A 123,541-nucleotide genomic window follows, 5' to 3' on the forward strand; every position below is an offset into this window, starting at 1 on the left:
AATGGTCGTGTTGCGTCGGTTTAGCCTGAAGTGGAAGGTGATAAATGAAAGAGCTCTCTACTTCTTCAAACCCATATTACAACGATGGTCTCATCCAGTTTGACATTTCGGTCATCACTTGTTAAACGAGCTTGAAGGAGAAAGGGAATATGATGTTATTATTGACATTGGGAGCGGATTCAGAATTTCGTAGGTACGGTAGCCTCGAGGGGGGGGGGTTCAATTAAATTTGAAATCATTATACAACAGGTATTCCCAAACTGTAAAATATGCTTCTCATTGTACTTAAATACACGATTCCTTTCAATTTCATCATAATACTCTCATTACATACATTTTGTTATCCATACAAATAAAGCGTGCAAACCATATGCTTACCCTCTCGCATTCCTCTCGCCCTTGAACCCCGGGGGGCCACTTACATTGGCGAGTGGATACATGCGCGACCAAAAAAAAACACGTAAAAAGGATGTCTTTTTTACGATAGGGCACGTTACGTACGTGATAAGGGTGTCAAGAACACAAAAATAATGAAAAAAGTGTATCTATTTCGCTCGGAAATTTGCAGGGATGATAAAACCAAATTAAAATGTTTTATAAAGAATGTCCTTTTTGCCCCAAAACTTGGTGTTTAGAGTCCGATTTGCGCGAGGTGTAGAAGGTGGGGTCGTACTAAACCAAATAAGGTGAAGCCGACCGTCCGACCGAAGGACCCGTAACAATAAAACATTCCTGTACTTGTTTTGGGGTTCATTTCAGGGAATATTTGCCAAGAGTATCGTTTTGTTCCAATACTTGTTAATAGGGTAGGGTTTCACATGCCAATACTTGTTAAGGGGTGCATTTCCAGAATATGGAAATTACATGTTTAGGGTGCTTTTTGAGACCCATGGTCGCGCATGGTATCCACTCGTGAATGGAAGTGGCCCCCCGGGCCTTGAACAAAATCAGTGCAATTCAAATCTCTCGCATATTAATCCTATCGTAAAGACCGGGGAGGGGGGGGGGGAGGAAGGGGGCTGTTGATCCCGACGAAAGGTCGACACAAACGACACGAATGTATTTATAATGCTAATTTATGCACGAAATTTATAATTTGCTTGCTGATTTATAATGAAGCACAGAAGTGATACTTTTTGGTGAAATCTTTACGGGATTCTGATCCATTTAATTAAAAAAGTATTCGATATCATAATGTATTTTTCTTGTAAATCTTATTTTTCTTATTTTTGTTTTTATTTATGTTTTTTTTATTTGTTGGCATTCGTTTATTTATACAAAACCATTTACACTCGTCATCATCCTGCAATTGTAAAAACGGAGAGGAAAAATGAATTATTAAAAATCAAAACTTATATTTAGCATGCTATATATTGCAGGTTTTACCATATCAGTTTTAGATCCCTTTTCGTGATCTTCCTGGATATTTACAAAACATGATTAAGCTATAAATAGATGAATTCTAAAAAGACGTAAGTTTCTATTGACATGTTCTAGTAGGCCTAGTAGAAGTAGTACTACTACTACTAGTAGTAGTAGTAATAGTAGTAGTAGTAGTAGTAGTAGGAGAAGAAGTAGTAGTATAAACAATTATTTAACAATAAAACATTAAGAGCAAACACAATTTTACAAAATGTCTTACATTATTTACATAGTACAGTTGCAAAATATTTATAAAAACAAAATTAATTTGCTTGATTACCAATTACTACCTGTGTCAATCACGGAACCGTTATTCCAGTGAAAAGAAGAACAAATGAAAAAAATAGGCTGAGAAAAAGGTTGAAGGAAAGGTAAATGCACATACAGCAGAGTTCATAAATACAAGGAAAATATAATAATAGAAATAGTAATAATAGTACATAAACTTTTAATACAGTGGTGCTAAAAAGTGAGTGAACCCCACCAGATCGTAGTTCCTTTCTGCGCATGATCAAAAGATTCTACGCATGATCAGAAGAAGGTCATTTGCACTAAAGTGACATGGTGCTTTAAAATCTAATGAGATAATCATAAGCACCAACTTTGATGTCTTGATTATTCATATATTCTTTTGAATTGTCGTTTTCATTTACATCCACAAAAAACAACAATGCTTCCACGAATGACTGGTATTTCACAGTTTGTCAAGTACATTGTGCAACATGCTAAGCTATGCATTCAAAGTAGGAATGCAACAAATACCTTCATTAAGTGTTCATTGGTGTGCTATTCTAGTCACCTGGTCTATTCAATTTCTTCATCCTGCTATGTAAGGCAAGCTTACGTAATATCTTGCTTTGAAATCTGCCTATTATGATGAAAGAAATGAAAGGTCATTTGAACAAAATTGCCCATGAAGTAACTACGAACTGGTCTATTGAACATCCGGGCTTGTCCAACATTATTGCGCTGTTTGTCTACATGCACCACTCAGAATTAAGGGGTGCATTTTGTGGTTGGTTTCATTAACTTCTTAGCAGAACTGTATCTATATGCATATAATTAGCATAAAATCCGTAATACTACACCCAAAATTATTACAAATGGTGCCGTTAAACTCCCATCACTCGATGCCACCCCGAGGACAAAGTACTTTTTTGATAAAATGTTAAAAGAAAACGAAAGTTGAGCATGAGCATCAGCATGTCTCATGCTCATGGTCAGATGAGACATGAGGAGAGGAGACAATATTTCTCCTCTATACTAAAGATCCTTTCCATATATTTAGTATGAGGTTTAGTGGTTAATAGTAGGCACCTTTCGCAAATCTCTACAACGCGAGATTAGAGTCGGGTAACTCAAAAGTTAACGATTAATCATAGACTCGAATTTCTAGATTGATTATACATTACAGTCAATACAATAAAACGTAGAAAACTGTTTTACAATCATTGCCAAGCTTTGTGTTACAGGCCCTATAGATCTTGCTTTTCGTGAGCAAAGCTCTTTCATACGATACCAGCATGCCATGCCATGCCATTTGCCTGCCTAAGCTCGCGATGGGACTGTACCTGTATCATGGCTATGACTCCAGCTGGCTAGAGACATGCGAAATGTAGATTATGACATGGTTAAGAAAGTGTTTTTTCAAACAAATCGAGTACATATTGAGTAAGGAAAAACTTACCGAATTAAGGCTTAGATATAGATCATTACAGTCCATCGAATCGATATTGCATTTAATGTGCATTATTTGTGGATCACTGGCAATTGATTCCATGGGTCAGATCACCTCTCAAGCCGAATCATTTCCCATGCGTTGACATGTACACAGCATGCAACAGGCCATAAACCGTCTAAATTTGAGGAGTTTTTTTTCTTTTGCAAGCACCTTCTACATAAACGATATGCCTCTAGCACACAATGTAATGGGCAGTATGTTTTACTTTTCCGCAGAAATGAGGGGTTCGCCGGGGTGTACACTTCCATTGATGAGTGGATACCAGGAGCGACCATGGGGTTTCGAAAAGCACCCTAAACAAGGGAAGGTCTTTTCCAGATTATGAAAATGCATCTCTCAACAAGTATTTGGGTTGTGACACCCTACAAGTAGTGTAAATATATCCCTTTTCACTATTTTAATCATTGTTTCTCACACTCTCATAACGATACGTAACGTACTTACCCACTTTCCTTTTTTACGTGTGGTCGCACCTAGTATCCACCATTCAATGGAAGTGGGTCCCCTCGAGCTCTGGGAGGAACCAAATTTGGATTTGAAAAGTCGTCCTAAATCAGATATATCGCTGTTACCATAGTAGCAACCAGAATTTTGCACACGAAACGCAAATTGAATGTTTCCGTTACAGATGCGAAACGAAAAAAAAATCTCATGTCACACAATTTGCATTACAGGACGGAGTTTTACGACCATGACGACGGGCCCAAAAGTCTCTTCCAAAATGAACTACCGTTCTAAATAAGCGTGCGCGTCCTCTAACGAAAGGTCGGGAGTGTTAATCTCCAGAACGCAGGTTGTATTCATAGGCGGGTGTTTGAAGCAGTCTAAAATGTATGTAGCCTGAATAGTCATTTCATTTAGGTATGTAAACACTATGCTAGAATATGTGTAGTTCCTTTTTCAAAGAGGGTATACAAATAACGGCCATTTGTAAAACATTCGATATAATATTAGTCTTTTGGAATGCACGATTATTTTTACATAATGTATTGACCGGCAGGGTTTGATGTTTTTGTCATCTTTCCATGAAGTACTTAATATAATAGCCGAGCCGTAGATGGTTAAGCAAAGTGGGGATGGATACATCACACACGATATCTAAATGGTTACATCCCTATTTCCATGTAGGTATTGAAACCTTCTTGCATGGTGGAAGACGCATCGTCATACTCGGCACCATTACATTCAGAAGAAACACTTGCGTCTATATTTCCATATGCAGCCGCGGATGCCTTTCGTGTAGGACCAGGACTAGAATTGTCAAGGTTCTGTTTCTTTTGCACGGTTACTTGGTCTGACTTTTCAATATTCATATAGACAGTTCCAGACTTATCTTCAGTAAGACCAGAACCAATGCACTCGTAATCTTCGTCGCCAGGAATAGGCTTCAGACCCATGTAGAGGCTAGTGGTTTGGCCTGGTGAGGGAGATTGTTGATCCGTGTTCAGATTTGTGTAGATTCCTTGCTCCACCTACATAAACAAGATATTAAATGTTACCTCACAGTGCCTTTCATCATAAATATGATATGTTAAACCTATATAACGACAACAACTTAATTTATGAGTAAGTGAAATTAAACAAAAAACACCAATTAGAAATGAGAAAATATACCACGATAGCCTCTAATATAGGCCTACTTACCGCGTGGTTTCCACGTTGGATGTCTTCACCCTTCCCTGTGAGTATGGAATCAGATGAGGAAAGATGAATGTAAAGGGAAAGAAAAAAGGTATAGCCAATTAGTCTGAACTCTCTGATCTGAAAGGACTTTGCCTGGTACATTCATCTTCATTTTATTCAATATCGAGACAACCAGGCGGGTAGGCACACTGCACTGTTCTTCTTTTTTTGGTGGTTCTGTCTTCTCTATCTTATTTTCTTTGGTTGATTTTAATCTTTAATCCTGACAAAAATAATAGGTAAACATTATTACTTCTCACTTTTACCTCTGTATATTTCTTCGTCAATTATAACTCCCTGATTACAGGTTATAAAAAAGGCGATCTATACCATGTATACAGCACACACTTCGTACCTAACAAATCTCCGCTTTCTTAACCCGTTCCACCGTAATTTGGCCCTGGGACATGTGGGAAGCGGGAGTGTTGGGGATGCTGAAGCACGCCAAGATTTATGTATGGGGGGGGGGGGTGCTGCGTATGTTATCCATCATAGGCAGCATGCTCAGGAAATCAGGTTGGTAAAGCCGCTAAAAAGTAGAAATTCAACCAAAATCACCTTCAACTTTGGAATAAAAACCTATTCGTTTTTGCTTGTCATTTTTTTTCTTGGACCAAAATCAACTTCATTTAATTAAGGCTTTATGTGAACGTCGGTATTATGGTTAAAGTTGACAAAATTAAACCACTTGCCCTTCTTTCGTTTCCTACAACCTAACGTCCCACGGAAGTGCATTGCAACCAGTAAGGTAAGTAATATCAGAACAACAGCACCCGTCACTCCAAGGGCGATTGGTAAGACTGGTGTTTGCCTCAATGCCGTAGAGTCTAAGAAAAAAAAGGATGTCAACTCTATGTATGAATAGTATAAGATTATACATTAAACAGACAAAATAAAAGACACTCTTTATGCTGCCGAGGCGTTGGGAATGGGGATACAACCCCCCCCCCCCCACCTTAAAAAGGGAACTATCGGGGGGGGGGGGTAAAAGAAACGACTTGTGAACGATCACACTCAAACTCACACCTCTTTTCATATTCTTTTAGTAACAAGTGCACAATGTCTATAACAATCTTATCAGCCAATCAAATTGAATGATTTCAGTAACTTGTATCTGTATATGCAAAATGTTATTTATAACAAGTTTCATGAAACGGGGCCCATGACTTTGTCGGATTAATCTCACTTCTCACAGGGACAAAGTCCCTGTCAGGACTTTGTCGGATTTATCTCACTTCTGAAGGAACTTACCACTTGTGGAAGCCACGGTTTCTACTGCACTGCTGGTGCCCAATCTATTGACTGCTCACATGGTAAACCGGTACCAAGTGGATGGATGTAGCCCAACAAGCCTACATGAAGTCCCTGTCAGGACTTTGTCGGATTCATCTCACTTCTGAAGGAACTTACCAATTGTGGAAGCCACGGTTTCTACTGCACTGCTGGTGCCCAATCTATGAACTGCCCACATGGTAAACCGGTACCAAGTGGATGGATGTAGCCAAACAAGCCTACATGAAGTCCCTGTCAGGACTTTGTCAGATTCATCTCACTTCTGAAGGAACTTACCACGTGTGTAAGCCACGGTTTCTATTGCACTGCTGGTGCCCAATATACTGACTGCCCACATGGTCAACCGGTACAAAGTGGATGGATGTAGCCCAACCAGCCTGCACGAAGTCCCCGACAGGTTAGTGAGTGCACCACAACCAGCCTCTTCCACTTGCGTGTTGTTTGGACAGTACTGCAGAGTGAATGCTTGCTGGTGTCCACCATCAAAACCGGGTTGCCAAGTAACGAAGAGGGTCGAAGATGTAGTCTGATTGAGCTCGACGACCAGCTGAGAAGGGGGGTCAGGAATAGCTGAAACCAAACGAAAAAAGTCGAGGTTAACTAGTCAGTGGCGCAAAGAGTAAATATCAAATGAGGGGGGGGGGGGGGAGATGGTGCACTATCAAGCAACATTTACAAAATGTTGCGAGCGAGTACAAACATCGATATTTTTATTTAAAAAATCCAGTTTGGTAAATTTTTTTGTCACAATATTCAGGTCAAAATATCATACTTCGCTTTCTTCTCCTTGCTTTCTTTTTCTTTTTTTTTCGCTTGGTCAGATTTATCGTGGGGGAATCGCCCCCACCCCCCATCTTATTAAATCTCGGTGTAAAATGTGCAGGTCAAAATGTTTTACTTTATATTCCTTGCATGTACTCGTGCTTATCATTTATTAATGGACTTACATGTTGCGTTGAGATTAATGACGGCTTCAACTCTTCCGTAGACGTTAAGTGCCGTGCACCTGTAATTACCGTGATCGATGTCGGGCTGCACATCGAAAATGTTCAAGGTACTCGTGACTGTGCTCTCATAATCACTGTTCACCACATTAGTCACCACTAGCGTCCTGTCAAAGAGCTGTGCAGAATGGTTGCCGAGTCTCTCCCAGTTGACAACAGGGCTTGGGTTGGCCTTTATGACACAGGTTAGAGTGGCATTTTGACCCTCGTCGGCCGTTTCCCGGAAGTTGTCATTGCTTAGAAAGGTGGGCGTAACTGAAAAGGTAGCAGATCCAAATATCATATCTTTTTGGATGGCAACTGATGCTGATGCATTTCTCTACTTTTTACTCGTGAAATAATTTTTCCTAATTATGTTAAACCATTTAAGTCTCAAACATTGCAATAGGAGAGAAAAATTCATGAAATCCATGAAATGATTAATGGTAGACCTACTTATCATTTTGTACCAACGGTGTATCATGGTCATGTATACAGTCGCTTGATAAAAAAAAAACAAATTTGTTGACTAGACCACTGTATGGGAAAATGTCTGGAGGTGTATGTTATACAAATGCAGCGCGCATGGTTTACCAAATCATTGTTTAAAGACGGAACATATATGTTGAGTAAGATAGTGCAACATAAGACTGCACAATGCTGTGTAAATCTGTACCCGTATAAAAAAAAATAAACAAACTTTGGGCCAAATATCTTATCCAGCATGCGTGTTCCTGATATGGGGTAATTCCTTTACCCAAGCTCTGTTAAAGTGCAACATGTCTTGATAATACGACATCTGATGAATTACAGCTGGGTTCAATTATGAAGTACTTGGCTCAATTATGAAGTCAATTGCTTGCATCGACTTTAATTAAATGTGGCTAAAAGCAATGTTCTCTTACATATCACGACAAGTTGTTCATAATTGCTGCTCATTGGTGGAAGGTCGTTATTAGCGATGCATCTGTACACCCCTGCGTGGTGTCTTCTTACAACCCTGAACCTTAATAGCTGTGAGCCATCCTCTTTGGTCATCTGGTCAAGCATCAAACCTTCGTTGTCGGTCATCACCCAGGTCAGAGTCGGTCTGGGGTTGCCCTCGGCTCGACAGGTGAATTCTAGGTCCGCAATTCCCTCGAAAACTTGGCGGGCAGTTATGCTTCTGGAGATGATGGGTTCTTCTGGTGGAACTGTGGAGAGCGGTGATAGCAGCACATCATCGGTAAATGCATACAAACCACCAGAAGAACGTATGACAAAATTCGAATAAATGTATAGAATACAGTTTCTCCAGGTCGCGTTGCAAGAAATTATTTTATATTGGGACCACAAATTTTCTTCAATTTAGGAGATCCTTGAATCTTATCCTGCATTATACAGCACCGAATTTATCAATACTGTGCTGCACTCAACCCAGGTAAGGTAAGGACATGGCATCAATTTATTCTTTGAAACGCCGGGCATTTAACAGATGCTCTAAGACTAACTGGCGATTATGGCCCTTTCTTTTACTTTAACAGACATAGAGAGCTTCGAGACCTCTGATGAAGTTGGTCTTAATAGTGTTAAAAGCAAATAATTATCTGAAACTTGCTTCAACATACACTGGTACTCAATTGTTAGGAAACCCCATCACAAAATCGTCTTCAAGTTCTGGCATGTTTTAGATATTTGATTTGATGTCAGGTAATTAAAATACGATTATCATTTTCGTGATTGAAATCTTGCTTCCACCGTTGAAACAATTTTTGAGACCAACATAGATATAACAAGGGCCGCGGAACGGTTTTGAAGGGGGGGGGGGGGGGGAGGGCGGCTGAGCATGCAAAAAATATCTCAATCAGATGGTAAATTTTACTTTTTGAGTGAACGGTTTTGAAAAAAAGGGCGGGGGCCCCGCAAGCCCCCCCCCCTGTATCTTTAGTGAACAGACCAAATGCCACCATGGCAACAGCCAGTGAGAAGAGACCGACTCCAGGCTAAACAAACCTTTTACGTTATGTCCAGACAGAGTGTATCCAGGATCTGACTGTTCAGTTGGAAACTGTAGCTTCTACTCACATTTGACATCAGGAACGCAAGGTTCTGAGCAGACGGTAGAATTACATGATGGACTGACAGCGGTACAACACTTGAAGTTCTGTCTGTGGTCTTGTCGGGTGAAGTTTCTCGTGTAACTAAGAGTGGTCCGGGATCCTAATGGTGCGGAGCTTTCCTCAAAGTGGGTCTGCAGGTAGTTTGGCTCATAAATGGTTTCATCCCCTACAAGTATGACAAACATGCCTAATGTTTTATTTTGTATCATTGCTTTACTTTGTAATTAATATCTGCATTTACAAAATATAGCATAAAACCATTTCCCTCTTTACTTGCACTACCCACAAAACATATCGCGTCCTTATAGTCTCAAGCCATTCATAGTTTGTACATCGTTTGAAATAGTCAGATTCTTTTATTTTTATTCGGTCGAACGAATAAGATGAAATAGAATCTCTTCAATCTACTATCTGAATAAGGGGATGAAAGTTTTCATCATGCCCACGGTTTTACACTCTGGAATTTGAACTTTCCCTCACTCGTCATTTTCCTGACAGCGCACAAAATGCGAATTTACTTTATTTGTTAATTTTTTTTTCCTATATCTCTCTCCCTTACCAAACATTCAAATCACTGCTTTTACACTCGGGGCACGCGGGCACAAGCATATGGAGGTGGTCGTGGGCATGGAGGTGGGGTTAAGTGATCAAGCAAAGGAGAAAAAAGAAAAAAAGGAAACATCGAAGCAAAAATGATACCGAAACACATAGAATGGGTTCTTCGTACTCTTTCGTTAATGAAAACAATTGGAAGATATCTGTATGTCATCTCCCCTGCCCAGCCAATAATTGCAATAATGATGGTAGTAGAAAATGAAAAAAAAAAAATATGATTAATACCTTGCGCGTATATAGTGTATTTGGAATATCCAATAAGAAATCACCTTTAGGTTCCGGCAAATTGGGTATGTAATCATTAATCTGAATAGGGGCCTAGCCAAGATTTTCCAAAGGAAAAGGGTACACATTTTTTCAAGGAAGGTTTTACAAGCAAAAGTGAAAATAATTATATAAAAACGGTTTTCACTAAAACGTAAAGATCAAGTTTGTGCCACGTTAAGTTTGACAAGTAAAGGCATGACTCTCAAGGGGGTGGGTGGGGGGCATCGGCCCGAATACTCTCCTCCCTAGACCCGCCACTGAATCTGAATGATATCTCTATACTGTACTTGAAGCATAATAAATGGGCAACCCATAGGAATTCCTCGAAAACAACTTTAAAAGTGCCTAAGAAGGGTAGTTGCTGGCGCAGGGGTAATAGTAACACTAAAAAAATACTTGTATTAAGCGTGTATAAGGCTTGAAACAAATGTTGGATTTTACTATCATACAGTTTTGAGATCATGCAGGGAAGGCTCTCTCCTTATGATTGCAATTGAATTATAGTACATACCTTCGATCCAGACTAGATTAGCCGCAGGATTGGTGGGCCCCGATCGACAAACCATGACCTCCGAAGACCCCTCCTTAACCTCAGGACAAACGGTCACTTCAACGATCGCTGTACAGTCTAGTCGTTGTAGGCAATGATAGAGAGTATAATTAATAGATAAATCAGTTGAGGACAATCGTTGTACCTGGCACATAATAATAATGATAACAATAGGTGGATTTATAAAGTGCTTCTTGCCTGAGGATACAAAGCGCTGCTATTATTACCCCTGCTTTAGCTCGAGCTATACCATCACCGGCGCTCAGTGCATTCAAGGAAATACTCCTGCCGGGTACCTATTCACCTCACCTGGGTCGATGCAGCACAGTGTGGATAAATTTCTTGCTGGAGGAAAACACGTCATGGCTAGGATTCGAACCCACGACCCTCTGTTTCAAAGGCGAGAGTCAAAACCACTAGACCACGACGCACCCACCATGGTGTGGGATGGTGTGCCAGGCTACGAGTAAAGACATGTGGATTAGCAAGAACAAAAACGCCAGCTTCGAAAGGACAGCAAGTTCCATCAAGTGGCTGCCCCCAATGCTGTCTTTTGCTTGCTCACTTGCATTAGACTTGTTCTGGCGAAGATTGGTCTATTCAACAATCTCCAATTCCAAAGGTATTATTGAAGTTGTGGTCGTCTTCGCTAGCTAAGGACGAACATCATCATCAGTAGAGAGTAAATAATAGTTAACATACATTATTTCGTAAAGTACTGTTAACAGACACAGTAAAGAGAATGATAATTGTTTTCATACTCATCACCACCACCATAATAAGAATTTTCGTTATCATTACCACAATTACGATGATTGTTATAACATGTATAAGTTTCTTTAACATCTGTCGGGTCATTTTCACCACCACTTGCTTCGCCCTCATCATTATCATCACCACCCCCGTAACATTCCCAAGTTGCTACTACCATCTTATTACCGCAATTATCAGCACATCACTATACCATACTATACCACTGAAACCACCACAAGTAATTTCGTAACCATTCGCACCATCACCAATGCCATCGCTACAATCGTGTACCTCCATCGTATTCCAATCCCACAAAATATCCCTGTCAACTTACAATTGACCACTAGTTTACCACTTGTCACTCTCATCGGTTGCCAGAGCTGATCATGGATGACACTGCACTGCAACACCAGGCCGTTGTCCTCCCTCAGAGGCAGATATCGCAGTTGACTCAAGACATCGATACGGTTCTCGGCGTCTGCGGATACATGAAGCGTTGCATCCGCACTGAGGTTCCTGGTCCCAATGAACCATTGAATTGAGGGGGATGGGTGTCCGTTGTCGGCTTCGCAAGTGATAGAGGTTTCCTGGTTTTCATTGATGGCGTCTGGGATACCACTGATTACTGGTGGGTCAGGTGGACCTGGTCAGACACACGTTAAAGATGAGGAAGCGGGATCATGATCCTTTGTTAGTATTCGTAAATGTTTCAAATTTGGAAGACGATTGAAGATTTGACCAAGTGTCTATTTAGTGACAACTGTTATAAGCTATTGGAACCCTTGTATCTGATTAATTGAGAAGAAATAGATTGAAGCTTTGTTTTGTGAAACCGTTCCCCTGTATACCAAGTTACCATCTACCAAAGATAATACTGAAGACGCATCACGAGTTTACCTATATGGGTCAGATGATTATGATCAGAGAACGGGGAAGGAATTCATTCACCAGTGTCATCTACATCATAATGCCGAGTTGCATCACTTATAGACAAATTCTGATGATTATTGAGGATATTGGTGACTTAGAATCAGGCCTTTTGAAAATATAAAATCAACTTTGGAAGATTAGGAAGTCTCTGCTTATGTAGGAATTTATATGGCAAAGTTTTAGGGGAAGTTCAGAATGCAGTTGCAAAAAAATGTTGGGTTCAACAAGAAATGTTCGCTGATAAACCGCAGAAGGCAATATTGTCTTGTCTTCTCGAAAACATCACCAGCGCCACAGTGTAAGCGAATGTAACAATGATTGAACTGGTAGTGGCAGAGTTTACCTAATTTTTTTGTAGCACAGCCTTAGGTAGCAAGGCCAGATCTGATAAAGGATGTTAAAAAGAAATCAAGGTCTGGAATAGCAATAGCTGCATTTAAAATCATCTTTAAAAGAGTACTGAAAACTCGAACTACTAATGTTTCCACCAGACTTAAAATTACATGTTGCTTTGCAATATTTGGTGTCAGTTGTTTGATGGATCTAAATGCTAGACTCTAAACAAGGCTATGCAATAGCGTTTGAAAGATAATTAAATGTGTTAATTTTTCGCATATTATGACGGACATGTCAGTAATAATTTTACGCCGCACTCTTAAGAATGCTTTAGAGTAAGTCGTGCTTACTATAAATGGAATGAGTTTACGTGTACACCAAGGCTTGACACTCCACTCAGGGCTGATAGTGATGCCTCTGGTTTACAGTCCATGGACATACGCCGAAAAGAGTGGAACATCTTCTAAAGGGCAGCGTATAATTTTGCCATACCACTTTAATGGTATAAAATGGTAGTGCACAACGTATTGTATCTTCAAATTTCGATTTCGATTAATCATAAAAAAATATACACGTTTTCTTCTTTGTTTTAATAGTCATGTGATTCATGTGATATGTTATAATATCTAAATTTCTTAGGAGGTCAGCTTAAGAATTTTATCGTACCATCGACGGAGAGTCTAATACCAACGTCACGGCTGATGCCAGAGGTGGTTGCTTGGCAGCGCAGAACCTGCCCATGATGTTCTCTAGAAGGTTGGATGATGATGCTACTTGACGCATCCTGTAACCGAATGTCGTTGGCGTTCGGGGTAAACACCGGTCTACCGATCCCGGACGCCACTTGCACCCCATCCAGGTACCATGTGATCGCAGAGGCGGGTCTTGTTCCAATGCTCCTGCAGGTGATGATGGTCGTGGTGCCTTCATCAAGGGTTAGTGTTCCACCGTCAGAAATGATGGCGGAATTGAAAGCGATGGTCACATTCGTTGGTGGCACTGGATAGAACAATGAGAATACTGATGATAAAAGGGCCATAGATAACTCGAGGGAAGGTGAGGGGGGGGGGGGGTGACGGTGAAATATCCCCACAGGACGATGGCAATGGATATACAGGTATATATATATTTAAATCTTGCTCAAAAATTTTCTCAAAATCAACGGTATTGGATGTCTTCCAACAATGTTTGGTAATATAAATGGTGTTAATCATTTTTTTTACATTTTGTATTACTCGAAGGCATTTACTAAGTGAGTGTCATTCTTTTTTCCCCTTCATAACTTTAATTTTCCTGATTAAATACTATCAGCAGACGTCATGTCCAAAGTTTGTTTTATTGATGCAATATGTATTTTTATTAGGATTAAATGCAAATCCACATACTAAAATTTATATACCCCCACTTGCCATACACAATAATATGATAAAGGCCCTATAAAGAAATATGTTGCTATGGTTCATTATTTGTGTGAGTAAGGGTGTGGGTGTGCACGTGGATGTATATATAGGTGTGTGAGGGTGTGTGTGTAGGAGGGTTGGGGCTAGTTTCAGGCCTACCTTGTACATCAAGCTGAATGAATTTGGTCAACGGTGTCACGAGAGCAGGATGTGTCGCTTCGCACGTAACTGCTGTCAGATGGTCAGAAATCGATGGAATCAAGGTCACCTCTCTACTGGACATCGTCAGCTTACTACCGGTCACTGGCTGGTCAACCGTATCATCCTGGGTGATACGAGCGGTGGTGGACGTCCACTCGATGTCTGCAGGAGGGTTGGCACCGGGTTGAGTTGTGCAGGTGAAGGTGTGCGTTTGGCCAGACAGGACGGGCACGACAACGCCTTGTCCGTGGCCAACAGATGTCATTGTGTCCGAGAGTTCTATGCTTACAGGTGGAACTAGGGGGGGGGGGGGGAGTAAAAGAACGTGATTTCAGTCAAGCATTAAAGATGGTTGTGGGCACTGGCGGATCCAGGGGGGGAGCCGGTCAGTGCCACCCCCCCCCCCCATTTGAAAGGCTCAATAAAAATTGTGATGTAAAAATGCTGTTAAAATAGAAGTGTGCCCTCACCCCCTTTGAAAGTGAAGACCTTATTTACATGATTTACTATGTATTACAAAGATCAAAATTCACATCGTCATATCTTTGGATTTTTGTGTTAATTTGTTGGGGCATTTTATATTAAATTGGATCGTTATTGTCAGTTGCTATAATTGTTCCCTCGATATTACATTACAGTTTCACGTAGGCCTATTTACTTTGGAACAGTGATAACAAGAAATGACCAAATCATTACCCTGTTAAAATAGTCGATTTGCAGTCTCATAGGCTCAATACACCAACCTAGAAATGTTCTTTCCGATGAAGTTTTTTTCTTGATTCGTGTTCGTATGGGGTCCTAGAATAAATTAAGCTTGAATGCCCAAAGTTGCCGTTTGGGCAATTTTGCTAATTTGCATAAATCCAAAATGGCCGCCAGATGCCATCTTGAAAACCTAACTTTTGAACCCCTGTCCACAAAATGATGAGTAATGACTCGTTTTAGGGGTTTAGAGATGTGTAGAACCGATTTCTGTAATCATTTTTTGCAATATAAGGTCATCTTCAGGTCAAATCCAAGATGGCCGCCAGATGCCACCTTGAAAAATTGACTTTTGTTCCCCTTTCCCCAGAATGACGAGTAATACCTCTAGGGGTTTTGGGGTGTGCAGAATCAATTTCTGCATCCTGTTTTTACAATATAAGGTCATCTTCAGGTCAAATCCAAGATGGCCGCCATATGACGCCATCTTGAAATATCAACTTTTGAACCCTTTGCCCCAGAATCATGAATAATAACTCTATTCATGAGTCATTTGGTATGTTGATTCAATTCATGCTGTAATTTTGCATAAAGGATAATCTTCAGATCAAATCCAAGATGGCCGCCAACCGCCATCTTGAAAAATTACTTTCCGAGGCTTATACGTGTTAGAACTTATGTAAAGGGATTTCAATAAGATTATATATATTCAATAAGAATATATATATATATATGTATATATACAGTCAGTCGGCAAGCCCCTGTGTTAATGAGCAAATGGGCAAGATTTATCCAAGTCCTCTCGTGGCTGAATTCATGTCCCTGGAAAATCTCGTGAATTGTGAGACTTTTTTCTCAAAGAATTTAACCCCTTTTTCCTGGAGTAAAATTTATTGTTTTTGTACCATTGGGAAGAGTAAATGTTACTCTTTCATATTGGTTATTTCTTTTGAATAAAATATTTTGATAAATAAGTGAATTTTTTACCAGAAAAGATGCATCAAGCAGAATTTTCTTCCTCTGTGTTCACTTGCAAATTGTGCAACATTTTGTGTTTTAGGTACCAACATTATTTATATCATCAGAAAGCTCGAACTCTATACTTTCTTACAATGTCACTCTTGATATGTTGCATCTTTTAGATGGGTCAGCAGCCAGCTTTTTCCATCAAGATGCAAGACGAGATTTCTAAAATTTCTGAGTAACATAAAATCCAGAGTTCTGATTGGCTGAATAATGTTTTCACAACAACAGGCGCGGGTTATTTGAAGAGATTACCACATGGTGAGTGTGACCTTGCAGAGGCCCAGTGTGGGGAACATTGGAATTTGCGTGGGTGTGTGGTCTCTGTGACCAATCAGAGTGCAGTATTCTTGTTTTTGAGCTGCTAAATGTACTTGGCCTATGAAAAGCTGGCTGCTGACCCATCTAAGATACATCTTCTTATACAAATTATATCATATTAAAGCGTATATCTTCAGCTTTATTATGATCTAAAAATCATTTGTGCTCAAACAGAAATCAAGTGTGAAAACAACAACATTTGTTGCATGAAAAAATTATTTTGTTTCATGTTTTATATCAAAAGTTTTCCCTATATTACAACATTTTTTAAAAATTCCAAACACATGACCTAAAAGAATGATTCTTCTTCTTTACAAAGATACCAAAAACATGAAATTTGGTTAATATTTAGAGCAGCAATGGCAGAATAAAAAGAGGTGTTTTGGTTCGCACCAAGCTCATTAATAATGCAAAAACCCTATAGTCATGAATATCACTTGGATAAAAGAAGCTACTTTTTCAGGGCTTGCCGACTGACTGTATATATATATATATATATATATATATATATATATATATATATATATATATATATATAAATTTCCACTATTCTTGAAGCTTACGGTATTGTCTTTAAAAAGAACATTCTCCTTTCTAGATCAGTCTAATTTTAGAATACCCTTGAATGACCTCAGTGAAATTAACAATGTAAACAACATAGCTAATCCTACTGTCTTCTATTTCCACTACCACCAGGAGTCTCTATTTTGTAGCAGTCTTCTATTGTTTATCTTTGTACATTCCAGAAATGACAAAAATTACTCAGTCTCATTAAATGGCATGCCTAACAAAGCTTTACTGAGACATCCTGGAATATTCTTAATCATTATATGCTATATCCTTTAAGAGAAAATAACTAACTTAATGAATGTAATTGCTCTTCCAATTCTACTTATATATAACAGTATTGCATATTATTCAAACCCCACGAAAGCTCTTTTTATGATCGGAATTGCCATAAATTTTAACTTTTCCCAATACAATGCTTTTTTGGATTCCCCCATATTTCTTATTAAAAAAATCTTGGCATTATAGGGTAGTATTTAGACTTTTAATGCAATCTAACATTCTTATTTTGGGTATTTATTATTTTTTCAAAAGGTTGCCTTTAGGGGTGAAGTTCATCAGCAGGTCATTTAAAATGTTCCATCGGAAATGGTATTTCGGAAAGTTTGCTTTATCACAAGCAAGAACTGTATAATTTAATGAAATTAAAATCAGAGGGGTAACTATACACAGGACAGATAACAGTCCTTTATAAGAATACAAACAACTCTTTATATTACTCCGTATGTAGCGTAGCCAAAATGATAATTGGGACCTTTCGCAATCATCACGGACGCTAGTATTAGGGTCCCCTAACACAAAAGTTAACGCTTAATCATACACTTGATTTTTAAGATTGATTGTGCATTACAGTCAATAGAATCAAACGTAGAAAACTGCTCTACGATCAATGCTAAGCTTTGTGTAACAGGGGGGTTACAGGCCCTACAAATCTGCTTTTCGTGTGCAAAATCCCTTTCCGCGACACCCGTACCGCATACATGCATGTATATTACGACTGATGGCTGGAGATATTCAAAATGCAGGACCTAAAATAGATTTATGACATGGAGAAGAAAGTGGTTTTTCAAACAAATCGAGAACATATTGAGTGAGGAAAAACTTACTGAATGAAGGCTTAAATATAGATCATTACAGTCCATCGAATCGATATTACATTTAATGTGGATTATTGGTGGATCACTGGCAATTGATTTCATGGATAAGATCAACCTCTCCAGCCGAACATTTCGCATGCGTTGATATGTACACATCATATGCGATACCTTTGAACTCGTTTCCTTTTGTTTCTTTTGTTTCTTTGTTTCTTTTGTTTACTCCTTATACACAAACGATATGCCTCTCGCACACGATGTGAGGGGCATTATGTTTTACATTCCCCAGAAATGGGGATTAGATTCAAATTCCGGGGGGACCACTTCCATTGATGAGTGGATACCAGGCACGACCATGGGGTTTCGAAAAGTACCCTAAACATGCTAAACAAGGGAAGCAATTCTTTTCCAGATTATGAAAATGCATCTCTTAACAAGTATTTGGCTTGTGAAACCCTACAAGTATTGAATATATATCCCTTTTTTCAGCATTTTAAACATCATTTTGACACCCTTATAACGTTACATTGGCCTATATACGTAACGTACCTGCCCACTCTGTCCCCTTTTACGGGTGGTCGCTACTGGTATCCACTAATCAATGGAAGTGGGCCCCCGGGCGGCCTCTCGAGCTCTAGGAGGAGTCAAATGTGGCTTTGGAAAGTCGTCCTCAATCGGATAAATCGCTGTTACCATAGTAGCAACCAGAATTTTGCACACGAAACGCATATTGAATGTTTCCGTCGCAGATGCGAAACGAAAAAAAAATCTCATGTCACACAATTTGCATTGCAGGACTGAGTTTTACGACCATGATGACGGGCCCAAAAAGTCCCTTCCAAAGTCAACGACCGTTGTAAATAAGCGTCCGCGTCCTCAAACGAAAGGTCGGGAATGATGCATGGAGTGCACTTAGTAGACTTGTTAACTGCAAAAAAAGGGGTGAACGCTGCATTTTTTAGTACAAATGTCCCACTTGGCACAAATGTTCCTTGAGTAAAAAGAAAAAGATTCATCCAAAGAGACAAGCTGTATCTATGAAAATAAGCAAGTAATTTGCATAAATTTGCATATTAGGTCGATATGTAAAAACAAGTAATTCAGAATATATATTTCACCAGAACTGCCCTAAAATGGGAAATAAAGACTTAGGGTAATACAGGGAAGAAAATCGTCATAAAATAATTGGGATATCCTTGTTTATTATTACCTAATTTACATAAATTATGCAAATTATAATTTAAAACCGAGTATTTTTTCAAGAATCCTGAACTTTTATAAATAACAGCAATTAATACAAAAGTCAACATTCTACATGAAAGAGAATATATTAGCGAAAACATCGATATGCTTCATGACAGTATTAGTGTCTTAATTTGCTTAGAAAGAGGGCAAATATGTCAAAATGTATGACGTGATATTGCGCTAAAACGAGACCAAAACAACCTCTATGTCGCAGTCACACTCACGAATCGGACAATAAAGCGATCAATTGTATGTCATTCGAGATAACACAATCTCAACACAATAGCTTCCATCGGCTTCTCGTATCGCTTTTGTTGGTGTGTCTGCCACACCGTAATCTATGATACATACGGGCAAAATGCATTTCGGTATCGGTAAAACACTATTAATTTTGTTTTATTTGTCTCTAATTTGTTTCTCTTGGAAAATTTACAGGAGACATTGCTTTGCAGGTTACTGCTTAAATGAAGCTCTGGCACATGAATCATGACGAATGTACCCCACCTCAATCCATATTTTAACTTTGTTAAAATATATGTCTTTTGGAGACCCCGAAGTGGCAAAACTGCATTCCCCGCGGCATTCCCGCTACTTTACAAAACCAGTTTGACTTGTATTATCGACTTGGAAAAGACAGATGTATGATACATCAGTTAACATGTTTCCTGAAGATAGGTTTTTTTTTGGTTTATTTAAGCCTACGTCCACGGGAGCCCTCCGAATTTACTCCATCACCTCTCTGTATTTCGACACTAAATAAAAAAACACTGAAAGCCAAAATGGAGTCAAGTGGCTCTCGAAAGGGAGTCCGGCGTCCATTACTCTCGTAGGGAGTCAAATCTACTCTCATGAGGTTATGCTGACTCCGTATATAGAGTCAGATCATGGTTACGACCCCCACAAAGCAAGAGTGCACGCGTTTGCACTATATACCCGGGGGCCAGGGGTCTATGCTGTATACATGCATGACAAAAAAAAATGTGTTTTAAGGGGTGTTCTTTCAGTTTTAGACAAGGACCAAACGTATTTCTTGGTCGCAAGGGTATCAAAAACACTGATTTTCAAAAAAAAGTAGGTTGTCTAAATGACTTGAACATACATGGTCAAACGCACGTAGCCCTATTTGTCTTTGGTGCCACAGTACAGCTTTTGTTTGACTGTCCACCCGGGCCGCGCGTTTCCGTTTTACACCCTGGCGAAGGCATTTTCCGGAAAAGAAGCCAAAAAGCGACTAGTAAAGAGTCTACACACGTCGCTGGGTTGCATGCAGCGTGCGACACAGGCGAGTCCATAGAGATGTATATTGACACTAGAGTAATCGCTCGCATTGACGCGCGCGTAATGCGGCTGTGATTCCATGTATTGCGCAGCCGCCATCTTAAAGAGGGCAAGAGCGCGGATTTATAACACACGGCTCTATGGGAGAATATCACATATTTCACTTTTTTACATTATATTTTCAATTTAATGCTGTATGCAACGTTAAAATCACAAGGCAAAACATTTTTATGTTAAAATATATGATAACCATGCATATTTTATAAAGGAGATGGACTGAACATCCAGAAAACGGGGGAAAACGACGAGGTCGACTGATTCAATATATTAGCCATCATAAATTATAGCATATACCGTGACAAGGGTGTCAGATAAGGTGAACTTAACACTTAAGAGTGTTCATATGTTCTCTTGATTTGGTGCTCATTTGACACTCAGTGTTCAAGCAATATACTGTATTGAAACAACACTTAGAGTGTAAAATAAACACCAAATACTCAGAAGTGTTGAAACAACACCGTGACAGGTGTTATTTTAACAAAAATTATTGTTGAAGTTACACCTCACTGGAGTAACTCAACACTGTCTGTTGTTGGGGTATTTTAAAAAATACCCTAGTGTTAATTTACACCGTCAGGCTGCAGGTGTTGAAGAACTTGAAATCGGACACCAAATGGTGTGAATCCGAACCGTGAAACAACACCAAAGCTGGTGTAAGTGGTGTTGGTATTTTTTTTACACCAATGGGTGATTTAAACTTTCGTTTAAATGTTCGTTTCTGCAGGTGTTCGAGGGTGTCAAATGAACACCAAATGTTGTCAACTTCATAACATTCTCCGACTCGTGTTCAAATCGAACACCAAGACTGGTGTTGATATATTTTAACATCCTTAATGTTGGTAATCTTAACACCAGTGGCAGTGTAACTCCAACACCAGATGGTGAGGTCCTTTATTGATTGGGCTGCTATATTTAACACCCGTGGTGTTAAATATAGCTATAACGTCGCATAGTCTCCAGTATTATTCATTATATGATTTCTAATTTGATTTCCTCAAAATTAACTGAAAGGAGGGGAAACTGCAGACCAAGCCCATAATAATTAATGCACGTACAGCAACCTATTTTCCCCCGTTTTCTGGATGTTCAGTCCATCTCCTTTATAAAATATGCATGGTTATCATATATTTTAACATAAAAATGTTTTGCCTTGTGATTTTAACGTTGCATACAGCATTAAATTGAAAATATAATGTAAAAAAGTGAAATATGTGATATTCTCCATAGAGCCGTGTGTTATAAATCCGCGCTTTTGCCCTCTTTAAGATGGCGGCAGCCCCGAACATGGAATCACAGCAATTCGATGAAGTCCGCCCTCTAGTGTCAATAATATACATCTCTATGGGCGAGTCCACCACCGCATGCAATTTGCACAGTTACTGATCAGAGCACAGAGTTCCTCGGCACTTCATGTACAGAGAGAGCGGCAGTCAGGAGTGAAATCCGAACATGCTTTTGCAGTCGCGTTGTTTATAAATGAATAGAATGACAGACAAAATCAAAATAAACAGATACTTATAATGGAAAGACAAATTGAAGTTTGATGGATTGATACACTTAGAAGCTGCCGAAAGATAGATATAGAAGACTGATAAATAGATAGAGACAAGATAGACAGATAGATAGATAGAAATAGAGAAAGAGAGAGAGAGGTGGATAGATAGAAAGAGAAAGAAAGAGGGAGAGATGGATGGATAGATAGAGAGAGGGGGAGAGACAGAGAGGTCGATATATAGAGGGAGAGGGGGAGAGAGAGAAAGAGAGAGAGAAGGATAGAGAGAGAGAGAGAGAGAGAGAGAGATGTTGTAGATAGAAATATGGACGGACAAAGAGAAAGAGAGAAAAAAGACAGACAGATGCTAGAGAAGGAGAGAGATAGAGAATTTGAGAGACAGATAGATAGATGTTAGATAGATAGAAAGATAAAGAATGAGAGAGACAGAGAATATAGACAAATTAACAGATAGATAGATAGATAGATAGATAGAGAGAAATAGAGAAAGACAGATGGATATAGATAGATAGATGAGAGATAGATGTTAGATAGATAAAGAGGGAGAGAGACAAAGAATATTAACAGATAGATAAGTTAAAAAATAGATAGATAAATAGAGAGAATAAGAGAAAGACAGACAGATGGATAGATAGAGAGAGATATTAAATAGATAATTAAAGAATGAGAGAGACAGAGAAGATTATTAACAAATTAACAGATAGATACTCTAGTTAAAAAAAAAATAAATAGATAGAGAGAAATAGAGAAAGACAGACAGATGGATAGATAGATGGATAGAGAGATAGATAGATGTCAGATAGATCAAGAATGAGAGAGTAGAGCGACAAATTAACAGATAGATACTGTAGTTACATAGGTAGGTAGAGAGAGAGAAATAGAGAAAGACAGACAGATGGATGGATAGAGGGGGAGAGATAGAGAATTTGAGATAGATAGATGTTAGATAAAGAATGAGAGAGACAGAGAAGATTATTAGATAGATAGATTTGATTGAATGGTTTATTTATTTCAACACTCACTGAAAATCGCAGCCAAAGGCTGAATTACATTCAGTTGACATATGGTTTATATACAGACATTTTAAAAATATACAAATTGGAACAAAATAGCCAAATATCAAAATTGTTCTACAAAATAATTATACATATATGAAATAAATTGAAATACTCAGCATATGAGAAGAAAGCCTCAGAGAAAGAATAAAGTACATAGGAAAACATGTTAGAACGAAAGACGGAATGAAAAAGAGGAAGACAGGGAGACAGGAACAAAGTTAATAAGTTTGGGTATTTAACAAACATGGAAAAAAAACCCATCGGTAATAGTATTTATAATGCAACAAATGGAAAACAGAGGAAGAAACAAATTATATTGGAATACGTGTTTTAAGCCAGTGCAACTAACGTAATTCGGAAAATTTCAACGATAACGAAAAATAACATCTTGAAGTATGAAATTATCCAGGTAGGTATGATTTGTCATAAAGAAATTATTTTTTTTTCCATAAAGGGCTATTTGGATTAAAAAAGAGGTGCCTGAGTTGTTTACTTAATAAAGCATATAGAGAACAGAGTTCTTGAGTTCTTTAAAGTAAGTGTTTGTATTTACCTATGTATAAATCAAAATAAACAAAATATGACTATCAAATGTACGTTACAATAGACAAAATCGGGAACATCCAGTTGACATAGTGGAAACATTAAGTTGGGTGTGGAAAATGATTAAAGATTATTCAATAGTTTAACAAGATATGGGATTGCACTGTCTCTTAATCTGTTTGTCCTGAATTTGGGTAGTGTGTATGGTCTAGAATGCCTTGTTGATCGAATATTCGAGTCTCTGGTTGGCAAGAGATGGCAGAAATGGGATGTTGGCTTCACCTGGTCCTTCGCGAATGAGAGAGACAATGCCTTACGTCGATCAGCAAGCGAAGGCAGTTTGAGAACAAAAAGTGCCTGCTCGGAAGATATATAGCTTTCACCTAATACAACTCGCAGGGCTCGCTTTTGTATCGACTCCAGTTTTCTTGCTTCCTCCTTGGTAATCCCGGCATTCCAAACGGGGGCCGCGTACTCTGTGACTGGTCTGACATAGCAGGTGTATATGGTGAGAAGATCAGAGGGTGGGAGGGCAAACTTCTTCAGGAGACGTAGCATGTAGAGTTTGCGGTTGGCACTTTTGAGAATTTCAGATATGTGTGTACTCCATTTTAGGTTACTTTGAATGTGCACACCCAAGAGCTTGACACATTCAGCCTGATGGAGTAATTCGTTTCCGACTCTGACTAATGGGGAAGTGTTGGATTCCTTGTAAAACAAAACTCAACGGTTTGACATTTCTTTGGATTAAGGTTCATTTTGTTTGTGTGAGACCATTCACAGAGACGGTCGACTGCCGCTTGGATAGCAGGTTCTTGCTCTTTACCACGACACTCTATCAGTGACAGATCATCAACATACTTGTATACACAGACATTGGCAGAAATAGGCTCAAGATTATTACATGCATCGTTAATCATGGCCTGGAAAATAATCGGGCCTAGTTTGGTCCCCTGGGGGACACCTCCATTTGTTGAAGTCCAGTCAGAGAGTTGACGTCTATAGCGAACACGTTGTTGTCTGTTGCTGAGAAAATCACCAATCAGCTCCACTATACAAGGGCGAACATTCAGTTCAAGCAATTTACGAATTGCAAGCCCATGATCCACGTGGTCGAAGGCCTTTGCAAAATCTGTCAGGACAAGGGTGGATGACGACTTCGGCTTATCTGCATTAGTGTAGATTTCATGCATGAGACTGATGAGGCAGTGCGAAGTTGACATGCCACGTCGATTTCCAAACTGATGTCGATCAATGAAAGGCTTCATATCCTCAAGTGTCCACTTTGCTAGAAAACTCTCAGCCACTTTTGCAAAATGATCAGTGAGAGAAATTGGCCTGATGCTGTCTAATGTAGTAGGTGACGATTTCGGCACCGGTGTGATTGTGGCTTTCTTCCATACATCAGGGAATGTTCCACAAGAAAACGAACTGTTGATGATTGAGCAAATAGGCATGCTAAGTTCATAAGCGAATTTCTTGATGATGCGGGCATTTACTCCATCGGGTCCACCAGCTCGTGATTGATTTATCGCTTTTAGTTGCCTATAAACCTCCCATGGCTGTACAAGTGGTACAGGATGACGAGATGGTAAGTAGGAGGGTAGCAGTCGACGATCAAGAGGTTGCAGGTCAGCAGAATAGGAGGCAAAACATCCATTGATGCGCTGAGCAATCTCAAACTCATTGTCAGGTTCAACATCAGGTACAGTTATTGTTATTGGCTGGGGGTCATTTGACGTCATTTTACGGATCCCACGGTACCAGCCAGCCGGATCCTCCCTTTTCAAGTTCTGAATTCTATTTGAATAGAAAGACCGTTTTGCATCTTTAATTGCTCGTGAAAGCTGGTTTTTGTAGCGAGCAAAAGCGACCTTGTCCCCCTTCTTAAATGATTTTTGTCTAGCATTTATTAGTGTTTTGATGTATGGTGTCATCCAGCATTTATCTGTGGGGTGGAGCTTAACTTTACGAAGAGGAAAGTATTTTTCCATGGCCGAATGCAGTGTAGCGTAGAATTGGGTGCACTGTTCAAAAACACAATCTTGGTTGTAAACCTCGTCCCAATTATGATTAGGATCCATTGTCCAAATGCCCTCACATCGCTATCTTTCATTGGGCGTGATGTGAAATTTCAGATACTGCAGTTACATAGATAGATAGAGATACAAATTGAGAGATAGATATATAGACAGAGAGAGAAAGACGGACATCAGCAAATCGGCAAGGCAAATGATCAAGGCAAACATTCGTATTGAACCTGGAAAGTATAAGCTCAGCTGCGGATAACTTCGGTGCGGACTTTGGATCGCGCGCCCAGCTGATAATGTAAACAAACGTAGACGTAGACTCTTCACTAGTCGCTTTTTGTCTACTTTTCCGGAAAATGCCTTCGCATGGTGTAAAACGGAAACGCGCCCCCGGGCCCTGGGCTCCGTTGGCCGGCGGCGCGGCAATTAAGACACAGTTTATTATTGGCGAGCGACCAATACGTCTGCCTTTTCGTGGTGATTGATTTACGTTCGTTTTATCGTTGAGAGTTTTACTGAAATTTCTTTTCTAATTGGGGAGTATTTTCTCTTGGTGTGATGATATGGAAGAGCAGAATGCCGTCTTGTTCTGCAATCAACTGTACGAATCGAGATCCGGGATCGAGATGTTCGTGAAAATCTTCAGAACAATAAGGACTGACATTTCACAGCCAGGCACAGGTAAAGAAAATAACACTTTTCTTGTAGTCCCATCCGTAGATTTTTGTGTTAACTGTGTGTAGGTATTTATGATTTTGATAAATCTCGTGTGGACGGTGAGAAATGTTTGATTGAAAATCAAAATTGCACGAAACTTCAACAGATGGCAGCTATCTGTTTTGAGGAGGTTTTAATTTTTAGTAATTCTCGACTCCTACACAGTGCAGTGAGACACTCCTAGTACCAATCACTCTAGGCGACACCGTAATACCACTCTAGGCGACACCGCAATACTTACCCGTGTTAAGAAACTGGGACTCCACTCACGCGCATTTGGGCCGCCCTAGCTTAGAACTAAGCTTTCTTTCCGTAAAAAAAATTATTCTTATGATTAAATAAATATTAATTAATACATGAATACTGTTAAATCGGTACTCACCGGTTCTCTTCTTGAATTTTCTGCCAATTTCCCACGCTGCTGGCTGCAATTCCGCGGTAAATTTCGTCGCCATAGAGAGCTGTTCATGCAACGTTATTTATAAATGGAGCGCCCTTTACGAGAGTTGTTAATGCCGCGGAGAAATCGTTAGGCATTTTGGCCTGTGTTCAAGGCGTAGCTGTTCTATTTTTTTTTATAAAATTATGTGTGAGATCGAAATCTCAGCGAGTAAACACTCTTCCAATATGGAAGAGTGTATACTCGCTGTGATATGATCCCGATAGGGAGGCGCAACACCCCCACCCACATGGGCGCAAACCCCAGGGCCGGGGGACATGTCCCCTCACCCAAAATAGTAGGGGGCACATTATGAAATGTCCCCCTACTATTTTTGGTCATGTCGTTCAAATTCGAAATGTATTTTGGAAGAGACGATCTTACTTTTGGCATGCCCCCTTTTTTTTGCTTGTTTGCTTGTCAAATTTCTTTTGGTCAAGATGACCTTCTTTAGAGGGTGATAAACCTTCTTTTTTTGTTTGTTTTTTGCTTGTCAAATTTTCCAGCCCCTGGTCCCCCTACCTTTGGGGAGAGATTTCCGCCCTTGCAAGTAGACATATACTCTTGATATTGTTTGCGAATCTGCACGGGCGTCGATCGAGGGCTGGGGATGAGGAAAAGCGGTGAGACGAGAAAAAAAAATAGAACTTAGAAGGGGAAAGGCGACAGAAAAAAAGTGAACGAAAGAAAAATTAATGGAAAATAAAAGGGAAGAGTAAATAGGGAGAAATGTGATGGGTAAAATAAATTATGGGAAAAGAGGACAGAAAAAAAGTGAACGAAAGAAAAATTAATGGAAAATAAAAGGGAGGAGAAAATTGGAGAAATGTGATGGGTAAACAAAATTATGGGGAAAGATTCTGGACGCACTATTCATGTTTTATCATGAAAAGGATAAGTTATTTATCCGCGAGCAGACACTTTTTGATATTGTGATCTGAAACTGGATAATGATTTAAATAGAGAACAATCTGCGTATCTGAATTAACGTGTGTTTTAGATTTCGACCTAGAATTTGGGTATTCTAAGTAACTTTCTTATCATGAAAATCAATAAAGAGAGCGCAAAGTGCGAGCTAAAAATATATGATATAACAAAGGGTGAATTTAAGCTCTGTAATGCAAACACTTTGTGGGAAAATTGTGAATTGTGATGGATCACAGTTAAAAAAGAGCTGATGTATTTTATTTTTATTACTTTGAGTTTTTACATAGGACCGGAACATGCTATGAGGGCATTATGTCATCATATGAAATTGATGACCATCTTCCTATTTCTCTCGCATGGGAGCGCGAAATGTGTTAATTTTATGGCCTGAAAACTGGACATTTAAAGCACTTTGTAATTATGCATAAGAGGCATTATATATCTATCAATGCGAGCAGAAATCGCGAGTCGAAGTTTTTGATAAACTGTCATCAAATTAGTTTGATTTAGAATTAATATTGGGATATACATAACCGACTAATCCAAATGCTATAGCGTGCGGCGCTAGCTGATACGTTTTAACAATCTGACCTGAATAGGGAACTTTTTGAGAACTTTATGGAATACAGGAAAATAATACGTACCTGAAAATTCAAATTTTGCGAGCGCGCAGCGCAAGCAGAAAATGATAATGTTCAGATGATATCACAGACATTTTTACAGAGCACTTTTTAAAAATCAATTTGTAAATGAAACAAAATAATGAAAGTTCAATTTCCCAGCTGAAATATGTTTTGTATAATGACTTCAAAGTTTGATTTTTCAAGCTCCATATTGAGCAAGATATGCAAATACCCTAAAAGACAATAAGGCGCGAAGCGCGAGCGAAAATTTTTTATCCTAACAAATAGATTTAAAAAAAAATTATTTTCAGAGTCTTCCCCTAATGTTATTTCATTTAATCATGTTCCTCCTCTTATGTTTGCCTTTCTTCTTTTTTCCTCTCTTTTCCCTTCCTTTTCTTTTTTCCTTTCTTTTTTTTTCTTTTTTTGCTCCGCCAATAGGGGGGCCCGGGCCCCTCGGCCCCCTGGATCCGCCTATGTTAGCGGTTGTAGGTATAAATCGCGCTCTAACGCTCTAAAACTGTGTTCTTTATCAAAAAGCTGTCTTTCATATTCATTTTGTTCGCAAAAGAATATAAAGTTAATTTCAATCATTGTATATAGTTATTCTGTTTATGATAAAAATACTTAGAAATTGGGTTAGGTTAGGGTTATCAAATTATCAGGGCAGAAAATATATATTTTTTTCTCATTTTGCGCGTCGAGCTGGCACTATTTGATCTGTGTTATTATGTTTTTGATGACATTCATTGTATTCACAACAATAATTATTAAACATTGCGCACGCGCCGTGCGCCGCATGAATTATGTAGATCAGGTGAATAACTTACCGCTACACACGAGCAGTTGCTCTATATATTCTGTGTAATATAATATATAGAGCAACTGCCCATTTTTAATGGTCCATAATATACCCACTTTCTTCTTTTTTGGAACGAGTATGAATTTATCTACTGATATACTGAATGTACAATAAAAGTCATTATCATGTATTTCTTGGCATTTCATTTACTTTTTTTACCATAATTATATCACACAGCTGTTCGCATAGGCCTACGCCGTCACAAATAACAAAACAAAATCTCACTTTTTTTCTTTTTTGGTGGGGGATAGATTTTCCATACGCATACGTACAATTTTTCAAATTATTTTTTTCTGCTATTTTCATAATAAACTTTAAATGATTTCGCCTTTGCACTATTATTTTTTTAAAGACAAAATTACATCATCATCATATCATCGTCACCAACTTCATTCTCATCTTTATCACCACTACCACCATCATTATTATCATCATCATCATCATCATCACCGCCACCATCACCACCACTATCATCTTCACCAAGATAAATCCTGCTTTTTTTCCTTCCTATTTTCCTCTTTTTAGAGGGCACACCACCACGCCCCCTTACTGGATATCCGCCTCTAACGTTTGTTGTTGTATATAAGTTGGCGGATGCCTCATGAAATGAAATAATATAAAATAAGGAAAGGGAAACTAATTAGAAAAAGGACTGAGGAGAAGAAAAAAGAAAGCCAAACAAACAAGAAAAAACAATATCAAAATTTTGTTGTAAAGTCTTCTACGTCAGTTTAATAATTATGTTTTCAATGAAATGAGAACATAAAAAAATGAAACAAGTAAGATGGGCTATACATCGTAGCAAAGAAATAGAGGGAAGCTCCGAGACAATAAAAAGGGTGAGAAAAAGAAAAGACTTTGAAATACTCACAACACGAGCATAATAAAAAAATTGGAATAAGCAAGGACAAGTAGCTGAGGGACACCCCCCCCCCTCTCTCTCTAGTTATTTATGTATCAAACTCGCATACACAAGAATTTCTTACTAATCAAAATATTGCGAGCAAAAAGCACGAGCTGACATTTTTTTAAATATTCAAAACTGATAGAGAGACACATTTTAAACAATTCATGAATCATAATAATTATACAACTAGCTTACCAATCGAATCATTCGATTGCGACAAATGATCTGAGAATTAATGCTTTTAGGAATTCATTAAATTAAAGCAAAGTATCTCAACATTAAAATAATTAAGGCGGGCGCAAGGTATCAGCTACTACACCGATAATTTTTTTTTGACATTTGAAGTATTTTCGGTAATCATGAAAAAGATCGGATATTTCATGAAAGCTCAAATCCCGAAGAGCGGAATATTTTTATTAATTGACTTTTTAAAAAAATGTTCTAAGCCCCATTTAATATTTGATTATAAGTCGATGCATTAAAAGCTGAAAAAATAAAGTATTTTGTGTTCCTCTATCATAATTGTCTTTCTCTTTAACCCTGGTTCTTTTTTTCTGGGGGGAAGCATTTTGGTTAAAAAAAGAGAAAAAAGATAATTGCTGGCTTGTGGACGCCCGGTGTGGACGGTGGTAGGGACACCCCCCCCCCCCCCGTAGTTACGCCAATATGGGACCAAATGATCCTAAATGTCCGAGGCGAAACTTGTGCAATCAAACGTTATTTCTGAATAAATTAAAGCTTGCGCTGTTCAACTTCAATCTCTTTCAGCTAAATTTGCGATGAACGCTGCGTTATGAAATATATAATTATCAACATCTGGCGAAAAGAATAACCGACCGATCACCTGACGAGAACGCGTATACGTGATCTGCATATCAGGTCCGATCGAGAGTCAGAAGTGAAGGACAACTGCCAAGAAAATCAGGAAAAAGTCGTCAAAATGTAAGTTCCCCTTCATTTCTTTCAATTTTTTGTTAATTATTGAAGCATTAATGTATCATTAAAGCAAAATTTCAACAAAAGCCTCAAATTTAGCTAGTACTTTTGTTGAAATTACAATAAATTTAGATCCACATAAATCTCTAACCCAATTTTAGCACTGATGTCGCCTATGAGGTCCATACATGTAATGTTTGGACCTCATTGGTACTAGGAGTGGTACCAATGAGGTCCAAACATTACATGTATGGACCTCATAGGCGACATCAGTGCTAAAATTGGGTTAGAGATTTATGTGGATCTAAATTTATTGTAATTTCAACAAAAGTACTAGCTAAATTTGAGGCTTTTGTTGAAATTTTGCTTTAATGATACATTAATGCTTCAATAAGTAACAAAAAATTGAAAGAAATGAAGGGGAACTTACATTTTGACGACTTTTTCCTGATTTTCTTGGCAGTTGTCCTTCACTTCTGACTCTCGATCGGACCTGATATGCAGATCACGTATACGCGTTCTCGTCAGGTGATCGGTCGGTTATTCTTTTCGCCAGATGTTGATAATTATATATTTCATAACGCAGCGTTCATCGCAAATTTAGCTGAAAGAGATTGAAGTTGAACAGCGCAAGCTTTAATTTATTCAGAAATAACGTTTGATTGCACAAGTTTCGCCTCGGACATTTAGGATCATTTGGTCCCATATTGGCGTAACTACGGGGGGGGGGGGGTGTCCCTACCACCGTCCACACCGGGCGTCCACAAGCCAGCAATTATCTTTTTTCTCTTTTTTTAACCAAAATGCTTCCCCCAGAAAAAAAAGAACCAGGGTTAAAGAGAAAGACAATTATGATAGAGGAACACAAAATACTTTATTTTTTCAGCTTTTAATGCATCGACTTATAATCAAATATTAAATGGGGCTTAGAACATTTTTTTAAAAAGTCAATTAATAAAAATATTCCGCTCTTCGGGATTTGAGCTTTCATGAAATATCCGATCTTTTTCATGATTACCGAAAATACTTCAAATGTCAAAAAAAAATTATCGGTGTAGTAGCTGATACCTTGCGCCCGCCTTAATTATTTTAATGTTGAGATACTTTGCTTTAATTTAATGAATTCCTAAAAGCATTAATTCTCAGATCATTTGTCGCAATCGAATGATTCGATTGGTAAGCTAGTTGTATAATTATTATGATTCATGAATTGTTTAAAATGTGTCTCTCTATCAGTTTTGAATATTTAAAAAAATGTCAGCTCGTGCTTTTTGCTCGCAATATTTTGATTAGTAAGAAATTCTTGTGTATGCGAGTTTGATACATAAATAACTAGAGAGAGAGGGGGGGGGGGTGTCCCTCAGCTACTTGTCCTTGCTTATTCCAATTTTTTTATTATGCTCGTGTTGTGAGTATTTCAAAGTCTTTTCTTTTTCTCACCCTTTTTATTGTCTCGGAGCTTCCCTCTATTTCTTTGCTACGATGTATAGCCCATCTTACTTGTTTCATTTTTTTTATGTTCTCATTTCATTGAAAACATAATTATTAAACTGACGTAGAAGACTTTACAACAAAATTTTGATATTGTTTTTTCTTGTTTGTTTGGCTTTCTTTTTTCTTCTCCTCAGTCCTTTTTCTAATTAGTTTCCCTTTCCTTATTTTATATTATTTCATTTCATGAGGCATCCGCCAACTTATATACAACAACAAACGTTAGAGGCGGATATCCAGTAAGGGGGCGTGGTGGTGTGCCCTCTAAAAAGAGGAAAATAGGAAGGAAAAAAAGCAGGATTTATCTTGGTGAAGATGATAGTGGTGGTGATGGTGGCGGTGATGATGATGATGATGATGATAATAATGATGGTGGTAGTGGTGATAAAGATGAGAATGAAGTTGGTGACGATGATATGATGATGATGTAATTTTGTCTTTAAAAAAATAATAGTGCAAAGGCGAAATCATTTAAAGTTTATTATGAAAATAGCAGAAAAAAATAATTTGAAAAATTGTACGTATGCGTATGGAAAATCTATCCCCCACCAAAAGAGAAAAAAAGTGAGATTTTGTTTTGTTATTTGTGACGGCGTAGGCCTATGCGAACAGCTGTGTGATATAATTATGGTAAAAAAAGTAAATGAAATGCCAAGAAATACATGATAATGACTTTTATTGTACATTCAGTATATCAGTAGATAAATTCATACTCGTTCCAAAAAAAGAAGAAAGTGGGTATATTATGGACCATTAAAAATGGGCAGTTGCTCTATATATTATATTACATAGAATATATAGAGCAACTGCTCGTGTGTAGCGGTAAGTTATTCACCTGATCTACATAATTCATGCGGCGCACGGCGCGTGCGCAATGTTTAATAATTATTGTTGTGAATACAATGAATGTCATCAAAAACATAATAACACAGATCAAATAGTGCCAGCTCGACGCGCAAAATGAGAAAAAAAATATATATTTTCTGCCCTGATAATTTGATAACCCTAACCTAACCCAATTTCTAAGTATTTTTATCATAAACAGGATAACTATATACAATGATTGAAATTAACTTTATATTCTTTTGCGAACAAAATGAATATGAAAGACAGCTTTTTGATAAAGAACACAGTTTTAGAGCGTTAGAGCGCGATTTATACCTACAACCGCTAACATAGGCGGATCCAGGGGGGCCGAGGGGCCCGGGCCCCCCTATTGGCGGAGCAAAAAAAGAAAAAAAAGAAAGGAAAAAAGAAAAGGAAGGGAAAAGAGAGGAAAAAAGAAGAAAGGCAAACATAAGAGGAGGAACATGATTAAATGAAATAACATTAGGGGAAGACTCTGAAAATAATTTTTTTTAAAATCTATTTGTTAGGATAAAAAATTTTCGCTCGCGCTTCGCGCCTTATTGTCTTTTAGGGTATTTGCATATCTTGCTCAATATGGAGCTTGAAAAATCAAACTTTGAAGTCATTATACAAAACATATTTCAGCTGGGAAATTGAACTTTCATTATTTTGTTTCATTTACAAATTGATTTTTAAAAGTGCTCTGTAAAAATGTCTGTGATATCATCTGAACATTATCATTTTCTGCTTGCGCTGCGCGCTCGCAAAATTTGAATTTTCAGGTACGTATTATTTTCCTGTATTCCATAAAGTTCTCAAAAAGTTCCCTATTCAGGTCAGATTGTTAAAACGTATCAGCTAGCGCCGCACGCTATAGCATTTGGATTAGTCGGTTATGTATATCCCAATATTAATTCTAAATCAAACTAATTTGATGACAGTTTATCAAAAACTTCGACTCGCGATTTCTGCTCGCATTGATAGATATATAATGCCTCTTATGCATAATTACAAAGTGCTTTAAATGTCCAGTTTTCAGGCCATAAAATTAACACATTTCGCGCTCCCATGCGAGAGAAATAGGAAGATGGTCATCAATTTCATATGATGACATAATGCCCTCATAGCATGTTCCGGTCCTATGTAAAAACTCAAAGTAATAAAAATAAAATACATCAGCTCTTTTTTAACTGTGATCCATCACAATTCACAATTTTCCCACAAAGTGTTTGCATTACAGAGCTTAAATTCACCCTTTGTTATATCATATATTTTTAGCTCGCGCTTTGCGCTCTCTTTATTGATTTTCATGATAAGAAAGTTACTTAGAATACCCAAATTCTAGGTCGAAATCTAAAACACACGTTAATTCAGATACGCAGATTGTTCTCTATTTAAATCATTATCCAGTTTCAGATCACAATATCAAAAAGTGTCTGCTCGCGGATAAATAACTTATCCTTTTCATGATAAAACATGAATAGTGCGTCCAGAATCTTTCCCCATAATTTTGTTTACCCATCACATTTCTCCTATTTTCTCCTCCCTTTTATTTTCCATTAATTTTTCTTTCGTTCACTTTTTTTCTGTCCTCTTTTCCCATAATTTATTTTACCCATCACATTTCTCCCTATTTACTCTTCCCTTTTATTTTCCATTAATTTTTCTTTCGTTCACTTTTTTTCTGTCGCCTTTCCCCTTCTAAGTTCTATTTTTTTTTCTCGTCTCACCGCTTTTCCTCATCCCCAGCCCTCGATCGACGCCCGTGCAGATTCGCAAACAATATCAAGAGTATATGTCTACTTGCAAGGGCGGAAATCTCTCCCAAAGGTAAGGGGACCAGGGGCTGGAAAATTTGACAAGCAAAAAACAAACAAAAAAAGAAGGTTTATCACCCTCTAAAGAAGGTCATCTTGACCAAAAGAAATTTGACAAGCAAACAAGCAAAAAAAAGGGGGCATGCCAAAAGTAAGATCGTCTCTTCCAAAATACATTTCGAATTTGAACGACATGACCAAAAATAGTAGGGGGACATTTCATAATGTGCCCCCTACTATTTTGGGTGAGGGGACATGTCCCCGGCCCTGGGGTTTGCGCCCATGTGGGTGGGGGTGTTGCGCCTCCCTATCGGGATCATATCACAGCGAGTATACACTCTTCCATATTGGAAGAGTGTTTACTCGCTGAGATTTCGATCTCACACATAATTTTATAAAAAAAAATAGAACAGCTACGCCTTGAACACAGGCCAAAATGCCTAACGATTTCTCCGCGGCATTAACAACTCTCGTAAAGGGCGCTCCATTTATAAATAACGTTGCATGAACAGCTCTCTATGGCGACGAAATTTACCGCGGAATTGCAGCCAGCAGCGTGGGAAATTGGCAGAAAATTCAAGAAGAGAACCGGTGAGTACCGATTTAACAGTATTCATGTATTAATTAATATTTATTTAATCATAAGAATAATTTTTTTTTACGGAAAGAAAGCTTAGTTCTAAGCTAGGGCGGCCCAAATGCGCGTGAGTGGAGTCCCAGTTTCTTAACACGGGTAAGTATTGCGGTATCGCCTAGAGTGCAGTGAGATGGCTCGCTATTGTGCAGCCACTATATTAGGGTTAACAATGCAAAATCTCCCCCGACGAGGCTCATCGATTTATGTCTTTATATTTATTCATGAAAATATGTGAAAAGAACTACCAAAATGAAGAGTATTATTCCGTTTTGGCCTGAAATCCATCAAGACAGGGAAAAATAAACCGAAAAGGCAGAAAAACAGTGACTCGTCTTCGGCTATCGTGCAACTTCACTTTCCAGTTTTATCTGAACTTCATATACATGAACTTCATATACATGAATATTCACTTTCCAGTTTTATCTGAACTTCATATATTTGAGGCCGTCGTCAACATCAAGCAAGTCGCTCATGACGACGGTTTCCTGCGTTCTGAAATTGAATTAAATAATATTTTTCATATACTTTTTTTATATTCAGAAAGAGATCGTAAATGATACGTGTGTCTAAAATGTATATACATGTAATTGTAAAATCTATGTAATAATTGATTATGTTGTATTATGTTGAACATGTTGAACGCAGAAATAAATTTCAAGCAAACAAACAATACATGTATGTACGTAAACACATGGCCATTAATTCCCTGTACAGATCGAGCAAGAACTTCGGTCTCTGTATTTGGTGAGTGGAGCTAACGGAGTTTAGCAGAACAACCAACATATCAGAGACCAAAGCTTTTAAATTTGGCCTAGACGTGACTTACCTAGTCTACCTTTCTCTTGATCATGTTGATTTTTATGTCACCCTTTCTTCGAATAATTGCAATCACATTTTTTTTTAGATTTCCTCACTGCAACCCAGATCTTTTGAGACAGTGGGTGATAAACATGCGTCGGGACAGATGGATGCCAACAGCCAGGTCTCTTTCATGTTCCAAGCACTTCACGCAACAGAGCTTCCATAGGTTTGGACTATGTGTTCAGCTCATTGATTCTGCTGTGCCAACAATCTTTGATATACATGTACCTCATCATCTAAAAAAGGTATGTTGTAACGTGTATGTGTGGTTTGCATTGAAGTACATTATTGTGAGTGTACACAGTCAGTTCTATTAAACACTTCCCAGGCTGTGAAAAATGCATGATTTGAAGTGATAAAGTAAAATTAGACAAAGCATTGACAATTTCATCTAAATCGGACAAGGACTATCAAAGTAAACACATTTTAAAGCTTTGCCTTATTTTGGTGTAACTGTTCTATGCATGCCATTATGAATATACAATGAGCAAGCTGATGATGTCGTTTGTATCCCCACTAATTTTATTCTTTTGTATTTTATCATTTGAAATTATATGTATTCTTTTTTAAACATTTAGAATACCAAAACCGGCTAATGGACACCAGTTGACAGAAATCACATTTATGATTGTTGCATATGAAAAGAGAACAAGCATGAATCTTTCTTTGCAACTAAAAGACCACAATTTATGGAATTAGCTAATTCTTAGTGATTGGACTTTTTTAATCATAGTTTAATTGTTCTTTGCATGGGATAATCCTTTTACATTTTTTTATTTTATCTCTTCTTTATCAAATATTTAGAAATTTCCTGCTGTCCGTGTTTCTGCACCACCTTTGAAGGAACCAGATGTTCATTCTAGTCCACTGCCACAGCAAAGTACATCAGCTGATCCTCTGGCTGAGCACAGTTATGCTACAATGGATTCGCCACGGAAATTGACGCGCAGGTTAAACCTGTCCGAAGACAGACTGGAAAAATGCAGAAAGAAACTAAAAGTAGTCCATCAACGAACACGCCGTTTGAAACGAAAGGTAGAGACCCTGAATGGTGTCGTCGATGAGCTACGGAATGATCAGCTGATTTCTACAAATTGTGCAGCCTTACTTGAAGGGACTGTAGACGGCATACCTAAAGAAGTGATGAATAGAATCATTGAGTACATAAATCGAGGAAAAAATCATCTGCTTATCCTGAGGAGCTGAAGTCATTTGCATTCACATTACTATTCTACTCGGTAAAGGCTTATGAATACGTCAGAAAGATTTGACTTGTGTCTATAGGATTGATGGTGATCCAGGTTTCACAAAACAAGCGTTCATGTCACTCGCAGGAAAAGTGACCAGAAACAGAGAGGCTGGTAAAGAGACTGTCATCGCCTTGATGTTAGATGCCTAAAAAGACCCTCTTCCCAAGATCTTGGTCATTGACCGCTAGATCAAGACGAAAATTGGCATTCGTATTACAACCAACGTTATCTACAGAACTATATATACGTAATTATTTGGCAATTATTCAGCTTAATTTTCAATTAATTAATTATACTAATTAATGCATGAAATTACTTAATTGGCCATTAATTTGTAAATAAGGGCCCAAAACTGCTAAGTTTGATCTAGATACTCCTTTTCTGCATTCTTATTGAATACCCATTAAAAGATTTCAGTGCTTATCATTTTTTAATGTATTTTATTGTTTTACAAAATTTGTCCAACAATTGTATTTATGCGGGCCAGAATATGTGCAGAATTTTGAACCATTAAAAACTTTGCCTTCAGGAACCATTAAAGAACATCATTGTGTAATGTTCCTTATTATTTGCCTATGTTAATTTTCAATATCTTTGACATGTTAGGTGCTTCATGCCTATTAATATTGGCCCTATGTGTTTCTTATCCCTCTTAGACCCTACATATGGAGTCTGGATGACCCCCCAAATGGAGTCATGACGACTCTCCAGGGGAGTTGAGGTGACTCCCAATTGGGAGTCCAGCAAACGGTTGACTCTATGTCAAAATTAACTCCATGTTGGGAGTCATCTGACTCCCCTGGGGAGTCAATATTTCCTGACTCCCCTGGGGAGTCATATATCATGATATATATCATGATATCATGATACATGACTCCCAGGGGAGTTGAGGTGACTCCCAAATGGGGGTTCCAGCAAATGGTTGACTCTATGTCAAAATTAACTCCATGTTGGGAGTCATCTGACTCCCCAGGGGAGTCAGGAAATATTGACTCCCCAGGGGAGTCAGATGACTCCCAACATGGAGTTAATTTTGACATAGAGTCAACCTTTTGCTGGACTCCCAATTGGGAGTCACCCAGACTCCCTTTTGGCTGTGAGTGAATATCGTGTTTAAAAGCCACCGGCAAGGCAAATTGCGTTTTTGGTATAATAAAGCAACTTTTATATCTATATTTCATATTTATCTATATTAATATTATTATTAATGTTATTATTATCATCATTATTATTATTGTTCTGCAGTTTGTAATAATGCTCTAGCACAGCAAAGGCTATAACCCAACAGGAGCAAGCCTAGGACACCCTTTCCCTTTTGGTTTTATGTATTCAAAATAGTTTATTGTCTTTAGAACTCTTAAAAGATTACTTTTGTTTGTATTGATATCTTGGAATAGATTGAGGAGAAAATACTCTACAATTGACATGTAGAAGAGCTGTAGTACATTGAAAAAAGAAGCCACACGTAATCTCTATAATACTCAAACCCCCCGCTATTGCTTCCACTCTATGTTAAATTTAAATATTTTCAGAGCCCATTCGGAAGAAAGATACATTTCTACTACACACAGTAAAGCCTCTTTACTTTCTCCTCTTGAAAAAAACATAGAAGGCATTGTTTTATACCGCATAAAATAAGTTCGCGTACATGACGGTGGCCTGTCGAAGTTGCCCAACCCTTTATTTTGTTTTGACAATATATATATACAATATCGTCTAAATGAAGCCCTCATCTGGAAAAGGGCACTTATTAAAGGCAGCATCTACATTATATAGAGGAGGCCCTGGTACTTGGAAGCGGGGGCTGAAGCACCCGCAAGATTTTCAGGAAGAGGGGGGGGGGGGGAACTGCGTGTATTATTCTCGATAGATAACACCGCCTGAAATTCCGGCAGATGTGACAAAAAAAAGAAACGTTACCCAAAAAAATTCATTTTGAAGTGCAATTCTTTTTGTTTATTTGCCTGTGAAATTTATTGATGTAAATTTGAAAATAAAAAAAAGGTTCAATGTACAATTTTGGTCCCAAGAAATTAAACAAGCTTCAGCCCCCTCTTCCCAGTGCCAAGGCCTCCTCTATATAATGTAGATGCTGCCTTTAATAAGTGCCCTTTTCCAGATGAGGGCTTCATTTAGACGATATTCTAAATATAAATTGTCAAAACAAAATAAACGGTTTTGGCAACTTCGACAGGCCACCGTCACGTACACGAACTTATTTTATGAGATATAAAACAATGCCTTCTATGTTTTTTTTTTCAAGAGGAGAACGCAAAGAGGCTTTACTGTGTGTAGTAGAAATGTATCTTTCTTCCGATTGGGCTCTCAAAATATTTAAATTCAACATAGAGTGGAATCAATAAAGGGCCGTGTGGCTGTTCTTCAATTTACCACAGCTCCTCTACATGTCAGTTGAAGAGTATTTTCTCCTCAGTCTATTCCAAGGTATCAATACAAACAAAAGTAATCTTTTAAGAGTTCTAAAGACAATACACTATTTTTTGAATACATAAAACCAAAAAGGGAAAGTTTATCTTAGGCATGCTCCTGTTGGGTTATAGCCTTTACTGTGCTAGAGCACTATTACAGACAGCAGAACAATAATGATAATAATAATAGTAATAATAATAATAATAATATTAATAATAATTATAATAATATCAATAATGATGAATGTAAATATAAAAATATAGATATAAAAGTTGCTTTATTATACCAAAAAACGCAATTTGCCTTGCCGATGGCTTTAAAACATGATATTTTTTTATTTAAAGTCGAAATACGGAGAGGGGATGGGGTAAATTCGGAGGGCTCCCGTGGGCTTAAATAAACAAAAATAAAAAACTTTTTTTCAGGAATCATGTTGTCTGATGTCCCATACATCTGTGTTTTCCAAGTTGATAATACAAGTCAAACTGGTTTTGTAAAGTAGCGGGAATGCCGGGGAGATGCAGTTTTGCCACTTTGGGGTCTCCAAAAGATATATATTTTAAAGGTCAAGTCCACATCAGAAAAATGTTGATTTGAATCAATAGAGAAAAATCAGACAAGCACAATGCTGAAAATTTCATCAAAATCGGATGTAAAATAAGAAAGTTATGACATTTCAAAGTTTCGCTTATTTTTAACAAAATAGTTATATGAACGAGCCAGTTACATCCAAATGAGAGAGTCGATGATGTCACTCACTCACTATTTCCTTTGTTTTTTATTGTTTGAATTAAACAATATTTCAATTTTTAAGAATTTGATGACCTCCTTGCCTGGAGCACAAAATGTTAAAATGGAATTCCATGTGTTCAGGAAGGAATGAAACTTCATTTCACATGACAATGACGAGAAAATCAAAATATTTCATATTTCATATAATAAAATACAAAAGAAATAGTGAGTGAGTGATGTCATCAGTTCCTCATTTGCATACCGACCAAGATGTGCATATAACTGTTTTGTGAAATGAAGCGAAACTTTAGAATGTCAAAACTTTCTTATTTTACATCCGATTTTGATGAAATTTTCAGTGTTATGCTTGTTGGATTGTTCTCTTTTTATTCAAATCAAGTTTTTGTTGGGTTGGACTTGTCCTTTAACAAAGTTAATATATGGATTGAGGTGGGGTACATTCGTCATGATTCATGTGCCAGAGCTTCATTAAAGCAGTAACCTGCAAAGCAATGTCTCCTGTAAATTTTCCAAGAGAAACAAATTAGAAACAAATAAAACAAAATTGATAGTGTTTTACCGATACCGAAATGCATTTTGCCCGTATGTATCATAGATTTACGGTGTGCATGGTGTGGGAGACACACCAACAAAAGCGATACGAGAAGCCGATGGAAGCTATTGTGTTGAGATTGTGTTATCTCGAATGACATACAATTGATCGCTTTATTGTCCGATTCGTGTGACTGTGACATAGAGGTTGTTTTGGTCTCGTTTTAGCGCAATATCACGTCATACATTTTGACATATTTGCCCTCTTTCTAAGCAAATTAAGACACTAATACTGTCATGAAGCATATCGATGTTTTCGCTAATATATTCTCTTTCATGTAGAATGTTGACATTTTGTATTAATTGCTGTTAATTATAAAACAGTTCAGGATTCTTGAAAAAATACTCGGTTTTAAATTATAATTTGCATAATTTATGTAAATTAGGTAATAATAAACAAGGATATCCCAATTATTTTAAGACAATTTTCTTCCCTGTCTTACCCTAAGTCTTTATTTCCAATTTTAGGGCAGTTCTGGTGAAATATATTCTGAATTACTTGTACATAATATGCAAATTTATGCAAATTACTTGCTTTTTTGCATAGATACAGCGTGTCTCTTTGGATGAATCATTTTCTTTTGACTCAAGGAACATTTGTGCCAAGTGGGACATTTGTAGTAAAAAATGCAGCGTTCAACCTCTTAACAAGTCTACTAACTAAAAAAGTAAGTGCTAAATGTTAGAATTTGAACTAGGATTTCAGCACTCGTAGTGCAGTCACTATACAAGCACTGTAAGTGCGAAATTAGCACTTTATTTTTTTACAGTGTAAGGATTAGATACTATTAACTTGTAAATAACGTTGAATGATATGATGTTTTAGATATATCATCCGAGAGGTTATTCATAAAGTAATTAAAAGGAGAATTGATATGCAAATGTGATTAACGAATAACAAGGAAATTTCGGTCAGTCATTATAATACTCACCATTTACAGTGAGGCGGGATCTACTCCCAGCAATCCCATAGAAAGTGTTCGCTTTACACTCATACACACTATCATCCTTCAAAGAGACATCTCTAATTGTCAAATTGCCGCTTGAAATTAAATCAACCTCCAAAGAATATTGGTCTGGATCTTGGTTTGTTCTGCTGCAAGAATTAGGACAACTGTACGATGCTAGCACACTCGAAGCTCTTTGCCATGAGAGAGAGCCAAAATACAGTTCATCCGTCTTAGGCTGGTAACTGCAAGTCAATGTCACTGTCTCTCCTTCTTTGACGGATAGATGTTCAGGAGTTGATACGACTATTTGCTGAGCAACTGTCACTGCTAGATACGAGATAGATGTATAGAAAAATATGAGAAAGCAGGCTTTGAACAACCATTACTAAAAATTTCTAAAAAATTTCTTGGGTATAATTCAAGCATAGATTTCCTAGAATCTCTTAACAAAGTATGCCTTTATGCTTTAAATTGCGTAAGGAGCGCTGTCACGCAAATGAAAGAGAAGGGGAATTATATTTATTGAAGCTTACTTTTCTTCAAGTTCCATTCCACCCCAGAAAAATGTTAATTTGAATAAATATAGAAAAAGTCAAACAAGCATGAGACAGAAGATGATGTCCCTCATTATTTCATTTGACAAAAAGGACCAACTTGACTGAACCATATAGTACTAAACAGTGCTAATTCCCATGTTTAGGGAGGAATGACGGTAGTTTCACTTGACAATGCGGAGAAAATTTGAATATTTCATGTAATGTTTAAAAAAAGGAGCAGTGAGGGATGACGTCATCAGTCCTCTCATTTGCATACCGATCACGATGTGCAACTGTTTTGTGAAATAATGCAAACATTAAAATCCAACAATTTTCTTATTTTACATCCGATTTTGATGAAATTTTTAAGGTTGTACTTTTTGATTTTTTTTCTCTTTTATTAAACATAAATTTTCGTTGCGATGGACTTGTCTTTTAAAAGGAATACTGTTAGGCCCTATTATTATTTATAAAACGTACATCCATGAAACATCTTGGGCAAGGTGCTGGCATAGTATGTTTTGGTAAAGCAGATTCTAGCATACATGCCACCATCAATAAATCTCTTTTTACTATGTTAGCGATGTATTAAAGCTTTTCACTTCAAGGCAAAGCACATGGACAAAATAGTACGGAAAACGCACCCCAAGGACGGTATAAATTGTTTTCGTTTGTCGTTTGTTTTATTGCACCCCCTTTAATGTTAGATCCGTCCCTAGATGTACTCACCTGAATGCGTCCACTGCTTCAAAATCATGGCTGTTAAGATCAAGATAACGGGGTGCTTATTACAAGCAGGAGCAACCATTTCCATTGTTGCCTGTAAAGAGACAATGATTACTTAGTTTAGATATTAATTTCACTATTTGAAAACTGTCCATGAATATCCGAATTCAATTATCGTCCAATCCTTATAAAGGAACATCAAGTAGTATACTAATATTCATCTAAAACACACGATTAATTATTTAAAACTAACTTAGTGTCCTGGAGTCTTTGATTTTCTGATTAAATTAATGAACAGAGCTGTCGGAGATAAAAGAGCATGAGACCAGTTCTGTGATGGACGTTGATTTATAGTTGAAAACTAATTTGCGCCTGCGTGACTCAGAAATTGCGTCCGTCCATATCTGAGCAACATTAGCTTTGTAGCTTATTGCATTTTAAAATACCAAAATATTGCGATTTTGTAAGGGATATATGAACGGTTGTTTTTTAAATGTGGCAATCGACGTCCATACATGTATTTATTAAACATTACAGTAATTTTCGTTATTTGAGCATGATCTTGTCATGCCCCCTATAGTTTATGATGTGAAATCATCAAGTATTTTTGTTATTAAATTTTGAAGAACAGATCCTGAATTAAAAAAGAAAATGGATTAATTTTAATATCTATTGAAAATAAATAAAATAGTTGTTGTTTGCGTGAGATTAGACTCTGGAAAGAATATCAGGCGGTAAAAAACACGTTGCATATTAATTATGTTATGAATTATTGATAATACTGGAATACGTGGGGGAGAAAGGTAGGCCTTTAAAATTGTTTGGACCTACAGACCGCCGGGTGAACTGAGTAAACGGAATTAGTTTTCGTAAATTGTGACGTCTTCATTTGAAAATGAACCTAAATGTAAACAATATTTTTTAAGAAAAAAAATGTTAATGGGACAAATTGAAAAAATGACATATTTCATTTTTCCTTGGTGCTTTTTTGTTGTTTCCTTTATTACATAGAAACCTATTAATTGTCAATAAATATGATTACCGCCCTCTTAAGTCAAATCAGAAACAGCTGCGTGTTATGCTATGAGGAAATTACTTTGTTTCATGTAAATTAACGCTATGCTGTTAATTGATTTAAGTGAAGCAAAGTGTTAAATGTAAGCCTGTTAATGTATTTGCAAAAGGAACGGGCCTAGATCATCAATAAAGGGGGCGCAGGGTTCTAGCCCCCCCCCTCTGATTTTCCAAAAGATGATAGAGAGGAAATATATTTTTTGAAATCATAATGGTAGGCCTTATGAAAATAAATTGAAAAGAAAATACAATCAAATTAATAAAGGATTTAAAACAATGATATTCTGGAACTGCCCCTGTTTAGAAATCATTAATAGGAATAAACGGCAATGAATAAGCAGAATTTTTTTCTGGTATCTGATTTCTCCTGCTTTAATCCCTTGTCCCCCATCATTATCTTTTTCACTTATCCACTACTCTTTCTTGTCTCTCTTCATTAACTGTGACTACAATCATGGCAATTAAAAGAGGAAGTTGATCATATTATTCCGCAATACTAATCTAAATATAAGATACGCTAAAGAAAACAAATTACAAAACCTCTTTTGAATATCCACTTTAAAAATTCAAAAGGCCTTAAAACCTTACATGGAAAAACACTCAATGACAATGTACGTAATGGACTGAGGCAAAAAATGTGAATGAATGGAATATAAAACAGCGAGACTATGCTAAACAAAGTTAGTCAAAGGCATGTTATACAACTCGGTTTGGAGGTGGGACATGCAAAACAGATTCCTAAATTATTACTTATAAAAAGAATAGCTAGATTAATGACGGTCATCCATCACACTTACACACACACACATACATACACACATACATACATACATAACAGGTACTTATATAGCGCTTTAACACAAATATGATCAAAGCGCTGTACTTTGAACAACTATAATTCATCACTGCTCGTTTATTTCGTGATCTAAAAAATCAAACGATTCCAATATTATTTTGATAGGTGTATTTTTGCAAATTTAGTTAATAATCGGCTGCTGCATAGTTTTATTAATATTTATTTATTAAAGCATCGGCCATCGCAGCAATATAATAAACAGAGAACTGCGAAGTGTGAAGCTTGACAAAAATAACTCCAATTTAGGTAAACTATCAATTTTGCTTTCCGCATATATGGAATAATTTGCAAAATGGTTTTAGAAACATTCGCAGTAGAAAAGAACAAATATGTATCGATTGTCAAAAGAATCCGGCTGAAAAGAAAATTAATAAATAGGCATCAGTATACACTGCCTAATACTAAAAATTTGTTTAAAGATTTTTTTGATTAATGACATTTTTTCTGTAAATACGTTCTTTGAAGATAACTAATTATGTGACTCAGTAATAAATCGAAATGATTGAATTGTTGTTTAAAATATAAATTACATTATTTCGGGCTAACCTCAATTAGGATTTTGAATAATATGTTAGCTCCAATTATCATTTGTGTGTGTGTGTTCAAATGTGACGTACCGTTTCATGGAAATATATTTGACATTGAGATTGGGTAATTTCGTGGGTAGGATAGGAAAGAGTCGTCAGATTCAGTTGTAGTCGATCTTTCAATTACCAGCCAGATCAAAATGCCATGAAAACGAAACCAAAACAAAAATCCCTGCAAAGACGGGAAAACAAATGAAGTACATTGAACTACAAGGCAATCATATCTGTAATATGCATATTATCGTATCAATGATTGTTATACGATTGTAGTCATATTAAGTATTTAAGTGAAAATAAAATCAGTGTGGATACTGCTGTTTGAAATATTTATATGCATTTTGCATGATATTGTAACTTTATTTGTATTTTAACCTTGTTAAATCAGGACATTGGTGTGAAACAGCAATTCAGCTGATCTTTTTATCCTGTATAAATATGTTCTGATAAATGAATGAATAAATAAAGTCAATACAAATTATTCATTGGCACCCTCATCTGTTCTTTCTGTATCATCAAATCAGATAATGAATAAAGTGTATAATTATTGAGAACATCATCACCTCGAATGTGACATGAAATCCTCTGACTTGCTTCTCAATATCTACCTCCTCGTTATCTACTGATAACACTCGTCATCTTACAAGGCAAGAGCAAAATAAATTTGAAAAAAAGAAAAAAGAAAAACTAACTCCAACCCTTACTCTTAACTCTAGAGCCTGAAATAAATTAAATGAAATGCATACTGGATGTACACATGCAAGTACCTAATTGCATATCAATTACAAACTCTCATTACTAATCATACATGTCCTGTAATTCACAGTAATCTATCACAACAAACATGCTTTATATTTTATTTGAAGCTTCAGACAATGTTCTGAGAAGCAAAAACATATTTTATCAATCTTCAAAACAAGACCTACAGATTTCATCACACCCTCAAGTCCACAGCCAAACTGCTATATTAATAAAACAATTAAACTATCTTGTGAGTGGTCACTCTAATTCAACAACTCCAACAACTCTCATTACTCTTAAGGTCCTGTCACATTGTGACCATCACGACGGCACCAACTGAACAGCCAGCAGGCAGCTAATAGATTAAATAAAAAATCGAATTACCTACCTATACTAAAAAATTTAACAACTTATAGTTGTTCAAAGACATTTATCAAAATTGAATTCAAAAGTTCACTTGCTATTACGTCTTATTTATCACAACTATTGACATTCATATCAAATCAAAGGATTCATTCGTTTGGCGCTAAGATAATTAAATGTGTTGGTATTGATAGGTTGGTATGATTAAATAGGTTGGTATATGTTGCCATGTAGTATTGTTCTCCAACAATACCACAAGCGTATAACATAGTTTATTTAATTATATTAAGGCCACACGAATGAATCCTTGGATTTGATATTTATTACATGGGGTAACTTGAACCCAGGTCGCTATGGGTACTCCGGTAGTCTAGTGGTTATAATTATAATAATAAAAATAATAATTGTCATTGATAAAGCGCTTTATCAATCGACGACTACTCAAAGCGCTTCGCAATTATCAGTACCCGGTCACTGGATTCATAGCATTTCAAGCAGCCTGTTAGGCGCACACTTGCTAAACCAACCACAATGTTTCCTATCGGTACCCCATTCGCACCTGGGTGAGAGGGTCAAAATGTGGATTGACGCTTTGCCAAAGTACGCTGGGCCATGGTGGAATTCGAACACACGACCCTCTCATTACAAGGAGAGAGTCAGAACCGCTACATCACGACGCTTCCACACTGGTTATGACACTGGTCTCGTAATCCAGAGGTCGTGGGTTCGAATCCCACCCGGTCTGCCTACGATTCCTTTTCATGGGCAGGCATCAAAACAGCAGTTGTGCTACCCTTGTGGTATTGCTGTAGAAAAAAAACTTATTTAATTATCAACATTCATAGCACTTCATGTCATGTCATGTGTTTACAAGAAGACAGAGTCAAGGTTCTGAACGTCGTGATAATCGAGTTTACCCATTTCGTTATGTGGAAGTTTACGAATCTTTCTGAAATTTCCGGTGCTGCTTCTGACATTATTTCATTTGACATTTGTTTTCATCGCACTCAGGTCAGTGCTGTTGTCGTTAAGCGGATGTAACGTCACTCCGCCCAGCCTACATAATTTCTAAAGCCATCTTGTTTCTAACATAGGGATTATGTATACGCATTATTGGTAGTTTTGGTTTGGTTTTCTTCACGGTAACAATGTAGAGTAGTAAAATAAAGGTTACAGATAAGAATATTAATACAATGAATACTTATTAAATACCTTTAAGAGATGCCGGGATGGTTCACCCCATTCAGAGTCAATGATATAATGGCTCTATTTTTCAATGAAGTCAAGGCGTCATTGTTTTCATTTGATTTTATATCTTTTACCACTTCAAGAGAAATATTTGATAATAGATCGAAACACCGTTTATCACGTGCTTACTCCATCGGAATTTCGTTTCCCCTTTATTCTAGTTTAAATGATTGTAAAAAATGTGTATAGAAACTGTCTAATGGGGCAATTAGCAATGGAACCATGATTGTATCTTGACCAGTACCACACTCTTTGCTTTTGATTTCAATCTTATATCAAATTTCCCTGACATCTGTCACACTGACGTACAGATGGGGGAATTTGGGGCCATGAACCCCCCCCAAAAAAAAAAAAAATAATAAATTAAGAGAAAGGATAAAAATAGAAAAAGAAAGAAGGGAATGTGACTTTTGAAAATATTGCGTCACAATCTATGACAAGATTAGATTTTTGAATTCAAAATTATCATTTTTTGCTGGCTCATTTTGGTCGCTCGTAGCCTTTTTTTTTAAATAGAAAATGTGCTCCATAATATACCATGTCAGGGGAGCGTTTCATGAAAGGACTTGTCAGACGTTTTATCCGACAAGTCCTGTTTTATCCGACAGTTACTATGGTATTAGTGCTTCTCAACCAATCAGAATCCAGGAAAGTTGTCAGATCTGACAACTTGTCGGACGAAATAGTGATGAAACGCCCCCCCCCCCCCAGGGCTCCTCAAATTAACTGTTGGCCCATTACCCTACTGATCTGCCATGCTATTAAACCTCAATCACGTCACAAATCCCCAATTCAAGGGGTCTACCAAGTAAGAAGTCATATAGGTCCATAGAACATATAAGAAACTTAAATTTCTATGAACTTATATGGCTGGATAGTATTAAATGCGGATGCAAAATCCATATGTAGCTTTTGCATAACATCTACCCAGGGGTGAATCCAGGATTTTCCGAAGAGGGGGGGGGGGGTTTCATTTTACCGAGGAAAAAATGGACAAGCAAAAAAAAAATGGTCTTCAATTTCAAAAGGGGGAGGGCACACTTCTGTTTTAACGGCATTTTTAACATTAAAGATTTTAATTGTGCCTCTAAAAATCTAAAAGGGGGAGCACGGACCGGCTGTGCCCCCCCCCCGGATCCGCCAGGCGACCTAACAGAATCTAAATGCTGGTATATGCAAATTGGTTTTGAAAAATTTTGTGATGCATCGACACAGTACTTTTCGAAGATCATTCTTTCAATTTTACATTATTCTGCCAGACCCTGCTTGCTTTAAATGATTTTACAAGAGGAAGGAAGTCCTACCTCCGCAATTTGTTTTTGTAAAACCAAAATGGAGAGATACATGGCTATAGAATTTCGCTGTCGGTATATTTCATTGCGCATACCTATATATATTCAGGGTTACCAGCCGTCCTGGATCTCAAATGGGACAGCCCCTTTTTCAACAATTTGCCCCGATTTCCGTCTGACCTTGCCCGGGAAGCTGTTTTGTCCACTATTTCTCGATTTCGAAGACATTTATGTGAGAATATTCAAGCATTACAATTTTTGTCATATGCATAGCGGGTAAAGAGAATAGGGTAAAATGTAATACCTTTTTCTGAGGATTATGTCAAAATCTATCACAAAATTCGATTTTCTTTTTAAATAAAAAAGGTTATAATTTTGCACGATCGCTTTGCTCACTCGCAGCTTTCTTATTTTTTTTTGCCCGGTACGCCATGTTAAGCTCAGTACGCCACGAATGTGACCTCAAAGAATCCTTTATTTTTACTGTCCAAATTTGGTCACCCTGCTTATATTAGCTCGATACCATGTATACTACAAAGTTGATAATTTCAGTTTAATAGTGAAGGCCTAAAGAAAAGTATGAATGCTCACTTACCTAGGACTGGATAAGATATCATGAAAAAAGACAATCACATCAGAATTGGCCGTTCAAATGTAAAATCAAGTTGGCCTATACATTCCAGCAGAATTGTGGGGGAACAATCGATGTATGAGAAAAAAGTGATATCTGCTTCAGGATATAATTATTAAATACTATCTACATGAACAATGACACAATGTAATTATTTTTTTAATGCAATTTTCCCAAGAGATGTCGCTATTCCGGCCAGTGGCGTAGGAATCGAAGAGTTATCATGGGTTGAGTTTTCAATACACAGCGCGCAATCAGAGAGTGGAAACAGCACCAAAACAATTGATATTGATTAAATGATGATTTATCCTGTCTTAATATTTTTCGTAGCAGAATTCCATTAGCACATGACGGTTTTTGAAATCCGTTACCTCATTTTTTCATTCCAGCTTCAAGATGAGATGGTAGGAAAGCTTCAGGGTTTCCACTGACTCCAACCGCCCCCTCCCGTCAACAATGAGTCGAGTTAAACTGGAATGGGTATCGGAAGGGGTTCACTTTTTCTAATTCAGAACCCCCCTCTACACACAATTTTTTTGTTTTGAATACTGTTTTTATTCTGATTTCATGAACAAAGAGTAACATAACATTTCAATTTAACATTCCATATCACAAATAATACTTTACATTTCATATTTTCAATTTTTTCACTAACTGAATATATTAATGAATCATATATATCTTAAAAGAAAACAATGAAATCAGTTATCATAAAACACACACTCTCACACACACACGCACACACTCACACAAACGAGAATTTCAGACTACGGCCCTGACGTGTCAGACAAGTGCCCGCATTGTCACATCGAGCTGGTATACATGCAGGTATAATATTAGCGAGATTTCGCACAGCAACGGAGAATGAATCCTACAACGCAGCAAATGCATTGAAAATGCAAGTGAAATCACAAGGAAGGCTTTGTCGAGGGCGGTGAATTGGAACATGAGTTTCGTCCGACGTTTAAGAGCCCCCCCCCCAAAAAAAAAGGCAAACGTCGTTTGTCCAGGGCGAAGAGTGACACTGGTGCTTTGAACCACCGAACCTCGACAAAATATATCATTGCCATGAAGGGCATTTCAGTTCAGTTTCAGTTTCATGCGTCTGCATAGCTGTTAAAAAATATACCTACGCCGCTACGCGTATAATATTCGTACACCAATGTTGCTTAGATAAATGAAAGTAAAAATTAAAATAGGGTTGGGGTTATGTAGGCCCTATTCTCTGCGAAGCAAATTCCAGCGTTATGTTGTGATGAAATAGATAAAGAATGAAACAGAAAATCATAGACACTAATGTTGATGAAGAAACATCTCAAAAGACTACGTTGATTATGAATCAGGGGCGAATCAAGGATTTTCCTAAAGTGTGTGTGGGGGGCATATTTTCCTGAGGAAAAATTAAACCTGCAAAAAAAAAAGGTTTCAAACAAAAATTGGTTACATTTCGTCCACGAAAAAAAAATGACAAGCGAAAACTAAACGAGGTTTTAAACCAAAAATTTGATATATTTTGTCCACGCAAATAATTTGCCAAGCACAAAAAAAGAACATTCACTATCAAAAAAAGGGGGGGGGGGTCTGTTGCACCCACAAATGTAATAACGCCCACAAATGTAATAACACTTTACCCACAAATGTAATAACGCCCACAAATGTAATAACACTTTACCCACAAATGTAATAATTTTTGATCGCCCACAAATGTAATAATGACTTTACCCACAAATGTAATAAATTGAAGGGATTTTTGGCGAATCCGTTCTAAACTAAAATCCTATAGTCATGATAGTAATGCGTTCATATAGCACAAAAGTGCAAAGTCTTTTTTTCAGACCGGGTTGTTTAAAAAATATAATAAAAGTCCAAAGTCTTTTTTTCCAGACCCGGTTGTTTAAAAAATTGTGATATAAGTCCAAAGTCTTTTTCCAGACCCGGTTGTTTCAAGAATTTTAATAAGTCCAAAGTCTTTTTCCTGACCCAGTTGTTTCAAAAATTGTGATATAAGTCCAAAGTCTTTTTCCAGACCCGGTTGTTTCAAGAATTTTAATAAGTCCAAAGTCTTTTTCCAGACCCAGTTGTTTAAAAAATTGTGATATAAGTCCAAAGTCTTTTTCCAGACCCGGTTGTTTCAAGAATTTTAATAAGTCCAAAGTCTTTTTCCTGACCCAGTTGTTTCAAAATTTATAATATAAGTCCAAACTAAGATAAGATAATGATATTCCTCTGGAAAAAATGGGAATCGAGCTTAGTCTTTTCTCCAGACCCAGTTAATTAAAACTGGTGGAATTAATGTCTTTGTTGTTGTTTCAACTTATACGGTGTATATTGTGAATATATGCACTAAGAGTAAATTGAGAATCAAGCGTAGTCTTTTCTCCAGACCCGGTTACCTGTTATTTAAACATTATGAATAACAGTTTAAAAACAGTATAAAGACCCCATAATCTTATTAATGCTGGATATAGCGTAGTCTTTCAGCCCGACCATTTTTTTCTTCCAAAAAAACCCCGCTAATAGTAAGAATTAAAAAAATCAAAGTCTAAGACCAAACAAACCTTCAACATAAGAACCTGTTTTAAAAGAGGTTTAGAGTGTTGTCTTTATTCCAGACCTAAAACAGTTACGAAAAAAAATCTTCTAACATAAGACCTTATATTCTTATTCTCGTGGAATAACACGAGTTTTAAAACGTACTCTTTCCTCCAGACCCGGCTATTAAAAAAAAGTAACTGAAAAACTTCGAATCTAAGACCAAATTTCCAAAGTTTCACCCAGTAAAAATATGTCTTTTTTAAATAATACTACTACCCCTACAAAACATTGTAATAACTCGTGGGTAAAGCAGACATCCTTTCTCCAGACTTGGTTACTATTTGAAAAATAAAATAGTTTTTACAAATATTCTAAAACGAATACCCAATAATCTAATTACTGTGGAACAACATGAAGACCGATTGTCGAAGATCGACTTTCCTCCAGACACAATTATTTCAGGAATAAAAAATCAATAAAACTCAACCCCCAACAACGAATCTAAGAACCAACAATCCTCCAAATTAAGACCATGCATGTAGGGGTAGAAAAGCACATGTTTAGAGCGTTGTCTTTATTCCAGACCCGGTGATTTAAAAATGATTTAAACAATCCTAAAAACAAAAGACTCATATTCTTATTCTTGTGGAATAACACGAGTATTATGCTTAGTCTTTCGTCTGGACCCGGTTATTTAAAAGATAAAGAAATATTGAAAAAAAATGACAGCTGAGACCAATCTTCAAAATTAAACCCACTTAAAATGCTTAGAGTGTTGTCTTTACCCCTCACCGACGTATATTATAACTTTTGAAACGACCGGGTCTGAAAAAAGACTTTGGACTTGCATTATAATTTTTGAATTAATCGGGTCTGGAAAAAAGACTTTGGACGTATATTATAATTTTGAAACAACCGGGTCTGGTAAAAAGACTTTGGACGTATATTATAATTTTGAAAAACCGGGTCTGGAAAAAGACTTGGACTTGTACTGTAATATTTCATTAACCGGGTCTGGAAAAAAGACTTTGAACTTTTGTGCTATATGAACGCATTACTATAGGATATTAGTTTAGAACGAATTCGCCAAAAATCCCTTCAAATTTATTACATTTGTAGGTAAAGTCATTATTACATTTGTGGGTAAAGTGCATTATTACATTTGTGGGTAAAGTGTTATTACATTTGTGGGCGTTATTACATTTGTGGGTAAAGTGTTATTACATTTGTGGGCGATCAAAAATTATTACATTTGTGGGTAAAGTGTTATTACATTTGTGGGCGTTATTACATTTGTGGGTGTAACAGGGTCACATTGTGTTTTAACGGTATTTTTACAATACAAATTTAATCGTGCCCCTCAAGGGGGGGGGGAGGAGCCTGCTGTGCCCCACTTGGATCCGCCAGTTCATACAATGATGCACGTTGCTAATTGTTTCCAACATCAGTAAAGAAGGTTAAAGACGGGTAGTTGCATTATAGAGCTCTTACATTGTTATTTTATAGGATTGACACACTCTCATTTTTTGGCCAGTCCCCCGGCGGAAAGGGTTTTCAATGGTTCAATGATCCAATGAGAGTACTACTTTCAAACAAACTTTCTCATTGGATATTGCTTCATGAATAGGCGTTTCTTAGATTATGTATAGATAAAATAACGGTAAGAGATAAAACGAGATATTTTAGGTAAAATGGATCTCAGAATACCAGCCTGGGTTCTTATGGAAATTTATGAGCAAGACAATGTTGAATATACAAACCATTTTTTTTTCAAAACATATCCTGAAATAGGAATTTTGGCAAGGGGGCTATGGGACCCCTTCTGTCATGCAAAACATAGTCGACTGGAAGAATGTCAGTCAAAAGATGCAAAATGAGATAGAGGAAAGAAAACATATCACATTTCTTAACAATAGAAAAAAGAAAAGCGAAGTAGCATATGCAACCGAACAAGAGAAGACCACGACAAAAACACACGATTAATAAAAAAATTATACTTTCAATTCTTTTGAAGTGAGACTATCTTATGAAAAAGATGGTGAGATCAATCATCTCAGAACTAACCTATACACTTAATTATGTCTGAAAATGCGGACTTACAGTTTGTGTTAAAAAAATTCTCCAACATGTGCCATCTTGAAAACCTTTAGTGTATGTGATTATTTTTTTTATATTGTAAATACTCGAGATGGATTGCTGGCATCGTCACAAGCACCTCCGATTTGCGTATTAAAGCAAAACTCATTAACAAAAATTATTAAGAATCAGCCCCTTTATACATTTTGTTTTCATTCATTCACCGAGAGAAATCGAATTATACAAAACCATAATTTCGGTCTGCTCGCAGCGAGAAGACTGAAAGTGCATTGTCAAAAACAGTAATTGAAATGAATGAAAAAAAATATAGCTTAGCCCATCCAATTGGCAAATTTCAAAGAATATGAATAAAAAATTAATTTAATCGCTCACATTTCAATATGGAAACATTTTGTATAATTTTCTTGAATTATTCTCATCAATAATATCATGTTTTGCTTCTTAACGCCTTCACGGTTTGATTATTATTTTTTTTTGGTCGGACCAGGGTACCGTAGCACAAAGGTTACCGATTAATCGCTAATTTGAAAGAACAAGTCAGTCTACGGAGAAAATACATGTACATATGCAAACATGATCATGATAGACCAATTTCAACTTGCGATTAATCGCTAACTTTTGTGTAACGAGGACCAGAATGTTGATGAAAAGCTTCACAAGATGTAATCGAGCAATTCACTATATGTTGATGGGAGACCTATTCAATGTGGACTGTTGACATATCAGCGTCATTTAAGATGTTAACCAGCAGAGTTTCGGGTCCGACGAATCGGCGCATGGTGGTGATCAATGCCCCGTCCGTTAGCACGCGCCCCATAGCAGACGCATTAATAATGCAGCGCCATTTAAAGTATTCATTGCCACCATGGTCATGTGCGGCAAGGCAGCTTTCTTCGCCAATGCAAGGCGGTGGAGTCGGAAAAGAGATGACAGGGGCAGCTTGCAGAAAGATTTGCTATAGAACATTTCTCCCCCCCACCTCCAAAAAAAATGCGCAAATATCAATGAACAATTCAAAAGTCTTTGTCAAAAAACTCATATCAGGCAACGTTTCAGGTCCAGTTTTATCCGACAGTTACCATAGCAACAGTGGTTCTCAGCCAGTCAAAGTCAAGGGAAGTTGTCAGATCTGACAACTTATCGGATGAAAAAATGTTGATGAAACGCTCTTCTGGAGTTTTGTCCTGGACTCTGGACAAGCGACATATTTTTAAATTTGTTTCGTCTGCTCCAAAACTGAGAACGAACTGCTGTTCTGGTTCACCAATTTTCGACAAACACCTCGCAGCTATTCATTGTCATGTTTTGACGGGAATTTTCAATACATTTACTGCGCTCTAGAAAACCGATTAAAACAACAGTTGTTATGTTGGAATGAGAACGGAGGAGCTGCCGGTTTTACATTTTGTAGCCATAACAGTTGGATTACTCGCAATAAAAAGGCATACAAATTATATGTAAATAAGAAAGAGGAACAAAAAAACTAACGAAAAAATAGATGAATAAAGCAGAGCAGAATGTCAAAATAATAGAATACCAAACATGATAGCATCCCCTGTTTACACTCGAAAGATAGAAAATGTGATGCTCCCCCAAAGTGGATACAAACTTTTGAATAAACATTTTTTTTCATGTCCCATGTTACTTTCGATAAATAATGTTCCAAAATAATTAACGCCTGACACGATGTATAACGAGTTTCCTTTTAACCTCACATGGTATTACCATGATAGTGTAACTCTCTGTCAAAAGATGGCGCGACACCATAGGCATCCAATTTGCGCACTGGGTGAGTTGGTTGGTCTGAGAGTGCACAGACGAACGCATCAGCATTTTGCACACGTGCGTTACCAGCAGACGACATCCTTAGAAGAGCGAGGCGGGAAAATTTCCCGAGGAACAAAATCATTTCGTGCATGAGGAGGAAACTTAATGACCGCTTCTATCACCCTCTCTTGAACTAAGCCACTCTTTTAAAGGAGGTTATTGTTTTCCAATTTTTAATTCTCTTCGTGGGAAAATATATCTTGTGGAATTTCTTAGACAATCTCCGACAAACTTTTGAGGTGAGTGTATCTATCCTAAAATCAGTTTTCGTATTATGTCTGGCCTTAGTTCAAGCACATACTGTACATCAATATGAATTTGAGTAGATGATCAATGTTATAATCAGTCGTGCTTAGCTTGAAAATCGCACAGGTTATATGATTCTCGTAAGTTGAGAAGGGAAATACAGCTCCTTACTTGTAATACAAGCATATTTTTATCTGACATTTTAAATGATATATCATTTTCCAATTGACCTGCACCGTTACCGTAATCATTGATAACATAAAATTTATCAAGGGACATGAGGTCTGCTAATACAAGCTAATTTTCTTTTGGAGCTAGTTGTCTAAGAGCACAGCACAACCTCACATTCTAAATAAACAAAAGTTTGAAATGTGTTCGGTAACATCACCGAATTTAAGGTATTTTTAAGATTATCTTGAGGATTGTGACTTTATTAGCGATAAGGTTGCAATATAACCGAGCTTTGACATAATTACAATAAGGCCCTTATGCATATGCCTCACACATAAAAGAAGCATAGGCTACGCCTTATACATAAAAGAAGCATTAAACTTTGAATTTGATAACGTAAATCATTCAGCAGATAGTTGATATGGTTGACATGCCGTGGCCGAGTGATCTTAGGCGACTGGCTATACATGGAAAGTTCGGGGTTCGATCCCCAGTCGCAGCACCGATGCCCATGAGCAGTGCATTTAATCTACAATGCTCTTATATCCTGCATTCAATTAAATCGAAATGCTATTAGCTATGTTGGCAACTAGTTGTGCACTTGCTAAAGAATAAAATGACATGTATAAGCAGGGTATAAAATATGAGTATATTTAGACAACCACACTGATGTGTTTGTGTGTGAAGGGGGGGGGGGGGTGACAGCCTGGCTAGCAAAACTTAACCTATTTGTTAGATCGTGATATGCGTATAGGCTTTTGATGAATCACTTGTGTAATATGCGAACTGTCATATTATTTGACATAACTGAAATAAGGCCCAAATGCATATGCCATATACATACTGCATGAAGAAGCACACCCTTTTGAAATGACGCAACTTAAATCATTTAGCAGATCATTGGCATGGTTAAGGTGCCATGGCCGAGTGGAAAGTCCGGGGTTCGATCCCCGGCCGCAGCACCTTTGCCCTTGAGCAAGGCATTTAATCGACAGTGCTCTTTTATCCTGCTTTCAAATAAATGGAAATGTTATACGCATTATTGGTAACTAGGTGTGCACTTGTAAAAAAAATGACATACTATAGATAGACGATACAGTTTGGTGGAAGCATTTCATGAGCTGAAAAGTCGATTTTGCTCATTTGTTGCTGGTGATCTTTCTTAGATTAATTTTAGTTTACAATTGAGGTGTTGGATTATCTTAAGATAGAATGAGAGAGTGCGTGTGTAGGTGTATGTGCGTGTGTGGAAGGGTGAGTACGGGAGGATGGGTGTGTGTGTGTATGAGGGTGTGTGTGCGTTAGGAGGTGCAAATAAGTTCCTAATCAAGGTATTGCAATGGAACACTCTTTGGAATAATGGATGTCTGTTGTCCTGTTTTTTTTTTGATTGACCATTAATCTTTTTCTTGTTATTCCAGGTTGCCATTGGATATTCCTGGATTTTTTTCTCTCAAAAGATCGATCAGGATGAATTGTTGGGTTTTTGACTGGGTATATCTCGTTCTTTGTCTCGTTATATACGAGACCGTTGGAGGTACGTATGAAATACGATTTAACATTCATGTCAACACCAATTTTAGGTTATGAGAAAAAAATTCAGAACAAGTCGGGTTAAAAACTACAGTCTTCATATCAAAGAAGACCGCACAAATTTTCTTTTGATTTTCAGTGTTAAATTCATTCAGTCAAACATACTTTATTGATATATATGTAGTCCTACCAGTTTAGGCTGTTTATTTAAACACCATTTCATATTATTTCTAATACCTGATGTGCGGTCCTTTACGAACAATTAAATTGGTTTGTTCTGACACCAGAGTTTTAATATCAATGCAACCAATATTGGTGCTATATAAAAACTGCAATTTTAATAACAAACGGTACCAGGAATGGGTAATTTGCATGATTTGTTATTGAAATCTTCATCTGGGTTCATGTTATCTACTAAATACTTATTTCATATTTAAATAAAGTTTAGTCTGACACGGATATACTCTACATGTTCAAAGGTAAGATTGGTTGAAGTCTTCAGGGGTGAAGTTTAACCTTCAGGGTCACAGCGAGGATCGAGCGCCCGACGTGGTTTAGAAATTAAATTCGTAAAGGGTGCCCATTCGGACCCATAATCAAACAAAAAGTTTTTTTTTCTAATTCTCTAGCGCTATTGTTTCAATCATCTGTCGCTTGCCCTCCCTTAAACATCTAGAAAACATTCAGAAGTGGCTAAATTTTGGTATTTTGGGTCGGAAATAATTATTCCAGTGATATCTTAAACGAGAGAACTCTCGATTGGCTTAACAGGTAATTCTCATTTCCACACAGAAATTAGTTTAATTTGTTCGATAAATCTCTGTTACAAAGTGACACTCTAAGAAAGGATCGCTCAAAGTCATCAAACGTTGTCGAATGTGATGTATGTCAGACAGAAATAATCTTGAAAATAAACGAGAATTCAGTCTATTATTTGGGAAATGAATTAGAGAACAGAATATAAAATGGAGAGTGATTATTAAGGAAAGAGGGGAAAAAGTTATGACCGGGTAGTGAAATGATAATTATTAACATACTTAGCATTTTCAGCACAAAACAGGCAATCCCTCGAAAAGAAGGTAAATTGCCACAGCAAAGGTGACCTTGTTATCAAGTGATCTATCCAAAGTAAAAAGCAAGTAATTTTTTTCGAAGAAAAATGAGTCAAAGTCAATAAATTTCTTTGTTCGTGTTTTTATTTCTTGGTTATTTTGGTTTTCCCAGAATCAATAATCTGATAGCAGTGGCTGCACTGATGGAAAGAACGGAATGTGTTAACAGTGTGTTCATACTGTTAAAATGCGATTCACACTATTACAATGCTCAAATGTACCAATGTGAAGAGGAAGAGTGAGTCTTCGCTGTGTGTTCACATTGCTGACAATGTTAAGATGTGATTCACACTGCTAAAAAGCTCCAAACTTTACAATGGGGTGACAAAGTGTAGGCTTACACAATGTATTCACAAAAAAGACTATGTTACAACATGTACTTCACACTATAGAATTGTTTAAAAAATCAATCTGGGAGGATATAATGTGAGTGTAATTGTTCATTGTGTGTTCACATTGCTGACTATTTCAAGGTGTGATTCACACTGCGAAAAGATTCAAATTTAACATTGGGGTGACAAAGTGGGGGTGTGAACACACAGGCCTACATACACTGTGTAATCACATAGAACACTGTGTTAACATGTACTTCACACTATTAAATTGTTCAAAAAATCAATCTGAGGGCGGATATAGTGTGAGTGTAATTGATCATTGTGTGTTCACATTGCTGACTATGTCAAGGTGTGATTCACACTGCTAAAAGATTCAAATGTAACATTGAAGTGATAAAGTGTGGGTGTACACTGTGTGTTCACATAGAAGACTGTGTTATAAAATGTACTTCACACTATTAAATTGTTTAAAAAAAATCAATCTGGGAGAATACAGAGTGAGTGTAATTTTTCATTGCTGACAATATTAAGGTGTCACACTGCTAAAAGATTCAAATTTAACGTTGGGCTGACAAAGTGTGGGTTTAGCCATGTTTGTTCACATAGAAGACTATGTTAAGGTGTATTTCACACTATTACATTGAAAATCTAACTGTAGATAGATATAGTGTGAGTGTAAATTGTGTGTTTACATATAGAAGACTATGTTAAAATTTACTTCACTTTATTGCTAAAATCAATCTATGAAGATAGAGTGTAAGTGTGGGTGTTTATATTGTGTTCTCATAGAAGACTATGTTAGGATGTGACTCACACTGTAAAATTTATAAAATCAAAGTTAACAATGTAAATATAGGAAAGAGAATGTGTTGGTGTTCACAGAATGTTAAGAAAAGTTTATCCAATATTTGGTAAAATGGGAATATGCAAAATGTTTCTTGGGCAAAAAGATAGTGCCAAATAATTTGTAAATTTTACGCCATTTTGCGTTGGAATGTACTCTTCAAACATGCATTTGCCCTATGTTGGGGGAAAATTACCCAACAAGCATGCCTATTCCCTTTCTACCCAAGTGTTTACTCTCCACGTTTAGAGTGTATGTTAATATGTGATTCACTATGTTAAAGTGCTTAAAGCCTGTGTATAGCTTTGGTAAAGGGTCAATAATGTGATCGATAAACGAATATCATCTAATATGACAGTCTTACTGAAGCGTAGAGACCGTTAGATATTTTTCCAACTGCACTTCTCTGAGAAAATTTCAAATATTCAAATCTTGGATATATAGCGCCCTCTCTCGGCGATGCTTGTGTTAAATTTTAAAAATGGGCATTCAAGCAATTATCTTATAAATTTAGTGATAAAATATCCAAAAGTTACAGACAAAGAACATATCTTGAAAGTTTCAGCCCATTCCATGATTTGGAATAGGATTTAATTGATAGACAAAAACACACAGATATTTTAATTTGATCGGGTGACCCGATCAAGTTAAATTTCCATGTAAAATCGCAAAATTTATCCTGTAAAACACATTTTCATTTCATATCCTCCACATCATAACTGTTATAGGGCATATCCATTCATATTAGCTAGCAATGAAATGGAATAGTGATAGGTGCATTTTGGTGGATTTACCAAAACTATACACAAGCTTTAAATTCAATAATATGGATACAAAGCGTGACTCATCAGTGTTTACAAAGTTTTAAAGGAGACTATATTAGGATTGCTCAAATTAAACTGGAAAGATGTAGTGGGAATGTTCATAATTGACAACGTGGACTTGATATTCACACTCAAATGTTCACATCTAACAGCGTGAAAATGATTTCACATTGTGGACACCTCTAGGGAGATTGGTATCTATGTTGTCTTAAAGGCATTCGCTAACATTGATTTGACTTTAAAAAAATCAGAGCTGCGAGGTCCCAATTGTCGCCTACGCCTGTGATATGTTACAAAAATGAAGCCCGGAAAAAATCGCGTCCGAAAATCATTATTTAGTGCTTCAAAAAAGTGAAATATATAATGACCGGAAATACCATCTCAATTTCATCCATACACTTATGTGTTGTAATTATTATCGGCACGATAGAAATTACACAAAATCTTCATTTATAACGTATCAAAAGCATTTCTTTCAATTTTTTGGTTGGTTTCAGAGTTTTTAGGTTGACAGAAAGGCATTGATATACATATTTTATCTCTCCTTTGATTTTTTTAAAATTACATGTCTACAACGTTAGCATATGCCTTTAACATCATGGAAATAGTGGACAGTGTGAGCACAGTTAAAGGACAAGTCAACCCCAACAAAAAAGTTGATTCTAATAAAAAGAGAGGAACCCCCAAGAAAAAAAGACATAATACTTAAAATTTTATCGAAATTGGATGTAAAATAAGAATTATGAACATCTTGGTTTGTATGCAAATAAGGTATCACATCATCCACTTACTTTTTTTGGATCGTATTTATGAAATATGAAATATTCTGATTTCTTCTCATTGTCCTGTGAAACAAAATTTTGTTCCTTCCTGAACACGTAGAATTACCATTGTTTAACATTTCATGGTTCGGTCAGGTTGGTCCTTATTGTCACATTGGTAAAAAATGAAATATTTTATAATTCAAACTATAAAAATGCACAAAAAATATTGCCTATCACTAAGTTGTGCATATAACTGCTTTGTGAAAAAAAGGCGAAACTTTAAAATGTCAAAGATGTTTTATGTTACATCCGATTTTGATGAAATTCTCAATGTGGTGTTTTTTAGATTTTTCTATATTTATTCAAGTCAAATTTTTCTGGGGAGGACTTGACCATTAAAGCGTAACAGTGCGAAAATTATTTTTCAAGGTGTTTCACACGTGGGCACTGGGCACACTGTGGAAACACCGTGGGACTTTTTTCCAGGAGATTTTCTAATCGCATAGTCAAATTGACTAGACTATTTCTAACTTCGTCAGTTTCACATCTAAAATAAACATAAAATAACAATGGACCGCCCCAGCATCCTTGACTTCTCCCACGATATCTCTTTGGATGAAAGCTTCACCGAGAGTAGGCTCGTTATCCCGTTATATTGCTGTCATCGCTTCGCATCGATTCCCCGCACAACCAATAAAATATTCAGTAAAATGAGTTCTTACCCATTACTTCATTTCGAAATCTTTCATCACTGCAATGAGTGAATCATTAACTCAAGAGGGAACATGTGTTGAGAGATACATTCTTCAAAGTGGTGAAGAAGAAGTGTCCCATTTTTTGTCCGCAATTTACATCTGTAGCCTATGTTATCAATCTATTTTCAGGTATATTGTTTTATTTGGAATGTGCAAGGCTTATTAGTTGGGAAATTTCAATGAGGTGATCGCTATCCTGGCCAACACCCCTTCAATAACATCACATGCTTGATTCAATTAAAGCAGACATATATCTTCATTATATCTTCAGGATTTTATGTCAATGAATTTTCGAATTCTAGGGGCACACATCGTAGTAAAAAAAATTCTACCTGGGTTGGTTTACTTTTTGATTGAAACTGATCACAATTCTAAGTGAATTTCAAAGTGAACTCGCATTACCAGAGTTATTAAGTGTCGATATTCACACATTAAATGAGGAATTTGATTTATGGTTGGGAGTTGTATTTTCATGATGAACTCTGTCGGCAGGCCTCCCTTAAACCGCAGAGACAGGTAGACCTACCCTACTCGTTCGTCCGAGATGGCTTACGCGTAACTGAATCTCACTGTTCCATCTTAGCGGGCTTTACAGGAATTGTTCTTAAGGGATCAGTACGCACTTATTTCCATCCTATAAGCGGATAAGCTACAAAGAAAATCAGTCTAAATCCAGGGTAGGTGCTAATATGTTAATGAGAAAAAAAATGTGCATGTGTCTCTTTGATAATCGATATTGTAAAACAAAATGGTAAAAAGATGAAGCAAATAGAATTTATGTGACTAAAAGCTGATTCCACAAACACGAAAAGTCGGTCATTTTCGGCGCAGAGAGTAAGATACGATGTATATTCTTGCTGTTTTTAAAGTTGAGGCGGACCTTGTTTACCAATCGCGCACCACACCATGTGAGCTTGGCCATAAATAATACTAAAATGCCATAAAACATTTCAATTGTAAAGTGGGGGAATGCCGTTTCCTAGATAACTGTCGCAATTACCCCCAAACGACATCAATAATTCATTATAATATTTTGTCAAAAGGCACTCTATTTTTGCTTAAAACGTTCAAGATATTCCGTACATGTTGTACAGATTATGCTGTATTCCAGGATAAAACTCATCTCGTATCGTGTTGGAGTTATTATTACGAAAAACGTTTAAACAGGGGTGGCTCTAGGGCAGTAAAAAGGGGGAGATGACCAAAATATTGATGCCATTTTTTTTACCCTGACGTTACTTTTTGATCCCCTTTTCTCCCTCTTCAGGTTCTGTCGTATTTGACTTTTCATGTTCTTCTGCTGCCCCTGCCCTCGTGTTCCCTTTTGCATAAGTGTTTAATTCTACCTAAATGATGAAGGCTGTTCTACTAGGTTGTACGCCCTACTAAAAATGGGATTTTCTCAAAGCAAAAGTAGTACGCCGGTGACCACGATAGGGTCAAATAACTGTCGAAGCTTCCTGAAGAAAATAAGGATTTGTAGCTCATGAAGTTAGAATCCCCCCCCCTCAGCTCTAAAAATCAATTAACTGTAGCAATGCATAGCAGAGTATCGCATTCGGCGGTTAACCATTATAATGTCAAACTCTGGAATCTAACAATGACGATAGTAATCTTTACAGGTTATACCGAATCTTTGGCAAATATCGTTTGATGTAAATTATTTGGAAATAACCTGTGATTTTATCAAATTTTATCTTTGGTATTCGGTCTCATGATATTTTATACCAGTACAAGTTAATGATATCAAAATTCTTTTCAGACCATAGTCGAATTTAGTCAATTATGATAAAACTATAGAAGAAACCGACCGAACAACTAAATCCATAATCTGATTCAACATATGCCAGTAAAAATGACGACATGACTCTCCCACCCGCACGAGTAAATATACTTCTTCAAAATTCTAGTAATGCCAATCTAATTTCTCTTAAAGATGACAAAAGCTTTGCTAAATCTAGAATAATTGAGTGTTAACTCCTTTGTGGATTCAGAGGTTTCGTCAAATTGTGAATTAATGATTTTTTATAAAAGTCTTTGACTATGATTAATTTCGTTTTGATGGTGCAAAATTCATTTGAATGCTATAGGTGATGCAAAATAATGTTCCTTGAATCCTTCAGTCACATAATGTTTTAAAGATTTTGCTTCATTAAATATCTTTTGCAAGATTTTCCGAACATTTCGCGGAATGTCTATTAAGTGCAATTACACGCTTATGGTTTCTTGTCTACCACGGCTTACAAAAATGTTAATTTCTTGTCACCCCTTCGTTAATGAAACTGTAATCGAAAATTCATGAGGTCGGATATATTTAAGCCTTACTCGCATTTTTAAGCATCTTTTACGACCTTCCATTTCTCTCGAGGAATCAAATATTACCGACCCATGCCCACAGTGTGGTATCCCCTGGCAAATCCCTGTACGTATATATGAGCAATAATCCACACAGTGACGTCATTGTTTTGCTCACCTCTACCGGTCTCATCTGTGGGTTATTTCTTACTATTGACTGCGTACGTTTTTTTTAAATCATGTAACATATTTCTCTAACAACATGGTGCAGCGACCAGTCTGCATATTTCAGGAGATTCAGCATTTCGTAGGGGTTGTAGAATAAAGTATGTAATGCAACATTCGAGTTGTTTCTATCTTGAAAATATGACAAGATATAGAGAAACTATAAAGAGGGAATAGAGGTTATTTGCTAGTCAATATTTTCACTGGCCTCTTGACCTCATAGGGAATTACATATCATAAACCACGGGACTGAAAAATTATCATATATATAATCTATAACATTAAACATGGAATACATAATATGTCAAAGGGATAATTGAATTGCTAAAATAATAATTCAAAGAGTACCAAAAAGGCCAAGTACGGCCAATGTGTAACCAAACATTTTGAATGCATTCCTTCATCATTGAAATAATATATATTTTATTTAAGGAATGGGGTGGTGGTGGTAGCGGGGGGGGGGGGGTGGTTGATGGGTTCACCCCAATCGTAATGGCACCCTTCTCCCCTATAGCGCTTTCCCTATTCTATACTCTCCCTGTGCCTGTCGCTCGCTGTATCCTCGTGGTGGCGGTAGTGGTTGGGGCGAGAGGGGGGTCGTTCAAATCCTCCGCACCCCTCTGTCGCACTTTCACTATATCATATACATCTTATACCTTGGTCACATTTACTCTACGGAGGCCGTACGACGAGTCGAAATCAGCCGTTTAAACATTTGTCTGTACTAGCTACATATTGGTAGTCTTAGTAAAATGAATAAAACGGCTGTTTTCGACTCGCCGTACGGCCGCCGTAGAGCATATGTGACCATGGGTTACTGGCCATGCAATTATTATTATTTAGAGTAGAAGCTCGAGGTACCGACACTTATGGTGCCTCTTGCTCGCTAAATCCTCGAGGTAGTACTAGTGGTTGTGGTGGGGGTCATTCAGATACCCCCCCCCGTAGCGCCTTCCCTATTTTATGCCCCTTTCTGGCTCTCACTGTGCCCTGGCTCACCGCGTCCTCGTGGTAGCTTTCAGCCTTCCGTGGTTCGTTAACAATTCATACGGTCCTTTACGTGTTAACCACGGTCGGTCTATTCCCGAGTCTTAACTGTCACAGTGGCAAGGAATCTTCTTCTTCATCGTTCGCGCGTTCTGGAGGCGATCGTTCACCGAGAAAGGGGGATCGGGTAGTTTGGTAGTTGAAAAACATTAAAAAAGAAGTGTGTGAGGTTGATACAAAATTTTTAGTGTATAGACATCATGGACATTGACCATTCCAGAGAATATATATAGTTGTATTTGTATTGTGTTGTATTATCCGAGTATATTTCATAAAATCTTCATTTCTATTTGGAAACAAAATACTATTATCTATTAAAAACGATCAATTCATCAAGCAACGATGAATATAGGCCTAATGATAATTCTGAAAATTTTAGCCATGTCCATAACGGGTGGAAATAGAGACCAGTCGAATAATAGATTTAGATTTAAACTTGTAGGGTTGAATTCTAACCCCAAATATTTGAATTCATTCATTCATTAGAGATTTACAAATGTATCCAAATGAGTAATAATAAAATTCAACGTTACCGGTCACCTTTACAAACGCTCTATAGATTTATTCTAGATCCTTGAAGTTTCGTGTGTGGTTGAATATTATATGAATATTGTTTCCATGTATTTTTTTTTTGGTGGGGGGATTCGAGAGAGATTATTGTGAACCTAAAGCTAAAGTAAACATAATCTTAACAGGACGATCTAAAACGCGAATATTATGTTCATGTTCCCGTCAGAATAATAGACACAATTAATTAAAAATTCATTGATTTCCATTGTCATGTTCTTGGTAATGACAATAATTCGTCTATGAATCAGCATTATTTCACAACTTCATGTATATAATTTTACTGGCACTGACACTGAAAAATATGAATAAGGCCTACGCACAATTTCACTTGCAGAGGGATACTTTAGCTTAAGGGAGACTAAGAGGGAGATGAAATCCCAAGTTATAACCTGTAAATAATTGAAAAGAGGAGCTTGATTTTTCAAAGGTCATAATTCAGACGCCATGCGGGAACCTACTCGTAAAAAAAAAGAAACGGCGTTACTAACGCTGTTAAAAGAGAAATTACAGTCTTCGGAGAAGAGCTCTTACGAACTGGTTAATCACTTCAAAGTGTTTCTAATATGAATTGAAAATTACAAGTTTGATTCCATGATATTACCTATTTAAGTAAATACTGAAAATATATCCGATACAGTGTTATTATGTTATTCTACAGTTAGGTTTATCTTTATAAATTTATCAAGTTTCAATTTGGGGGATCTTGGAAACCTAATATCATATATATATTCATATATATATGTGGGTGTGTGTGTGTGATTTAAATTTCAGTGAGCATGATAATAAAAATGATTAAGACATTAACATGAATATATATCCATTAAATGACGTGACATGGGCCTACTAAACTAATGATCATTCACATTTTTTCCCGTTCTGTTTACCCAAATGCACTCAAAACCCATTGTATTCGCTCTTGTTTATTGATTGTGTACGTTTCCTTATCACGTGATTTGATGGTACGCACGCGCCCTTACCTCCGAACCTACTAATTCCTACGAACCCTCCTACTAACACGTTTATCCAAATGACCTTTAAACTTTTTATATCCTTGTTTACTTTTCTTTTATTTTTTTCTTTTCTGCTCCGTGGATGTAAATAATTATTCGGATTCTGGTGTTCCCAAATGTGAACACTTTTAACTTTCAATTGTTTTTATTAATTTCCCTGGCAATCCTCGGGTTTTTCATTCGGTTGGGTACGGACACTAAAAAAACCGAACGTCCCCCCCAAAAAAAAACACCAACAAACAAACTAACACACAACTCCTCTTTCCAAAATTACTATGAAATATTCGTTCCAAACCTGTATATCGAATCCCTCGTATGGCACTACGAAAACCCAATTTGGAACGAAACTGGTACATTTCCGACACCTTCCTCCCAATTTACCATAAAACTTTTATGGTTAACCTTTCACCAAAACTTGACGGATTCTGGAATCATTTCTCATGACTCACCGTCCCCCACATATCTCCCACGAGTTTCTTCTTCCAATCCTTCAACTGCTCTTTATCGATTAATGTTTGTCAACACAATGTTGTGAAATACCCCCGTCAACCCATTCCTCTTCTTGAAATGCCCCTGAATTAACCCCCCGACATCCCACCGACGCTCCAACACCAACTCCCATTCCTAATCCATCTTCGCGCCTTCGCCTTGGAACACCCCTCTCTTTTACCCCTCTCGCTCCGTAATTCCCTCTTTATTAAACTCATTCATTGCGGAATAACGTTCGTCAATCCGCGATTGGTATCTTCACGAATACTGGACCTACACTTACCATTTGTTTTGTTCTGGAATATACCAATTTGCTTCATCCCCTCTCACATTGGATTTCCGGGCTCTCTTCTCATACTTGCACCCAAAATGCCCTTGTTATTTTACATCTTCTACGCCGAATCTATTCGGTACTAATCCCACCTTCAAATAATGCTCCCCCACATGAACCAATTTGAATCCGACAAAACCCCTTACTTACATCCTCTCATTTTTGAATACCCCATTGCACTTACCCCTTCCGATCCAAATACCCCCACATTTTGACCCCCTTTGCTATGAAATTAATCCATTTACCTCACTCATTGATCCGGTTAACTCATCACATGCCCCCTTCCGATCCAAATGCCTCCTTCATCAAAAACTATTTGGTTCAAAATACAACCCTTAACTGGAACCCTTTTATCTCGTAACCCCTCACTAACTGTTTACCCCCTTTTGGCCAACTGAACACCCCTCTCACTTACCCCTTTCGCTATACACCTGTCGTTCCCCAAAACCAGTTCCCCGCAAACCCGCCCTTCGTTTCCCCCGTCAAATACCAAATCCAGAGCTATTTCAAGGCCGGATAATCATCGGATCAACGGCTTTTACCGAGCCGATTAGCAACAGCAAATGTGCCCAAGAAGTCGCATCTTCGGATACCGCGTTCCCAGGGTCAATGTACAGAAATTGTACAATGGCTCCGAAAACTACACCACCGGGTAAGTATGAAACGGTTAACCGATCTGACATGTCAATACCATATCATCTAACCGACTTCAATCAACTAATCGTCGCCATTATGTCTGAGGATGTGTGAAATTAATTTGCAATGATGTTTTTTTTTTAATAAAGAGCTCAAAAATAATAATTTTCTTTATTTTTATGTTGAATACTAAAATATTATGGGCTTTGTCAGGTGACAAATAACCATTAAATATATTTCATGATTCCATATAATGAAACTAACAAATTACATCGAAGAATTACTATTTTCTGACAAAATGAAATTGTATTTTTAGGACCAACATTTGTCAATGATATGTTATCACTAATTAACCCCCAACCCAACCCCATATGGACAATACCGTATATATTTCTTTGTTGTACGACAGTACTTCCTTTACTGTGAAAGTTAAGGAAGAAAGAAAAACTTGAAAAAAATATATAATTTTCTTGGGAAAAATCCTTGGCCAGTCATTCTCAGACTTAAAAAAAAGGAGAAAAATGGAACCCCGTGTCTGCGCACCAATTCACTTTACACACGAGCCAGGGATTTTGATGAGAAAGGCTGCTTTTTGAGGCCGTCACATGAAATACCCAAAATTCATTATTTTTCCACCATTTTGAGTTGGATTTTTTTTTAATTACTATCATCTTTCTATGTATTGCGTGTGTAAAGTTTGTGGTCGTCGCACTGTTACGCAGACTTGGGGACCTTACCATACTTTATTGGGATTGACATGAAATATTTGTTCGACCTGGAGCCGGCTTTGCCGGTCTGACATAATTTTTTTTATAATAATGAATTTGTAACTACCCAGCTTAAAACTTCTAATATACTGTAGAAATGGGTATTAGTTAATCAAATCTAAAACATTCTATTCTTAGATTACGATTGCCATATATAAAATAAAAAATAAAAATGTACATATTGCGTTTAAGGAAGAAGGCGTATACCCTAAAAGCTGAGGCTTGTGGCGGGATACGCCTGTTCATCATGAACATTCCCATTTTTATTGTTATTAATATCATCATCATTATTTGTAGCATTATTTTGTCGTTTTGTCATCATGATCATCTTTAATTATATTTCCAAAAATGCAGGTGGAGTTTTATTTTCCAAGTTGGCTTAATAACAAATTACAGTAGGATTTTACAGAGCGATGTTGCCTTTCATGAAGAATCTGTAATGGGTGATTCGGCAACGCACATACACAAAGATCTGTGTGTAAACATATCCTTATATACACACAGCCTTAGTAGGGTCCCACCTATAGACTTGCACGTTGTGAAGTGGTTTCATTGTCCCACATACTTGATGCAAATTAGCAAATGAAACATAATCTAAGACCCATTCCGTTCCACCAGCCGGGCGTCTATAATTAATTTCACGCTCTTTTGATAATTGGTTCTACGTGTGAAGTTCATTTTAAGTTAACTTGGGATATAAATATTCATTTTTTTTATAGTTTATTGAAGCAAATCATTAGTGTTCCGGTATTTCTTCCTGGATATGTCCCGTTGTAAAGGCTCACACATGAAACAGGCAACACACAATCGCCACACAAAAACTGAAAGACAAAGAAACACACATTTTGTTATACGAAAGTAGACTATCATACAATATTTACAACAACGAACCGTTCTCAATGGAAACTGTACTGCGATATGGCATAAGACTTTACTATGTGGGCTTTTGATATATGACTTTGACCGATTCTCTATGGTAGAGATGTCCAGTATCCGACAATCAGTCGGATCTCTTATTCGACATAGGAGTTATATCGATCCTCATATTAATTTCAAATTTTCGGCACCCCAAAATCACACAAAAATGTAGTCATATAATAATTTACATTCGGGTCGATTTACAAGTCGTAGAAATAGGTCACGATAATATTGTGTCTCCGTGCACAGATCTTCGCTGAAAATGTTTCTGGAAACATTTCCCTACAATATTCCAAACTGCGGGACGGTTAAATGACCAATGAATATATTAACGTCGAGTGATGTGCCCTTAGAAGATGGCTCAAAAGGCTTTCTAGTGATACTGAGAGGTTTGAAACACTTCGCTGTACTAAGGTGGAAAACCATAAGCATTATCGTTAAGAGTGAATAATCTCTTAAAAGGAAAGGCTGTAATGTGCATCTATTTTATTCATTTTTTTGCAGTTGCTGCACTTCTTATGTGTTATATCTTTCATCACCAATAATTTGTGTCTCATCAGGCGTAGAGTAATTAGTACTGTCACATTTCCGTGAATTTGACAATGATGGTTATGATGGGACAATGCGTTCATAATACACGGAAAATTACATTAATAAAAGTGGGAGTTGTACATGTAGTTAACTCAGTGATAATATGTGGATTATCATTGCAAAGGAGAAGGTCAAAATCACATGGTAAGTAGGCTACAAGTAAAGAAATAGATCGAAAAGACAAATTAACAGTTGAATAAGAATGATTAGTTAGTCAGTTCTTCATATTTCATGGATTTGGGCATTTATGACATTAGAACTACAGTCACTACGAAACTGAATCTAAATCGACCAAAGATAACCCTCTGCCATTAAAAATAATGTATCCTTTAATCAATAAGGGTTTGTTTCTTTAGTGTGACATTAGCATTTGCCCGTAGAAGCGGTGGATTTTCACTTTTTTTTACAATGCAGATGAACGTTACAAGTTATCAAAAGTTTGTGATCTTACAAAAATCAAAAGCATAAATGAATGAAAAAAACACATCAATACATGGAGAGTATAGTTGCAAAAGGGGTTAGGTCCACTTTCGACAATTCCGAGAAAAAACATTTTTTTTTCACTTATTGCAATATTCTTATGAAAAACTAAATTGTCATGATGTACTACTCGATCATGTGAACAAATAATTGGGTATAAAAGAAATCTACCTGTCTTCATTTTTATATACATTTTTTTTTAATTTTCATCGTGGACCTAACCCCTTCTGCAAGTAAACTGAAATGAATCCAATCTCTTTTTATTAATAAAAAATGATTATTCTTTGCCACTTTCATTGACGTTTTCATTTGAATTTAATTTTTCTTTAGTATCATCAAAGTGACCAAAAATCTACAGGTTAGAGACAGAAAACAAAATTTTTGAAAATTGGACCCAACCCCTTTAGGCAAATGAGTTCTTCAGAAGAGTTTAGTTGCAAAAGGGGTTAGGTCCACTCAAAGGAAAGTCAGCAGTCTCACCAATAAAACCGATTCGAAACCGACCGATGCTAATGCCATCGGAAATACCGCAATCCCTTTGGTCGGACCTGAATCGGTTCGTATGTGTGACTGTGGCAGCAAGGTCTGAATTTCAGCTTAATTCAAAAACATCATGGAACAATTTAAGACCAATCAAGGTTGAATCCATCTACCCTCTGTGCGTTCCCCAAGGAACCTTCATACCTCCTTCAACAGTGACCTTCAATGGGGCTAGTGGAAGTGTCAAACAATTTATAAGTCATTAGACTGCTTAGAGGTTCAAGGGCAGAAGGCCCATAGGGGTTTGGTATCAACTGAAAGGAAAAAAGAAAGAGGGAAGCCGTGGAAAGAGATGCGTATTTATTTTACATGACGCACTGCGGCAGAGGCGCACAAACCATTGTCAGCGATATGCAACGTTGTTTTATCCCATGTTCATACCTTTGGCAAAATATTTGTAGGAAAATATTCATGCGTTAATTGTAACCTATTTTGTCGTGAATGTGTGCGAATACGGAGAAAAGGGGCCAAAAAAGCCGTTTGGGAGGTATGTCCTTAATACGAAAAGTGAATTCCACTGATAATCAAATAGCCTACGTCTTTTTCCCTGGGTTGGGGAGGCAAACTTTGTATTAACGGGTTTGGCATTCATATCTTGAAAAGGAATGCCTTGGTGCACACTTTACATGCAGTTTCGCCGTTTTTTATATTCAAAGATATCGTTTTTTTTTTTTGCATTCTTATGTTGAAAAAAGTGTTTTGGTGCACACATTACATGCATTTTCATGATTGTTATCACAATATTTAAAGAGGTTTTCGATTCTGTAGGGGGGGGGGGGGGTGACTACCTGAATCCTGAACCTTCTTAATGCAATGATGTATACAGAATTTCGGAAACAAGAGCTTTCGTCGTCAATTATTTAAACTATCATAATCACAATTATTCATTAATTACCTGATTGATACCCAGACAGTGCTTTAACATGTCTTATAAATTCATTGGTTTGATGGGTTTTAATTTTTTTAAAGTTTGGACAGTAGCCTAAACGTGCATTTTTTTAACCTCAATTACGATAAAAAAAAAACGCAGACTGTATGATTTATTGGCCCGTATTATGAAGTCAGGTTTTACTTAGACCATGATCTAACTCTGTGCTAAAATTGTCCAGAGCCAACAATTTCAATTTTTTTTCCTACGTTGTATGTTTCTTATAATTACTGTTCTCTATGCTAAACTCCTGAATGGTGAAGAAGTCTTTTCCTATCCTTTACAAACGGTTAAGAATGATTTGAGAGAAAAATGAGCCGATGCATTGAAATTCTACTGTTAGATATTTATGCCACAATTGGCCATTCATGGCTAAACCACAACTTTAAACCAGAGTGTGAATAAAACCCGACTTCAGAATACGGGCCATAGTGTTTTGTTACATTTCATTTTATTTTACATGTTGAATATTAAGCCTTTAGTACAGCAATTCAACGCAATATGTATCGAGAATTTAATCTCAGCGCCTGGTACCTAGGAATCACCTCGAAACCACATTGTGAGTAGAAATTTTATTAAAATACCATATCCTTTTCAGCTGCAGACCACTCTTTCTTCTTCTAAAACACGTGTGGGATATAATTTTGTGTTCTCATTATTTGGAAAGAGACCTTTACGAGAATTTTGAAAATGTTATGAAATATCATGTAATAGACTGACTCGGTGACTCGCGCCCATGTTTTAATGAAGGTCCCTGGGAACGATTATTTTAAGGTGGGGTGCTGATGTAAATTTGAAAATAAAAAAAAAAAAAAAAAAAGAAAAAGGGTTTCACTACAAAATGAAGGTCATCTTGGTTACATTTTGCCATTTTCACACATCTTCCAGAACAGCTGGGGGTGCTGCCTATGGAAGATAATACACACAGCACCCCCGCTTCATGTAATAGACTGACTCGGTGACTCGTGCCCATATTTTATTGCAGGGCCCTGGGAACGATTTTCTTTCAAAGTGGGGGTGCTGATGTAATTTCGAGCAACAAAAAAAAAACAAACACATTTTTTTCAAATTACATGGGGTGCTGCCTATGGAGAATAATGTTTTAATAATGTCAAATGCAATAAAAATGCAAACCAAGGTGAAAAAAGGTGAAAGACCCTTCAACAGTATAAGACCATTATCACAATTCTTCCTAGCGTGCACTTTTTTTATTCCTTCACTGCTTATTATTAGTAGTAACAACGCTTCATATTCTCTTATTTTTGAGGAAGCATTTTTCTTGAATGAAAATCTATCTCTTCTTTTAAAGAATAAGCTTTTCGAAACACTTTCACTTCTATTTTCGTGCCAATGCTTGAACGCTTCCATCTTATAAATTCTTGTAGGATTACCGTTCTTGAACTTCCAGTAAAACTGCAAAATTAAACCCAACTTGCGGTGTACTGCTAATACGTAGTATATTCCTTTCGAATTCAACCTTAACATGCTTAAAGTCATCTTACGGCCTATATCACAGGAATGACCTTTAATGAGAATGCATGCATATCGGTATTCACAATATCATAAGATATGACCGAACAATTTCTTGAGAGATGCAGTTCTTCTCCTGAAGTTTTGATTGAGTGTAAAAAAAGTGTCCCTCTTTTGTAAAATCGGGATATATTTAAAAAAAGATTCAAATTTCAAATGCATTTCTTATGAATTCAAATCTGCTTATCACTAGCCTATGGGAACCGAGATAAATATTTAAATATCCTTCTCTATTGGCGGATTAATACTGATTTTTTTGAAACATGAAGATACTTTCAGGTAAGCTTCCGAATTTTATTTTCGCGAGTGCTTTAATCTCTGCGCACGTTGAGTTCGATTATGATAAAAATTCGATTTTTTTTCGTCCTACAGACAAGTCCGGGATACCAATTGGCACCATATGATTCACATGGCAGTACAATAAATTTCTCATCAAATTAAATAATTATGATTGCATGGAAAAGTATCAGAGGAATTATGGTGTTTCGCGATGAGAATTAATCACACCATTCTCAGTTTTATTCATTAAATTTCAACAAAGGCAGTTTCAAAACTATTTTCAGTTTAATTTAAGACATGCTTTCTCAGGTTTTGTTTCACGTTTTCAACCCTGCTCAGATAAATTTTCCCATAACATGTAAGATATTTTGGTATTATTTCATTTCTACAAAATATATGTAGGACTTCTTGAAACAAAGACTTACCTTTAAGGGCGACTTTATGAATACAACAATTCAATATGAAGAATTCATGAAGTAATACTAGCAAAGAGTGTCGACTTTTCAGTCTCCTTCAGATTCACCCCTACAATGTCCTTGTTAAGATGTTTTCCATTGTCTAAAAATACGATTAACTTAATAACGCTTGAAATGTCATAATATGAAATTTACTTCTATCAGAGAATGATGATTATACTTGCTTATAAAGCGCTTATCAACTAATCTATATGATATCTCTAAGACCTCTACAAAAGAACCTATGCATTCACGTCATCCAACCCCCTTCTTAGAGGCTGATTCATTTGCCTTCCATGCGTTAGTGATCTGAAGCTGGCGTATCTCAGACAACTACGCGTATTCGTATGTCCTCTGAGGGAGGGCGCTTTAATATCATGACGTCATATGCATAATGTATATACAGCTGAAGTAGATCAGCTGTTCGGCCCTCCTGTGTTTCAAGGGGAAATAAAACATCGTCACATTAGAATTAAGAATAGATCCTCATAACTCCTTGCTAACATCTGTATTCCTTTATCCATTAATGATTTCATATCTACTTGAGATGACCTTAATCACATTACAAATAATATGTTACAGTCACCGTGAATACCGTCAGCTCAAGACCAAAACTACTCTGTATGAGTCAAGTAGTGTTATCATAATTTTGTTCATATGTACTATTATAGGTATCATACTATCCTCTAATCTTTCCAACATGCATACCTCAATTATTTGCACCAAAGTGAAATGATAGTCTGCTTCCAGGCTTTTCAGTTTTTTTTCTAATAACGTAAACCTAAATCATTTTAACTTTTACTCAAATTTCGCAATACATTTTAAAATGTTTGATGGAAAATGAGGATGAGACTGATGTCACCTCTCCACTTGGTTTTTTTTGTATCTTATTATATGAAATTAGATTTATTCCAACATTTTCCTCTTAGAACTAAAAAATTGAATTAAACACTTATGTAATGGATCATATATTCATTGGTGCAACCTAATTTATCATAAAGGGGACATCTCATTTACACATGAATGAAACAATCAAACAATCATGATTTCATTTAATAACACAAGAAAAGGGAAAGTGGGAATGTGACATCATCAACCTATCTAATGAATATTTCATGTCGATGTGCATATTAATGTTTTCACAATATATTATTAAACTTACAAATTTAATAACTTCGTTATTTGTTATATTTTGATGAAATTTTCAGCATTTTGATTCGTGATTTTTTTGTAATCTCATTTGTTAGAATATAAATATTTACAGCACGGTGTGCCCTATTACGATACACATTATATGAAACATTAACTAAGCATCTGCCTTTAATATTCAGTTTAGCTTTATGACTCAATATCTGTTTAAATTAGGCTACCTAACTTTGGAAAAATAGTCTTTTACAGGTCATAAAAATGTTTTATCTCGATTAGGAAATATGTATATTCACGAAGAAATTATGTGATAGATATATAAGCTAAGTAATATAAAACATACTCCTGAATAGATGCAGATCTACTCACCTTATTCTAAAACAAAATACTACATGTTTTTAATTCTAACAATCACAAGATGATATTGTTAGTATTTGTGAATTAATATCGACACTGTTCCAGTATAAGTAATACACATTTGTATCTCCTTAAAATTGCATAACTTTTAAGGCTCCACACCTTTGTTAAGTAATACACAAAAAACACGATTCATTTATATTTTCCCTTAAGAATACTTTCATTCTTCATATCATTATTCAAAATAAAGCTTCATATCTACTTTAGATTTAGGATAAACACTTTCTCGGAAACATTTGATATGAAAACAAAATCCCCATGTGGTATTTACAAGACTTATTCTGACTGGTAGAAGAATTATAACAAATCAGACGCGGATCCAAGACCCCCCCCCCCCCCGAAACCCCTAAATTCCTTCATATGGCAATGATGACTTTTTTTTGCTTGTCATTTTTTTAATACACATACAAGAATAAATGAATGATAATTCGTTAGGTGCATGGTGTTATGTGCTTGCCAATGGGGCCCGTACTGTCGTAACTTTGTCATTATGGCAGATGCCATTGTAACGGGGCTCATCAGCCAATCAGAATCAAAGTTACCATGGCAGTTGCCATGATAATGGCATAGTTACAACAGTTGCAAGTTCTTCATGAAACGGGCCCCTTGGTTTATTATGTTTTCAACACTTGTTTGATTGAAAAAAAAAACTCTTCGGATCGGAAACCTTATGCCACATGATTATCTATTCTTCGGTCTTATTTGTCTTGTACAATCCTCATCTGTCTGTTTTGTCATGTTAATACATGACTTTCTTGGTCTTATTGTATCGTCTTCTAAAATTTAGCCAGATCGTTTATATTTCACACGATGTTGCATGTTGTTTAACATTATCTTACGTTGCTTCTAGCTTGGAGATTGAAGCGCATTTGCATGAGGCTTTTTATATGTTTCGTTGGTTTGTGCGTTCTATAATATAAATCATGACCATTCCATCACATTTATTTGCTTAATTCCCCAAAGAATGTTTTATTTGCATTGATTCTATCACCATTCTTCTGCTCCATTGCTCATTGTTTGTTCCAACCACCTTCCAGCCCCCATATTTAGACGAGTATCGGGTAAGATGGAAACACATTAAATGCCCATAAAATTCTGACTACTCGTTCAACTTTAACCATGGTCAAGGCCAGGGCTGAAATTACAGGAAGCCAGAAGTGTCCAAAATCTGATTAAAATTCTAAATGCTTTTGAGAGTTAACTTTGCTCTTTTCCCATGTTTGAATGGTGGAGAAGATATATTGTACCTATCATTTTCCCGATTTTCAAAGAACTTGGAGACGATTTGAGTAACAAAATTAATTGAAAATCATACATCGATGGGTCAAACATTGTTTAAGATTTTGAGTGAAATCACCGATTCGAAGGGCGTACGCTGACTTAAGAATGGGAAGGTGCACCTCCTGATGAGGTGTAACTAAAGTGGCATGGGGGCGGTGCACATCTTGGGGCGGTGGAAGTACAGTTTGGAATATCAGCGGTTGGAAGCAAGAAGAAGGGGTCCAAATTTCGTTTTGCTTGCCAGTGTCTGAACTTTTCTGCCTCAGCGGAGGTTCACCCCCCCACCTACGCCCTTGGATTGAGACCACGGTTGAGGTTAAACCGGAGTTTAGAATATGGGCAGTTTAATAGATATTTTAATTCAATCATTTAGAGTTGAGCGTGGGTGTGAACTCTCAGGTTTTATACTTGAAGTGAACTGACATGCACGAACGAATGGAATGTCGAGATTATGGTAAAGCATGGCCACTCGAGTGAATGTATTTGACGTCTTATCATTACCCTTGCAAATGTGAATTGGCCTAGAATAAAGGGTTTCTTGAAACCTTTGCGGCCAAAAACTACTCGTCATGTTAAAAGATATTTCACTACGATAGTACTACGTCAATATATTTACCACTTCCCAAAGGGAAGGAGACGTAGCCCCATAATCAGCCAATTCACAATTTTCTTTAAATTCTGTTGTTTATGTAATGATATGATCTCATTAAAGATATGATTTAACCGAATGTTAATACTTGCCATCTAATTCATTACCATGCATTTAGCATTATGGTATTTGCTTCACTCCTTTTATTTTTTTCACGATAATTTATTTTCAAAACTTTATTTTTGATTTAGCATGTGCTTGTTACTTTAAAGGTTTATGGGCATGTGATTTGCTATTTTTGCTGTTACGAAAATACATTTTAGATGTTTTATTGAAATTGTGATGAATAATGTAGAACAGTTAGATATGACTAAATTAACAAGTTGCTTAATTGTAAGCTGAAGCCCCTCAGAAGACACGGTCATGCAAGCCATTAAGATTTTTTTAAGTCTGGAAAAATATTTTGAATTGAATAAAAAAATAATTAATGTGAACAGATTTATAAGTTTTCCTAAAATCACTTGCGCTGAAAGGCTTCATTTGAATAAATATCCACCCATTTATCATGAATAACATTGTAAAATATGTTTAAGAATGTCACAAATTGCGAAAGAATTACTCTTGCAATAAATGAAGTTCCTTCGCCAGTAAGGTTCTAGGAATTCTCCACGAAGATCAACGATATATTTCTTCCTAAATAAAGATTTACAATCCCTTAATTTGAAATTTGCTATAAGAATAATAATACAAAATTTAGATTAGGCCTAGAGCTGAGCTCGCAATAATTACTTCCATACCAAATGCAAATCCTTTTGGAGAATACGCCATTTAAAATGCCAATAATGTTAAACGCCAAAGGTTATTTATATCGAATGTTGGAAGTTGAAGAAAGGATCCCTTACTAAGTAGAAATCATGCTTTATGCAGTGTTCGCTGTTTATATGATTAATGGTATTTTTTTAATTGAAGCAATTTTTCCTGTCGTACTTATTTTTCATTAAAGCTCCTGGAATGCCCTATTTCATCACACACAACGTGCAAGTTATGATTCGAGTCAACGAAGGCGGTAATGCTCATTTCAAATGCCGAGTTGCTGATCTAGGGGACTATCCTGTTGTCTGGTATAAGAACAACAAAGGAATAAGTAAGTTTTACTCTTATAGTGAACTCCGCACACCACCCACTTGTTTTCAATCTAGACCTTATGTAATGACGTCATCGGGCCGCCATCTTAGAGGCTGATGATGTGCAGCTTGCGCATGTTTGGCAACTCCGTTTAGCGTATCGTTGTTCTTATTGCAGCGTCGTCAAGAAAGACATAAGTTGCTCATGGTACCCCACGTGTTTTGCAAATATTTGTTCTTTTACATCCGACTTGATATTTGTTGTAGTGTAATTCTTCTCTATTTCAATTAAATCACTTCGTATCAATATTTTAAATCCTAATTGGAATCTTCTATACATGCATTATTCAGTATTATGCAATAATAATAAAAACATAACAACAATAATAATGATAAAGTAGTAGTAGTGGTAGTGGTGGTAGTGGAAGTACTAGTAATACTACTTCTACTACTACTACTACTAATGATGATAATAGATAATTGTGCCGCAAACTGCCAATAAAACATGTGAAAGATAAAATATATTTGAGGGTATTCAAATTGAAATAGTATACGAAATTACATCTTTCCGACAGACATAATTGGCATCATTTTGTCTAGAAGAAACCACTGGGACTCTGTACTCGATTAATCGAATTCTATTCGCATGCAATATCTTGGGAAAGATGTATTAATGGCAGAAATGCGTGCTTGTTCATGGAATTACAGTTGGTCATGAATACGGCTTCATAGGAAATTCAGCAGTCCCGCGGGTTGGTGGGTCGGTGAGCCTCGACAACTATGTCTTGATCTGTATAATGAAATCGAGAATAAGGGTCTCATCTAATAAAAGGTTAAAGATAAATAACAGTTGTGGTAACAGTCTAAAAATGAGCATGCACATAATCCAATGAAATTGCCACCAAAGTGTTTGTATGTTTGAATGAAAAAAAAATATGTGCCAATTAGTTCTGATAGAAAATGCGTAATTGCTGAGAAATTACAAAATAAGCACGGATTTCCATCACACGTCGGGTATTCTTCGAAGCAATATTAATAAATGTGTCTCACATATGCAGCTTTTCTGAGTTAGTGATCATCAGAGTTATCAATTTCGAGCCTAGATTTTATGAATTAACAAAGATAAGTTTGCATTAATGTACAGATCTAGAGTTGTGATAATATTTTGACAACTAAGCTTGATTTAAAAGACTTTCTCATGATATAATTGCTGCAACTGTTTTTTTACTTTTAAATAAAATGTTAATTGGACTCCAGATCGTCCAAACTATTACATTATTTTCAATGACATGCAAACGGTCGGTTTGGAATAGGTTTAGGTGGTGTGACAGTAGTAGTGAGTTATGATCTATATTATAGAAAAAAGGGCCTCTGTCCAATAGAGAAAAAACACTTTGTGAAATGTAGTTTCTATGTGACATTGAGTTTGGCTTCCCAAAGGTCCAAATTACAAACAGCAATGCATGTACATGTGATACAAAATTAGCACATTGTATTAGTACTGCTCAAAATTCCTTTCACCAATGATTTTTAGGAAGTCTCATCGCCTTTGGACCATCGATAGTGGATCAATCGCGACACTATATCAAAGATGGCGACTTTTTCAATTCGACCTTTGACCTTCGACTGAGAAAAGTTAGAAGGTCGGACGAGGACATCTACGCGTGCTCTATTCAGACGACCCCGCCCACAGAGCTGAATTTTACTCTACTTGTGTCATGTAAGTGAATACTATCTTTTACATCATTATAATCATGCAAGTCTTAAATTTATTCAATACTAATTAAATTCCCCTGTTTTCTTTCCATTCAAGTATTTATTCATTTATTTATTAATCAATTAATTGATTAATTAATTAATTCATTCATTCATTCATGTTCACAATGTACAATGTAAAAGTAAACACAGGAAATAATGAACATACAAAGGTGTTGCAACAATTTAATATAGATCAGATACAAATTTAAGGATTGGCATTTTGAGAAAAAGCAGTATTAAAAAGAATAAGGAGAAGGAAAAGAGGGTGTCCAATTAAAATCAATGTTTGTACCATTAGTTAAAATCATCTCTTACTTGAATTGATCCCTTGTGGAAGGTTTACTCAATAATATGCATTTCTGTTATTTGGTTGAATATTGCATTATCATTTGAATGGATAAACGCTTTATAGATGTGAGAAAAAAGGAGAAGAAAATGTCATCATTGTTCTGTACCCCTATCCTAACCCTTACCTCATTCTCCCAGGCTACATCTCATTTTTTGTGGATGAATTCAATTTAGATTCAATAGATGTATAGAAAGAATCTATAGGTGATGTCCCTTCCGTAAAATCCAGAGCTATCTGTCCTGTTCTCTTCCTGTGTGGTACATCTTCACTATAGAGATGTGTTTCGTTGAGGTGAATTTTAATAGAGTTCGCCTTAACTGCTCACTGGGGACCAATCTGACGCCACGGTGTGCTGAAAATGGTCCATCACTGTCTAAGAACTGTGAAGCAGATTAACGCCAAAAAGTGCTACACCCTTCGCGTCGCCTGCATGCTAAATACGCTCTTTGCCAATGCAATCAAACGTCTTCTCAAGCCCGATAGGTACGGGCAGGAGCAGCTGTAACATAATAGGGACTTAACTCAACGGATTAAAGAACACAGCAGTTGAAAATGCTTGTCAAATGTCAATGGATAGTCTGTTGGGAGGTATTTGTCGAAAGTTGGCGAACCGAAACAATAGTTTTGCCCTACGTTTCGGAGATTACGAAAAATGCAATGCCCGGATGTGACGAACGCGCCGTTTGGGTTCCACACCAATTTTCGACAAAAGCTTCTTGGCTGTTCATTGTCATGAATGGCATCCGGCAATACATTTACCTGTTTACCTGTGTTCTTTAATCCGTCGCTCGTCGTGAAAGCGAAGACCCCCTAAGGTTTGAACTTCGGGCTCATGCTTCACATTTATTTTCCAAAGTCAATGGAAATTCTCAATCTAAGAACATGCATTCGATCCACTGGCGGATTCAGGGGGGGGGGGCACATCTGGTCGGTGTGCCCCCCCTTGAGAGCCATGATAATAATAATGAAACAAAATTTTGTAAATATGCCGTTCTTACACAAGTTCCCCCCCCCCACTTGAAAGTTACAGCATATCATTTGAATGGGAATATGTCTTCCATACACATGTGAGGATCTTTTAGTTTTATTTTTTGGTCAAATTTTCCTCGGTAAAATCCCCCATGGAAAGTCCTGGATCTGCCCCTGGCTTATTCAACCCTTTTGGTAAGGGAAGTAATGTGAGGAATAATCAGAGTTTCAATGTCAACGTAAATCTGGTTTGATGGTCAATAAAAGCTGAAGTATCCTTCTGTGATAAAGCAGGGAAATGGCGCCATTTTTATCATAATTATCAGGACCATGTGTATCGATATGTATGGGGAAAACGGTTATCATAATGAATTTTATGTGGCTTCTTGAACCAATTATTTGATCTCCGAAAGCGCTCGTTTGTCCTCAAATTTCGATTTATAGCGATATTAAAATTATAGTCCGTATAGCCAAACCTGTATCCATTGTGAAATGTTTTATCTCATGACTTACTTCTTATCATGATTCAACAAATTCGTTGGCGAATGACGCGACCCAAAGTATGTTCGTAATTAATCTTGTTCTAGGCCCTGGGAGTCAATCATCTCAAAGAGGCAAGTGTTTGAGCCTAATGTCGTTTTAAGCCCTGAAGTATTGATATCGTTATGATGGAAATTCACCCATTTGTACCTCAGAGGTTGCCCACCATTATTAACTCACCGTTATTATCAATAATAAATCATTTTTAAAGGGAATTTTTATATAGTGAATCAAATGATCCATACAACACCCTGTTTCACAAGCGGAACCGTGTTTGATAGTTCTGTAAGGAACTGAATATGTGCACAATTAAAGAATGTACCATGTAGATGAATTAACTCATAACCGAATTGTGGACATGGGAAATGAAAGCAAGTAGCTAGATCGTCTATTGATTAGAAACACGACGCGCTTTTAAGAATAATTTCAGAGGAATACTTGTTTTAAAATAAGTAGTATCCTGTCAGTCTCTCCACCGGTATGCATGGAAAGTCAACTTGATATTTTATATTTTGTTGGTATTAATAGTTGATATAATTATTTCCGCTGAAGGTCACATACAGGTAAAAAAGATGTCAGGGAAATACAGGATGAAATGCTAGCTTTGGGTCATAAAGGGTTCTGTGTTGGGGAAACCGTATAAGTACATAGAAATTTTTAATTTGACCGAGGTCATATTTAGATTTTTGCTTGAGGTTATTTGTGTCATGATCAGAGAGATTTTGAAAAATTAATTAACGAGATCAACAAACGATGACTCAAGTATGAATCACAACATGAATGATATTTACAAGAAATTTATGCAATAGATATTTCGCCATCAATTACTTTAAGAGATTATTCTACTTCATATGCGAAGAATGACTTGATAGAATATTGAACCGCACACACGCGCACCCTCACCCGAACACACACACAAACACACCCATACATATCAGTATATATCAAATATCAATGACCGTACATTGAGTATACCATACAATATATGCATATGGGTGCTCAGTGGCGTGAAATTTACACGTGTTAATTTCCTGTCGGTTGCATTATAATTGTACCTCTTTTTTTTATCTTTCAACTCGTACAAAACATTGCGTGCCGTTCCTCTGGATACGGGGTATTGTTTACGATCATCGGTGCTCAGATTAAAACTAACGTGGCGTACCATAGTTAAATAGGCTTTCCATAACTACTTAGCAGGGGTCTCAAGGTGAATTAACAAAGAGAAATTATTTATTAAAGATTGGCTTTTCTAATTGTGGAGACACAATGGTCTTCAATAGATGGATACAAGTGTTGATGAGATTGGATATGATAATACAAGTTTCATCATTATTCATCCAAACATTAATCCTGGAAGAAAGTAGGCCATGTCAAAAGTTGAACTTAACTCATCATAATTTCTGAATATCGATACGAGTATTGTGTTGCAGATAAGAATTTACATTAATTCTTAGAATATTTTGATTTGATTTGATTTTATTTTATTTATTTCTGCATTCAAGATAATATATGCAACATAACAATAAGGTGGTACAATTCAGTTTCACAAAGTAATAAAGCAATAGTCATAATAAAGCAATGAAAAATAAATATCGACTAGAAGCAATATTCAATCGAAAAAAAATCGAAAAAAAAAAAAAAAAAATTGCTAAATTTAATTGCACTCTGGTTTAAGTTGCACTGGATCAATACCATAAATACTCTAGGGGCTTAGAGGATGGGGCATTTAATTGTTTCATTAGAATATAACCTGTAAGCTATTGAACAAATATTTCCATGAATATTAGTCGGTTTGAAAACGTTTTTGTCGGTGTAACTGTGTGATTGAATGCGTCATAATCAACCATGGTCTAGTAACACAAAGGCTTGCGATTGATCGTACGCTTGATTTCCAGGATTGGTTGTACAGTGTAGTCAATGAAATCAATTTCATTGTAAAGATATTCTTCTACGATAACTACTAAGCTTTGTGTTACAGGCCCCTGCTTCTTTTAACCTTTGAAAGAACGATTCTGATTGGTTCCCAGTCAGTATACCGGGCAAAATGCGCATGTAACGATGTTCATGATAGGCCATTTCATATAGCGATTAATCGCTAACCTTTGTGTCACGGGGCCCAGATTGCTTTAACCTTCGACATCTTATAGACTTCCTTATGAATTCACGTCACAGATATGGCATGGGTTGGTGCAGTCATTCCCCCAACCGGTTTCAAGTATCCATCGCCATGCCTCAGTCTCACAGGCGAAACCGACTTCCGACCGATCGGATCTATTACATTATTTCCAATGGCTTCCCATCGGTCGGTTAGGAGTCGGTTTCGCGTGTGTGACTGTAGCAACCGGATCGGTTCGAGGTGTTGACATCACGTCATGTACTTCGCCCTGCATCAAGGGAGTGCGCATGATTTACCAACCACGTGCTTCCTTAATGATACATTATCCGAAGCGCTTCCATCAAAGGAAGAAACAATGAATATGAGAAGGGGACATTGCGCTGGGGGATATTTTATACCATCTCCCAGATTGATCATAGTGTTCTTGTTGACGAAACCGATATCTAGAACAAGGCCCACAAAATATATTGCCAGTAGCAATTCTAATCATATGCCCATACGCCTAATGACTATTTTGTTCATGTTGATGTTGTTGGTTTGTTTGGTTTCTTTGTCAATACTGTTTGATCTATTTGAAAGAGCATGTATTAATGACAATTACTGCCTTTGTTTCATTTATATGAAATAGTTATATTATCCATTCGCCCAGTAGACATGCAGCACAGCCCCTGCAATATCATGTTTTGAGCATCTGTACCATGTTGAATTTGTGCGAGCATGAATATTTTCCAAGGGAGACCAGAACGTAAGGTCAAAGAATTCATAAAAGCGAGAGAGGCGAATCAATCGAGATGATTTCGAAGGTGTTTTGGAATTTTGAAATTGAAATTGTAGCGGTCCGAAACTCCCTTTGGCAAGAGTATTACCAAAATTCAAAGAAAGAGTGTGTTGATAAAAACAAATACAATCCTGCCTCAATCCTCGTCTCCAGCTGAGCACTAAAAAGTGACCTTGCAATAGGCTAAAAGGGAAATTATAAACAATTATTCATTAACTAGTTTACAATGTATCTAAACAAATCTATGTAATGTTTAAGCAATAACGCCTCTATCGTCCTTTCCTACAGATCCGGCATCGGTTAGAAGGATCCTTCCCAGCGAGGCGCCCTACTGGAGTCCCGCCGAACCCAACCGGGTCTACTTTAACGAATCATCGAACGGGACACTCACGTGCCTCGTCGATGGATCCCCGGCCCCCATTGTGACGTGGTGGAAAAAGGATAGGCCTAGCCGGATGACCAAGGCCAATCACCTGATTATTGCGGCCAGTGAGTATGATCATGACAATTGTCAGTCCCTCCAACCCTTCTTCTCCATCTCTCTTTCTCTATCTCTTCATCTATTTATCTATCTATCTATCTATCTATCTATCTACAATGTATCTATCTCAATGATTTTCCATTTCCAACAATTATTTACAGCAAGTTTTGATGCATATCTTGATACTTAATCAATAAAACAAGGGATCTTTGTAATGAAGATAACCATATTATCTATTTATCTATCTTTCTGTTTATCTATCTACCTACCTACAGGTACATATCTATCTATCTATCTATTTACCTATCTATCTATCTATCTACCTATTTACCTACCTATCTATCTATATATCTATATATCTATCCATCTATTTCACTTATTTTCCATTTCTAACAATAATTTACAGTAAGTTTTGTTACATATATCTTAATACATAATCAACAAAACAAGGAATATTTATAATGAACCATATTATCTATCTATCTATCTATTAACTCATCAACAAAGGAACACTGAAATTCACATAATATGATTCGTACAAGATCTAGGCTAATCATTTTGATGATCTTTGGAGGTTGTCATGGTGATACACATAACCCTGAGGAACTGGTTAGTCCTAAAAAAGGACGGATGGAAGGTGAAGTGGCGAAAATAAAACTGAGGATCGAAGAAAACTTAGGTCTAAATGCAGATATGTATAGAACTTTTCATAAAAAAGGGTGAAGATCAGAAGCGAATAGCAGATGAATTAACAAAAGTTGAATGGTTTGACATCGTTGAGTACATAATCAGTTGATAGGGGTACATTTTGTTGAGATAAGTTAAGTGGTCCTCGCAACAACGAGTGGACGAGTATGAGATGCGATGAGGAATATTCACTTTCCGGTGCAAGTTGGCTGTCCCTCATCAAGAACTATCCGGTTCACGAGAATAAACTAAGATTTGAATTTTGACCTTTAAGCATGTTTTATTAAAGCCACCACCCGGAATTCATGACTTGCAGTTCGAACCACGGAATGCTGTTCTCGAAACTGAAGATGCAGGCATTGCCATGCCCAGTAAACGTTTACTGAGGTTGATTAGTAAGGGCGTGGAAGGGGTCATGTGGGTGGGAATGGCAAAAGCTCTCAAGCTCTCTCCTGTGTGGAGGAATCATGATCACTTTGTTCTCATTCATATAATATTCAGCATCCCCCTGCCCCCCCTACCTTGATAAACCGAGGGTTGCTCCACAGTACAGAAATAATTCTTCATTTGACGATTTTCAGGCACAAATGGACACATCCTCGTTAAATATTGAGCAAGGATAATGATCAATCACTGATGATATTCATAATGCATGTTCCTCCGCAGAGGTAATGTGCAACCTTTAGGTCAGTTTTGACAGAGTGACCATATAGGAGAGGTTTATGATGATAAATGCGTGGTCAGCCTTGCTTGTCGGCTCGAGACTTAATCATTCAGCTTTTCGTCATTATTTATTTAGGGTCTTCTTCTTATTTCGACACAATGTTTATGGTCACGAAAAGGCCCAATTTGAGTCTTGAGTAGATATGAATAGATTACACGAGGCTCACTGTCTTGTTCAGGGCCCCGTTGCGTGGAAGGTAATACTATGGTAACTTCACCATCTAATGGTGACTACCATGGTAATAACGCTCAACAACCAATTAAAAACAAGGATTCTGTGAAAGTTTTCATCACATGGCAAAGTTACCATTATGATAACTTTTATGAAAAGGGGTCCAGGATTGGTCAAATTTTTAAAACACAAATTAAAGCGGAAAAGTATGGATCACTTACAAATAGAAAAAAATATATTTTCATATGTATATCCGATATGTGTGTGCCCGTCCGTTTGTAGATTGATGTATTTATGAAATGAAAGTCACAGTTCCACATAAATAATGATGTATATTCTTCTAAATCTGATTTCTTCAATCAATATACCACAAAAATGTGATATCAGAACAAAAATTCTGAATACTTTCTTTCGCATGAAACGTGTAAAAAAAAGGTTTATACTGCAGACCATTGATTTTGCTTCTTTGGGTGATAATGAGGTCTAGTAAAAAAAAATCGAAACATATTCTCAACAATAAAGAAAAAAAAGGGCAATAAGACATTCTTGCTAAAAATTTCAGCTCACTAGAAGAATTAAGCTTTAGATTAATATTCGCTTTGATTTGTCGACTTTGTTCAGCTTGGAAACAAAGTATTTAAGCTGTGTGAGTCATCCATTTCCATCTTACTCAAAAACATATTTCTTCATGATCACAACAATTAACGAAGATGATTACATTTTGGGGGAATCTTTTTGAGTAGCAATATAAAGTGATCTTTTCTGTAATGCATGCCGAACTATCATCGTTATGTATTGAATTATATTATAATAATTTCGTCCATAAATGTGTTTTTTATGATCCTTGACAAGCGCAATTTTCGTCTTTAGAAATACATCACTAGTCAGGAGGCGGTTTACGTGTTTTTATCAAATACATAATGCCTTTTAAACTCTAAATTGATCATGCATTATTGATTAAAGTATGAAAGTAATTGTAAGCACTTCATCGTTAAGCTTTAAAAATTATACGACATTAAATAAGTTCTGGAAAAAAAACATTGTTAAGCTTTGAGCATTTATTTTTACTAACTGCGGTGAAATATCATCTCGTCAAAATATTAAAAATATTATGTAGTAATTTTAGTGCATACATATACTGCAAATGTATATTTTAACATATCGATTTACTAGTTTAACTTTCCTATGTTATTTATGTTAATTGGGGGTCAAAGATTAAAACAATATTTTAAATGTTGTGTATAATTGCTTGCTCAAGAATTACTTAAGGGCATACAGTGTGTCATGGACAGACCCTTTTTTCCATATGTATTTTTTTTAATTCAGGAATATCGATCAACTAATTTTTATTACCATCCCTGTGAAAGAAAATCATTATTTTATCAAGATTTATTATTAGTTGGCTTTTCTAATTCGTTCAGTTTTTATCCTTAATTGCATCATATTTTGTTTCTATTGACTTGAAGAAAGATTCAATATGTTGGAGATTGTTAGTCATAATGATGATGCTGTCATGGTCTATCTCATATTTGTTTGGCGACCTTTTTTCACTGGTGTGAAGTGGGTGGCATTTGATGAATAGCTCGATGTGCACTAAATGGTCCTTTTACACGTATAACGTGGGCTGTATCTAATGTGTATCATGGCGTGTGATAAAGAAGACATTTGTACCAGTGTGAAGTGGGTGGTATTTAATAACCAGCTTAGGGCGCACTAGAAAGGACCCTTTTACACGTGCGAAGTGGGTTGGGTAAAGTAGCGTGTGATAGAGAGGACGTTTTTCACGTGTCAATTGGATGGCCTATAATGACTCGCTCGGTGCGCGCAGAAGAAAGGCGATGTTAAATCCATGGTAATAGATGGCGTTTCAGAAACGAGTTGAATAATAGATTTTGTGGCTTAAATGATGAGCGACTCTGATGACAGATTTGCATATTGCAAGACGAGGAGGAGGAGGAGGAAAACAGGTTCAAGGGAAGATATTAAAGTTAGAGACTAGTTTGGGATCGCCTGTGATCAATTCCAGTGAGATATCAACATTAAAATGCTTTCAGTTACAATTAAACGATTACGATTTAACTGTGGGACGTAGGTAGCGATGGTTACGATGGTGGTAATGACGATTGTAAATGTGATGATGATAGTCATAGAAATAATATTATTGTAGTAACTATGGAAGACACGATAGATATATAGGGCAGCAGTAAAAGTAGTAGTAGTAGTAAAAGTAGTAGTAGTAGTAGAAGTAGAAGTAGTAGTAGCAGCAGCAGTAAAAATAGTAGTAGTAGTAGTAATGTAGCAGTAGCAGCAATAGTAGTAAAAGTAAAAGCAGCAGTTAATATAGTAGTGGTGGTAGTAGTAGTAGTAGTAGTAGTGGTAGAAGTAGTAGTAGTATAGTAGTAGTAGTAGTAGTAGTAGTAGCAGCAATAGTAGTAAAAGTAAAAGCAGCAGTTAATATAGTAGTGGTGGTAGTAGTAGTAGTAGTAGTAGTAGTGGTAGTAGTAGTAGTAGTATAGTAGTAGTAGTAGTAGTAGTAGTAGTAGTAGTAGAAGTAGCAGCAATAGTAGTAAAAGTAAAAGCAGCAGTTAATATAGTTGTGGTGGTAGTAATAGTATCACAAAAGTCATTTACTTATTGTTTTCTTCGCGTTTTCATCACTTTGGATATGCGTATTTACATACATATTTTATGGTTCTGGGAATTCTTAAATACATTCATATTTGGCCCCCAGTGTACTGTCAAAGATAAACAGGTCTGGGTACCAGGAGTGCTGTAGTAGTAATATATTCATATTCCCGTATGAAATATATATTACATTATTCATCCTCTTGCACTTCAACCAGGTTAGCGGTTCTGGGGCCCGTCTTACAAGGAGTTGCGATTGGTCCGATCATCCACAACTATGGAAAGCCAGTAAAACTCTTACGTAGCCTTAGTGCAAGCAGTAGCCACAATCATAGGTTTGGGTTTCCTGATATCATTTCGAATTCAAGAGGCCTCCTTGTCTTAACTGAATAATTTTAATTAGGGAAAGGCACATTAAATAATAAACGTGTACGAAAGCAATTTTCATTGAATATAATCATTAGGTGATTTGGAAAATGGCCGTGTCCATGATGATAAATGTTACCTTCGACTGTTGAAATTGTCACGTTCATAAGTCTTGATTCCATGTTTGCTGACAAGCAATTATCATCCTGTTCCTCGGCCAAGTAGCATGGCCCGGTTTATCAAGCCTAATCTATGGTGTTCTAACATGCACAAAGATTTTTGTTTTTCATTTCAGTATTAGCGTATTTAAAGTGATTGGTTAACATTGGTTTGACTTTTAAAAAATCTGAGCTAGAAGGTCACACTTGTCTCCTGTGTCTGTGATATGTTACAAAAATGAAGTCCAGGAAAATCGCGTTCGAAAATAATTAATTAGTGCTTCAAAAATTGAAATTTAAGTGACCGGGAACAACATATTAATTTCATCAAAATACACTTATGTGTACTATTTAGGCGTCTATTAGACGCCTATTTACAAAATCTGGGTTTGCCTTGTAGTTTTAGCTTTTCATTCTCAATAATGGTTGTTTTCAGGGTTTATTAGTTCTAATCATGCACTTGTACACATGCTTAATCTTGGTTTCAGAATTTTTTTAATCGGCTGCTCACAAAGTTAAACAATACCTTTAAAGCCTTCACGCTCATTAATCTTAATACCATTTTTGCTGACAAGCAATTATCATCATCTTGTTCCTCAGTTGGGTAGCATGATCCAGTCTATCAAGCCTAATCTATGGTTTTCTAACGAAAGTTTTTTTTTGTTCATTTCAGTATGAGCGTCTTTATCTGATCCATTGTATATTAGAATACATAACGTTTCTTAAAGTTGTGTGTAAGCTATAAGAGTCATTATCATAAGCCTTATACATGGGATTCTAATATATAATAATATTAATTATGATGATTTATATTGTGCAATTTGAATATATGTATATAATCAACTGCGCATTACAGTACTTAAAAGGTAAAGTAGTTAACAAGATAGGTATACAAAAGAACGATTAAGTTATAATTGCGGGAAAAGGAAAGCCTACTGTCTCTTCAAATACAACAGGAAGAAATTTATTTATTGTAACTCTCTTGAAAAGGGAGGTTTTTAGTTTATTTTGAACAAGGTAAGAGATATGTATATTTTTTCCCCTTTTTACTGTTGAGTGTAAGGCCGATCATCATACACCTGATCAAAAAAATCATAATCAAATTTTCAAGTTAATTATATGGATGATTACCATAAGCCTAATTCGTAGTGCTCTTAGTTGCATATATGTTTTTTGAGGTTGAGTTTAAAGGTGATTATTACAATCCCGTCCACGGCTTTCATAATGAGACATAATGTTTTTTAAGTTCAGTATAAGGGTGATTATCCCAAGGCTGACATATGATGTTCCTAGAAGCATAATGGTTTTTAAAGTTGACTATAAGGGTGATTATCCCAAGGCTGACATATGGTGTTCTAAGATACTTTTATGGTTTGGGGTTGAGTTAAAGGGGGATTTCATAATTTTATCCACGGTTTTCTTAGATGCATAGTGGTTTTTAAAGTTGAGTGTAAGGGTAATTATCCCACGGTTGACATTCTGATGTACTTAGATGCATAATGGTTTTAAGTTTAATTAAAGGGTGATCATCATAATCCTAATCAATGATATTGTAATATAGACAGGTTTAACAAGTCTTGTATTTTAGAGTGCAGGCAAATCACACGAAAATAAGAAAGAAACCAAACAAAAAAATACAGAAAAAAGCATTATCATGGATGTATAATGGAAGCAGCTTTGAAATGCTATCTTTATCATCATGATCTTATAAATGAACAATCTACGAATCATTGGTGATGATTAACTATTCCGCTTCATGCTGCCATTTTCTTTTACCAAGAATAACAGATTACAGTGTTTGTAATGGGTTACAAACCACTTGTTAAATCGTAAAACCTATACGGGGAACTTATGAATAACTTATGTATGCCTGTAGTTTTTGTCTAGTGGCCGCGTCCCAGGGTTCTACCACATGGTATGGTAAGGAGTTCGATTTCATTTTTTTGGAAATACCTTGATTCTGACTCTTTGCTTTCATATAAGCTCAAGATCATTTGATCGAATCCCATTCCCCCATCCCCCTTGACCAGACGTGAACTACACTTTGTCACTTTAAGATGTCTTTGGATACCCGGTAGAATATTGTCAGTATGGCGTATGAGCTTTAGATCTTATGTTAGAATGGTCCACATGGAATGGAGAAAGTGCCTACCTTTTGTGGGATTGTAGATAACAATAGAGTTATCTACTCAGTGTTTATACACTGTTAGAAAATTCGTCCTTAAAATAAAAGAAGTTCCTGCAGCAGAGTCTCGAGAACACCTGTAATCTTACCAAATTGCGTAATCTTACAGGAAATTGGTATTGGGTGTATGGAACCTTACAAATTTCCTTTAATAAAACACCCTTTTCAAACAGACCTGATCTGTTAATTGCAGAAAAATTCCTGTTTTATGAATTTACAGAATGATTCTGTGATTGCTCTTTGCAAAATAGTCTTTCTTTTATCTGTAAAATCAGGGTATTTTTAACAGTGTAGGTTTCTATGACATTTGCTCCGGCGACAGTTGCTCCGCTCTAAATTCCACACACTCATAGAACGACCAAATTAAACGCTAGATTTAACACTATACCCTAAACTAAACCTAACTTAAAATCATATTGCAACCCTTTCATCTTAGACGAAATAAAACCTGTAACAATTGTCGCAAGAGCAAAGGTCGTGTGACCGCTTATGGTCGTTGCAACCCATCTTCACGATGTATTAAGAGCTCTTCAAAAGTGGAATAACCATGCAGGAAAAGAGCAAAGTGTGGTCACAATGGGTTCACATATTGGGCAGTGTGGAAATGCTCAAATTCAACAATGAGAAGCTATATACACCCTGTGGACACCCCGACAGTATGACTGTTCACACAGTGTTCACATGGCCGACTATGTGAATATGTGATTCACACTGTTGATATGATTAAAATTAAACAGTGTGAAAGTGATGTCACAATGTGTTCCACACTGTGAGCACACTGTGGGGGCGCTGTGTTCTTGCCAGAAGGGATTTCTACCTTCTAGTATTACTACAATTGCCATGTTTTTTGGTATGTGAATGCTTTAAAGGCCACAATTTGTGACCTACCACCCCAAACCCCCAATATGTCGCCGGGTAAGGGGATCTTGTTTCTGTTTCTGTTTTGTGGTAACTCCCGCAAGAACTCGGCAGGACAGCATTTTGCTGGTAAACGCCAAGCTGGTATATAACCAATTACCTATGAAACTTTTGTAAATAAAAAGCGAAAATAGTAATTTAGTCTCCCAAATCCCCCCAAGAAAGCTTATCTGAAAGGACACCGTCTACACAGTCTGCACATCTCATGCTTGAGTTAACCCCAAACTTGAAAAACCTCGTTTTCTTCTTGCATTTCAAGCTCTTGCTGATTTTCCTCTGCATTCAATCAAGTACTTGTAATGTTTTTTTTTGGTCAATTTCAACATATTGTATATAATTCAAAAGCTTAGGAAATGATTCTTCAAGCTCAATAAATATCTCAATATTAATTTTGGTCGACCTATTGTTGGCTTTGAGGTGGCAGGTCACATTTTCAATCGAAGAAAATAAAATAATTTCCACATTCAAGTCTTGCATATATTTTCCTAATCGAGAACGCGTGCACAGATTTCAATCAATTATCTATACAGCAGCGCATTGCTCTTATGCCCAATCTGCTAACCGTTCAATTTCATTGATAATATTTAGCTATTTACTAATTGATGTTGAAATGCAGGATATATCTGCAAAGTGAGCGTGTATAACCTTGTCCTGGGCTCCCAACATTACATTAAGCGATTGATTTTTGGCTGATTTATGTAATTGGTTGCATTGATATTTGTGTATGATCAGTTGTAAAAATTGATCCTGAAATTAATCGCTAAGTCTTATGTTAATGGGTCCTCGACGGGAGGACGAGAAGGACAGGTATAAACGTGAAAAAAAAAATCGGAAGGTCATTGATTTTATACCAATAACGATATATAGATTTCCGTTGCTCTGGCAATTATATACTGAATACACTCACGTATCTGTTTGATTTAGATCCGCTGCAGTCAAAGTTGAGTGTCTTCATCCAGGGATCCGTTGCATAAGATTTACCATTATGGTAACTTTTCCATGCACCGGTAACTGAGATGGAATCCTTGATTCTGATTAGCTGTTGATTAGCGTAGCCATGGTATCTATCTGTGGATGACAAAGTTGCCATAATCGAAACTTTTATGCAAAGCGGCCCAGGATATCGAACTGATTGACATCCTATGGTTGATCACATGTATTTAGCACATACAGAAATGAAAGAAAAAACAGCCTACGTTTTCAAAAAGAAAAAAAAATGCTTCCTCTTCCATTTAGGTTGGAAAAAACGTCAAAAATGTTTATTTTTTTGAAAAGCAATAGTAATTATTCACTTACTCTTTTTATATTTTAATGGATCTTTTTATAAGGTCACATGATATGGTTCAAAATGACATTGTATCTTCTGAATATATTGATTTGTTCAAACTGCTTTCTTAATCCTCCTGCCCGATAACTGGATTAAGATCAAGAATATAACATGAAGCACCAAAAATAAAAATCATAACATAATGTGTTACCAAAAATTATTAACTTTTAAGGAGGATATCACTAGCATTCTAACGTAAGTGAGTGAAGAAATATGACATATTTCTTCACTCACTTACGTTAGAATGCTTGCCCGCTGATGTGCGTGTAAAACAGACCTCATTCATTATTATTGATTTTGATAATTTGCCCTTTTTTGTAAGACGTGGGAAGCAATGGAATGTAGTCCCTGTAAGAGTAAATTAAGGAAGTGGTTTACTTAAGGCTTCTCGGCGTCGCCACAACCCTTTAGCTGCGTAAAGCAATAGCAGGTTAGAAGTTTAAAATGACGTGGATCGTGTGGGCTTGATCAAAGGAAACTGTTTCATCATTATAGCAATTGCTGTCTTTCTGGAGTAGTGCAGTCATAAACGGTACAAGTGAGATTGCTACTGTATCTACTATTTCTACACATCATAAACACAGCTGCTTCCGCTATTCACCTGTCTCTGCATATAAATTGACTATAAAGCCTTGACTAAGCGGTTTGTTCCCACTGCCCTGGAATCAAGGGACAGCCTTGATTAACCTTCCTTTATAAAATATAACCCTTCCCTTTCCGTATTCAAAAGGAGAATAAATCATATTTAACTGACAACTACAATACTTTAATTCATTTTCTATATCACAGGCTTTATCGTTACTTTATGTTACGTATTTAAGTGTTCTAGGTGTTGTATATTGTGTTTTGGCGGGGAATAATGTGTATTTGTTTCTATTGTTGGCAGCACCAATAAGGCCTCTCTGCCTTTTAAGCTGTCTCCTCGATTCATAAATAATTTCTGTTTCTTGTATATTCCAATATGTTTTGTAAATGTTTTTTTTTTAATATATGAACGAAATTAATTCATATGAATGAAAACAAGGGGCAACAAGAGTAACATTATCGAAGGGGACAAGTAGAGATTCTGGTCCAGAATGTTAGGTGACCCGACTCCGATTCAGAGTCATGTTTCATGAAGACATGTTATAATTACAAATGCACAATTTATATAACAAGTTTGCTATCCATGCTATCAGCCAATAGAATTGAAGGATTTCAGTCGATTTGAACTGTTATTGCATTTAAAAGACATTATTTTAACAACTTTAATGAATCGGGCCCCTATTCCATTATTATGTTTGCTTGAGGATGTGCGTGTGCCTCTCGTACTTTTATAGTCTATTTCTTTGTTCGAGGCAACTGCCTTCATTTTATTTGTCATATTGCGCTATATATGCCTATATGAATTACGTGAATTAAAACTGTAAGTGATTTGGATCATTTGGTCAAAGCGCGTAATAAATATTGGGTATAATTATTATGTTTAATATGGGATATTACATAATGAAGAAATATAATGTGAGTGTGGGGACTATGTGTGCGTAATACAAGGGATTGAGTGTAGGTGTGTGTAATATAAATGGATACAGTAACCGTTACTGTGGGGACACAATTTTTGTGGGCTTAGAGGTCAAACGTAAAGGTATGAGACGTATGTGTGTGGGAGGGTGTGTGAGCATGGTGAGTGTGTGTGCGTACGCTTGAGAACGTTTAGGTTCTTTTGTATGCTTCCCCTGCAGTTACATACACACACCCTCACCCACACACAACAAAATAACGGTTGTCAATTTGGGGATAGTGTGAACGATACCGGAGGCAAAGTGCCTCCTGTAAAAACTATGAATAAATGATAGTTGAAGTTGACACCATCGCGTCGGTGCGGACTCCCCACGAGCGCTATAAAGCGTATTGTCGCGACGACATGCTTACAGTAGCGGAAAGCCGTTTATCAGTGAGACAATATAAAATTGGCAACCTTTAAAGAGAAAGATGGCTTTGGTCAAAGGTGGACAAATCACAAATTTGACTCGTTTTTCAAACTGGAAAAAACGCTTTCGTTGGGGTCCTTCGCAAACATAAATATCAAACATGGTGAAATATTCAAATATAGACAAAGAATAGAGCATACATAATAATATTAAAAAATGAAATAGTGAAAAAATCATGATTAACTATGAAAAATAACATAACAAATGAAATATGATACTGTACAAATGTTAACTAAAAATTAAAGAAAATTGTATGTACACATGAAAAGAGATAAGATATGTACAAAATGAGGAGTAAGAATAGAATAGATTCCATCAAGTCTTTTTTTATTCCCATTGTGCCGTTTCCCGTTTCCCGTTGAAATTGTTCAATATCTTTTATGAATTTTTGATATATTATCTTCTGTATCAGGTGTATATTCTTTATATTTGGTTTATTTGAATATTTATTTCATTTTTATTTTCTGATATATTTTATTTATTGTAATTATTGCTGATAAATTTTGTTGGAAAAATTGAATAAATGAATGAATGAATCGGAGGCGTTCAGGTAATTAATTCCACTGCGATGGGCCTGTGTTAAGAAATGATTTCTGGAAGAAGGTTGTCAAGAATATTGATTCGTTTTTTTAGATTCGTCCAAAGTTTCGGAGCTGACGAGTGCGTGCAATGTTTTTTTTCTCATTTCATCGTCCCCATTGGTTGTTTGCTATATTGAATAGCGAAAACACGAAGCAAGAACCGAGCCTCACATTGCGCAATATGTAATTTATTTTAATTGAAAACCGTTGATCCCTTCATTAAGGTAGGCCTAAATGCCAGTTATGGTAACGATATCAAAATGAGTTTGTACATAATCCAATAAAATAACCCCAAAGTGTCTGTTTGTATAAATAAACAATATGAGCCAAAGGATTCTGGAAGAAATTGTGTAATTGCTGAGAAATTAGCAAATAAGCATAGGATTCGGGTCAAGCGTCGGGCCGACATTCAAAGCAATAATAATAAACTGTTCCACGTGCGCTTATCTGTGTTGGTGATCTTCAGTGTAAACATTTTTCATCGTAGATTTCAAGATTTCACAAAGTTCGGTTGATGTAACTGTACCAGATCTAGATCCTCGATAATATACTCACAATTAGCCTGGTTTTGCAGACTTTCTCATGAAATCTGTATTTACTGCAACTACTAATATTTCTCTTTAACCATTCATCGGAATTAATTTCATTTTCAACAGTTTTATATTGAATGGGCGTGTGGATTGTTTGTGATAACCATAGAACGTAGACGGCGCCAACCAAAACGTTAACAATATATTGTACTTTCCTTGTTCGTATCGTGTAAATCACCTTTACTTCCCATTTAAGTCTAATTATCATAAACTGGGACCCCCTTATAGTGTGAGAGAAGATGACCATTGGAAATCCCTCCAGCTCTGTATGTCTGTTTCTGTCTCCATCTCCCCATCTCTCTATGCATCATTTTCTTTTTATACACTTCTTTCTCTCTCCCTTTCTCTCTCAATCCAACATGATGTAGGTATCCAGTCCCAAATGTAGGTCATGACGAATGAATCAATCTTCAAATGTATTCCAGTCACGTTTGATGTAAACAAGCACACCTATTATCCGCCATCGTAATGATATTCGGATAATAAGTTTGAGAGAGCAAGAGACTGTCAGAGAGAGAGAGAGAGAGAGAGAGAGAGAAAGGCTGAGAGAAAAAGGAGTCTTAATGAAATTATTACAAATCGATCCAGGTCATGGTAGTTTGATAAAATACTCTTGCTAATTATGCTGCGGTTCGCGTTCACACTTTTCTCAGAATCGGACCAAATCTAGATTTGATGAATGAATGACAACCGTGTATTAATCGGCTGAAAAAAGGTACATGATTATTTCAAGTAAAATGACTATTAATTATCAAAACATGGGGTTAATCTTTATCTTCATGATGATGATGACGGTGGTAATGATAAAAATTGTAACAACAATAATATTGATAAGGAAAGAAAGGAGATGAAGTAGAAAAAAAGAGAAGGACAGGAATATTCATGATTGTGTTGATGATAATGATGGTAATGGCAATGGCGATAATGATAATAACATTACTCTTTTTATTTCTACTACTACTATGATTTTTACTAATACTACAACTAATATTGATAACAATGATCATGAGCATTTGCTCTTGTTCTTGCTGTGAATATCAGTAGAATTACTAGTATGATGCAATTTATTATCAGTATCATTATTGATTATTGTGATCATTGAAATTAATACCATCATCATCGTGAGCGTCATCATGATCACTGTTATTTTGTAAATTGGCAACTTATTCATCATTTATTCTCTTTTCAGGTGATAACATTACCTTGTTAAATATATCCCGCGAGCAGAGTGGACAGTACGTTTGCGACGCTGAGAATGGAGTATCGGGTCGTGACCCCCCTGACAGCAGGGTCATTGATGTCGTGGTTCAGTGTACGTCATTTCCGGTTCTGATCCTTGGTTCAGTTTTTATATTTTTAATGTTACAGCTGTGTTATAAATGAATATGATCATTTGCTTTCCTGAATTTTGCCTTAATATGTAAAATATAAAATACCGATTTGTGTAGAGGAAGAAATCTTGAAAAAAGAGATTTACACGAAGTGCTTTAATGGTATTTGTTATAGGAAATATGAACCGAAATAAAGAGATGATGAAATTTTAGATAGATAAAAGAGCAGTATTCAATGTATGACCCGCGCATAAACGAGGTAAGTCGATAGATGTCAACTATGATATAATTTCCGTCTCATAATAGTAATCTTAGTTTATTACGGAGTGTTAGGGAGGATCGTGAGAGTGATATTTAACTGCTTAAAGGAAGATTTTTTTTTTGTTTCTAAATTGATGTATGCTGAATACTTAATATGTCCTCTGTTTTTGAAAGATGTATTGGAAATTAAACAAGGACGGATCTTAGAGTTTTTAAAAAGAGTGGAAAAAATTGGCTAGTGATTTTGTCAGAATTCTTACAACCACGAAAATGTCTTGCCCCCTCAAACGAATAAAAACTCTCACTTTAAACGGGGTTCACTGCGGAAACGATAGCGTATAAGTTGCTCCACCACTGCTTGTACCAGTCCAACACCAGTGTTAGATTCATGTGTAAGCTCGACCACATTGGCGTTATCATAACATGTTCTGTTGTAAGTTCAGCGCTTCTCACGCGGTGAGCCGCGAAGCTCTCTCAGGTGGGCCACTAGAAGCTCCAAATGAAAAAAAAAAAATCGGGGGAAACTATCCGCAGTATAGTTCATAGACCTGTCCGAACATGTTTCGTCCGATCGGTCTACGTGGGTCAAACAAAGCTTAAGCATGCTTTAGGTATCATGCATGTTGCAAGGCATGCAAACGCACACTATGACGGTTTCGATCTAACTTAGATGTGAACCTCGTGTGCATGCGTGTTGTGTATATAGTATATAATTGTCGCCCATTTACCGGACATTTGCGAATGCAGATTAGTTCTCAAACTGTTTGTTTCGAATGTGCTTCCGAGCTTTGTGTTCAAATTTAACGAATTATTTTTTCTGATCAAAATGGACGATTTTCTAAAATTTTGGTAGGTGGGCCTCTAAAAAATATGAAAGTCAAAGCGGTCCTCGACTAAAAATAAAGGGGGTCGAGAAGCGCTGTGTTAGTTACCACTTCCATGACTGAAGTTTTTCAGTGGTTCTGAGTGACTGGTTTAGTCTCGGCTAGTCAGATGCAATTAAGGACTCGAAGTAGTTTATCTGTCGGTGATAAAAAGGGAATTTTTCGCTCCAAGACGTACGGACGATCTCGGCAAGATTACAATAGATGTATTGAAAATACAGCTTGGAGGTCTTTGTCGAAAATTGGTGAATCGGTAGATTCATCCAAGGTTTTGGAGCTGATGAATGATTGCAATTATGTCGTTTGTCCAAAGTCTAGGTGGGTGTTTCATAAAGCTGTTCGTAAGTTAAAGATAAATTCCAGTTTTGGTAACGATCTCAAAATGACTTTTTACAGAATCCAATATAATGACACCCAAGTGTCTGTATGAATAAAAAAATGTGCCAAAGGATTCTGGGAGAAATTGTGTAATTGCTGAGAAATAAGCAAAATAAGCGCGGATTCGGTGTCTTCAGCAATAATAACACACTGTCCCACGTGTGCCTATCTGTGTTGGTGATCTTCAGTGTGAACGTTTTTCAGCGTAGATTTCAAGATTTCACAAAGTTCAGTTTATGTAACTGTACCAGATCTAGATCCTCGATGATATTCTGCCAATTAAGCCTGGTTTTACAGACTTTCTCATGAGATCAGTGTTTACTGCAACTACTGGCATTTCTCTTTAACATGTTTAAGAGCGACTTAACGGCTGGTGATCCTTTCTTTTGGTAAGTGATATTCACCATTAAATGTTTATTGGTGATTATTTGGAGTGTAAGAAAGGTTCACCAGTCGTTCTTAAAGTCGCTCTCAACTTACGAACAGCTTTATGAAACGGCCCCCTGGACTAAAGTGCTGTTTTGATTCACAAATTTTCGAAAAAAAAAAACAATTTTGGTAATGTTCTTTGAAATGAACAGCATTTGACAATATATTTTCTCTTTGTTTTTTAATCCTCCGTAAGTCACGGTGCGGAAACTCCAGCATGTTGGATCGTCCTAATCACTGACAGAACTCCTCATGAAGCTCTCGCCAGAATTTTTTTTTCTCTCCCTCAGATGCTCCCGAAGTACAGACCCTTTCTCCAGACATTCGCGTCGGGGAAGGGAAGTATCTTCTGCTCCAGTGCAACGTGAAAGCTGTACCGAAAGCCAGATTCTATTGGATGAAAGACAATAAAAACCTTACGCTTACATCACAGAGTTCAGATAACAGGTAGGAATGGGCGGTGTCCATACTAACCGTGTGGTATGGCTTCAAGTGTTCTAGATCTGACCATAACGGTATGGTGGAGTTTTCGCTCTACTGTGCACGAAGGAACAAAGAACGGAGTAAATGTATTGTTTAATGCCCATTTGACAATGAATAACAAAGAAGTCTTTGTCTTAAATGGGTGAATAAAAGCAGCAGTTTTGTCTTGTACTCGGGACAAATTATATAGTTGCAAATTTTCGTCGGCTCCGACATTGCCCTGGAAAGCGAAGGTGGTGGGGAAGCTGAAGCACCCCTAAAATTACCTTGAGTGTGTTTCGTGTATTATGCTCCATCGGGAACACCCCTAGTATTCTGGAAGATGTGTAAAAATGTAAAAATATAACCAAAAATACTTTTTATTTCGTAATGAAGCCTTTTTCCTTTTTTTTTGCTTTTCAAATTTCTCGCGACCAACTTGATTTCCATTTTTCTTGTGAAAACTTTTTTTTCTTTGCTTTTTGCTTATAAAATTTACCTCAGGGCCCTGAGCTCCTAAACTTTGGCTCCGGTTCACGAAGGACTTTCCAGCTGATCTTTTTCGTTTTACGGGCATTTTCAATACATTTACTGTGTTTTTAAATCCGTCGTGCGCTGCGGTGCAAAATCTCCCTGTAATCACACCAATGAGACTGACTCGAGGGTCCCTAACACAAAGGTTTGCGATTAATGTACACTTGATTTTCACTATTGATTGTACATTGTAGTCAATGCAAGCAGTCGTAGAAAAAAAGTTCTTCGATCATTGCTAAGCTTTGTGTTACGGGCCCCAGATCGACCAGATCTATTACGTTATTTCCAAATACATAATGCCATTGTTTGGATTAGAGTCGGTTTCGTTGTGACGGAAGCATAACACTGCAGCGACAATCCAAAGAACATCCCGACATTGGTTGCGCCAATGCGCAAGAAAAGATGGGGATAATTGTAATCGGATACCAAGAACGCTTTGAGAGATCTATTTGAGAAATAATATGTATACATATAGCATGAAAACCAAACTATGAGCTTTGGTTTACCTAAAGGACCGACATGAAAGGCCTAGGTAATCTTCATTGTAATATTCAGGATTTCCTAGCTTTCACTCTTGTGCAGGATCAACAACACATTAGAACTAAAATAATATCGACTATCTTGGATAATATTTTAAGTTACCTTTCTTAATCATATATAGGACAATCTTCATTATAATGAATAAAAGCAATCAAATGATCTTTTAATTCTTTCTTTTATTTTCATACAAAATGAAAACTTCGATTATTTTCTGATAAAAGATTAAGGTTTATCGCTCACTTTCTGTCAATAATTTACATATCAGTATGCTAATTATGGGACTGCAATCAAACGCAAGTCCAACATTTTAAACTCAACTAAACTTTCAGCCAATCAACAGTGCGCATTAGGGCCTTGAACTTCATATTTTGAGTTGTAATCAAACACAGCTCTCTCTCTGCGGCGAGCCCCTGGAAAATTACACAGCGTATGTCGACGTACGCATGCCAAGCCGTTTAATCAGTAATTTGTAGTTGTTGATGTCAAAATTTGAATTCTTCCTACCAGAAAATCGATTTCGTTGTATAAGAAATCATTCCTGTTTTAAGATCACGATTCTTGATATCAAGAAATTGGATTGAATTTGATTTTATTAAATTGGTTTATTTGAAAACAAAATCAAAATAGGCAACTCTCAAGCTGATATATTCAATCTACCAAAACGAAAAAATACAAATGCATGACACAAGTCATGAATCAACTTCAGATAAAAAAAATACTTTGACATTGGAAAATGCAAGTCACCACTAATAAATGAAACTTGCCAAAAACAATAAGAATTTAAAGGTCTTTCAGCGGCTTGCCCTAGTATGTATGAATATGCTTGATAAATGGTCAAGGTTTCACAAACCCATCAGACTCACACCTTCCAGTTCTGAACACAAAATGACTCTAATACTATCCTATTTCATTCACGAACACCACTTTCTAACCAATATCTCATTTTTGTGCATGGTGTGGCGTACTAACTCATTGTGTGGATCCTAATCATTCTCCTGATACTAACACAATTCTGTTGCTGTTTCAGTGTAACTAACCCCTTTCTCCATCACCTCGGTCTCGTTTCTTCCGCTGTCCCCGTTTCCACTAACACAATCGAGCAGGATTCCTTTGCTTTGTTATGAGAACTTTACTAGGCAAGTAGCAGGAGAACATTTCGTCATCAACCCCATACTCCTGTATTGACAGAGGCCTATTTGTATCCATGTTTTAATTTGAAACCTGCATGAGGATCGCATGCGTTTATTCCAAAGACGCAAATAAATGGAATATATTGCGCTTCGCGCTTTTGTCTTATTGTTTGTATCGTTCCTACTTCCTCACTCTCTCAGCTACTAGTGAATATTGACTATTATAACAGCTACAGAAACCCACTTTGGCTATAATAAGCTTACATGGCTTAAATTATTTAATTCATATCAATTTATTTAAGTTTATTCACTTTTTAATTTATAACTTTTACTCATTTGAATATTTCTATTTAATATATAAACTATTTTTTTCACAGTAGTTAGCACTACTTCACAATGCCTTATGCACTCTAGCGCACCATGGATGTAATAGTCTTTTAAAGTCTTTTTACAGCGTTCAACTTAGGTTGAACGCTGAAACAAAGGAATGGCATTAAAAAGCTACGGTTTTATAAGTCCAATTTGAAATTGTGATCAACGTTGAAGATTTCTATTTTTCAGTCTTCAAGATAATTTGACAGAACATATTTAACATGCCCCTTTGCATAATGGTAGATTGGCCTATTTTTGTTATTATTATTTGAATACCATAATTTAAATCAATAGCTACACAATCATTTGTTTTGATGATCTGCTGTGTATGTACATTGTCAGTCAGCGTGCATGTATTTGCCTTCAATGTTTTCATCAACTAACAACCTCATGTTTGGCCAAGCTTCTATTTATACATTGTGTGTATTTGTAGCACCTCGTGTTATAATCGTGCAACCGCCGTCAGTTCACATTTGAGTTTATCATGATTCCTAATACCCATATCTCCAATGGAACGATCACATAGTAATCTTTTCCACAGACTCGTCATAATATCATTGGATCCGAGACGGGATTATGGAAACTACACATGCGTGGCATACAATCGACTGGGATCATCAAATACCACTATTCAAGTCAGTGGTGAGTTACGTCGTTTCAACGACATTTCATTTGTCAGTACTTCGAGCCCAAACGCAAGATAGAGCTTTAATATCACAGCGACCTGTACCATATCGGTAGCCAAGTACGTACTTGGTAGTCTTCATTGATTAAAGAAACGCCATTTTACCAGATACGCTGGTTTCATTGGCGGAATAAAACACCAATCATATCGTTGTTACCAACCAATAAATCAAACAAAATGAATTTTGTAGTCCGAACTGTTCCATTGAAAGACCAAGGATCAAAAGCGAAGGACTAGAGATCCTGAACAAAGAAAAATACCAATGCGTCATAACTTGTCATCAATGAACCTAGCACTATCAGAAATACGATACTTAATCGCAAATTCTCGAGTGGTCAAGAATTGATGGCAAGTTTTTGTGGAGAAGCCAGATATGATAAAACCTTTTGGGGGATGTTGACCATTCTTCCACTTTAGAGAGAATTAAATATTCTTGACCTTTTAATTTTCAATACATTGGTTCTTGAATTTTTTATCAAACAGATTATTGAAGATAGATGGTCATTGAATGTGTGCTAGAACTGCTATTCAATACAATCATAGTTCTCGTTATAAATATTTTTATGCAATTAATCCTTGAATATAGGACGCCCTCTGGCCCCTCATGTTACCAGTAGTTTCCATGGCACTCGCCGTCACATCTACACATTACGATGGACACCTGGAGCTAATCTTCAAGAGGCACTTCAGGACACCATAGAGATCGAAGCATATGATATTTACTACAGAAAAACATGGATTGAGGTAACAACGTATTCACACTCACATGCGCATGGATTCTCATTGGCGAATGGTCACTATGCAATGGTGTATTATCTATTATTGTTACATTTATCATTATGGACTTTCGTCATACAATCTACATATTATTGTAGATGATGTGCCATATTATGAAAGTGAAATTGAATATACATTGTGATTATATTAACTTCAAAGATTAATTTGGTAATGCTTCGAATGAAGAGAAAAAGTGAGACTTACGAGGAAAACATACGAGTTGAAGGTCAATGTGCATCACTAAATATTGTTATTATCATAATTTTTATTATTCATGCTATTATTTTTTTTATTCTTGATAATTATCATAAGCATCATCGTTGCCAGTGTCATTTCTATTAATGTTATTTGTATCAACCCTTGTGGTAGTAATGAATATTTTTATCATTCTTATCGTAATCATCATCTTTATCTTCAGCACTACATGTATAGTTCCTGTATTCCTAATACCATTACTGGTATAACTTGTATAGCTAGCTATTATTTCATTTGCTGATAAGGCTTATATATTTCCGCCATAATCATCACGGTATTACTGTACTTCATTAGGACGTAAATGGACGAAGCAGCGTACGATTCTATCCAGAGCAGCCCTTAGCAGACACCGTGTATCCTCGTCCCGACGCCTGGTCGGCCCAACAAACTTTCATTCTCCGTGACCTCTCGGACGACAGCACCTACGAAGGACAGATATGTCCAAGGAACATGTACGGCACTGGAGACTGTGCAGACTTCAAATTCAGGACAAGACTCGGTGAGAAAACCTAAATCTTAAAATTCTTAAACTGTGGAAAACATTTCGTTCATTAATAGATTGAGTAACTTACGTATAGGTTTACAAAAAAAAATGACATGTGAAGTCCTACCAACGGTAGTATCACAGTTGCCGCTTCAGCCCCCACCTTTTTCCAAAACCGTGTACAAAAACGTAAAAATGACCATAGGATTGTGATTTTGTGCATGGTCAGCCCCCCCCCCCACTTTGAAAACCATTGCGCGGCCCCTGTATCATACCTATCAGAAGATGACCTAGCAGAAGATGATTTGCAAGAAGGAAGAAAGTGTCTATTTTCTCTCAATAATATTGACGTTTGTATCTGTAGCCTTCACCACCGGTCGGCTCAAACAAAAACCTAGGGGGATTCCTGTCTGACCCAAAAGCCCCTCAAGGTTTATAATCATAATTACAGCCTTAGCTACAAGAAAGATTTATATATTTAAATCCGGAATGAAGTTGAACGATCCCTTTATTTTTCAAAGAATCTTTATCATTATAACTGACTTCGTTTTAAATGTATGTCTATAATTCACGTATTTCTTTTATTTTACAGAGGATATTGTTACCACTCTCCCACCCGAAGCAAGGCAAACGATGCAGGATACAGGTAATACCTCAGTCACACAAACAAAGCCGACTCCAGGGTAGCGTTTCATTAATATTTTTGTCCGACAAGTTGTCATATTGGACAACTTTCCTTAATTTTGATTGGCTGAGAGCTACTGTTACTAGGGTGATTGTCGGATAAAACAGGGCTTGTCGGACAAAATCCTTTCATGAAATGCTCCCTAGACCGATCAAAGCTATTACATTGTTTTAATGGCATGAAATCGGTCCGTTTGGAGTCTGTCATACCCAGTCACCATGGTCACATTTCCGATACGGCGCCCGTACGTCTAGTCGAAAACCATGAAAACAGCAGTTTTAACATATTTTGTACCAGCTACATATAGGTGGTTTGAATAAAAAATGAACATAACGGCTGTTTTCGACTCGCTGTAAGGTTGCCCTAGGGAAGGTGTGTCTGTAGCATTACATTGGTGGGCATATATTCAGTAATCATATTCTTGACACAATTTTCATATTTCCGTCAATGTTATTTTTTTCAGTATGATATTAATAACAACCAGGCACGAATTAAGTCGAAGTTAAGGATTTTGAATATTTCTTATTGTCACAGACAAACATGAACTAGGTAAACGTATATCAATTATCTCCCATTGAAACAATCGAAAATGATTTTCATTTTCAGGAGGTCCCGTAGACCAGGGGTCTAAGGAAGGACCCAGACTAGGCACATGAAAACAGTTTTATGCATGTCGTTATGTCGTTATCCATTGAGCAAACTGGTGATTTCATAACCGCACTGGTTGATTTGTATTTTAGTACATGAACTTGTGTTTATTCAAATATTTTCCACTGTCCGGGAATCAGTATTGTCAAACCTGATGGGAGTACTACAACTTCGGACAAGGAAAGGCTGCAGTTTTGTAGGATGTTTTCACATCAGTATTTACTCAGGAGAATATGAATGACATGCCAGTTCCCCCTGTGGGTGCATGTATTGCTCCGTTTGATGACATAGAGATATCATCCAACGATGTATTCAATCTTCTGTGTATACTGCAACCAAGTAAGGCTCCTGGACCAGACCAAATCCAGCCACGAGTTATCTGGTTTACTTTGCTTACCTATTTACATTCTGTTTCAGAAAAGTTTAGGACAAGGAGTTTTGTCAGAAGAGTGCTAAAATGTGACCCCGGTATTCAAAAAGGGTAGCAAATCAGAAGGTAGAAACTGCAAGCCTGTCAGTCTGACATATGTTATTTGAAAGTTACTCGAAAGCTTGGCAAGAACACAACTTATTACCGGGAGAATGACCTGCTCTCTGTTCATCAGCATGGTTTTATTGCTGGACGTACTTGTACTACACAGTTTTCAGAAGTCCTGGATGAGTGAGTCTTTGGATGGTGGTAGTAGTATAGATGCAGTGTCCACGGATTTTATGAAAGCCTTTGACACTGTTCCCCATCACCTACTTCTTAGTAAACTTCAAGCTCTTGGAGTCAAAGGTAAAATGCATGCATGGATTAGTGACTTTCTGCTTGGTAGACGTCAGAGGTTCGTTGTCAGTGGTCAACACTCCCACTGGCCAGAAGATCGCAGTGGAATACCCCAGGGCAGTGTTCTCGGCCCCATTTTGTTTTTAATGTTTGTAAATGATCTCTCAGCTTCGGTGCAGACTTCAGCAAATCTGGTTGCTGACGATACTAAGTTGTATGTTCGTTCTGATGTTCCAGGGGTCACCGGTTGGAAGAAGTAGGTCTGACTCTGAGTATCATTATGACCAGAGGTTTGCAATCGATTGTTCTACGTGAATGTGAGAGAGGTTTAGGAGTTCAAGTAGACTCACGTCTTTCTAAAGTGGTTTCAAAGTCTAACAGACTGCTTGGTATTAAAAGAACTTTTTTTACATTTGAATAAGACCTCTATTAAGCTTTTGTTGAAGGATATTATTCGCCCAATCTTAAAGTATGGTCAGGCTGCATGGTCACCGTATAAGCTAGGTGAGCAGAGGCGGTTAGAGAGTGTCCAACGTAGAGCTACTAAATTGATCCATGTATGAAACACATTTCATACTCCGAACCTCTTTGCCTCCTGAAATTGCTATTGCTCAGACACAGACGAAAAAAGAAGTGACGTGATTGACGTGTACAAATATCTGCGTGGTTACTAGGATACAGGTTCTGAACTTTTCTGTCTGAGAAATGGTAGTAAAACACGTGGCCATTCCTTCAAGCTAGGGAAAAGATATTCACGTCTTGATGTGCGTTTTTGTTTTTCTTTTTTATTTCCATTCCACAGAAAGGAGACCATTGAAAGACCACTGAAAGACTTCAAATTGGTGAGGTCGTACAGCGGTCTTCAAGATCACTGAAATTTGTCATCTCTGTGGAATGGCTCAGAGTTCAAAGAACTCTAAAAGACAGATGGATATTTCTTGTCTTACTGGTCTTAGCCTAATCATATAAAGATCTTTCAATGGTATTTCAGAGATCTTTTATGCAACAAGTGATCATTCAGAATTCTTTCCATGGATTTTGCCTGGTTTTAGATCATTTTTTTTAAATTATCTTTCAATGATCTCTCATGAGTCTTACAGTGATCTCCGCAAAAATCTTGAGAGACTGCCCAAAGATCATTGAAAGACTACTAAGACCTTTGAAAGTTCATCGAAAGACCGCTGAAAGACTGCTGAAAGACCACTGAAAGACAGTTTTCCTGTAAGACCGTTGTAAGACTGTCTTGAACCGTTTCAAAAAGTTTTGGAGCCCATGAATACCACGAAGACCACTGAAAGATTGGTCAGGACTCGTGTAAGACCTCAAAGACCATTGTAGGTTCATTGAGAGACCTCTGAAGATCAACCAGAATTCATGGTCTTTCAGCGGTCTTGTTCTTTGTGGAATGGGGGTTTAACCGAGTGATAGATGTGTGGTACAGTCTCCGAGAAGATATAGTTACTGCTTGTTCAGTGATTTCATTGAAGAAAAGACTGGATAAGCATTGGGAGAAGATTGCCTATGATTATTAGTAATTTTCGAATTTCGTGTGTTTTTCATGGAATTTCTTGCTGTCTACGATACCCCTGCCACTCCTCCCTGGCAACATAAGTAGCGCATCTAATTTTGTCTGAAAGAGAGCAGAAATAGACATTCTCCTTGGTCGATGAACAGGCATGATCCTACAATATCGTTGGAGTAAACTAAACTACCTAAAATAGTTTGCATGAAAACTGGTTTAATTCATTATATATCCATTTCTGCAACCTATTTTATCATAAAGGAGACATGTCATTCACACATGTACAGATGTATGAAAAATGAAACTGTTATGAATTCATGTCATAACATAAGAAAAAAAGGAAAATAGGAATGTGGCATCATCAACCCTCCTAATGGTCATTCATGACGATATGCATAATAACTGGTTTCACAGAATATTGCTTAATTTGTAACTTCAATGACTTCGTTATTTGTTTTCAGATTTTGATGACATTTTCAGCATTCTGCTCAGTGAAATTTACTCCATTTATTTAGATATAATTACCTTCATCCTGGATCGCCTATAGTTGTTTCAACTACAAATGCAACCATTTTCTTTGGCAGGTGGTAACTCCGGACTATGGACGGCCAAATCTGATCAGTGGAGATCGAGCGCACATGTGATAGCGCCCTCATTGTTCGTAGCTCTCAGCGCTTCCTTTATTTCGTCGCATTTGTGTTCTCATTAGAAAAAAAATATCTAACTTTAAAGAAGAAGTAAAGATGATTATAGCACCTCTTTAGCTTTACTATTTTGTGAAATTTAGCCTATTAGTTTGGTTACCAGAAAACGAAGATTATAATGGAGAATTAGTGCCTAGTTAAAATCATGCATATAATGCAAGAATCAATTACATGTTTTTGACCATCAGTCGAATGTAGGTAAACCACATTAATCTACAATTAGCATATTGTTTTCAGTGCTTTTTTAGACTGCAATTTATGCTAAACTTACTATAACAACTTTTGCAAGTATCCAATCATAGTTATTTATTAATCGTACGAATGCTGGGAGTTCTAGCATGCAACAGTTAACATGGTATTTTCTTTTAATGATTACCTTTTTGTGTGTTACGAAGCCCTTAACTTTGATTCTTATGAGCCTTTTATTTTTAACTGTATTTATTTTATTTAAAAACATATTTCATATTTCAAATGGATTGCTTGAATCAGGGTACTGAACAATAGATCTTTATATAAAGTATGATATTCCAAAAAGTAATTATTTTGGGAGAATGAACTGTAGATGTGTTCCAAAGAAAACCTTCGTATGGTAAATTTACCATGCCGCGAGATACACGTCACTGTCTGTTTTATTTTTTTCGCCGTCTTTTAGAATATGAATTCAAGCAAATCTACGGCAGTTTGCCTGCCATTTTTCACCATCTCATATGACATGATTTAATAAGATGAAGTTTAAAATTGATAAAGTACAATTTTTTTTGGTAAGTTCATTTTACATATATATGCACCTCAAATAGGCATGCTTCAAACGTCTATGACATGGACCTAAATAATTTTGATCTAGAAAGAGTTTGAATGAGAATGTCTGCGCCGTGATGTAATTGTGTGCGTGTGCGCATGTGGGTGGTAGTGTTATGCACCACGCTGAGTGTATGATGTCTGCTTTTTGATAATGGGTTGAAATTTTCGTATGCTGTAAAACGCGACGAACGCTTTGTACATTGATACCTGCTTATAGATCGGCAATGCCTTGGCGTTAACGGTTAAATGGCAGGAAGTATTGGAAAAAAGTCATGTAATATTTGTATAATTATGCCTCTGTTAATAAATCGTCACTGAAAATAACATTATTGTAAATATGACATAACTGTACGCTTTAATTTTCTACTGAATTTAACAGGGAGATTAAGAACAGATGTTTGTTTGCAAATTCAGTTATTATATGTGTATATAATGATTATCACAAAAAAATATATACCTATATAGTGTAAAATCTGATGTCTTAAAATTTGAATATACGTATTGGCCTACACTCGAAATATTTATATCGTTTGTATTGTGATGTCAAAAGTTTTGTCCATTCCAACAAGTTAATTTTAACATACAAAGGAATACCAGGTAGGGAAAATACTAACAATTTCTTCAAAATTAGAATTCAAAGTTTAGCAAGTAGGGGGAAATTAAACCTCGCTTGATTTTTTTTTAGGAAAACATGGCATGCATATCACTGATTTTTCAAATAAGTAAATCTAAAAAAGTTAAATCAGATTGTCTTTACTTTACATCGGATTTCGATAAAATTGTTAATGTTTTGTTGCATTTTTCCTCTATTTATTCAAATCTACTCTTTTGTTGGGTTGGCCTGACTTTCAATATTTTCTAGAATGTATCTGTACTTATTCGTATTCAAATATGACTTAGATAGCATATTCAATGTAAGGCAATTATGTGTAGCATGTTTGCCAAGAAACATAGTTCCAAAGATTGTTTACATGATACTTTAACGATAATGCAATGTAGCGTAGATATTAAGAAAATTAACGAAAAGAGCGCATGCGCCACAATAAAATTTGATGCACTTCTTCACCGCAATCTTAATAGCGAAATATTAAAATGATCTTGATGATTTAAACGCAAACATGCAGAACTGAAAGTCTTATATTTATTGTTTAGTTGATAACAGGGATTTCTCTCTCTCTCTCTTAATCATGGTAAGGTAAATTTAATCATATTTGTTATTCATCAATTATTGAATTCCAAAGAATAGAAATAAATTGTAAGTTGTAACAATTACAGTAAATAATACAATTATGAATCTGCTAAACCTATTTTTTTTATTGTATTTTATTTGTATTCTGAGTAATCAGCAAAAAAAATCTTGAATTTGTAGGTTCAAATGAAAGAAGAGATAAAGAGGGGGAAAGAAAATAATTCTGAAAATAGAGTAGGATGTGGAGAATAGGTAGAAGAGACGATGAAGAAGGTGAAGAAGAAGAAAAAAAAAGAAAAAGAAGAAGGCCTTGGAGGAGGTGAAGATGGTGATGTTGACGATGATGATGAAAAGGAAGAAGACGACGGAGAAGAACAAGAAGAAATATAAGAACGGGGGAAATAGAAGACTGTATAAACAATTCAATTTTTTATGATTGTGCTGATATTTGTCAGTAATGTCACTTCAACAAACTTATCTAGAAAAAATATATTTTAAATATATCGTTTGTGCTGAAAATGTAATATACATCTATATATGAAGTATATTTCAGTTCATCTCGAAAGCATTATTTGTAGTTTTCATACACTGCATGTAAATTGAAGTAGATTTGTGTCATTCATAATGTCCAGTTACATGCATTGGTTTTGTTACATTGTTGGTATATTAAAATCATACTGAATAATTTCAAATAATGTATTACTTTTGTTTTATCCCATTTTGTATTGTGAAATATTTCCCGAAACCAAAGATTTGCCATGTATGATGCTACGGGTAGCACAAACAAAACCGAACCCTAACCGACTACCTGTAGAGTACATGGTTAGTTGGGATTCTGTTTCATCGACCCCGCTATGGCATTAAAAATTACGCATACATTCGTAATTCCGAAGCTTCGTTATTCCGAAGGTTCGATATTCCGAAGGTTGTTATTTCCGAAGGTTCGTAGTTCCGAAGGTTCGTTAATCCGAAAATGAAATGAGGTTCGTAATTCCGAAGGTTCGTTAATCCGAAAAAGAAATGAGGTTCGTAATTTCGAAGGTTCGTTAGGCCGAAAACTAAATGATCAACGAACCTTATTTCGTTTTCGGACTAACAAACCTTCGGAACGAACTTTATTTCGTTTTCGGATTAACGAACCTTCGGAATAACGCCACTAATGTTCGGATTGCCGAACCCGTTTTACGTTTTTGGATTAACGAACATCGAGGTATAGGCAATTTACGTGTTTCGGAATTACGAACCTTCGGAATTACGAAGTGTAACCAAAAATTAAACGTAGCAGGGCACCGAGAACAATCTTTTTTTTTTTTACTTTGGGGTGCTGATGTAAATTTGAAAAGCAAACAACAAAACCAAAACATAGCCACAAAATAGGTTTTAACTGCAAACTCATTTAAGGCAGCAGTAATTAGATTTGCGTCGTAATTTCTGTGACGAAGTTAGGAAATTAAATTGGCCAAACATCCTCGAATGCGCAGGACGAGAAGTCTTCTCTGCGCAAGCACTTAATATATTTGTTTAATAAGCTAGTCAAGCTGCACAATTTTGAGAGGCAATCTTACAATCTGATGATCATGGTATTATCATATCAAAATAAAACTCTATAACTTCAGCATTACCATTCGGTATACATAATTTCTTTATTAAAACGTAGTTTTAAATATTGCATTAATATACATATCAAATCCAATATCAAAATATAATAAGTAAAACGTAGGTAAAACATACTATTGAAGCTCTATTTTTTATGAAACAAATAGTGATTTTTTACTATTGTGCTCTGAGCCACTCACATAGAAGGATCGGAGGAGCTTACAGCACATATTCAGTGAAAAATCACCAATTATTTAGTTTTATGAGATACTCCCCAAACCTATTTTAACTGAATTAAAAAAAAAAGCATTTGTTGATAAAGTTGCATATACTTATATAACATAATATTATACAAGAAGTATTTCAAGTGAACTTACGACATAAAAGTAAATATCTGTTCTTTATCATTGCACATGCATGTAAAAAGTATTTTTTTCGTCTCAGTATGTATGATAATAATAATGATGATGATAAAAATTATTAAAATAATGTGACCTACACTCTTAAAATTTTGGCAACATAAAAGTGACTGTCCATACGGCAATTGTTTTAAACAATTATCCAAATCTGAGTAGTAGTAGTTTTTAACCAATACTGTAATTTTAGGTGAATTTTGTTATTTTCATGTATAAATACCAATCCCTGCATGTTTTTTTTTTACAAGAAACTTGTGGGGTTAATTCTAAGATTCATAATAATTACACACGTCAGAGACATCCCATTCACCAAGCCTTTGCTAGAATTAATGCTACGTTGAAATCCCTCAGAAAAATTGCGTTAAAGAATGGAATATTTGTCCTGCTGATACAAGAAGTAGCAGTACCCTGTCATGCCTGTATTGGTAAAAAAAAATATGTAATAAATACCTACTTGATAAATTTAAGAACACTTGTTAGTTGCACCTGGGGTGACATGTTTGGAGTGTGAATGTGTGTGTTTGTGTGAGTGTGAGTATACTTGCGTGTGGGTAATCCTTGAATTTAAACACCTTGTAATTTATTTTCTGATAGTTATTCCATGTTTGAGTAAAATATCATTTGCAGGCGCCCCTGATTACAAGCTATGCTTTTTGGGGGGTCCCAAACCTGTCACTTTTCAGTTCTTTATTATGTAACCATTATTTCTGTTTGTACTTTGCTCTCCTTTTGACTGGTTTTATAAATTCAATTCAATTTATTCATGAAATAAAACATTTGCTCTCTTTTTTTTGCTCTAAAGCGCACAATATTGCTTTAAAACTACCAAGAATTTGATAAAGTTTTAAGCAATTGTTGTGTGGACAGTAAGTTGCCTAACAGTTTGAAGAGTGTATAAAGCGCCGAATCCACTCCGTAGAGTGTTCAAGACGCATAAAGACTTAGGAATTTAATCAGAGAGTATAAAAGACTATTGAAAAAGGTTCTGTTTCATGTCATTTCTACGGGCGACCATTGCTCCGCTGTAAACGGAAGCTCTGCAATGTGGCCAACCGACTTCTGAACCGCAATCAGTTTTCTCCTTTAGCTATAACATCCTGATGGTAAAGCAATGGCTGAATCATTTATTGATTAGTTTGGTTTGAAAGTTCAGAATATTCATCATAGTCCGAGACCTAAAATTGTTTACCCGAAACCTGAACCTGTCACCACTTCCACGCTGGATACTTTTGATCATACCTCTGCGGATGAGATTCTTCACCTTCTTCGTAAACTACCTCCAAAGTCTTCCCCATTAGATCAAATCTCTACAATCCTTTAAGGAATTGTGCCTCTACGTTACATCCGATCATTTCTGATATAGGAATCAGAAGCGTAAATGAAGCTACTGTCCCATAAGCTTTGAAAACTGCCGTTATTCGTCCTTTATTGAAAAAAAATATCTTTAGATTGTGAATCACTGAAAAACTGTTGACCGTTTAGCTATCTTCCTTTTCTGTTCAAGATTCTTGAGAGGATTTTATTTTCAAGACTCGTAATTTATTTGTTAGAACATGTCGGTACACTCCTCACTAATGTTTCCAGTTTTATCTGGCACAGCAATGGTACTCCTCGATCTGTCGGCCGCGTTTGACACCGTAGACCACATCTTCCTTATTAACACTTTGACTAGTTTATAGTGTTCAGGAAAGGGCCTACAGTGGCTGAAATCTTATCTTTCATGCCATTCAGTCATTTCTCCTAAATGGTGTTACCTCTTCATCTGGGCCATCAGTGTCACCCAGGGCTCTTTTGGAGGGCCCATTTTGTTTACCATGTATTTACAGGGTATTAACAAGAATATTTGAATATTTTCCAACATCATTCTGTTCAATACCATTTATATGTTATACATTAGTTTTATGCTTGAAGTCTCAACTTAACAAATTCCAAATTGATTCAATTTCCATCTCAGGCAATGGCATCTTGTCGAAATCATGTCGGAGTCTTGGAGGGTTTTTTTATTCCCACATGTCCATGTCCAATCTAATTTCAAGCATTTTGCAGAGCAGTTCGTTATCGATTGCTCAGCATTGCCTTTTTATAGGAGAAACTGATACATTAACTAATTTCTGCACAGTAATAGCCTTCTTTACAACTTACCAGATTCTCAAATTTGGAAATGGAAGAAGCTGCAAAATGCAGCTGCGCGTATTGTAACTCTATCTAGCAAACGCAGCCACATCACCCCTTTGAAAACTCATCACTGGTTGCCCCTGAGGGAACGCATAGTCTTTAAAATCCTTCTTTAGATCTTCTACATAGGCAATGAAACTTCCTCTAGTTACAATAAGTTTTTGATACATAACTACCAACCCTCTAGAATTTTACGATCCTCATCATCTAATCTCTTACAAATTCCAGTTTCTAAGAAATCATGGGAGCGGGCCTTTGCTCACGCAGGGCCAAACCTGAGGAATTCTCTTCCACAAAGTTTGAAAACCAAGACTTCAGTTACCACCTTCAGGGACAACCTGAAAACGAAACAGTAAAAGAATGCCTTTTGACTAAAATCGACCTATTGTTTAAACATGTATTATATGTAATTTGTTTTGCTGTTGTTCTGCTCTGAAGCGCCTTGAGGAACTAAAAAGCTGGAAAGTGTGCTATACAGTGCGTATCAAAAAAAAGTTTACACTTTGAAAAAGCTCTGGGAATTAAAAAATAAACATTATGTGAGTAATTTTTTCACATATAATCTTTGGTTTGGTTCTCATCTATCCAATGAAAGTAAAGGTTTTGACAGAATGTTACACTTGAGTGAGCACTGTCCATTTTTGTAAAGCTCGCAGAAATCTGTTTGCGCAGAAATGCTCGTTTTCACGCAGTGTCAAGGGGAAAGGGCGAAATCAAACTTACCCTGCGATACATTTTCCCTACATTTCCCTTGCACTTTTAGTCAATTAAGATTAAACAGATACATTCAAGCATTTAAAACAAATTTGCCACCCAAATTGAAATTTCAACACTTAGTAAGCACAATTTTTAACCTTTTTGTGCCAGCTGGATCTGAGGACATAATTGAATCTGAACACAAGTTTACGTCAGACATCTCCAGCACTTTTTCACTAAGTTTTTATTATTTTAAGTGGGTTGACATTTAATTTTTTATTTAATACTTGTTTCTCCACACTTTTCCCAAGCTTAACAATGATTAACAAATTGAAAATCAATCCTAATTCATTTTATGTAAATAACAGCTCAGTGTAAATCAAATATTGTCTTGATGGCCTTGGTGTGTGGGGGAGTGGGGCGAGGCGTAATGCACTCTTAGAAGTGTATTGGGCAAGGAAACAAGTTAAAAGAGGTCAAAGATATCTTCAAATCAATTTTACTTGCTAAATTCTACGTGTTCTTCATGATAATGGTTTAGTTTTATTCGCATAGCTATTTCAAAGTTCTGCGCAAATCATTTTTCACTAACTTTTCAAAAGTAAGCGGTGCTCACTCAAGCGGAAATATTTTTCGATATTTATATCGTCATTTGCTTAAATGGATCTATACCAATGTTAAAAAGTGGAAAAATTTTCAGGATATTACAAATGTATAATTTTACAGGATTTTTTCAAAGTGTAAACTTTATTTTGATACGCACTGTAGAAGTCTTATGTATTATTATCATAATTTTTAATATTATTATCATTATAATACTCCACACACTAATTGATAAACTTCAACCCTTGTAAATGATAAAGCACTGTTAGACACTAACCTAGTTCTAATCCTAACCCTAACATAAAACCCTATGATGCTAACCTAACTCTACATCATACAAGAAATAAAGCCCGGAGAAATCTTTGCAGGAGCACATGTCGTGTCACTAAGGGTTCTGACGATTTGTATTTTGTTATTTAGTGGACCAGGGGCCCGTTGCAGAAAGAGTTGCGTTTAAACGCAAGTTGAAAATTGGTTGAAAATCAAGTTGCGCATGATTTTTAGAGTTGCGATTAAACGCAACTCTTTCTGCAACGGACCCCAGGACAGCAGAGGAATCCCAAGACTCTATAGACAACAACGTAGTTGCAATTGTTCGTCCGGTGCAAATCTTCGGATAATCTGCGGTCCCGGTCCACCAATTTTCGACAAATGCCTCTCTCAGCTCTCCATTGTGGTTTTGATTACATTTTCAAAGGAATCCGTGGTTGGAGAGATCGGTTCCGTGCTACATGCGAAAACTCTCTAGTTATCTCCAACTATCAGAGTCTTCCGTTATCCGTGTATTCAACAATTGGAGACTTTTCGCTCAGTGACGTATGGAGGATTCAAGAAAAGACAAAGTCAAATGCGAATGCCGTCATGACAAAATACAACAAATAATTCTTTTTCGAAAGTTGGTGAATCAAACAGCAGTCTAGTCATTGATTATGGGCAAACGACATATTGCAATTTCTCGTTAGCTCTACAACTTATGAAGAAACTGCTTTTCCGGTTCATGGCCCAAAGGCAGCACCCCCTGAAAATCTGGTAGGTATGATAAATGGCAGAAATGTAATGAGAATGACTGACATTTTGTAGGATTTTTGGGGAGGCTTGCTTGCTTATTTGTCAAATTTCTCTGGACTGAATTGAAACCACCCGGCTTTATTTTGGATCGTAATCCCTTTGTTACTTGTCAAATTGCTTGGGACCGAAAGCACCTTTATTTTGGAGTGAAAACACCTTTTTTTATATATTTTTTTATTTCTTGTCAAAATCACTCACCCGGCTTTATTTTGGATCGTAATCCCTTTGTTACTTGTCAAATTGCTTGGGACCGAAAGCACCTTTATTTTGGAGTGAAAACACCTTTTTTTTATATATTTTTTTATTTCTTGTCAAAATCACTCCAGCACCCCCACTGAAAACATCTTTCCCAAGGGACCTGTTCCGGTTCACAAATTTTTGACAAAGACTTACCATCTATACCTTGTCATTTGACGACATTTCCAATACATTTACTCTGTTCTATAATCCTTCGAAAGTCACTGAGCTAAAAAGGTCTAATACCATTGAATGATACCTCATCATCAGTAAATGATTCAGCTTAATAGAGCCTCGTAATACAAAGATTATATCTTGATCATAGTGCTAATATTCTTGGGCAATTCCATAAAATATGTACTTCCGACCCCGTGTATGTGAGACATTAATGAATTTCCTGTCTCTGATTTAGTGTTCTTTTGACAGTCTGTAATGCTCGGAAATGACCATGACCAGGGGAGTGTTTCACAAAGATTTAAGTATGACTTAAGTCGCACTTAAATGCCGACGCGTACATGATATGCAACGCGCGATCTTATTGATAGATACGCAGTAAAGCGCGTCCTCATGGCACGATCTGACCAATGCGGTCAAGCCTTTCATACCGTACGCAACTCGGCATTTAAGTGCGACTCTAAGTCATACCTAAATCTTTGTGAAACACCCCCCTGGTCAGTTAATGAAGTGAAGTAAGTATTGAGGAAAATAGGAGTCGGACGTACGAAAATGGTTGTACATTTTATGAAAATAGCCCTCTAACTTGAAAATGTCAACATTTTGGGCATATTTTTAAACCTAATTGTGTAATCGATCCTATTCATCAAATGTAGGAACAATTACGAAGATTTGTGCTGCTTGCCCATGATCGTAACTGACTACTCTATGGGTACTTCAATAAAATTAGTCGTTACTTCACTATGGATATATGCTGTCTAGCAAAGTGCAATATTCCTTTGCAAGATACAAGATAAAAACTCTACAACATGACTAATTTCATAGAAAAGCATCTGTATCAAGACAAGGGTCGAATTCTCCAGTCCTGTAATCGCAGTGGTGTATCCAAGTTCTATGTTTTATCATTCGGCGAAAGATATGTACTTAATGTGCAGAAAAGTGAAAGTATGACCA

At 36.6% G+C, this 123,541-nt stretch overlaps 4 protein-coding genes across 7 annotated transcripts; 2 read left to right on the forward strand and 2 right to left on the reverse strand.

Moving 5' to 3' along the window:
- Nucleotides 1-5,329: 5,329 nt before the first annotated feature.
- On the reverse strand, nucleotides 5,330-13,711 carry LOC121420631 (nephrin-like). The gene is made up of 8 exons (XM_041615295.1): nucleotides 13,339-13,711; nucleotides 11,741-12,049; nucleotides 10,615-10,731; nucleotides 9,187-9,387; nucleotides 8,028-8,315; nucleotides 7,087-7,398; nucleotides 6,416-6,709; nucleotides 5,330-5,673 (listed from the first exon to the last, which is right to left on the reverse strand). Exons 1-8 carry the CDS (start codon nucleotides 13,709-13,711, stop codon nucleotides 5,480-5,482), a joined length of 2,088 nt encoding a protein of 695 aa, XP_041471229.1. The 3' UTR covers nucleotides 5,330-5,479.
- A 413-nt stretch (nucleotides 13,712-14,124) lies between these two features.
- LOC121420633 (nectin-3-like protein) lies at nucleotides 14,125-46,652 on the reverse strand. The gene is made up of 4 exons (XM_041615296.1): nucleotides 46,557-46,652; nucleotides 44,013-44,103; nucleotides 42,730-43,074; nucleotides 14,125-14,570 (listed from the first exon to the last, which is right to left on the reverse strand). The coding sequence occupies exons 2-4, from the start codon at nucleotides 44,095-44,097 to the stop codon at nucleotides 14,125-14,127; spliced, it is 876 nt and encodes a 291-aa protein (XP_041471230.1). The 5' UTR covers nucleotides 44,098-44,103; nucleotides 46,557-46,652.
- On the forward strand, nucleotides 36,796-38,581 carry LOC121419952 (THAP domain-containing protein 6-like). Its single transcript, XM_041614447.1, has 2 exons — nucleotides 36,796-37,018; nucleotides 37,578-38,581. The coding sequence occupies exons 1-2, from the start codon at nucleotides 36,863-36,865 to the stop codon at nucleotides 37,977-37,979; spliced, it is 558 nt and encodes a 185-aa protein (XP_041470381.1). The 5' UTR covers nucleotides 36,796-36,862; the 3' UTR covers nucleotides 37,980-38,581.
- Nucleotides 46,653-57,279: 10,627 nt separating the features above from the next.
- LOC121419953 (limbic system-associated membrane protein-like) lies at nucleotides 57,280-115,896 on the forward strand. Of its 4 annotated transcripts, XM_041614448.1 has the most exons (14): nucleotides 57,280-57,496; nucleotides 59,096-59,211; nucleotides 70,260-70,460; nucleotides 79,533-79,556; nucleotides 81,369-81,509; nucleotides 83,024-83,209; nucleotides 88,288-88,488; nucleotides 101,972-102,094; nucleotides 104,356-104,512; nucleotides 107,645-107,745; nucleotides 108,375-108,532; nucleotides 109,115-109,319; nucleotides 109,897-109,950; nucleotides 113,513-115,896. In XM_041614448.1, exons 2-14 carry the CDS (start codon nucleotides 59,145-59,147, stop codon nucleotides 113,635-113,637), a joined length of 1,743 nt encoding a protein of 580 aa, XP_041470382.1. In that variant the 5' UTR covers nucleotides 57,280-57,496; nucleotides 59,096-59,144; the 3' UTR covers nucleotides 113,638-115,896. The 4 variants fall into 4 exon arrangements, with proteins under 4 accessions (XP_041470382.1, XP_041470383.1, XP_041470384.1 ...); XM_041614449.1 differs by lacking the exon at nucleotides 79,533-79,556; XM_041614450.1 differs by lacking the exons at nucleotides 70,260-70,460; nucleotides 79,533-79,556.
- Nucleotides 115,897-123,541: the final 7,645 nt, after the last annotated feature.

The sequence above is a fragment of the Lytechinus variegatus genome, chromosome 8, assembly GCF_018143015.1.
Source record: "Lytechinus variegatus isolate NC3 chromosome 8, Lvar_3.0, whole genome shotgun sequence".
NCBI classification, from domain to species: Eukaryota; Metazoa; Echinodermata; class Echinoidea; order Temnopleuroida; family Toxopneustidae; genus Lytechinus; species Lytechinus variegatus.

Excerpts from the sequence above, each read along its gene's own strand:
- LOC121420631 (XM_041615295.1), bottom strand. The coding sequence starts at position 13,711 with ATGGCCCTTTTATCATCAGTATTCTCATTGTTCTATCCAGTGCCACCA. Across the intron at positions 10,732-11,740 it reads TGGTAAACTAGTGGTCAATT|ACTGTACAGCGATCGTTGAA; the intron begins GTAAGTTGACAG and ends TACAACGACTAG. Across the intron at positions 9,388-10,614 it reads TAATCTAGTCTGGATCGAAG|GGGATGAAACCATTTATGAG; the intron begins GTATGTACTATA and ends TCATACTTGTAG.
- LOC121419952 (XM_041614447.1), top strand. The coding sequence starts at position 36,863 with ATGCGTCGGGACAGATGGATGCCAACAGCCAGGTCTCTTTCATGTTCC. Across the intron at positions 37,019-37,577 it reads TACCTCATCATCTAAAAAAG|AAATTTCCTGCTGTCCGTGT; the intron begins GTATGTTGTAAC and ends TCAAATATTTAG.
- LOC121420633 (XM_041615296.1), bottom strand. The coding sequence starts at position 44,097 with ATGGAAATGGTTGCTCCTGCTTGTAATAAGCACCCCGTTATCTTGATC. Across the intron at positions 43,075-44,012 it reads GAAGCAGTGGACGCATTCAG|CAGTGACAGTTGCTCAGCAA; the intron begins GTGAGTACATCT and ends TCTCGTATCTAG. Across the intron at positions 14,571-42,729 it reads ATCCCGCCTCACTGTAAATG|TTCCACCTGTAAGCATAGAA; the intron begins GTGAGTATTATA and ends CCCCCCCCCTAG.
- LOC121419953 (XM_041614448.1), top strand. The coding sequence starts at position 59,145 with ATGAATTGTTGGGTTTTTGACTGGGTATATCTCGTTCTTTGTCTCGTT. Across the intron at positions 88,489-101,971 it reads TCACCTGATTATTGCGGCCA|GTGATAACATTACCTTGTTA; the intron begins GTGAGTATGATC and ends TTCTCTTTTCAG. Across the intron at positions 104,513-107,644 it reads TCACAGAGTTCAGATAACAG|ACTCGTCATAATATCATTGG; the intron begins GTAGGAATGGGC and ends TCTTTTCCACAG.